The sequence below is a fragment of the Plecotus auritus genome (genome assembly GCF_963455305.1).
Source record: "Plecotus auritus genome assembly, chromosome: 6".
NCBI classification, from domain to species: Eukaryota; Metazoa; Chordata; class Mammalia; order Chiroptera; family Vespertilionidae; genus Plecotus; species Plecotus auritus.
This window is the reverse complement of record NC_137773.1, coordinates 67,232,039-67,376,217: the sequence shown is the minus strand read 5'-3', so window position 1 is coordinate 67,376,217 and position 144,179 is coordinate 67,232,039.

Genomic DNA, 144,179 nt, shown 5'->3' with positions numbered 1-144,179 from the left:
TCAGCTCATCAAAGCTCATTGACAGCTAAGGTGCAGGGTAGTAGAGTGAAGGCAGAATAGTGTAAATGAGAGAATAGGAGATGTGAAGTCAGACAGACATGGATTTAAATTCTAACCCTACTGCTTTTCTAGCTTTGTAACTTCTGGCAAGGCACCTAAGTAACACAACATTTAAATCCTCTATTGTAGCATTTAAAAAAATGTTATTCTCTTCCAAGTCCAGGAAGTGCAGAGAACCCCAAACAAGAGGAATCTAAAGAGGACCACACCAAGACACATCATAATTAAAATGCCAAGGGCAAAAGACAAAGAGAGAATCTTAAAAGCAGCAAGAGAAAAAGTTAGTTACCCACTAGGGAGTAGCCATACGACTGTCAGCTGATTTCTCAATAGAAACTATGCAGGTCAGAAGGGAGTGGCAAGAAATATTCAAAGTGATGAATAGCAAGAACCTACAACCAGGATTACTCTACCCAGCAAAGTTATCATTTAAGATTGAAGGTCAGATAAAGAGCTTCACAGACAAGAAAATGCTAAAGGAGTTCATCACAACCAAACCAGTATTATATGAAATGCTGAAGGGTATTCTTTAAGAAGAGGAAGAAGAAAAAGGTAGTTAAAAAATTATGAACAACAAAGTGACAACAAATACATATCTATCAACAAGTGAATCTAAAAATCAAATGAATAAAAAATCTGATGAACAGAATAAACTGGTGAATGTAACAGAATCAGGGGCATGGAAATAGAGCAGACTGACAATTCTTGGGGGTGTGGGAGAAAAGATTGGACAAAGATCTTATATGCATGCATGCAGTACTATGGATGCGGACAGTGGGGTGGCAAGGGCTTGGGATGGGGTGGGAAGTGGGTGGAGGGGAGCTATGGGGGGGAAAAAGAGGGACATCTATAATAATCTGAATAAAGATTTTAAAAAATGCAGCACAGTGATAAAAAAATGGTATTGAAGATAATACTTTAACATTGTGAGGAAGAATTCTGTCTGTCTAGCGGCTTAGCTCTCTATCAATTTGCTAGGGCTGCCTTAACAAAAATACCTGGGTTAAACAACCAAAATTCACTGTTTCAGTTTTGGATGTCATAACTCTGAAATCAAGGTGTCAGCAGGGTTTTTGTTGTTTGTTTGTTTGTTTTTTTCCTGAGTGCTGTGAGGAAGAATCTATTCAATGCTAGCTTCTAGTGGTTTGTTGACAATCACTGGCATTCTTTGGTTTATAAAAACACTAGAGTTCTGGTGCACAAAATTAATGCATGGGGGGGGGGTCTCCCTCAGCCCAGCCTGCACCCTCACCAATCAGAAACCCCTCGAGGGATGTCCGACTACCCGTTTAGGCCTGATGCTGGTGGGATCGGGCCTAAGCGGGCAGTCGGACATCCCTCTCACAATTCAGAACTGCTGGCTCCCAACTGCTCACCTGCCTGCCTTCCTGATTGCCCCTAACCGCTTCTGCCTGCCAGCCTGAACACCCCCTAACCACTCGCCTGCCAGCCTGATTGATGCCTAACTGCTCCCCTGCCAGCCTGTTTGCCTCTAACTACCCTCCCCTGCAGGCCTGGTTGCCCCTAACTGCCCTCCCCTGCAGGCCTGGTCACCCCCAACTTCCCTCCTCTGCCGGCCTGGTCACCCATAACTGCCCTCCCCTGCAGGCTTGATTGCCCCCAACTGCCCTCCCTTGCAGGCCTGGTCCCTCCCAACTGCCCTCCCCTGCTGGCCATCTTGTGGCAACCATCTTGTGTCTACATGGGGGCAGCCATCTTGTGTGTTGGAGTGATGGTCAATTTGAATATTACTCTTTTATTAGATAGGATAGAGGCTTGGTGCACGGGTGGGGGCCAGCTGTTTTGCCCTGAAGGGTGTCCCGAATCAGGGTGGGGTTCCCTTGGGGCATAGGGTGGCCTGGGCAAGGGGCCTGTGGTGGTTTTCAGGCTGGCCATGCCCCCTGGCGACCCAAGCAGAGGCCCTGGTATCTGGGATTTATTTATCTTCTATAAATGAAACTTTTAGCCTTGAGCAGACCTAAGCCTCCTGCTTGCTCCGTGGCTGCATCCATTTTTGTTGGGATTTATTTATCTTTTATAATTAAAACTTTGTAGCCTTGAGTGGAGGCCAAGGCAGGCCAGGGCTGTGGGAGCTTGACTTCCTCCATCGCCGGGGGCAACTCAAGCCTCCTGCTCTCTCCAGTTCCATGGCTGCCGCCATTTTTGTTGGGATTTATTTATCTTCTATAATTGAAACTTTGTAGCTTTGAGTGGAGGCCTGGGCCGGGCAGAGTGTGCGGAAAGCTTGGCTTCCTCCATTGCCGGGGAAACCCAAGCCTCCTGCTCACTCTGTGGCTGCAGCCATCTTGGTTGGGTTAATTTGCATACTTGCTCCTGATTGGCTGGTGGGCGTGGCTTGTGAATGTAGCGGAGTGATGGTTAATTTGCATATTACTCTTTTATTAGATAGGATTACTCTGATTCTTGCCTTATCTTCACATGGCACTTTCCTTATGTGTGTATGTCTCTGTGTCCAAATTCCCTGCCCACTTTTTTAAGATTTTTAAAAATGATTTTTAGAGAGAAAAGAAAGGAGAGAGGTAGAAGGAGAGAGAGGGAGAGGAGGGTGAGAGTGAGAGCAGGAGCGACAGAGAGAAACATCAATTTGTTGATGCATTCTTCGGTTGCTTCTTGTGTGTGCCCTGATGGGAGATTGAACCCACAACCTTAGGACAATGCCCTAACCAACTGAACTACCTGGCTAGGGCCAAATTTCCCCTTCTTATAAGTCATATTGCATTAGGGCCCACATTAATGACCTCACCTTAACTTATTATCTCTGCAACTGTTCTATATTTCCAAATAAGATTACATTCAGAGGTACTGGGTGGTGGTTAGGACTTGAATATATGAATTTGAGAGTATAAAATTAAATAACAGCAGGCAGTATTAAAACATTTTGTTATTATGAAACTCAGTGGGCTAAAGAAGATATAAAATACAGATCCTTTTCTCTTAGATCATTTTCACATCTCAGAAATACAGATGCTGCTCCTTCAAAGGATCAGTATGGCAGAGGGATTTCTTTCCTAGCCCCTTAGGATGAAATCAGCAGTAGTACACAGCAATGGATCCTCATCTTTATTTCTTCCTTTGAGAAACATTTTGAATAACTAGAATTTGTGATGGTACTTGAATTCATACAACCTCATCAGTTATCTACTTCTCCTCAGAGGAACTGGACTACTATATACATCCATGAAGCTAGCAACTTGAACCTCTAGAACAGCAATTTTCAACTGGTGTACTATGGCACACTCTGTACTGCAAGAGGCATGTTGGTGAGCCATGAGAATTTTTAAAACATGCAATACCTATTTAAAACATGCATGACTATTTTAGCCAGAGGCATCGACTTCTTTTCCCTTAGATTATTAAAAAAAAAAGAAAGAAAAAAAAATGACAACAGCCAACACAACAATAGCCATCCTCTGTGAATAAATCAAAATCATACCTATTTTTGTCAGGTCAGCAAAAAATATATATTTTTGGTATGCCATAGAATTTCAGTAATTAGTTTATGTGTGCCATGAGATGAAAAAGGGTGAAAATCACTGCTCTAAAAAATGAGAAGGAAGATTTGGAAAAGATAAGAATGTCTGTAGCTAATGTCCTCCTGGTGGACAGAAATAAGTGGGAAGGATGATTAGACTAAATTAACAATTTCTAGGTTAAAAATGAGCTGAAATTTCCAGGACTTAGGTAAGAAGGTATTTATTTAAGAAATTAACTTGCATCTATGGTTATCATGCTAAACACTCAATAAACTTCTGCACTAAAAATTCTGAGACCACTGTTTACTTGCCTAAGTTCTCTTGTTTTTTGTAAAACTCAGTGCTTCCTCTTTGGTGGCAGGTTGAATTTCAGTTATGTCCCTCAGCTCTTTCCCTAGGTGTACTCCTTTATACACTTCAGCGTTCCATATATTCAGCTCAGAGTTCTTTGGATGGTGGGAGTGACCTGATATGGTAATGTGTACTTTAGTTGTATAAAATATATATCTTACATATTGTTTAGTATTTAGAGGCACATCTCTTAAGGGTTTAAGGTATACCACTGAACCCGTGGTATAGTATTGGTGGGAGAATGTGTAGGTCTCAGAAAGAAGACTATATATGCAAACACATGATACAGAATCCCAAACATTGTATTGGATGTGTGGATGTGTTCTCTCTCTCTCTCTCTCTCTCTCTCTCTCTCTCTCTCTCTCTCTCTCTCTCTCTCTCTTCTTCTCTCTCTCTCTCTCTCCTTCCCTTCCCTTCTCCTTCTCCCCTCCTTCCCTCCCTTCCTTATCATTCTTTTCTTTCATTTTTAATTGGAGAATTTAAAAAATGGACCCATACTCTGTTGTGGAACTGTGGTAGCATTTATAAATAGCCACTGGACATATTTTTATTCAGTTGATCAGTAGCAGTTCTCCTTAGTAAACACACCTGTGAAAGCCAACAAATTTGTGAGAGCCCTGTACTTTCGAAGGGCAGCCAATCAGCAATAGCCTCACGGCAATAAACATGTTTCTGATTGCAACCAATCAACAAGTGTTTCAACTGAGCAACCACCTTCCACACAGGTTCTCAGCCCACTTAAACTTTAAAATCTTAACCACTCTTGTGCTTAATGCTTCCCTAAAATCCTGTATGAAACCGACAGTCTGCTCAAAGTTGACTGTACCTGAGCAGTCTATCTTCCTCTTAATATACTAATAAATTCTCTGTCTTTTTTTCACCTATTAAGTAATGTTTTCATCATTTTTAACAAATTAAACAAATGAATATATTAATAACCTGTCAGTGAATAAATGGTAGTTCATAGAATTGTTGATATAATGCAAAGGATCAGCTTGTTAAGTTGGAATTAACATAAATCAAAGGTCTTACGTGATATTAGCTTTGCTAATAATGTCAAGGACATGAGTAATTATGAGGTGCAGTTGAAAAGGGGAGAGATGTTTGACTGTCAATATAGATTCTAGTTCCTGATTCTCCTTAAAGACATGTTCTGGCTTAGGTTAGCATGTGATGTCTCTAAGTAATGCACATGGCTACACTGTTTACACATAAGAGAGCCTTTTCAGTCATGAAACATCTCCATTTTATACTCAGATAGTTACAGTGCACACAGAACATTTTTCAGGAAACCATTATCTATAGAGTCTAGGTTTGTTTACCATAAAATATTCTAGACAAATGAGCCTTCCATAAATAAGGATCCTTCCTCTAGCAAATAAAATGTAGTTTGTGGCCATACCCCCCTATAATCCCACCAACAATGGGAGAGATAGTTTGCAGATCTATAGTTTAATACTTTTCTTAAAAACTATTAAAGAAAATATAATTTATATTTTAAAATAACAATTAAATAGTAACATGGATCATTTTTTAAGAGAAGAGTTTTTTTTGTTGTTGTTTATTGGTTTAGTTTTTTTAAGCTGCTGTTATTAGAATTAGTATGTAGAGTGTTCCAAGATAAAAATGAAATTAGAGACTGAGAGGACACTGAGACATCCTCTAGCCCCCTGACTAAATTTAAACTAGAGCTAATTGGTAATATTACAGCTAAAATGACTTGAAACTTGACCTATATCAGTGGTCGGCAAACTCATTAGTCAACAGAGCCAAATATCAACAGTACAACGATTGAAATTTCTTTTGAGAGCCAAATTTTTTAAACTTAAACTTCTTCTAACACCACTTCTTCAAAATAGACTCGCCCAGGCCATGGTATTTTGTGGAAGAGCCACACTCAAGGGGCCAAAGAGCCGCATGTGGCTTGTGAGCCACAGTTTGCCGACCACTGACCTATATAATGAACATGACTCAAGTTAAAATTAGTTTTTTTTGACATATCATTTATTTAAAAAGTCTGCTAATCTGACTTTTCACCCTTAACCAAATGTACCATTGCCTGATCTCACGAGGGTACCATAGCATGAATCACATACACCTGGTAACACAGTTACTCATATGTGTTTGAATTAGATCACCCAAGACCAGGGAAGAAAGAACAATGAATTCTCACATCTCAAATGGCAAATGTGGTAAAGAAGTTTTCAAGACGGCTGCTAACAATTTCTTTTCTCTAACTACATGCAACTTCTCACATCGTTAGGTGGGGTCTATATCCCACTTCCTTTCATGAGTCTGGGATGGGGCTTCTGTGACTAGGTCCTATAAATCCTTATAATTTCAATTTCACCCTAGAACCTCTTAGAACACTTAGTCTTGGGATGCTCCTTTGGGAAGCCCAGAAACCATGCTATGAGATATTCAAGTCACATGAATAGCCCATATGTAAGCAGGCATTCCAGGTGACAGTCTGCATTAGTCTGCTCAGACTACCATAACAAAATACCATATACTGGACAGCTTAAACAAAATGAACTTACTTGCTCACAGTTCTGGAAGCTGGAAGTCCACCTTCAGGGTGTTGGCACTGTCAGGTTCTGGTGAAGATCCACTTTCTGGGTTGTCAACAGCTGTATTCTCACGGTGTCTTCACATGGCAGAGAGAGAAAGAGAGAAAGCGTAAGCTCCCTAGTAAGAGTCCTATCAGACTCTCTATATGCTTGTCATTAGCATGGTTTCCAAGTGCTTTCTTCTTTCAATTACTTAACCTCTACTATCACCCCCACCATTACAACCACTACGCTCTTATTACTATTAACTGTAAAACTAAAGACAAAAAGGACAAAGACATGTAGAGAGTTGCTTTAGCAAAAACCACATTGAAAATATAACCTATAGTTTTTTTTTTACTTCAAAAAATGAAGTTAGGAAAATTATATAAATTGGAAAAAACTAATAGTGTTAGCCCTGTTTCTTAAACAGAATGTATCACCAACATTTTTTTTAAAAAAGATAAATATCGCCTAACCGGTTTGGCTCAGTGGATAGAGTGTCGGCCTGTGGACTGAAGGGTCCCAGGTTCGATTCAGGTCAAGGGCATGTACCTTGGTTGCGGGCACATCCCCAGTAGGGGGTGTGCAGGAGGCAGCTGGTCGATGTTTCTCTCTCATTGATGTTTCTCTCTATCCCTCTCCCTTCCTCTCTGTAAAAAAATCAATAAAATATATTAAAAAAAAGATAAATATCATCTAGTAGGTGGTATAAATATATATATGACACAATCAATACTAAAAATACCATGAATGAAATTCTGGTTTTGGTCAAATCAGTTTTTCTTCAGCAAGATAGAAAAATCTAAAGACAAGGCAATCAAGTGCATTATTGGCTGCTTGTCTTAGTTGTAGAAAAAGAAAAACACGCATTGAAAAGAATAAAAATTATTCAAAGAATCGTGAAAAACAGGGACTGCCTAAAAGGAAAAAAAATAAATTCAACTCATTGTTCCTTATATTTTACTTGAAGATTTTATACACTGTTAATTTATTAATTGAATTCCAGTTCTAAATGCTTTAGTGGAATCAAGACTGCTTTTCTCAAGGGGCAGGAAAAATGCCATAGGGTTTTCAAATCAGAATTCATGTTAATAAGTCTAAAAGCAAAGGCTTGTCTGCTGCAACAGAATGATTAACTCTGCATGCATTTCTGTCCCTCACCTTTTTTTTTTTTTTTTTTTTCGGCATTAACACAAAATGTGTTTTGTTGACTCATGGTGTGCCATATTAGTTAAATTAAACATCAAACATCTGTCTAACGTTAAGATTCCAACATGAGTATGTTGGCAGTCTCAGTAAAACTTGAGCAGTTAAAGGCCCTCAATCAGTCAAAAGGATAGAGCTGCTGTAATGGCAAACTCAGCAAGCAATTACATCAAAGGATTTAAAATCTATTTCAGTAATGCCTTCTGGATAATGACATTGATCTCTACACTCCCCTTGCAGATTTCCTGGTATTGCAAAGCAGGGTTCCGCATGGCTTCACATTTAGAAAAACACCACTTACCATTTCTTTTTAGGTAAACATAGTTCAGCTCTCTTGAATAGAACCACACAGCTATTTCTGATATAGCATAATAGACTTTTATTCATAAAGCCAAAATTCATGCTTTGTACACAAGTCTTTCTTTGTTCTCTTCTGTCACACTAATTTTGCCACCGTGTATTTTGCCCTTTCTCTTTGTATTTCAGTCTTTAGTTTGCTTAGCTTTAGGAATTGGCATGCATACATGAAATTATTGTGGATGAGAGTACTAGGTTAAAAAATGTTCATAAAGCTATTTTATTTCTCTCCTTCTTTCTTTGCCCCTCTCTTCCTCACTCCCTTTCTTCCTTCCTTCTTCCTTTCTCCCCCAACCCTTTTACTTTTATTTTTTGCAGGATGAATTGTCAGGAGAGTGACTTATATGAACTATCTATAGATCATTTAAGAGTGCTTTAATGCTGGTTAGGTCTTTTTTTTTTTTTAGCGGTTGCTCTAGTGAAGGAATATGTTGATGCAAATTCATGCTTAAATTCCAGTGCTTTAGAACAGCTTTCAATTTTAAAATAAGTAAAAACACAAATTGAATTCTACTAGAGACTACATATTTTGATGTAGTAAACACATGTGCACTAATTTATTATTTGTTATTTATTTATTTGTTCTTTGACTCTAGAACCCACTGTATGCCAGAATTCCCAGTGTACCCATTACACAATAGTGGAATAAACCTTGTATTGTTAAATTTCTTTATATCATCTAAACATGCTAATGCTTTCCTTCTTAAACATCTTGGCACCATATCCTAACAGTGGTTTACCCTATCTTTCTTGCTTTTACAGCCAGACAGTTTGAATGAATTCTCAAAAATACTGTTTCCATTTTCCACCTCCAATTCATTTATCTACCTTGACCTCAGCTGTAAGGAGAAAGATGATTAAGGATGGTTAATCACTCTTAATTAATCATCCTTAATCACCTGATGTCTTCCTATCTCGAAGGGGGAAATGAAATCCATATGTACTTTTTTGAGTATACTGGGGCATTTTAGGGGTATGCGGATATTCAAATTTTTATTACTCTGTTACCCAGCATGTTAAGAACCAAGTCACCATCCCATCCAGTTCAATGAAAGGAAGGAGTGCTTAGATTCAACTGATGGGATTTCTGTTGGAAGGAATGGATGTGAAACTGGGGAGGGTAGGCAATGTGACCTTTTGTGTACAGCTCTTTGGACTGATTCAGTGTACTGTTGTTGTTTCTACATCTGAATATTTAGTAGGAAATGAAGTGTTACATGCTTGTACTTCCCTGTCCCATAAGTGCCAAAATGAATTCTCCCAACTGGCAAGAACTGGCTATGGAAAAGTGCTAGTACCCTTGGGGCTCTACAGTTCTAATGACACCTTTGAACTTCAAGTCCCTAAGCTGGGTGAGTTTTCCAGTTGGAGCTTTGGGCAAAAGAAACCAACCTTCACCTGGAGATGCCTTTGGAGTTTTGAACTTGTTGCTTCCCAGACAAAAGTTTAGTTATTACCTTGTTTCTAGGCCTGGACAATAATCAGAATAACAAGAATAGGTCAACTTGTCTTCCTCCTCAAAATATAGTAAGTTGCATCTTAGAACTAATCATAAAATATATTCAAATGATTAAGGAAATGCCTCCAGTAGATCATACAGCTCTCAGCTGACCATAGATACCTTCACAATGAGGCTACCTTTGGTTACTCAGCGGATCTTCCCACAGGGATAACTGACTTGTTCTTTATGTGTACTCTGTGGGCCAATTTCCCTAAAATGGGTGTTATGCAGTTAAAAAGTGATATGCACATGTAAAATGAAAGGAATAAGCACTGACTGTTGTGGCTCAGTGATAGAGGATTGGCCCATGCACCAAAGGGTCCTGTGTGCTATTCCTGGTCAAGGGCATGTACTGGGTTGCAGGTTCATTCCCCAGCATAGGTCAGGGTGAATTCAGGAGGCAACCAATCAATGTCTCTCTCTCACATTGATCTATCTCTCTCTCTCTCTCTCTCTCTCTCTCTCTCTCTCTCTCTCCCCACTCCTGTCTTCTACTCTCTCTAAAAATCAATGGAAAAAAAATATCCTCAGGTGAGGATTAATAAACAAATAAAAAAAGGAATAAAAAGTGCATAATTTGAGAAGAGAATAAAATCAGGTTAATAAATGAATAGATAAAACCAAATATCTGATTGGAAAACAGTAACAATTTAAAAAAATATATATTTTATTGATTTTTTACAGAGAGGAAGGGAGAGGGATAGAGAGTTAGAAACATCAATGATGAGAGAAACATCAATCAGCTGCCTCCTGCACACCCACTACTGGGGATGTAACCGCAACCAAGGTACATGCCCTTGACTGGAATCGGACCTGGGACCCTTCAGTCCGCAGGCCCACGCTCTATCCACTGAGCCAAACCAGTTAGGATGGAAAACAGTAACAATTTAAATAATATCTGCAAAGCTAGTATCTGTGGAGGCTGGGAGTAAGGAAATAGCATTTCAAGAACAAGGGAACATAACTAGAAATTGGTGTTGGTATAATCACAGGAAACACTGATTAAACATGGAATTATGAAGTTATTAGTTTAGGGATACTAAAATATGTCCTGACCAGAGGTAGACATTGTTGATCATCTGAGAAAGGGCTGTCAATTTGATTATGAAATAGGTTGGATTCCCTCATACATTGTGAAGACTGGAAGATACCATGTTTTATTATTTTGGATAGGGCATTGGTTCTTTGTAGTGGGACACAAAAGAGTTCTGCATGTTTTTGCAACATTATGATTTATGTTTTATATATGAACTAGTTCTAGGTATAAGAATGTTTACCCAAGGAAACAATGTTTTGAGTGATCTTAGAAGTACTTGTCTTTGATTTGTGTAGTTTATTAGATAGGTGACTAGGTATCTGATTGAGTAGCATTTAGTTGATTTGTATTTAATATTCATTCTTAAAGCAATGACAGAAAAGAAAGCAAAGAAAACAGAGATTTATGGAAGGCAAGTGCACTCTAACCTTAGGTTGATATTTCTAGTAAATTCAGGATCACTGAAAAATGAAACAGTCTGTTATTAAGAAAGCAAAAGGAATTAATTTTAAAGTTGTGTTAAAATAAAATAACTTCTTATCCTTAGTTTCAGCTCGATGCAGACTAGTGTAATGATGTCAAATATTGTTAACAGAAAACAAATAAATATCAAGCAAGCACAATCCCCCTCCTTTGTCCACCTTCTGACCTCTCAAAATAGGAATAATAGAACTCATCATTCACACTGCATATACAACTAAGAATTCATAAGAAAAGTATTTATACAAAAGGATTGTGGTAACTAAAATTAAACTCCCTAAAAGTTAGATTAGTTAATAGAATGCTAACTGCTGACACAGTTTCAATTTGTATATATTGTAGATTGCATAATGCTATTTCAAGCATGAACTATAAAAAATTAGTGAGCTGAAAATAATGAAAGCTCATTTGAATTATGGTAACATCACTATTTCCCATCTAATATTTGTACCACATTTGCAGTTTTATACTCATCCTCATTACTGTTAAATGACAGCATCAAGAACAGAAGCTAGCTTTGTTGTTTTCCTATATGTCTTCCCTATCAGAAAAATAAAGTTCAATTTCAGAATGAAATTAGAACTGTAATCTTTTATTGAAGATGTAAATGCTTATACAATAAGTTAATAATTTTGTGACTCTCAAAAGAATAGCAGTGGAATTTCATTCTATCATTTGTTTGAATTTTTCTTATAAGCACAAAGGAGTTAGGGATGATATTCCTAAATATAGTCATGCATGGTACAATGACATTTTGGTCAATGAAACATCACATATATGATGGTGCTCCCATAAAATTATAATGGATCTGAAAAATTCCTATCTCCTAGAAGCCCTCATAATGTCTTACATTTTTGTGGTGATGCTTATGTACAGTGTCTATAAAGTCTACGGTAGTGTACAGTAGGGCTTCACATTTACTCACCACTCACTCACTGACTCACTCAGAGAAACTTTCAGTCCTGCAAACTCTATGTGTGGTAAGTGTCCTATAAAGGTGTACCAATTTTTAATTTTTGATACCATATTTTACTTACCTTTTCTATGTTTAGATATGTTTAATATTTTTAGTCTTCACCTGAGGCTATGTTTTTATTAAATTTTATTTATTTATTTTTTTAAAATATATTTTATTGATTTTTTAGAGAGAGGAAGGGAGAGGGATAGAGAGTTAGAAACATCGATGAGAGAGAAACATCAATCAGCTGCCTCCTGCACACCCCCTACTGGGGATGTGCCCACAACCAAGGTACATGCCCTTGACCGGGATCGAACCTGGGACTCTTGAGTCTGCAGGCTGACGCTCTATCCACTGAGCCAAACCAGTCAGGGCCAGAAGAAAATATTTATATATGCATTATTGACTAAAATGAGATGCCAAATTTTTTGTTTTGTTTTGAATGTTTGTGTATTTTATCCTATTTCTTTAAATAATAACCTAAAAAGATGCTATATATTTGACAATATACACTTATATAGGTATAGAATATGGATTGAATATATATGCTCTTATCAACAATTCTATTTATTTTTCTCTTGCTTTGGAAAATAATTTGCCCTGAAAGCTTTTTTTTAAAGTTTATTATTCTATATAAGCCTTTTTATTATTTTTGGTCAACGGGTTTTTTTCAATGATATACCCATCAGAGGCTAGAACAATATGTAATATTTGGCTGATGCTCAAAAATACAAAAATTTAAAAAGATAAAGTTATCACAGGACACCGATTAAGGCACCTAGATACACCTTTTAAATCACATCATAGAATAATGCCCTCAAAGTCCGCCCACATTGTCACAAATGGCAAGGCAGCTTGGCCTCAGGGTTTCTGCCCTACTACCAAGCTCTGCAGCCCAATCCGCAGGGGACTTTTTTCTTTTTAAAAATATATTTTATTGATTGTTTTTACAGAGAGGAAGGGAGAGGGATAGAGAGTTAGAAACATCGATGAGAGAGAAATATTGATCAGCTGCCTCCTGCACACCTCCTACTGGGGATGTGCCCGCAACCAAGGTACATGCCCTTGACTGGAATCAAACCTGGGACCTTACAGTCCGTAGGCCGATGCTCTATCCACTGAGCCAAATCGGTTAGAGCTGCAGGGGACCTTTTTAACTCTGCCAGTGTAAAAGCAGTTTTCTTGTTCATGCATCTCCTCAAAGCCACCCTATCAGGCGGGTCTTAGTTTGTACTATATCCTATTAGAACTGAGATGTGGGACTCAGGTTCACTGACTTACCCCAGGCCCCGCAGCCAGTGTCCCCTGTCGCCTCACACAGGAGTTATGAAGGTGGTGATGATGATGACCTGCGTCCACTGACGATGGAGAAGGCAACTCCCATGTCCAGCAGGCCCAGCTTTGAGCTGCTCTCTGAGGAACTACTGGGTCTGGGCCAAAGAGACCCAGGGAGGCAAGTCCTCTTGCTGGGCAGTGGCCCTCAGAGACTTGGTTGCAGGAGCCCCAAACACCTACGGAAAAGGTGGGAGCCTTGCAAGAGCACAGGAGGCTCTAAAAAGTCCTTCAAGGAATCCAAAACGTCCTGCTGGAACCTCTTCCGCAAGGATATACTGAAAATTTTGTTACACAGAGCAGTGGAGATTAAACTCACCGTCCCAGATGAAACCCCACAACTTCCCTCTGGAAGCCCTGTGCTTCTCAGTCCCCGCCCCTGGCGTGGCTCCGCCCCCACGGAGTGATGGGTGGGGCCTCCAGCCTAGGTGGTCCTTCTTTGGCTCATTTGTGTTTTCAAAAGGTTGTGGAAGCCCACTGGATGCTAAGATGCTGGAAACAGAGTAGTAAAGGGATAGACATGGTCTGTGTTCTCAGGGAAGATAGGTAAGGCAAAAGTGTGAAAACTGTGATGGAAGGTGTCAGTGTGGTAGGCAGTTAGACACCAGCAGAGCAAGGACGATGGGCCAGGTACAGAAGGTCACCAAAGCAGAAAACCCTAGGTGCCTAGCAGAGGATTAATGTAGGGTGGGACCTCGCCCCCAGGGTGACCCTCCCCCCCCCCCCCCCCCCCCCGCCTTGCATATGACTGGTCATGCAGTTTGGACCCCTGACTTTTCCGCTCTAGAGATAATATCTAACCTTAGTTATATTTCTGCTCCAGGCTCAGAAGAGCAACAAAACCAGCCACAGCTGACCTCAGGACCAGCTGCAATGAATAATGACCCCTGCCCTAGTGCCAACCAATCATGAGTGGAGACCACAACCCTGAAAGGACACACCTGGAAAACTGCTGAATAGTCCATTAAGATCTTCCCTGGGAACTTTCCCTAAAATCTCCACCCGTAAAACTCTTAGGACAAGGACCCATTACACTCTCCCTCTGGGGAGCATGCCCAAGCATTTGCCTTTCCCTTATCTCCTCACCCTCCAGGCATGTTACCTTTAGCTTCCTCACTCCCAAGCTCCAAGGGCCCTTCCTTTACCTCTATAACTGGTTTCCTAAGCCCATTTCTTCTAGGAATTACTTTTTCTACTTCTATAATTTATCAAATAAATGCTGTCTTATAGTTTGAGTCTTGGTTCTGAATTTTTTTCTAGAACCCAAGTACCAAGGCTGCTGAACCCAGGGCCAGTCTGACCCCACCAGTCTAACACCTGTTGCTGTTCTCACTACCTACAACATAAGGACACATATTCCAGTCAGGGAGGAGGAGGAGGGGGAAGAGGAGATAGGTAAAGAGAGAGAGAAAAAGAGAGAGGGAGAGAGAGGAGGCTTTAGTTACAGAAGTTCATTTTCCTAATTAGTGGGATATACACTGCTTAAAAAAAATGCTTGGAAAGAGCCTTCGATATTCATTCCCCCATGGTTGCCTTTAGGGCATCCAGCATATCTGCTAAGTTCATGCAGGGACAGACATTTAAGGAGGATAGAGAAGATCTGAAACAGTTTTGAGGAGGATGTGAGTGCTAGTATTGGCTAAGAAAACTATGATGTAAACCCCACAGTTACTAGCACTTAGTACGCATTCAATAAATATATGTGTAAATAAACATACCTAGAAATAATAAAGTAGTGACTACCTTTCAAACAGTTTTGTAGTTAATCATTAGTTATAGACTCAGTAGTGGCCCAGTGCATGGATTCGTGCACATTGAAAGGAAATGAATTAGAAGAAATATTTTAATATCGCTATTTGCCCTTTCTCTCTAACAGAAGTGTCAGAGATGATGGAAAATTAGTAAAATGTATATGAAAATAATATATAAATTGATTAATAAATAAACAACATGATATAAAAACAAAGACATGATATAAAAATAATAAAAGCATGATATAAAGACAACAAAAACATGATATAAAAACAACATTGATAAAACAATGACTGATAAATTGATTAAACTTATTCTAATATATCCCTGTACACCACATATCCCTGTTTTACATTAAGAGTAAAAACACTTTCAGAGTGCTTGACTAATTTCCCTTGTGATGAAGTATTTACAACTTTAACTTTAATGTCATACAGTCTCTGAACTCAAGAGAAAGCAATATACAACTGACCATGTCCTAAAATGGGTTCAGGTAGGAACATTCCTACTCTGTCTACAGTTTGTCCTTGTGATTTATTAATAGTCATTGCAAATGCTGGCATCACAGGAACCTGTCTTAGAATTAACTTAAATGGGAGGCCAGTGTCAGACAGGGACAAATATCGCGCATACACGAGTCAATGTTTATTTTTAAATTGCCAGTGTCCTATGTACTGTCCGGTGCTAGTGACCTGATGCACAGATTCATGCACATTGAAAGGAAATTAATTAGAAGGTGGCCAGTGGAGCGGGACTGAGCCACACACACCTGGAGCCAACCTCCTGCGGTCGCTCCCCAGCCTGCTGCACCTGGTGCGGTGCAGCAGCTCAAAAGGTATCTATGGAGTGAGCAGGGTCCCTCAGCCTGGCCTGTGGGGATCAGGCTGAAACTGGCTCTCCAACATCCCCTGAGGGGTCCCGGAGTACGAGAGGGCCCTCTGCAAAGTTGCTGTTGTACAGGGTGTGTAACACAAATGCAAGTATGCAGTAAACCAGATTCAGGGCCGACAGTGCCCCAGCAACAACATATCCCTGCATTGAGCATCTGCCCCTGGTGGTCAGTGCACATCATACCTACTGGCCTGTCAGACGGTTGTTTAGCCTTTTATATATATAGATTTGTATGACTTTATGCAATCAAGTTGAACCACTTCAGTTGATGGCAGGTGTGGAAAAGGCAGAGAGTTGGGGGTTTGCTAGGCAGGAATGATGAAAGGAAAAGGGGTGGGGATATTTAGGGTGTTACTCAAGCAATGGATTATGATGCCTATTGTGGTAAAGGAGGAAATGATAGCAAAAAAGTAGCTGGTAAAAGGATTAAGGGATTGGAGGTCCTGGCAAGGTTGAAGAATTGACATATGAAGGAGCTAGAAGTGTTAGAAGTAGAAGTCAGAAAATGGGATGTGACACTCTATTATTCAGGAGGCAGGGCTGCCCCCTGTGGCAAAGTCTAGGTTTTCACCATAGCCATACTGGAATAAAGGTAAAGAAATCTGACCCGAGAAGACCTAGAAATTGAGAAGTCAGCTTATTGGATGGGCCATCAAAAGGAAGGTAGAAATTTCTCAGATATTTTCCCCTTATTTAATATCCTTGCCACAGTCTCTAGTCCACCACCCTACCTACCTTCCAAGGTATCTACTTTTGAACTTGACAAAAAAACTTCAGTGCCTAACGGAGGGATAGTGTGGCTTTGAGCCCAGTCAAAAGTTGGGCTATTAGCAAGGGCTGTAGGACATCTGCTTTGTTTTTGTTTTACTTTGTCACTTCTCATTCATCCACTTTCTACAAATTGTGCTTCTACTGCCCCTGAGGACACTCTCCCCATTTTCAGTCTCCTTTTATGTGCTTATGGAGTTGTCTACTCACACACCTCTATTCAGTCCTGACCAAAATAAGGATTCTACTCAACTGGCCACAATGACTATTTTAGGGACAGGCACATGATCCAATTGGTGCCACCTGCAAGGACTGTTGTGAGAAAGCACCATATTTTTCAGTGTACTTGAACCTAGCAGGATATAGCTTTCAATTTGCTACCAGTCATTCAGGCACCACCTGAAACCTGAGAATGAAGCCAGCACAGAAAAGAGAGAGAGCCAAAATACAGAAACAACGAAATCCTGATGATATCCATTGAAGCCCTGCATCAACATTGCTGCCTGCAGCTAACTCTGCTCCCAGAGAGTCCAGTATGAGTCAGCAGTTTCCTTTATGATTGCTCACAGATAAGAGAGTTTTCACTGGTTCCACTGTCTCTGATGACCCACTAAACATACATTAACTTTTCTGTACCTCAGAGGTATAAACAATACCTTATTTGAAGAGTAGTGAAGATGAAATGAGATAATAAATATAAAATCATAAATGTGTTCCACAGCACTAAGTAGCAGAAAAAGCACACTAAATTTTTCAGTTAAAGTAAATCTGGCTCTCAGCCACCATTTCATAGGGTAAGAATGATTTAGTTATCACAGGAGCTCATTTTCCAATTTGGCAGGGTGTACAATGTTATCAAATACTTAGGAGAGTGTCTTCATGTTCAGTCCCTTATGGTTACCTGTAGGATGCTCATTGTCCAAGCCCACATGGTCCAATCAAAGGCAGATGACTCCAGTCTCTATGCCATGTATGGGCAATAACATCTTTTCTTGAAGACATTATGACTTTGGTATTTGATTTTGTTCTTTGTAGCAAACACATTAGCCAAATCCGAAGTCCTACTGGTTCTACCCAATGGAGTGTCAATTATGAAACCCATCACAACACCCCATTTTTCAAGCCTTTGACAACACCACTACCCTGGGGGACGTCCTATTTTTACACCTGTTACCCACATCCCTCACCTCTTTCTCTTCTTTCTCTCATAAACACGGATATAAATAGTCATCTGACACAAGAACCTGGGTAGGATTGTGGAAATGGTGTTTAGCAAGTTCAGTTGAGGCCAAGAAATACAAAAACTACTAATAATTACTGAGATCAGAAACTCAGAACTTTCTGGAGGGTAGAGGAAAGCAGAGTTATTATTTTATCTTTCTGAGAGTAAACTCTTGCAAGGGTAGGACACAGTAATTAATAGCTTGACAAGTTATCCTGCTACAAAATTATGTGGCACAGATTAAATAGGTAAAATAGGAACCCCTAATCCAGCTATAGTCCAGTTATACTCTTGGAAGCATTGCCATGCCCCCTAATATTGCATGAATATCAGCCCCTTTCCAGGATCCCAGAATAGAAGGAAGAAACAGACCCTTAGATGAGTATGAGGAATGTGAACACATCTCCATCAAGATCTAAAGGCAGCCCATTGAGCAAACCATGCCCTGAAGACAAAATCCTGCACACTGTCTCCAATGTGGCTTGAAGGAAGGTGTTATGATTACTCTTCCAAAAATGGTATTGTCCTGTCTGATAACATCCCTGCAGACAATTTCTTCATGCTTAAAGATAAGTCTTGTGAACAATTCTGCCACCAAATATTCTATAGTGCTCTGAGTAGTCTCAAGAAATAGAGCCTAGTTCAGATTTGGGGGTTGGGAGTTGGTCATTCATGATTTAGATTTTGGAGTGTGGTTTTTATTGTTTTATCTTCATACTAGTGGCCCAGTGCATGGATTCATACACATTGAAAGGAAATTAATTAGAAGAAATATTTTAATATATCACTATTCACCCTTTCTCTATAATAGAAGTGTCAACCAAATTCACGATCGGCAGTGACAGATGGAAACACACACGTGCAATTGGACCCAGCAAGAGCTTTATATGTATTGTGCATGCATGAGTTAACTTAGCCTTTTATAGATATAGAATAAACTTGCTTAGTTAGACTTGCTTTCTGATTTAGTTAAACTTTTTCCACCCCAACTTATCTTTCAGGTAATTGTCAGCAACACAGCAGTAAATATCAACATGAAGCAGATTATTATTGTAGATCATGAAGGGAGAACAAAGGGTAAAATATTTAACTGCAGCAGTGTTTGACTATAATCTGCACAGTGAGAAAACCTGAAGTCATTTTCAAGGCCCACCATTTCTTATTTCTTTTCAGTCAGGTCAAGTTTCTAAGCTTTCTAAATCTTCGTTTTCCGGCTAATGAGAAGAAAATAGGATTCCACTGAGTCTCCTATATACCTACTCCAGGACTTCTGTGAGGATCAAATGAGATGAGGCATGGGAAAACGCTTCACAGACATTTGGTTATAGTGTAAAATGTTTCCACCTGGCTATAAAGCAAGTCATGTTCCTAGGCTGAAGAAACTCCAAGGAGGCTAGTCACTAGGGAGAGGAAGCCGGATGTTGCTAGGTGACATCATTACCCAGATGGACACTTAGCATATTAGCCTTCTATATATATAGATACTTCTTTTCTTTCCTCCTTCCCTTCCCTTCCCTTCCCTTCCCTTCCCTTCCCTTCCCTTCCCTTCCCTTCCCTTTCTTTCCTCTCCCCTCCCCTCCCCTCCTCTACCTCCCCCCCTTCCCTCCCCTTCCTCCTCCCTCCCTTCCTTCCTTCCTTCCTTCCTTCCTTCCTTCCTTCCTTCCTTCCTGCCTGCCTGCCTGCCTTCCTTGTTTCCCTTCTTACTTACTTTATTTTTTAATGATAGTATTTTAAAATGAGAAAGTATTTAAAAAATATGTCACCCTAGTAGGTGCAAATGAAGAAACCAGTAAGATGGGTTTGGACATGAAGTTCCACTGTTAGCCTTTTTTTATGACTTTGGCCATCTTTTAGAAGCAAAAGATGGCACTCACTAAAAGCTTTAACTTACCCCTTACATTTTTAAAGATCAAGCTCCTGGGATACTGTAAACCTATATTTCACACCCAGTAATGACAAAAGATATGGCATTCCAAATAAAAGACACCAAAATATTTGGAAAGAATAAATATCTTTGGTTATGGGATAGGGAGACCATACCCTTCTGAGAATTAGCATCCCTAACTAGACTGGTCATTTTGTGTGAAAGAAAGTTGGCTCTAGAAAGGGATGGATAAACATTGTCTGGCTAATTAGAAGAGACTATGCCCAAGGACAAAGCACAGAGTGGTGGTGAGACTGGCATGGGATACCCGACATCTTTAGCTATTAGGTTTGGCTGTGGACATAGGATCCCTGGTAATGATGGAAGTGGGATGCCTCAGACACATTTTCCAATGATGTTTATCTTAATCTCTGAACCTCCTGGTCTGCTTGTACAACTCTAGCTCTCACAGTCAGTTTGATAGTTGCAGGATGTTGCACTGGCCATTTTGCCTTGCTCAAGATAGGAGGGAATGCTGTAGTCCAGAATTAACCATCTATGTGGTCTCCCTGGGCTGGAATTCCTTGTGTTGGCTTTCCTTTTATATAAGAATTTTACCAAAAGCCTCATGTTCTATTATTGTTTTGTCTTGTTTTATTTTATTTGTTGTTGTTGTTGCTTATTTAGTTATAATGACCAAGGCAGTGATTATCAGTATCCCTACTGTCCATGAAGTTGTCTCTGGTTTCAATTGAGCCTGGTCTATGTTCAGAAGCTATCAGTGACTTAGATTTTGCAGAATATCTTTCTGCTGTTCATTTTTGTTTCTGGGAAAAAGTCATTATAAAAAGAGCATCATAATTTTTCACAAGTTTCTTTTTGGAGAAACCTGTTCCTCAGTGACAGGAACCAGGGTCTCTGCTAATCTCTTCATCTGATCATAGAGGCTCTTCCCTCTAAGGGAAAGTCCCAATATCCTCCTCAATGCATGCCTTGGTTCCCCAAAGATCCTCATCAGCTGAGACTTACTTCTCTTCCTTGCTTTTCCCTTGGTCTGAAGCCTAAGGAATCTAGGCCATAGATGGTTTAGGCCAGTGGTAGGTAAACTCATTAGTCAACAGAGCCAAATATCAACAGTACAACGATTGAAATTTCTTTTGAGAGCCAAATTTTTTAAACTTAAACTTCTTCTAACGCCACTTCTTCAAAATAGACTCGCCCAGGCCGTGATATTTTGTGGAAGGGCCACACTCAAGGGGCCAAAGAGCCGCATGTGGCTCGAGAGCCGCAGTTTGCTAACCACAGGCCTAGGCTATTGCCTCTGTCCTCCATGTGGACACAAAGCACCTGGGGAGCTGCCATCACCCTACACTGCACACTATATGGATGGAACTGCAAGACTTTTAGGACAAGCTGACTGAGGGGAAGGGAACTCAGTGGTATATCCCTAAAGTGGCCCCGTGGCTCTCCCTAGCTAGCTCTTTAAAGCATAGTTGTTCAAATCATGGGCAACCAACATCCTTGTTACTGAAGAGTGTTTTTGGTTCCTTGGAGATTCTCGTCTGTTCAGACCCCCACTTGGCTTTTGGGAGTTCCCCAGTGCACTTGTTCCTCAGGATGTCTCCAGATTGTGATTGAGGCACAAGGGCTCCATCCCTTTCTAGACTGACTATCTACCAAGACTTTAGTCCTTGAAGGGATTCAGAATAACACCAAATTTCTTTCCTCAAAGTGGAAACGGCATACATAATATGCTCCCTTTCTTTGGTAAGCTCTTCCTCTCGGGGCTCTCTTGCTATTTGTTTCTCTGCCCCTGGAGCATTGCTAATCTCTCTTGGCACACAAATCTCACTCATCCTTTGGCGCATTTTTCTACCATTGCTTGCTGGAAGCCACGTCTGAGCTGCTGACATTGGCCATGGATAGAGGCTCACTCTGCCAAGCTTTGTCCATGATGCTGAGTGTGAATGAATGAAGTTTCAGTCTGCTGCCTTTCCTGGTGTGGGGAATTTGGAAGCTGTTTTGGTTTGCTCGGAGTGCTGCAGAAAGATTGGCAGGCTTGTTTTCCAGGAAGTGACATTAAGGTTCTTCTACTTTCTTTCTAACTTTTTATCAAAAATTTCCAGTGGCCTTTCATGTCATTGTATTGTTATTGTTTTGTTGTTGTTTTTTAAGAAAAACTTCTATTTCTTTTTTAGAATAAAAGAAAATAGAACAAAAATAACTGGTTTTACTTTATTGTGGTCAGAGAATGGTTTGCAGTTCTTTACATAGTTTAGAATTTGTTTAATTTGTGGCCTACAATATCTGCCAAATTTTTATATGTTCCATAGACACTTGAATAACAGATTATATCACTTTTTAGATTATATGTTTATGTATACTGGAAAGAGCAGGCATACATAATGTTCTTATTCAGATCCTGTGATTTTGTAATTTTTTCCCCCAATGTGGGTTTGTTGCAAATTGAGACTAAGTCTCTTATTATTACTTTTTCTATTGATTTTTTTATGTCCTATCTTTTAAATATTTGTTATTCTATTACTTGGTGCATAAATGTTCTTATTGATTTCTGTCCTCGCTGTTAATGGAATCTGTGTTTATTTAGAAGCAGTTTACCTCTGTCCCTTTACCTCTATGCCTTGGTATCTTATGCTAACACTTGACATCTTTTCACATGGTATGTTTAAGATTTTTAGACATTTTATTCTCTTTTGAAAGCTGCATATCACAGATAAATGTTATTTAGAAATGCATACTTATATTTAACTCTGTTAAATTGGATTCAATGTCAATATTAGTGTTTTTATATGATACACTTTTAATTATGAGATTTTTCATTTTGATTCACACTTTATTTTGCCATGTTTTATCTTTCAGGAGACTTTTGATGAAGACCTTACTAACACCATGCTTCCTGAACTGAGTATGGAATACTGGAGAATATTATTCTGTTGTCTTTTTATTTGCATGTTAGCCTTACTGGGTAAAGAACATTCCAATCATATCCTTTTTACTTCACAACTTTATCTTTTATTCCTCTATTGCAGGGTTTCTCAACCTTAGTACTATTGACCTTTTGATCTGGATAATACTATATAATACTATACTGGGAGGGGGGCGCTATTCTGGGAATAAGATGTTGGGTAGCATCCCAACCTCTACCCATTATGCTAGATGCCAGTAACACCTACTCCCAGTTGTGCTATTCAAATATATATTCAAATGTTGCTAGATGTCCCCAGAGGGGGAAATTGGCCCTGGTTAAAACCACTGCTCTATTTTTTTTTTTTTTTAGTGAAAACTGGTGTTGCTTAGGAGAGATCTGAGACCAGGTTGCTTTCTTATTTTTTCCTGTTGACTGAGATGTGCACCCCTTTAATCTGTCTAGTGAAGTCTTTCTTTATTCTTAAATTTCATTAACATTTGATAGTTTATGTCTCAAATTTGGTGAAGACTTCTTAATTTTTCTCACAGCAATGGTGTTTTTTTTTTTTTTAAAGAGATTTGCATCTCCCTTTGTTTGAGTATTTTTCTTCTATCAAATCTTCAAATGAGTATTTTCATTTTCATGTTCTTTTTTACACCACAGCAGTCATGTTTATGTTAGACTTTTGTTGTCTAAATCCCATGTCTATAATTTTAGCTATATCCAAATTCATCTCTTTGTCTTCTTTCTTTTGATTGGTATGTCAGTGATATTCAAAGATATCTCTTACTGAAATCTAAAGTCATTATGATCTTTTGGCTTATAGTTAGCTATCTTAAATATCTAACTTAATAGGCATTGGTTTTAGTACTTCAGTGTGTAATATACACAGGGTATGGCAAAAGTAGGTTTACTGTTGTAATAGATGAAACAGTTTATTCTTGTATTATTATTAATTATTGTAATATTTTCATATGAACAACTGTAAATCTATTTTTGCCTCATCCTGTATTTTTTGATAACTTTTTAACAATGCAAAGTTGGTTCTGAGTTATTATTTTATATCTTTTCTTTGCCATGTTTCCTCTATTTTTGAAAGCTAAGGTAATGGGTCATAAAAAAGAATGCATGTTTGCCTCAACTCTCTTTCAACCTCCCTCCCTTTTGTGGGGTACAATAATTTCCCCAGGTTTTAAAAAAATTATTAAAAAATGGTGAATTGTTATTAGAGAAACACTGAATAATTTTTTAGTAGTGTAATTGAATACTAAAAATGTAAATTTTAAGAATCATATAAGTAGTATTTGTGAATATAACCATGTGCATAGAACTCCCTCCTTGTATATTTTACCACACCTTAGGAAGCTACTAAATTTTCCCTTGTTATTTATGTAAGACACAGAGAATTTGCAAAACTAGTGGGCAGGGAGCTTCACCTTACTGACATTAATGATGATGCTTTTTGACACTATATGATTTATGTTTTTAATTCATGAAGTTAACAGTGTCTATTAGTAATCATGAATTTTAAATCAAGAATACTTTGATTTGTACACACATGTAAATTTCAGTGGATTTAGAAAAATAGAATGTATACTTTGGAAGAAAAAGAAAAGCCCCATGTGCTTAATGAGTTATTTCAATAAATAAGTATTAAGATGTTATATAAAATGGAATGAGTGTTAATAATTTAACTATATAGTATATCTATTTATTCATTTTTATCTATCTCTCTAGCTCAATCTCAGGTCTCTAATCTATATCTTCTTTGATATTTACATTTTTCTTTGTTATTTGTGCATATATGTTTGTTTTTTTAAATTCTACTGGGTGATTAATATCTTCTGTAGTGTCCCACTCCTCTCCCCCACCTAATCATGATTCTCTGAACAACCAAAATGCAGGTTTTTTTTTTAAAAAAAATCTGCTACTGTTTACACATAAAGGCATCCCCTAATAGGGTTCAAGGAAAAAATCCTGGGAAGCATTCTTCTCACTTTTCTACTGTCTAAGACACTGAAAAGTATTGAATAGAGCAATATTATTATTTTAATACAAATCATTTCACTTTTTAGTTTATTCATTTTTCAGGCATTAATAAGCTTTATGGTTTGTAAATGAAATGCTGACATGTGATTGAAAGTGATAGTTATAAAATAAAAGTTGTCCTGATTTTACAACTAGATGTTCTGAGTATGTTTAGAGGTTGCAGAAGTATTCAGTTATTATAGCATAATCTTATATATTTCAAAGTCTTTGTTTATTTGGAAATTTGTTATTTATGTTTTAGTGTAGGAGCTAACTTTAAGTCCACCATGAACAGTAACAATCCCCTCGTTCTTTATCTCTTTTTCTTTTGTTTCTTTTACTTTAGTCATCTAAATGACTGTCATTGCTCTAACAGGTATACAATAAATAACAAATATTTATCATGAATATACATATCAATTTATTAAAATGGATAGTAGATAATGTAAATCTAGATAATTAAACTCATAAAAAACCTGTAGTGACATCCTTTCCAATTTAGACAGGGAGCAACCAAGAGAACAAAGAATAATTTTACATAAAAGTTAATGAGACAAAAATCCATCTTTCTTTTTGCTGCAAGGACAGAATTTGCCATGGGATATTGAACAGAGCAGTTTGTAGGGAGATGGGAAGCCAAATTTTTCTTTTTAGTGTGGAATCTTTTTAAGTTTAAAACTAGGTTTGTATCCATAGCTCTCATTATACAGAATTTAAGGCTGACGTCAATGTACAATTTGTGTCAATTTAACTGCTTTTAATGGCAATATGTTGCATGTTTGAAAGTAATTAAATGATAATCACTCAGAAGTATTCTAATTATGTTAGCTTTTAAATTACGTAGAAGTAAAAAATAATCATTTGACACAAGTCAGTCTTATTATTCTTATTTGCAAATTACAAATGGAACAAGAGAAAGGTTAAAAAAACAGCCATAGTAGTGATCCAACTGCAAGATCATTAATGTCTATGTTTTATATAATTAAATAGATGAAGATGATTACACTATTAAAAATACACACACCTACACATATATGTTTAGTAACTATTCTTTGTTATTTACTGTATTCATTTTATAGCAATAACAATGTTATTAAGATGAATAAAGTAAAAGAAACAAAGTAAGAAAGAGACAAGAGTCCAGGAGATCACTAATCTTCATCATGGATTCAAAATTAGCTTCTACATTAAAATATAAAAAACAAACTTTCAAAATAAACATATTTGTAGACTATCCAGAATTATCTATAATAATCCAATACTCTGAAACCTCTAAACATATTCAAGGACAGCCGGTGCTAAAACCAAAACAACGTGGAAAACCAGCCACACTGTCAGTGCATCCATGGTTGTACAACACTTCTGAGGTGTTCTGCTGAGGCAATTGGCTTTCTTTTAATTGACTCTTGTGTTAATATAAATAAAATAAATGCTGTTCATCAATAACTATGGGCTAAAAGGCAAAATATTTCCTCTAATAACAGATTCCCTGGGTAAAAGAATGTGAATGGCTTTCTTTGATATAACATAAAAGATAAATTTATGTAAATGTGTTTTCCTATGAAAAATACTCCAATGCACTGAGTTGGGCAAAACATGATACAGCCAGTGGTTGTTTAGCAGAGGGTTATATCCTCAAATTTCAGATGTTTATAACACAAAAGGGGGCTGGGTTTATATATCAGCCCATAAAAAAAAAGAAAAAAATTAAAAATGCAGATAATTTTCTTAATAAATAATATTTATTCTTATAATATTATTTATTAAGAAATAATTAATAAATAATTATGAATAATATTTATGAGTGGACTATTTATTCCACTATTTTGCATATTTTTTAATCTTATTTACAAAACCCAAGAAAGACAATTTCAAGGTTTTTGTCCCTGGATACTGACAGGCATTTCCTGCTATATTTTATTTTAGTTGCATGGTTATCAAGCAGCCACACTGTATTTTATACTAGTTTGGCTTTTCAGATACATAATGTATTCTGGTTGTTTGGGACAGACATTGGCTGTCTATTTAGGGACCAGTCTTTTGGAGACAGGTATCTAACTCTTCACTTTAATTAAATTGAATGCATTAGCTAATTACTGTTAAATATTTTTCTAGCCCTGCATTAAAGATAGAGATGTGCAAAGATGAATGAGACTGTATGTTACCTTTGACCTCATAGTCCTGTATCATATTTGCCTTCAAGAACCTTCACTCTTCTCTGCTAGCCTAAACACACAGATGCAATTATAGTACAATTATAGTTGGAACCTAACAAAATTATAGGGACAGATTAGGTTTGGATTTTTTCAAATGCCCATTAACTTTGTTCTTGACTTGATTAGGCCATTTACAGCTCATCAATAGGGTGAATCAAAGAAAGGCTATAAATCCAGCTTTCTTTAGACCAGAGGCTGACAAGTGTTTTCTTTAAAGGGCCAAATAGTATATATTTTAGAACCTTAAGTCTCAGTCACAAATACTCATCCCTGACAAAGTGCAAAAGGAGCATAGAGAACATATAAAAAGATGAATGTGACTGTAAACAAAAAAATAAACTCTATTCACAAACGTTGGTGGCGGGCCAGATTTGGCTCATGGTGGTAGGTTTGCTAAGTCCTCTTTAATAGACCTTTGCTGTTCAGAAGGTAGCCTTTAGACACGTAGCTATTTATATTTAAGTTAAATATCACTATATAACATTAAGCATTCAGTTCTCAGTCATACTAGCCATATTCTAAGTCCTTAATAGTCACATGCAGTTAGTGAGTCCTGTATTGGGCAGTACGTTAGAACATTTACATCACATAGAAGTTTCTGCTAGTCAGCTCTGTGGTGCACACCAACTTAGCTGGGATCACTGGGCAGGCTCTCTGCTATGCACTAAGTGGCCAAACTAATTCTGATGTCAGAAGAAAATATTATCCACAGCCTTGGTTGACCATAGTGTAGGGCTTTGAATTAAAGTTGCTGTCATTATCTCAGTATTTAGGGAATTAATTCTAAATAAATCTATTGCCTTAGAATAATGATCTTTTAACACCTCACACTATGTGCCCTGGTATTTGCTTAGTCCTTAAACCAATATAAAGATCATAATGACAATGAAGCCTTCCCAGTGTGCTTGGTCAGACATTATTTTTAGTTCTTCCAAATCTTTTTTTTTTTTTTTTTAGAGACTACACTATGCCATAACCCTGACTACTGTTAAAGATCCCCATTCAAAATGATATTTGCTTGAATTGGAATATTATTGCATCCCTGCCTTTGGTTGTCATGACTCATCCTCTGGATTGGACTCTTTCTGCACTGATTTTTGCCAAACCTATGTCAGAGTAATGAAACTTCTTTCTGGTTCCAAAGAAACATGCCAGAATTTAGACATCCAAATGAAAGCAGCTCATGCCAAAATGTCAGCTGGGAAGCTTTGCATTTATTCCAATGATGCCGCCATTATTTCAAATGTTTTAGAATTAGTCTGTGAGTTTGTCCTCACAGCTTGAACAACTTAGAATTTACAAAGCATTTATTCAGCATTTGCCATGCGTATTGCACTAAGTTGTTCAGATATGAGAAAGAAGCAGTTTCTATCTTCAATGAGCTTGTAGAATAGGGCTAATGCACACATATTACCAAAACTATCTGCAATGGAGGCAATAAATTTCATCAACAGTAAAAACATAACTCAAAGATATCTGTTGAATAGGAAAAAGATAAGTTGTAACATAAACCTTGTGTTAAAATATGAAGTCTGACTACAATATGGGTGCTTTCTTTGTTTGTCACTGAAAATAATTCCAAAAACATTCAATGGTATGATAGATGAGCCACAGACATACAGGTATGGGCATTCCAAGTAACCACCTTGAAAGTCGTGTCTAATTTACATGGATAACTTTTACGTATTTGTATTAAGATGTTCATTGTGTTAAACTCTGAATATATGAATACTGGCTCTAATATCTAAATTAGAATGATTATCTTGTTACTTTCTAAATATTTATGTATCAGTCAACTGGCAGTATTTTTTAAAGTTATCTGCAGTAAGTCACAAGCTAAATACGTTTTTAAAAGATAAATTATTACTGATATGATCGATTGAATTGAATAAGGAAAGACAGGGTTAACACACAAATGCACTCACAGAGAAAGTTAGAGAGACAGATGGACAGACAGACATTAAGGAAATACATAGCTTCAAGGGCTTTCTAAAGTACTCATTTATTTGCTGTGTTCCAAATACTTTAAAATGAACCATTTAAAAAATAGATATTCCTGCTCTTCACACATGGTGTAAACCAGAATTTTTTTATGTTGTGCAAAAGAACCTTTTTATGCAACATTATTTCTAAGAAATAATTGAACCTTTACTCCAAAATAAGGACATAGAAAATGAGAAAGGCAAATGCTGAGTTATAAGAACAATGTCCTGGCTTAGAAATAAAAATGTAGGTTATGATGACATACAATGTCCCACTTGGACATCCGTATTTCATATGTTTAAGTTTTTTTTTTATTTTACTACATAACTACATTAATATTAACCTTTATGAAAGAAAACATTTTAGATATAAGTGGCTATTAAAGATCTAATGTTTCTAACAATTTTTCTACATGTACAAGAAAAAAAAGCAACCATTGGAATAAAAAAAAAAGCAAAGTCTATAAATATGGCAGGAGGGGAACTTCAAATGCTTAATAAAAAGTTAAATACAGAGGCTTAAACTACTAATCATGGAGGAAGTGAAGGTGAGAACACGAGACTGCCATTTTTGTTGTTCACCAGATATCTGATAACATCCAGTGTTGAAGTGTGTGGTGAAATTAGCATTCTCACACAGGTCTTGCCTACCTAAACTTGCACTTGCTTCAAACTGGCATGGGATATATGAATTATCATGTTTATCTTTAGAATTCTAATTATATATTCTTTCCCTTCCATGCATCAAGCCTGGTAATAGCACCTAAGTGAGTGATAAAGCATCCCCAATCAATATTCTATTTACATGACACTTTTCAGAAAACTTACTGCTTGTCTTTCAGAGTCTACACAAGTTCCATTTACTTTTGTACTTAAATTCCAATGATTTTGTATTTGTATTTGCTTGTGCAGAAACTTAGGCCCCTAGGTAATTCCCCCTAGTTTTAAAAGAAAGCATGCTGGTAATATTGATTGAAATTTTAAAAATGCATATGTTTGAACCCACCTAACTGTTAAATAGCTATAAGTGGAAAACTATGGGATAATTGCTTTCTTTTGTACTTGTTTACTTATTTGAATTATTATAAAGTTCATGAATAAGTCATTACAATAAAACAGAATAAACAATGACTCATGAAAAGTAATTAATTTAAATTCTATTAATTATAGCTTATATTAGACACCTTCCTTAATTAAGATTGGCCATGATGCAGGCTAGGAAATGTTTCACTTTCTGTTATTAGCACAACCATATAAAGGCAACAGCAAGCATTTATAACTTTTGACTTTGAGCTTTAAAGTCATGATAAGCATAGGATGTGGATAATATTTTAGTATTGATGTATGACAATGATCCAATTATGAGATTTTATGACCAGGATTTGTAATTAGTAGTAAAGATACCACATTTTCTTTCACCTTTCCTGTGTGTGCGTGTGTGTGCAGAAAATAAGCTTTAGAGATTATAGAAAACCAACCAATTAATAGAGCTTTGATTCTTGATATACAATGCTTCAGGTAATTGCACACTCACTCTCTCAAAATCTCCCCTTTTCAATTTTCTTTAAATTGTTTTTATTAAATCGAGAAGAAAACCTCAGTGGGTATATTCATGCCTGATAGCCCTGATTGCCAATAACAGCTTGTTAAATTTGCTCAGTAACTGCAGCTAAAACCCAAAGTCATGAATCCAAGCTCCTGGATTCTCATAAAGGGTAATGTTAAATTAAGATCAAATACAAAAAGTATGCCAACACAATAAGCTATCCTTTGTTACATTATTTGACTGAAAGTAGCTGCTGTTAAGAAAGAAAAAGGGCCCGGTTGGCATGGCTCAGTGGTTGAGTATCGACCTATGAACCTAGAGGTCACAGTTTGATTCCCAGACAGGGCAAAGGCCGGGGTTGCGGGCTCAATCCCCAGTGTAGGGTATGGAGGAGGCAGCTGAGCAGTGATTCTCTCTCATCATTGGTGTTTCTATCTCTCTCTCCATCTCCCTTCCTCTCTGAAATCAATAAAAAAATATTAAAAAAAAAAGACAGAAAAAAGGAAAGGAGAAAACATATGGCACAAGCACTTAAATATTTACTTGTTGATTTGAAATATAAGTTGACTTCTACTTAATTTTGCTTAGGGGTATTGTTAATTTTTAAGTAAAAATATTTTAAGGAAACTTTTTAAATATAGTATAACTGACTAAATATTATAAAATAGGTTTAACTTACTGGTAGAGTGATCCAGTCAGCACACACTATTTAGTTAAAATATATATTTCAATTCTATCATATTGAGCTTCATCTTTGTCAAAAAAACAAGGGAATAAGATAATTCAAGACACATACAGAGCCTGGAACTGTGTTTTCAATGTTTTCTGGAGAAATGTATGAAGAAAGAAGCAGTAACTGTTGCATGGTTACCTCCATTATGCATCATATCTTTGGGCAGTGCACAGGGATCAAAAGGTCCATTCATAAGATTTCAGGAGAGAAACTCATGTCTTTGTGCTAAGAGTCTATAATCTGCATGACCTTACCCTGTCATGGTCAGGGACTGAAGTCCAAGCTTTGTGGTTGCACGATGGACCAGGAATTCTAGCAATACTGATTGCCCAAAACTTAACTGTAGCTGGTCTCCATGGAGTTTTGGGAGAGGTCACTCTTGGATCATTCTTGGAAAAGTGAATCCTTCTGCATGTGCTAATAAGAGCCTAGTAGTTGTTAGCAACCCTCAGAATAGCAAGAAATTCATTTCAACAGATAGAGCTTTCAGAAAAAAAATGCCAGTAAGTAAAATATATCCTTGATTCTTTGCTCTCTTCCTCACGATGTCCTATCCCCAGACTTGATAGTCATCCAAAACCTCACATAGATAATACTGTTCTTAACATGTTCTGCAATACAGATGATATCCAGTCAAAATTCCCATCCCTAAATAAGATTTATATATTTTCTGAACAATTCTTCAAGAAATAAGTATGTGCCAGGAACTCAGCTAGGCACCAGGGAGACAAAGATAAATAAGGCATACACTCTTTATTCCACTACTTAAGTGTTTTTTTGAGAAATATACATGATAAAAGAACACCAATTTTAGGCAATCTGATGAGGAGATTGGAATAATTTACATTAAGGTATACATCACTTTAGTACATTAAGCTTAAATTATCTAGGATATTTATAGATTGAGAAAGTCTGTTAATTCAAATTAATTTTTGTTGGATGAAAAATAGATGTTAAATTTGTAAGTGGATTTTTAAATAGTGCAATGTACTTCAGTCACTTTTAAAAAAGCCATTTCTTAATCATACCAATTGTAAGCCTTGAAGACCAATTTAAGATGTACCCAAAGAACTAATGGGTAAGAAGCAAAGTGTCTTGATTTAAAGGCTAGGAATTCTGCCAGGATGGTGTTACTCAGTGATGGAGCATCAACCCATGAACTAAGGAGTCACTGGATGGACTGGGCACATGCCTGGGTTTCAGGCTCAATCCCCAGTAGGGGGCGTGCAGGAGGCACTGCCGATCATAGATGTTTCTATCTCTCTATTCCTCTCTCTAAAATAAATAAGAACATTAATTTTTTTTCAATTACAGTTTACAATAAAAACATTTTAAAAAATAAAATAAAGACTAGGAATCCTAACACATAATATTTAGAGCCTAGGCAGCTTTTTTTTTTTTTTTTTTAAGATCTTTCTTAATTTCAGAGAGGAAGGAAGAGGGAGAGATAGAAACATCAATGATGAGAATCATTGATCGGCTGCCTCCTGCACGCCCCCTACTGGGAATCGAGCCCACCACCCGGGCATGTGCCCTTGGCCGGAATCAACCCAGAATCCTTCAGTCCGCAGGCCGACACTCTATCGGCTGAGCTAAACCGGCTAAGGCCAGGCAGCCTTTTTGCAGTGATTACTGATGCTATATAATTCATGGTATATAGTGATGACTTCTTCAATAGAAATTCTTAGGTAAATTCTGACACAGACATTGCCTCAATAAACCTTGATTCAAACCAGGAAAGGCTTATATAAGTAATCATATTTTTCTTTAGGATTCTCATTCTACATTCTTCTCTTCACCCAAGTGTCCAATCTGGTAACTTGAGTTATATGAGTAGAAGAGGATTCTCACTCAACTTTGTGGTTACATGGTTCTCTTAAGGAAACTTGATGCTTATTATGGGTGAGTCTGAACAGACCCATTTACTTAAATTCCAGTGGCTTTGGTGCTTCTACCAGCTCTGGTAAGATCAGACCTCATTTACCCCTTTCCAATATTTATGAGAGTCTCTGGGGTCTCTGAAAGGGGCCAGCCATTTTGTCTACTGGACTTCCCTTCTCTTCCACATGGTTTATTACATAGAGAACACAGATGGCATTTTTTGACAGGGGAATGGGCTATTTGTCACAGGGACCAATAAAGCAAGACTATGATTATGAAGTTAATTTAAAATAGAAGTCATAATGCTGCTAGAGTCATGGCCTCCCTGCCAACCCTGCCTGCAGGGAACAGGCTGGTACCATAAACAGAATGTCCCACCATCCCACCTACCAAGACAAATTTGAGCCTTTCCCATTCACAAAGGTGTCTTTGACTTTCATGTCGCATTTTCAAGGTGTAAATTTTTTAAAGAAATAATGAAAACTTTATTGAATCTCACAAGGTTAAATGATTTGCCCAAGGATACACCGTAGTGTGTGCAAAAACTGGCTTAAATCCAATTCCTTCATTTGGAGTTCTGTGCTCATTCCACATAGTATAGTTGAAACATTTATTAGTTCTTTGAACTGACAGTTCATTATGATAATCACAGTTATTATTAAATTCTAATAGATCCCAATTTGTCTCTGGTTTAAAAATTTATGATTCAAGAATCATTATTCTTAGATTGCTCTTATTTTTATCTAAAATTATTAGAAGAAAATATTTATTTTTATACTTTTCAATAGTTAATTTGATTTTTTAAAAGCCTGTTTTATAACTACTATCTATATTTAAAATAAACACCTTGAAAGGTGTTTATTTTAGAGAATCTAACACAACATTACCTCTGCCAATATACACAGCTTAATAAATGAGTAGTTAATATGGTTAAGAATGACTTGCAAAAGTTGTTTTTGGTAGAACAGAAGTAGTGACTATGTAGTTTCTGTTATAAATTAGCCCTTCATTTTGCAGTTGTTAGAATTCACTTTTAATTGTTTTAGCTTCCTTAAAAAAAATTCAACATGGAGGTTTAATGGACTTACTAATGAGATATTGACTATTTCTTTAATCCATCTTCTGATGGTAAGGTATTGATTACTATTCATTGAATAATTCTTAGATTGCTCCACATCTTCCTAAAATTACTTGTATGAGGATCTCATAAAGCTTTCACTTTCAATTATTTATAATAGTATTCAAGAAAACAAAGAATGATTCTGTTGAAAATAAGTAGAAAATGGTAACATAGAAAGACATATTTAATATCTGTAGGGGATGATGCTTACTTCAAGGTTGTTCAATAATTTTCATGGTTAGAATATCTTCACTGGGAATCACAGAATGAAGATTCTGTGGATAGGAAATGTTAATAACACCAAATGGAATGCATTATTTCCTATGTTATAATGATCTGATCTAAATAACAACCTAACTAAAGATTTTTTCTAAAATTTGGGCCATTTGACTTTAACAAGCTGTATTCTCCCTCTATAATCAGTGATGTACTGATTCCCAAGGCTATGATGTCTTTAAACATATCCTTACATAACAGAATACTTGGCCGCAAACACATCAGTCTTGTCTACCCAGGTGGAACTGCTGAAAACACACAGCTTGTAGTTTTCAGCTTCACTTAATTACATTATTTTGCATTTTCTGAAAAGAAGCAGAGCTAAACCTCATTGATTTTTTTCCCTTTTCCTGCTGATACAGACTTTGGCCTTTGATATACATGTGAATATAATAATAGTTTTGTTTGTTTACTTTACTTTTAGAGTTTTATTTGTTTTTTTTTTCTTAAATATTATGCCATAGCATTTTTGACCCCCAATGAAACCTTAATTTCAAAGAGTGTGAGATTAAGCCAGAATGTCAAATTTTTCTCTCCAAAGTTTACTATTCATTTAAGGAGATTGTTTTTGGTGATTTTCCTTTGAGAAAGTTACCTTCTCCAAAATTAATCATAGCATATAAATTGGGAATGAAGGGCTCTACTACTGATGTTATTAATATTCAAAAATTAAAGGATATATTTTCTCTTGACTTTTTGTTATAGTTTTTCTTTTTACATTATCAATCTGTTCTTGCATGTTGCCTACTTTTCCCATTAGAGCCATCAACATATTAATCACAGTGAAATTTAATTCTCTGATAATTTTAGGATTTATCTTATATCTGTGTCTAGTTCTGGCACATGTTTCTCTCTTAAAACTGTGTTGTTTTTTTCCTGTGTTTTGTCATATCCTGTAATATTTTATTGAAAGCTAGAAATGTAACAGGTAGTAGGAACTGAGGTAAATAGGTTTTTATCATGAAGTATCATGTTAATCTAGTTAGGTGTGAGCTCTGTTTAATGTTGCCAAAGTTATGAGGCTTCATATTCCTCTAGTGTCTTTATTTATGTCTCCTCTCCTGACTCTGTGCTCCTAAATACTAGAGCCCTGTTGATGTGGTAGTAAGGTATGGAGGACAGAGAATGTTCTATAATTTCCTATTAATTCTAAGTACTTCAGTGCACCTGTGTCTTGGGGCTTCTCCTGATCTTTATATGTATTTATTTAGTAGCATAGGTTTCTCTGCCCCCCATTGCTTTCTACTCTTTTCCCTGGCTGCAGTGTTCCCAATGTATTTCCTTGAACTCCTAACCATTCTTGACCAAGTTCCCCCTCCACTTATCTGAGACAGAAAGTCTAGAGCGGGGATTGAGGGGGAGGAATACCCTTCCCTCAACTGGGGTAAATTCTCACAGTCTTTTCCCTTGGAATATAGGTCTTTGTTACAGAGAAGTCTTTAAGGATATTTTGTAATGATTACTTTCCTGCTCCCTTTGTGAGAGCCATACGATCTTTCTCAGGTCTTCATAGTGAGAACCTGGTGAGGACCCCAGGTATTTCCTACCCTCATGCTTCCAGCAATTCTTCAAAATGATCAATTATGGCTTTCCATCGATTGATGGCTTCAGTGGCTTCTACCCCAGTTAAGCAGATTTTGGCTGGGTCTGCATGAGTTTGTCTTCCCAGATTTGAGGAACTCGTTTTCTTTGTGACTTTAGTTTTCTATTGGGTCCAATAAAATAATTTATTTCCAGTTTGTGCAGTCTTTCCTTGTTGTAAAGATGAGCATAAAGACTTCCTAGCTCTTCACATGTCAGAGCTGAAATGGGAAGTCCTCTGTACCATATACTTTTCATTTGCATTTTCCTTAGTGCATATGGGGTTAAGCAACTTAGTCTCCAAGTTTAAGACCATTTTGTGTTTCTTCTGTCAGTTTTTGTTCCTATATTATTTCTCTTTCAGTTTTCTATTGCTCCATAAAAATAATTTTCTAAATTAGTGACTTAAAACAAAAATGTGTGGTTTATCTTATGTATTTGTGGTTGTCTCAGCTCAGCTCAGCAGTTCTCATTAGATATTTTATGAGGTTGCAGACAGATGGCAGCTAGAAAGCTAGCGCTAGAGTCATCTGAAGACTTGATTGGGATGGATGGCCAGGAGGGTTCATTCAAATGTCTGGTAGCTTGGTACTTATGCTAGTTTACTATTGCTTCCATAGTAAATTATCACAAACTTAGTGACTCAAACAAAAACAATTTTGTTAATTTGTAGTTCTGTAGGTCAGAAGCTTAATGGGCCTCACCAGGCTAAAACCAAGTTGTCCACTGAATTCAGCCACCAAAAATTCAGAATTTTACCTCGGTTGTAGGATTAAAGTTCCTGCTTCCTTGTTGATTGTGGGTGAGGGTCATTCTCAAATCCATTGGCTGCTCACGTTCCTAGCCTATGGTCCCTTTCTTCCGTCTTGAAAGCCAGCAATAATAAACTGGGTCTCCCTATAGCTTTAAATATTTATTTTTCAATATTTTTTTTATTGATTTCAGAAAGGAAGGGAGAGGGACAGAGAGATAGAAACATCAATGATGAGAGAGAATCATTGATCGGCTGCCTCCTGCACGCCCCACACTGGGGATTGAGCCCGCAACCCAGGCATGTGCCCTTGGCCAGGAACCGAACCCAGGACCCCTCAGTCCACAGGCGGATGTTCTATCCACTGAGCCAAACCAGCCAGGGCAATATAGCTTTAACTATATACTATGTTTTTTGTTTGTTTTTCACTTATTACATTTCTCTGACTCACTTTTCCTCTTCCACTTTTAAGAGCCTATTGATTACATGAGGCCAGATAAGATAATCTAGAATAATTTGCCCATTTAGTCACATCTGCGAAGTCCCTTCTTGCAGGGATGGGAACCTTTCTTCTGCCCAGGGCCATTTGGATGTTTATAACATCATTATCGGGCCACACAAAATTATCAACTTAAAAATTAGCTTGCTCTATTTGGTCAAACATTTAATTAACTCAATCCTAATGCCTTTGCATTTTGCAGGCCTTATGCAGGGCGGAGGTTCCCTACCCCTGACTATTGTAACATATTCACAGGTTCTGGGATTAGAGAATGACATTTGAGGGAGGCATACTCTGCCCACCATAGTATTCCTTATCCTCTCTTTCTCCACGCTGCATTTCATTTTCCAAGGCCGCTCTACCTGGTTTGTTCTTTTTAAGGCATGGTAGTCTCATGATGGTTGCACTTTCTTCCAATAGGGAATTCCCCAAGAACCAGTATTCTAAAGAGGCAGGAAACAGAAGTAGAAGCTACCAGGCCATTTAAAAACATATCAGGGCCCCAGCTAGTTTGGCTCAGTGGATAGAGCATCGGCCTGCAGACTGCAGGGTCCCGGGTTCAATTCCAGTCAAGGGCATATGTCCAGGTTGCGGGATCAATTCCCAGTGGGGGGCATGCAGGAGGCAGCCAATCGGTGATTCTCTCTTATCATTGATGTTTCTCTCTTTCTCTTTCTTCTTCTCCCTTCCTCTCTGAAATCAATAAAAATATATTATCAGAAAAGAGCTCAGCATAAAATATCTTCTATTGTACTATATGGGGGTGTGTGGGCAAACGTAGGTTTAAAGTTGTATGTGAAATGCAGTTTATTCTTGTATTATATAAATATATTTTTATTGATTTCAGAGAGGAAGGGAGAGGGAGAGAGAGTTAGAAACATCAATGATGAGAGAGAATGGAGCCTGCAACCCAGGCATGTGTCCTGACTGGGAATGGAACCGTGACCTCCTAGTTCATAGGTTGATGTTCAATTACTGAGCCATGCCGGCCGGGTATACTTTATTCTTTATTAGTCTTTTAAACTTTGATTCAAATTGATCATTTTACATACTTTGTTTAAGGTTTGTAGGGATTCTTTAATCCTACTTATTATAAATAAATACCTTTCTAATCATATCATCTAATTTGTTGTCATATGTATACATTTTCCCAGCCATATTTCTGATTCTCTATTTATCCTGTTTTGTTTCTTTGATTTTTCTGAGTATAAATTATGTTATCCAAATGATAATAATTTTATCTCTGAAAGTACACATTTTAAAAGACAATTTTATGACACTATTTTCTCAAGTATATTTGTCTACAGGAGTAGGAGACCATATCACTTGAAGTGGAAAGGTTTTATAAGTGCATATAATTAAATAAACATTACATACTATCCATAAAATTTTGTAACTTATTGGTTACAAGTGAAAGTGGTTTTAAAATTTTGTAACTTACGTTCACTTCCGTGCATATATTACATCCCTTTCTAGGCCATATGTTATTTGTTGTGTTCAGCCTTGTCATCCTTCAAGTGTTTAGCACAGTGCATTGAACATAATAGAAAATTGAAAATATTTCTTGAGTTAATGACTAATAACATTCATATTTATTGAGCCATTATGTGCACATGTATAATCTATCTGCACTAAAATTTCTGTGAAAGAACACAGATTTATATACACACCTAAATACACATACAAATACAGCTCCAAACTCTAATGTTGGTAACTTTCCACATATTTAAACCATCAGTGGATATGTTCTTATATAATGTTTGTAGGTAGAAAGATTTATTCAGTGTTTTCAAGGTCAATAAATTCTGACTGTGCTTGTGAAATTTAGAGGAGGTAGATAAATGTTGCTTTTTGTAAGTCTATGCTGTAAGGAGAAGCATTGCATGCTTCAATATTTATCATTGAAAATATAAAATTTTATAAAATAAAATGTTAAGAAAATAATACATTCTCTATTTATGAAAATACAGTTGGAACAGAGAGGCACCACCCATAGGTAACACATCACTTATTTAAAAATCTTAAAAATAATATCTCCATATTTTGTCAAGGCTTCTGTTATTGCTTGAAATTGAAGGTTTACCATGGATGGTGTAGCAAAGAAAAAGAAAGCCAATTTTGTTCATTAGAAACACAGAATTCTATAATTAAGTGATGAGTATAACAAAGAACACATGAAGTGCAGGGGACTTGAAAAGGGGTAGCACTCATGGTAAGTTTTTGAAGTCTGTTTTATCACAGAGGAATCGGTTGGAAAACGTGAATACATTACCTGTCCTGGTAGGCAATAAATAAGATGAACTTCTTATACAAAATATCTTTTCTTTCAAGAACGGTTGGTTTTTACCTGACTTATTTAAATTAATTTTCTTTACAGAGTGTGCCATCTGTTATTCTGACATGTTATATGGTGACAGGGCATTCTGAAAGCTGCTGCATGCCCCAATAAGCACTCTTCCCATTATTCACAAAGTCAAAATTTAAAATACATTACCTGCATTATTAAAAATGCCTTTCTTGAAAGTCAATCATTTGAAGAGTAGTCTCCAATACAACTTTTTGATGTAAAAATAACTGAAAATATTTTATTCAGATGCTTTCTTTTCACAGATACAGTTCATACTTGATACTCAAGACTTTGGAATATAGAGGCTACCCAGGTTTGCTTGCTTGCTTTTGGTATAGGGTTTATTTCTGTTTTGTTTTTAAATATAAGTATTTGGTGACACTAAAGAGAATTTCTATTTGTCGGAAGGTGGAAGTAATATCTGTTAAAGTAGGCCATGTTTATAATCTAAGGCCTTGAAACACAGCAGAAACGTGTACATATATTCACCCCAAACCGTGTAGTGCCATGTTTGGCACAGCGATATTTGTATTAGTTCCAAACTGAAAACCACCCAAATACCTGTAATGACTGGATGAGTCTACTGTAGTACACTCACACAATGGAATACTATACCGCGATGAGAATGAACAGACTTTACTATACTAAATATATGGATGAATCACACAGACATAAACATAGAGTGAGAGAAGCCAGATACCAAAGACTGAACATGGAGCCCTAGCTGGTTTGGCCCAATGGATATAGCATCTGCCTGGGGACTTAAGGGTCCCAGGTTCGATTCTGATCAAGGGCACATGCCCGGGATGCAGGCTCAATCCCCAGTAGGGCGTGTGCAGGAGGTAGCCGATCAACGATTCTCTCATTATTGATGTCTCTCTCTCTTTCTCTTTCTCCCTTCCTCTCTGAAATCAATAAAAATATATTTAAAAAAAAGACTGCACTTGGAAAAGTCCAATCAAATAAAGTACACAGTGGAGAAAAAACTATGCTATGCTGTTAAGACTAAAGATAATGGTTACTCATGGTGGATAGTGACTGCAGAAGGCATTAAAGGAAGTTCTGATTGCTGGTAATACAGTCATGATTGGTATGGGCTTATCACATGGATGTACTGAGTTTCATAAAAGCATTAAACTTATGGAGTTATAATATGTGAACTGTTCTATACATGTATTTTAATTAAAGAAAAAAGTTTAACATGCTGCAAGTCAGCTGGGAAATCATATTTGTGCATTTATTGCAAATAGCATAATTCACTTGTCACAACACATAGCAAGTGAATATGCCTTTAACAACAATGGGCAATAAAAAGAGTGCATCTTTTATTGTATACATCTAGAACAAAAAAGTACAATAAAATATACATTTATGATGTTTTCCAATTTACACAGTCATTTCAGATACATCCTTTGATTCTCTCCTTATTCCTATACTCTGTTAGGCTACACAGAAACTATTCCTCTCTTGGGAAACAAAAAATAATTTTATTCTAGGAAGTCTATTGCAGCTGCCTAAAATAATGTTTGTTTATAAAGCTGCTTTCATCACTATATAACCTAAAATTATTTAAATATTCTTTAACAGAAAAAATCTGATAAAATTTACATACAATGGGTGCACTTATTGGTGCTCAAATTTGTATGAGCCTCCAAAGTCTTCTATGATAATTATGGCAATATTTTGAGGTCCCTTGGATTAAGGCCAGACTTATTTTCCATTATTTGGATATTTTAATTAAAAAAAGTTTTATAGGCTTTACAAATGAACAGAGCACATTCAGAGAAATTGTCTTTACATGCACTGATAATCATTAACTGTAATTAGGTATTTTATAAACATCCTGGGCAGACTCCTATCTGATTAAACTTTAAAAAGCAACCCATCCTGTTGATATAAAGAAAAATCATATATTTTCATCAGAAAATATAAGCTTAAATTTATGTGATTTAAGCCTTGATTCTGTCATACCTCTTTATGTTCCCCTGCAGGAAAAATGAGAGCATCTGCAGCTATAATCACTGAGGCAAAAAGACCTGGACTTAACCCACATGCTTGGAATTACAGTCCCAGGTTTACTTCACCTCAGTTGCTGATTCCATTAGACCCATCATCCCTTTCAAAACACTGAGAGTCAAAAACATTTCTTGTAGATTTTTTGTGCTTCCCATAAGCAAAATTATTATTTTGCTGTCATGATTAAGATAATGAATGAAAAACAGCATTTTACTAACTAAATATCAGATGTTCTTTTTCTTATCATTATTATGCCCAGCAGTAGAAATAGTTAAGATAGAGATTAGATGCTTAAATGCTTGGTGAATGAAAGCGTCTATATAAAATGTATAAAAATATTCTTTAGCTTCATCTGTAAGAAACAGATGATAGGGCTGGTTGAGGAAATGTTTTCTAAACAATTTTATATGCTTCCACATAAAAATGTCTCCATTGTACAATTTTATGAGCATTTAGTGTGACTTCAAAAAAACCCAAACTTTTTATTTGATAGTTGTTTTAGATTTACAAAAAAGTTGCCAAGACACTACATGTACCCAACCAGTTCCCCTATTGCTAACATCTTACATTACTCTGGTGCTTTTGTCTCAACTAATGAACTAATATTGATAAATTATTATAGACTAAAACTCACACTTCATCCAGATTTCAGTAGTTTTTTCTTAATGGAATTTTTTTTCTGTTCCAGGATGCCATCCAAGATAGCACATTACATTTACTCATCAATATCTTTTAAGACTTTTCTTGGCTGATATAACTTCTCAGACTTTCCTTTGGTAATTTTGACAGTTTTTGAGGAATATGGATCAGGTATTTTGAAGGATAGCCTTCAAACTGGGCTTGTCTCATTTCTTTTTTCTTGATTAGACTAAGGATGTGGGATTTTAGGAAGAAGATTGCAGAGATGAATGCTATTTTTTCACATGCTCTTAAGGATACATACTATCAATATGAATCAGTACTATTGCTGTTAACCACGATTACCTGGGTAACAGCAATGCTTGCCAGGTTTCTCAACTCTGAAGTAACTTATCCCATTTCCAAACTGCATTCTTTGGAAGCAAGTCACCCTGTAGCCCACATCTAAGGAGTGGGCGGGGGGGGGGGGGGGGCGGTTATGCTTACTTCCTTGAAAGTTTCCTACACAGGAGATTTTTCTGTTCTTTTTCATTTATTTATTATTTATTTGTTTATTTATTTAATCGCATCTGTATGCCAACATGCATTTTAATTTTATATCTCTATCCTTTTGAAAATGTACTTTAAGTATAACATAGTAATCTGTTAATCATTTTGTTGCTCAAATGGTTCTATCTTGGAACACTAGAAGATCTTTCAGTTGGCTCTTGTGTTCTTCGACACACCTTCATTCCTGTTTCTGACCACTGCATTACTTGCTGGCACCACAAAATGCTTGAGTCTCACCTTGCATAATCCCTGTCTCAGTCCTAGAATCAGTCATTTCTCCAAGGAGAGCTGACTCTTTTCAATGGACAATGGCATCAGAAACCAAGCATGGGTGCTGGGTTCACATCACTTTTTTTATATATATAAAATGCAATTCCAGAATATCCATTTAAAATTCTATTAATTAGTTTCATAGTCTGACTAAAATTCTACCATAAAATGTACTCAAATGTTGGTTAGGTTATAAAATGAAGAGATATTTTTTGTGGGACAAAAATCTTGTTCACTTTGAAAGGGTTGTTAACACTTAAAACATTAAGTATATTAGGTAGATGCTAATTGCTGTACGTTAAAGCCTTAAGAGAACACCCTTTTTTATGACACAATATTTTCTCTTAGATTGAAAATAAGTTTCAGCTCTTTGTTCTATGATTACTAAAATCTCCCCTGTTAACAACAGAAAATCCACACTTCTCTGAGATTCTATAGCAATATCTTTAATTACACACACTAGCAAAAAGGTAAGGGGAAGTAAAATGAAGATTTGAAATACAGATACTTAGGACAAGAAACCATTCATGCCAAGAAAAAGTGTACAGAACTTTTTCTGCTTCTATTAACTGAAAATATTAAAAGGTAGGAAGCATATTCACTATGGATTTACATAATCTATTTGCAAAAATGCCTTTTTTGTACCTTGGTTCTGTTTCCCGTTTTAAGAAGAGAAATAAGCATTGCTTACTTGCTTATTTATTTTAGAGTCTGTCACATTCAAAGGGCTCTTTAATGCTCAATAGTTACCACTTCTTAAAAATGAATAAGTGGCTACCTGACACTGCTTTTGAAACTAAAGAAGTGTCATTTAAATTAAGATTTCTCTCAGCAAGAGTGCCCATTTTCTTTAACTTATGGGCACTTTATACTCAGAAAAAAATGGAAATAGAAATTCAAATGTGTAACCCTGTCTTCTGTACAATGAAGATGAATTAGTCACGAGATGATTTTTCAAGACCCATTCAGTTTTGAAAGTTAGTAAGTCTGAATAGAAACTTAAATTTAAAGTTCATATAGTCTATTAATGTTTCTACAGCCATCATCAAAGTGGAAATTCTCAGAAAAAAATGAAAAACCAATTCTTTTACTTTATGCTAGCCACAGGGACATACGCTATGACATTCCCGCCTTTGCAAAGTTGAAGCATGTTTTAGGAGTGTGATCTTACAAACTGATTGCAGAGTTTGAAAACATTGATTGATTTGTTGACTCCCCTTGCTCTCCAGGGGCTAAAAATATGAGAATCAGCAAAATTTCAAGAAGGCAGAACAAACTACAAACTATTATAATAAAATAGTGATATAGTTGGCACAGGAATAATTTCTCTTGTTACTTTTATTACCATTTTCCCAATGCTCCTTAGTCCTATTCTTAAATGTTCTAGAATCTAGGCACTGTAACCCAGCACTCATGTGTGATGGTCCCTTTTGATTTCTTTATTGACTTTCTGGTAGAAATTTCTAATGTAAATTTAGAACTCTGCACCAAAAATAAAATTTGGCTGAAGGTGTCAATTTGAATACTGACTTCATCTTAACAGGCACCTGAATATTCTCAATTTACTCATCAGTTATTATTTGACAGGAGAGAAAGATGCTCATTTGTTCAGTTTGACCACATATTCCTTTACTCACAAGTCATAAGAAGAATTCAGGAGATGCATGTTTTTCAAAAGAACAAGACTTGAAATAGGTGAGGAGTGTAAGAAAGGCAATGATCATTATATCCTTAACATCTCATCCAAAAAATGGGGATTAGTTTTGAGTTCTCATTCACACTATTCATGTCGCAGGGTAAGAACCAATTTTAGTGTTCTATTTTACTGTGGGGTGGATGGGTAAAGCGGAGTAAGAAAGACAGATAGCACAGGTTTCTAGAGCACCTATACAATCCTAAAAACAAATGTTCTGCTTTCACAAAAAAATAAAACAACAAACACAGCCCATAAAAAATAGCGACTACATTTTTGTATCTTATAATAATACCAACATATATTGGATATATTATCACCATTCTCTTCTTGATAGGACTTTTACAGGACCCATATTATAGCTTTAATAAGTGTTTACCTTGTTGCAGAATGCCTTAAATGCTTAGTAAGAGGATTTTGGGGTATGGTGAATGCTTCTATATTCAAATATCTGATGCCTTCTTGATGTTTGACCCTTGTTAACTGGTCTCACAGTAATATGGGCTTTTTAGTTAGAAAATGATGGGTAATCTACTGTTCATAGCTACCCTGGCATTTCTCCCTGCTCTTCAATGATAGCCTTCATTTTTCTCATGATAAGTCATATCAAAGCACATTTACAAGCAGACTTACATGCATTCCAGTGATCTCTCTCTTAAAATGGGAAGGGAGGCCTAAGGGTATTGTTTAGGTTTCTTTAGTTTTCCCATCTCTCCCAAGTTTTATTAAAAACTTTTTATTCTTGTCCTTTCTATTTTATCCTACCACTAGAGGCCTGACGCACAAAATTCATGCAAGGGGGCTCAGCCCTCACAGCCCACCTTCGTCCAGAAGGTCCTTCGGCTGTCTGGTCTAATTAGCATATTATGCTTTTATTATTATTAATAGATTATATCCCTAAACTAGTGTTTCTGCTTTTTCAAACTATGCTCAACATGAGTATTTTCAAACTTTAAATCGATGAAGCAGTATACAATCATCCATTTATATATATTTGAATTTCAAGCAAAAAATCATGGTAGGCAAAAACTGCTACTCTTACTAAATCCAGAAGAATCCAAATGTAATCAGTTTATACTTAGTGCTTAGACTGCAGCTTCAGGTTTGGTAAACTTGGCACTAATAGTAGGCTTTGCACACATCATTTTCCACCATTGGGATTCTGATTTCTCAGGTTTAAAAGTAATATATGAGACTCTGATTATAATCTCTTCCAAATTTGGCATTTAATAATTTAATATTTCATTAAGAATGAACAATAATTAATATGAATTTAAGTACTCCTTTGTGAATTTACTCCTTAGTGAATTTAATATAAACATATTACAGACAATATGTAAGAAAAAAATTGTCCACACTTAACACCACCGTACTATAGCCATGGACAGAAATGTATAGGATGAATCAAAGACATGTAAGAATGGTAAGAATCAGCTGCACGTTCCTATAATAGCGCCTGCATCACATTAGTGCTTAAGTATTTTACTTTTTTCTTTCCACTTCATTATTATCTATCCTGAACTTCTCCTTATTTATTTTACTCCTCATATCTTCATATTTGTTTTTAAATATACTGAGTTTAAACAGATTTATTTTTAATAACTTGTTCTTGAAAAGTTGAACAATGAAATTTGAATTAATTTGTTTAAATTAAACATACTGAAAAAAATTTGCCTAGTTTTATTGCCTGGATATACCTGACTTATTCCCTCCTATTTTACTCTACAGTTTGACCTTCCTTTATTCTTTACTTTGATTCCTTTATCTTTTACAATCTTATTGAAGTGTACTGTATATATTTCTCCAAGCCACTATAAAAACTCTTTTGGGGATATAAGGCAGAGTGAACATAAGTAATCGACACAGTCCCCCTCAATTCTAATACTCTATGGATTATCTTTCTAAAATAACTCCACCTGATGCCACTATTAGAATCATTCCATTGGGTTAATGTTTATCCTCATCCTGAAAAAATTGTGTCTGCAGTACCTCCTAACAGGTTCACCTGGCATAATGTCATAAGGGTACTCTTTTAACAATTCCAACTTAATCCACAATTCCACTTTTATTAATAAACTCTTCAATACTAGCATAGTAAAGTCCAAAACCTTTCAAATGGCATATACTTTCCGTAATAGTTGGTTTCCTTAGTTCTTGGTGCGTATTTCCTGCCGTACCCTTCGGTCTACCTTACATTCCACCCACATAGGTCAGTCTGTAGTTTTGTTAGAAGCTTTGTTCTTGAAGGCCTCCAGGTAACCTTGAAGTAGGAAGGAATATTAGTAACACATGTGACACAGGACAAGCAGCCTATGAAATCTCTATCTCTCTCAAAATTCAACACATATTACCACACATATAGCTGTCCTTAATTTCCCCAGGCAGAATTGTTTCATTGCTTTGTTTCCACATGACATCTATTCATATCTTTCTCGTGGTGTTTATCACAGTGCATTGTATTTATGTGTTACTTTTTCTCATGAAACTTATATGTAAACTTGACTCTAATGCCGTAAGTAGGCATCCAATAAATGTCCATTGAGAAAAATGAATGGCATAAAATGAATGAATTAATGAGGAGGAAATAGCTCCTTTTAGGTCTCAAGGCAAACAAGAAAGTTTACTAGATTGGAGACACAAGATAACATTTTTGTTTTTGTTTTTATCCTCATCATGGAGAATGGAGGAATCCTCAAACAGAAACTACCACACCATAGAAACACAAATCTTTGTTCAGAACACGTAAAGGAAAACATTTTTATTGGTTGCAGTAAGCATAAGCCAAAAGATTTTATTTAGTTTCAGCTTTTAATAAAAGAGAATTGGAAAATATATAAAATTATATATTATTCCTGGTTTATTACTCAGTTTGGTAAACTTTTGCCAGAATACAGTCTCCAAAACAAATGAGAGGGCTGGTACTAGTATGTCTTAGTTAAAACAATCAATGTTTATAAAACCTAAACTATTTGAAATTGGTAGTCCACTGGCTACACACACACACACACACACTTACACACCAACACATGGGTGTGTATATATGTAAATGTATATAGAGGAATAGATATATACATGTTGCATACACATGAGACTTCTAAGTTTCTTTGAAGGATAAATGAGTCTGTTAGTAACTCACTTTGTTCAGTTTTAGACAATATAACACTTTTAACATTCAGCTGATATGCTGTGTTGGAATAGGACTAGTCCAATAAATAGTGCTGTGTGCTTCTTTATGGCTTATTTGTTGCAGGTTTTATTGATTCTTCCTTTTTGACCTCAATGAAAACCAAAAAAAATATTAAGAAACAAGTCAAAAAGAAGATATAAAATTCAAAAAGTAACATACTTACTGGCCTGGTGAATTATGATTCCAATAGAAAGTAGAGAGTATGAGTCAGAATAAAAATAATTAGAAAGTGAAGGTTATGTTTCCCCTCCTTTTGACACTAGAGAAGGCAGAGTGAATAGAAAATAATTTGAACTTTCCAGGAAATAAGAGGAAATTACTTTCACAACCTACATGTACCTGAGAGCCCCACTTTTTATGCTCTGCAGGAAGGAAAATCAGACAAAGAAGCCACTGATTAGGTTGCCTCTAGCTTTCTCATTTTACATTTGCACTGTTTCCTTAACCACTGTGAAGGTAGGACTGCAGCATTTATACAATATGTACACAAAAGTGCAAAGAGAACCTCTGCTACTAAAGGCCTAATTTTAAGACTACAAAGATGCCTTCTATAAAAACCTCAACAATGAATTGGTAAACATGGGAGCCATTATTATCCCCAGGTTATTTGACAGCCTCTTGGGTATACATTTTAAAGATGGGTGAGCCATAAAAGGAGGGGTATTTACATCTTACTGTGCTGCTCCTTAGCCTTCATTTAGGTGATATATAGTAATGATATCCTGGTCTAAATGCAAAAGAAATGACTGATGATGCTTTTAACCCTCCGAGAATAAAAAGTTAATCATGTCACAATAGTAATTCTATTTAAAATATGCCACAGTTCTTTGATGATCACTTGAAAATTTTCTTAGGGAAAATATGCTCATGTAACATCTTAGTAAATATGACTACAAATATCCTAAGTGGCTATAACATAATTGGTAATAAAATTCTAAGAAATACTACATATTCTCTGAATGCATTCTGGAACTCCTCTTAATGTTAATGAGAACAACTTAGCTAGCACAAACAGAAACACGATGTTTTAACATCATCTAACATGTTAGAAACTTAATAGTCATAAGCAAAATCAATAGGACTCGGGCCATATGTTATATGTGAATCCATCTTTGTAAATGGCTATCATTTGGCATGAAAACAGATTCTTTATTTTTATTTTATTTATTTATTTTTAATTTAATAAATCCTTATTGTTCAGATTATTATAATTGTTCCTCTTTTTTCCCCCATAGCTCCCCTCCACCCAGTACCCACCCCACCCTCTGCCCTTACCTCTCCCCCCACTGTCCTCATCCATAGGTGTACGATTTTTGTCCAGTCTCTTCCCGCACCCCCCACACACTTTTCCCCCTGAGAATTGTCAGTCCACTCCCTTTCTATGCCCCTGATTCTATTATATTCACCAGTTTATTCTGTTCATCAGAATTTTTTATTCATTTGATTTTTAGATTCACTTGTTGATAGATATGTATTTGTTGTTCATAATTTTTATCATTACCTTTTTATTCTTCTTCCTCTTCTTTAAGAATACCTCTCAGCTTTTCATATAATATTGGTATGGTGGTGATGAACTCCTTTAGCTTTTTCTTATCTGTGAAGCTCTTTATCTGACCTTCAACTCTGAATGATAGCTTTGCTGGGTAGAGTAATCTTGGTTGTAGGTTCTTGCTGTTCATCACTTTGAATATTTCTTGCCACTCCCATCTGGCCTGCATAGTTTCTGTTGAGAAATCAGCTGACAGTTGTATGGGTGCTCCCTTGTAGGTAACTAACTGTTTTTCTCTTGCTGCTTTTAATATTCTCTCTTTGTCTTTTGCCCTTGGCGTTTTAATTATGATGTGTCTTGGTGTGGTCCTCTTTGGATTCCTCTTGTTTGGGGTTCTCTGCACTTCCTGGATTTGTAAGTCTATTTCTTTCACCAGGTGAGGGAAGTTTTCAGTCATTATTTCTTCAAATAGGTTTTCAGTATCTTGCTCTCTCTCTTCTTCTGGCACCCCCATAATTCTGATGTTGGTATGCTTGAAGTTGTCCCAGAGGCTCCTTACACTATCTTCATATTTTTGGATTCTTTTTTCTTTTTGCTTTTCCGGTTGAGTGTTTTTGCTTCTTTGTATTTCAAATCTTTGACTTGATTCTTGCGATCCTCTAGTCTACTGTTAGACCTCTGTATAATATTTTTATTTCAGTCAGTGTATGTGTAATTTCTAGTTGGTCCTTTTTCATATCCTTGAGGGTCTTGCTAAATTTATCAGCCTTTTCTAGAAAATTCTTGAAAAACCTTATAACTGTGGTTTTGAATTCTATAGCCAGTCGTTTGCTTTCCTCCATTTCTTTCATTTGTGATCTGTTACTTTGTCTCTGCATTTTGGCTGCTTCCCTGAGTTGATAGAGTGGCTTTGTGTGTTAGGTGTCTTATAGGGCCCAGTGGTTCAGCCTCCCCAGTTACCTGAGGTGGACACTCTTAGTGCACCCCTTTGTGTGCACAGTCTTGTTGTAGTTAAGCCTTGATTGTTGTTGGTATCACTGGGAGGAATTGACCTCCAGGCCAATTGGCTGTGAGGATCAGCTGTGTCTATGCTGGGAGAACTTCTGTGCTGGAGACACCCTTATGAGACAAGACTTGTAAAAGCCTCTGTGCTCAGCTTGGATGGGGCGGAGTCTCAGGGCAGAGCAGACAGCATTGGTTTCCCATCAGCCCTGCCCTAATAGGCCCCTGTGTCTCAGTGTCCCGTGGTAATCTCTGTAAGCACCTCTGAGAGAAAGCCGCCATCGAGTTCCGCTCACTGCCAGACAGTCCAGTTTCTCCCCGAATGAGTCTGGGTCCCCAGAGTCTCGCCCGGAATTGGAGTTCAGTGCAGTCAGGAGCTTTTGTCTCCCTATCACTTGAGAAAACCAGCCGTGTACTCAGTTGCCAGTCCTCTCCACTCCCGCGTCTCAGTACCTCTGCCTCCTGCAGCTCCTCTAAGTTTCAGTGCGCTTTTCTCTTTCCTTCTAGTTGTAGAATTTCCACTCAGCCAGCCTTCCTGTGGTTCTGGATGATGTCCATTTTGTCTTTTAGTTGTAGTTTTGAAGTTGTTGTGCGAGGCAGCTGTTTAGGTATTTACCTATGCCGCCATCTTGGTTCCTCTCCTCCTAAAAAAATATTTTAGAGGGCGTGATGATTTTCTTTTTGCTGTGTGTGAATGTTAATACCTCTTTTTTTTTAAGTTTTTGTTTTGTTTTTAAATATATTTTATTGATTTTTTCCAGAGAGGAAGGGAGAGGGATAGAGAATTAGAAACATTGATCAGCTGCCTCCCGCACACTCCCCACTGGGGATGTGCCCGCAACCAAGGTACATGCTCTTGACCGGAATCAAACCTGGGACCCTTGAGTCCACAGGCTGACACTCTATCCACTGAGCCAAACCAGTTAAGGCCAAAAAAAATATTTTAAAAAAATGTATGGATCCAGATTCTTCTTGTAGCATAGCTGTCAGTATTTTTCCTGGCTGTGAGTTATAGTACAGAAGTAATAATATAAAAAAAACCTTATGCCATTATTTTTAAGGAATATGCTATACAACTACAAAATGCTATATGACTACAAAATATGTTTTTATTGATTACAGAAAGAGAAAGGGAGAGGGAGAGAGGTATAGAAACATCAATGATGAGAGAGAATCACTGATTGGCCACCTCCTGCATGACCCCTACTGGGAATTGAGCCCACAACCTGGGCATGTGCCCTGACAGGGGAATGAATCGTGACCTTCTGGTTCATAGGTCAATGCTCAACTACTGAGCCAAGCCAGACAGGCTGTACATATTTTTTTTAAATCTATTTGTCTTATAAAGTACCATTTAATGAAGTAGCAATGTAAAAGTCATAATTCAATTTTCTGGCCCAATCATGAACTTACTTTGGGATTCTGGGTAAGATATTCAGCCTTTCTGTTCTTCATCTTATAAAACTGTAAAATTTTTACGAAACAGGCCACACGTTTGATGAGAAAATAAATTAAAAAACAATTAAGTTATCTAAATAATGTTTTATGATGAACACTTTACTAGAAATACATCTATTGTCCACCGATAGGGCTGAGTATTTGAGGAGGCAGCATGGCTTTCCTTCCAATGCTAGCAGCGTCCAGATGGTTCAGGACATCCTCTTATCCACTATTTCTTTGAGAGAGTGAAACTCCTTTTCACCCTTTCTCCTTCCTACTCTAGTCTTTGATTCTGGTACTCAGCCTGATAATATTTTATACTAAATGCTAACATATTTATAATTTATGTATTCAATGATTGTTTATATGCCTTCTAAGCATGAGAAGTGGATCTTTGTCCTATATATTTAATAATGAACAACTTTAACAATCCCTGTCCTCAGTAAGGTGGCATTCTGGCGAGTAGTCAGAGAAAAGAAATGAAACTGGTAAGTTGTATAGTATATCAGAAGACAACTATTATGGGTAAAGTAAGACAGTGAGGGGGGTAGGAAATACTTATGGGATGTGTTGCAATTTTAAGCAGAGTTATCAAGGAAGGTTTCCTGAGACAGTGACGTTGGAGTAAAGACTCTAAGGAGGAATTATCAAAATATCTGAGGGAAGAGACTTCCAGGCAGAGGTTGGAGCAAGGGTAATTCTTTGAGTTGCGAGATTACCTGGTATGTTTTGCAGAACAGTGAGGTGACCACTGAGGTTTTGCAGAAAGGCAGGGGCCAGTGGTAGGTGATGGGAGGCTAGTGGTAGGTGATGTGATCACATAAACGGCTGATGAGATGGCATTGGGATTTACTCTGAGTTAGGAGGGGAGCCACAGGAAGAATATGGTCTGAATTCCAGAAAATGGGGGAGAAGCTATGAGAAGATGTGGGGTCAAGAGAAAGCTCTTTCAATGAGAGTTAATAGAATATTTCTAGGTGCTTGAGTAACTGCCATCATTTTTTTTGTGTGTGTGTGTGTGTTTTTGTGTTTTTTTCCAGTGAAATAGGAAGCAAATTTATCATTGTAAAGTAAATACATGGAAGAAATGTTGGAGGTTTGAGGAATGGAGAGTAATAAAGTTAAGTAGACCAGGAAAATGAATGGGTTGTTTAGAACGATGTTGATATGATACAATTGCGAGAGGATATAAGTGTATCATTGTGAGATTTGAGAATCACTTCTAGATTTCCATGTACTTGTTCATTGTCTCTTCTTTTTCTTTCTTTTCTTTTCTCCTCCCTGCCTCTCCTGCTACTGATATCTTATTAGATTATCTCAGGCTTGTTTGATAGCTATAAGGAATATTTCAGATGATAAAATAATAGTATTTAAGTAATATTTTAAATATCTATATACTTGAGTCTTATCTATATTCTAAGCCTTAAACAAAATTCAATGACCACTTCTGGGGACTTTTTATATTGTTGTTTGTGTTGATGTCTGACACACATATGCTTTATTTCTGACATTTTTGGCAGGATTCCTGCTGCCTTTGTCTTAGCCCAGGCCTATGACATCTGCTCCAGGTTGTGCATTATGTATTCTGTTTTTAGAGGATTATTTTCTCCGTATCCTCCTTACCTGAATCTTGCATTGTGTCCTAATGTTCTTTCATATGAACTATTGTACTTCTTTCTGAAAATGCTCACTGCTTCAATTTTCACTCTGAAATTCCATCCACATGCTATTGAAAATAGAACTGATCATGCTTCATTTTTGGCTTTAAAACATGCAGTGGACTGTAAATTGTGACAAATTTAAAATATAATCTCGGTTAACCTTCCCGGTCTCCTGTTACACACTTCCTTCCTGTACACCACACTCATCCCAAACAATTTGCTCTTTTCCAAATGCGCCCATGCTCTTTCAGCCTCCCATCCATGCATATACTTATCTCTGGGCCCTTTCCACTTAGAGACGGAGAACTCAACAGACCTAACTCAAGCATCTCTTCCAGGGTAAAGTTTTCCCCAATTTCTGTGTATGCTGTTACCAGTTCTCTTATTTGTGCTTCCCTTTCCTTCCTAGAATATTAAGTCTCAGTAGAGCAGAACTTTTTGGTTTACTGCTATATCCCTCATGTCTAGAACTATTCTTGACTTAATGTTGATAACACTAAAAAACTATTTACTGGATGAAAAGAGGATATCTTAACCCATATGACTGAATCTGGAACACAGCAAGGTTTGAATTTGAGTTAAAACCCAGACTTAGCAGAGTGTTTAGAATAAGTTGGGCAGCATGCATTTGTTGAGTAAATGAATGAATGACTATACCTCCATGGTACTAGGCTGGGAATTTAATCTTTTCTCTATCAATTAAACCATTATTTCAGTTTTCTGCTAGGTAGTAGAATTTAGTACTGCTAATAATTAGTATTATTAAAGGGTAGAGAGAGTAAAAATTCAACATTTTTGCTAGTAGGTGAATACCAATGAATATTTATAAGAGTGAGTTCCTAGCCCATGGACTATTCTCAGGTTCAAAATGCAGTTATCTTTTACTAATTGTGCTGGTTCCCCGCCCCCCTGTCCCCAGTGTCAAAGATTTATAAACAGTGTTGGTTTACTTCTTAAATGTCTTGGCTATGCAATTAAGAACCTACTTTAAGTACTAACACTGTCCAAATGAAATCTTCCAAAACACTGGTGGAAATATGCTCACATTTTAGATGAAACCCTTAAAAATACATCTTCTTCAGCTACCTGGATGTTTTAGTGTGCATCTCTTCCATCCCTCCCTACTTTATGAACTACTTGAGTCCTGCTGTTTTTCTGGCATTCCATTTCTTTTTTTATGTATTCTATTAGTTGCATTGCAAACTCTATTTTGGATAAAGAAAAAAAAATAAAAACACTGTTTAGTTCACTCATCTCTGTTTCTCTCTCCGGCCTCCACACCATTGAAAAGTCCCCTGCGGCTCTTCTCCCCTCCTGCAGATCAATACCTCTTGTCTCAGTTTAATGAACACTCCTACATTGATCTCTCTCAGGTGTTGTGCTACTTTATGACAAGTTTCTTCCTTACAACCATCTCTTAGCTAACTCAGTGGTGCACCCTGCCATTCCCTACACAAAGCGGACTGCAACAATAGGAACTTTATTCATCACAAACAGGTTAATGTGTGATATTTTTCTTCCCTTAGGAAAGGAACAAATGGATTTTTTGCCCCCATTTAATTCTTCAACTTCATTTTTTGGTTACATTCCTTGAAGAATTGTAAAAACAGTTTAAGAGTTGTGCGAGAGAACAGCAAACAGAAGCTATGAATCTTTAAAGGCTTCTGAAACACTTGTCTAAAAACTGCAAGTTACAATGGTATTGTTGGTTATATTTATTTGCTTTATATCTTGTTATCATAGCAGCAAGTCATTGAATAATTCCTGTTTCCAGAAAGATAAATCAGAGGTACCTGTCCCTGACAAGGAACTCCTATTTCCAAAGACACTGCTCCCATCTGCGTTGTCCTATGCTGGTGCCAAGAGAGGAAATAGGAGCCTGAGGGGAAACACAATAAGGCCATGAAAAATGGCTTGGCTCTCGGTATCCATTTGAAAAAGTTTTAATGAGTTCTCATGCTCTTGTGACTTTTTTTTTTCTCCTGGTGTTACACTGTGTGTGATTGATTAACAAAGCAACTGACTCTTCCTAAGAAATACCAGATCAATTTTATTTTCTGCCTCATTTACCTGGTTCAGCTCTCATTGCCTTGTGTACCTACCTCCCAAGTATGGTTGGGATCTCAAGCAAACTCTTTCCCCTTAACTGTTTGCTTAAGCTAATTGCTAACTCGGTTGTCTTAAAAACAACCACAACAACACAAGACCTTTTTTAAATAGATAGATGACATTCTTTTGTTGTTAATTTTTTTCAAAACATGAACATCAAGTTGCCAGTCTGTCACATTGCCAAAAGTATGACACACTCAGAATAGGGAGCAGGTTCATTGTTTTGGACTGACAGTAAAAATAAGGATTGACTCCTAGGTTCTCATTAAATACTGGGCAATACCAGTAAGACATAAAACTCAACATCAACACTGACTCATTTCCACCCCCCCACCCCCGCCGCCCCAGCAAATCCTTTGTACCCACTTTCAAAAATATTCAGCATCCTGCCATCCCTCACAGATCTCACTACTATCACCATCCATCTCTTCTGCAGAATAGTACACAAGATTCTCAATTTAATTCCACTCTTGCCCTGGAAAAGACTAATTTATGCAAAGCATCCAGATGATCCTTTAAAATTAAAGTTGGAAGATATTACTCCTTTCCTCAGAACAATCTATTGACTCCCCACGTCACTCACAGTAAAAGTCAGCATCTGTACATAGGCCAGTAAGTTCATACCTGTTTGCACAGTCTGCTTGGGCTGCTATAACAAAATGCCAAATCTCGGTAGCTTATAAACAACAGAAATTAATTTCTCACAGTTCTGGAGGCTGGAAATCAAAGATCAGGTTGCCAGCATGGTTGGGTCAGAGCCCTCTTCTGGGTTGTAGACTGATTACTTCTCTCTGCATCCTCACATAGTGGAAGGGGAGAAGGGGCTCTGTGGGTTATTAAACTAAGAACACTGATTGCATTCACAAGGGCTCAACCTTCATGACCTAATCACCCCCTAAGGGGCCTGACAAGCCTATTCTAAATTATATCCATGTACAGCCCCATTTACATCCTTTGCTATCCTATTTGCTTTATTTTGTCTCCTCCAGTTATGATGTAAGCTTCTTGAAGTCAGATATTTTGTCTATGCTCTTTACTCCATATATCCTATACTCAGGATAGTCCCTGACACATGACACTTAATAAATTCTATCAAATGAGTAAAATGCAATTATTAACAACTTTTTATAATGGGAAATTTTACTTTGTACATCATGCAGACAAATCCCAACTCTACCATTTGCTAGGGGGCAAAAAGCATAGTTAAGACTCTCAGGACTTCTTAGAGGATAATATCTGTATGTTGGAGGTTGTGAGTTTAAGGTCATAAATGCTGACATTTATGAGAAAGTAAGAGTAAGAACCAAAGAGTAAATTCTGCTGCTGATATCAATTCTTGGAAAATACCTGATGTAGATAAATTCTCTAGTTACATCTTTCCTGGGATATTTCAGATTCAGTTCTCATTCTACTTATTATCTAAAATTCTCCCTTCCACCTGCCTTTTTTATTAGTGAACTAGAGGCCTGGTGCACAAAATTCGTGCACAGCGGTGGGGGGGAGGGGGTGTCCCTCAGCCCAGCCTGCACCCTCTCCAATCTGGGACCCCTCGAGGGATGTCCGACTGCCCGTTTAGGCCCGATCCCTCTCACAATCCAGGACATCCCTCTCACAATCCAGGACTGCTGACTCCCAACTGCTTGCCTGCCTGCCTTCCTGATTGCCCCTAACCCAGCCGTGGGCAAACTACGGCCCGTGGGCCGGATCCGGCCCGTTCGGCTGTTCTATCCAGCCCATGGAGCCGAAAGAGCGGAGGGTTCTCTTGCTCTCCCCTCCACTCCTTTACTTTGAATTTATATTAGTTCACACAAACACTCCATCCATGCTTTTGTTCCGGCCCTCCGGTCCAGTTTAAGAACCCATTGTGGCCCTCGAGTCAAAAAGTTTGCCCACCCCTGCCCTAACTGCTTCTGCCTGCCAGCCTGATCACCCCCTAACCACTCCCCTGCCAGCCTGATTGATGCCTTAACTGCTCCCCTGCCAGCTTGTTTGCCCCTAACTGCTCTCCCCTGCAGGCCTGGGTCCCCCCACAACTGCCTTTCCCTACAGGCCCGGTCACCCCCAACTTCCCTCCTCTGCAGGCCTGGTCCCCCTTAACTGCCCTCCCTTGCAGGCCTGGTTACCCCTAACTGCCCTCCCCTGCAGGCTTGATTGCCACCAACTGCCCTCCCTTGCAGGCCTTGTCCCCCACAACTGCCCTCCCCTGCTGGTCATCTTGTGGTGGCCATCTTGTGTCCACATGGGGGAAGCCATCTTGGGTGTTGGAGTGATGGTCAGTTTGCATATTACTCTTTTATTAGATAGGATTTTTTCCTGTTATGTTATAATGAGATCACCAGACTGTACTCATATTCAATACATAAGTTATTATGGAAAATAGCTAATTTCTATAAAATAACTGGTATTTTTTAAATTGTACACTCAAAAATGTCTTTGCTCTATTTCTTAGCTGAACAAAAATACATCTTATAATTCAATTTCCTCCCCCACTTCTCATAAATGATTATACACACACTGGAGATTTTTTTCTCCCTGACAATTCATTACATTGAATGGCACATGAAATATTCCACCTGTCTTTCTAAAGGCATATCAATATTGGGCCACTTTGATTGAACTCTCTAGACCAGCGATTCATTAATGTGTAACGCACTAGGCCTATTGTTTCATTATTGCCCCCTTTCTGCATCTCTGTTGTTCAGAGATAACATGAAGTTTCTAGATTTTGACTTGAATATTAAGCTTCATAAAATATAATTATTTTCTCTCTTATTCAAGTGCTAGACCTGTAAGGCTATGGGTAAGAAAATCTGTCAGTTATTATATGATGCTGAATAAACATGAACCTTTTCACAGACTTTTACTTGGCCTCTATTGCACTTTGTCCTATCTTGCTCTACATTTTAAATTATTTTTCTTTTTTCTATCTCTCATAGTTAATTATATGGTGTTACAGTGGAAACCAAAAGATTATTTTCTTTTTCATCTTCTTGGTAGTAATAAGTTTTCCTTTTATTTTTTGGTGGTTGAAAGTGACAGTGGACTAAATCATTAGATGTTACTTGGTATTAGAGATGGATATGTAAGTAGTAACATCAGCTGATATTCCTAAATGCTACTGGGTATTCTCTACCACTTTATTCTTATTATACATCACTCCTCTCTTTCTCTCTTCTATATCAAAACTATTTTTATATAAAATACCAATTGAGAATACTATTATTTATTGAGAATTGATATTCTAAGAGGCAGGATGTAAAAATAAGTAGACAGCTATTATGTCAAGTGATGAATCTGATGTCTTCATACAAGCTATGGAAACATCCCCAACTGAGTGTGACATGTTGAGTTTAAACTACCCATGAGATATGCAAGACAAGAGGGAAATATATGAGGGAAGTTGAGGAGCGATTTTAAATAGAGATGTAGATTTGAATTCAGTAGCAAATTGGTCATAGGTGAAGCTATGAGGCTGGTTTGTCATTCAGGGAGTAAAGGTCTAGAAAGAAGAGATAAAGGTCTAAGCCAGACCATAGAAACCAGAAAAGCATTTAAAGCAATGTGTATAATGAGAATCTACAAAGTTCCTTGAGAAAGAGTAATCAGGGAGATAGATAAGTAATGTCTTAAAAGTGAAAACAATGCAGAATTTCAGAAAGCTACTGGTCAACGACATTAGATGTTTTATAAAGGTCAAGTTACAAATCAAAGGAGTTCTGCTTGATTGGCTTTGATGATTATTTGCTTTTTAAAAGGGAAATATGACATTTACAAAGTAATATATATTAGCTTCATAAAATTTGTTTTTTTCCCTATATTCAGAAGGACAGTAAAAAAGTCTTCTGCAACTTAATTATGATTATCTGTGGAGTATGCAGTTATATTTTGATGTACTAACCCACAGCAACCTAGTGTAAGTAAAGACACTTGTTGTGGGGGGGGGGGTAAGGTAATTCATTGCAAATAGAAATAAAATAGAGTTGAATGTTAATTTTAACTCCTTTAAAAATAAAAAGGTGATGAGATTAGTCAAAGAACATATATGCATAACCTATAGTCACAGACAACAGTGTGGTGATAACCAGAGGGCAGAGGGGTGGGGACTGGGTAGGGACAGGCAAAGGGGGGAAATGATAGTGTCCACAATAAAAATAAAGAAAAGAGAGAGAGAAAAATTAATCTTTTAAAGCAATGTGTATAATGAATTTATTTGGACAGGAAGGAAGAAGAGTTAAGTTCCAGTCATCTTGGGGATGAGTTGTTGGTAAAAGAAAATGGGGAAAGGGTTGTGGCAACACATGATTTTGTAGAACAGGCTCTGGTCTCATTCGAGAAGTGGAAGACCTTACTGCACTTCAGCTGCGTGTGACTTCACACTCTCAGGTGAGAGGTTGTCCTCAAAGTGTCATGGTTAGAGTTATGTAAGAAGAACTTGGCCTCCTATCTTGATATAAATGGGGAAAATATTCACATTTCAGAACACATCTATTTATCTTCTCTATTATATTTCTTACTTCTGGTCTCCATTTCTAAATATAATTTTTAAGCAAGTAGTGACAGGGAGATAATAAAATATAAGTGTCTAGACTCTTAATTTAGAAGAAAGCCTTGAGAAAATCCCAAAGGTCTTGAACTAATAAAATGGATATAAAAACAGGGCCTCTGAGTACAGTTCAGGATTTTATTTTTTCCATTTTTCTAAGCAAGTGGTTAAGGTAAAAAAAAATTGTCATTATTAATCAATACTGTGAAATCTCTGAGGATTCTGGCTCTATGTGAAATATTTTTTTTTGAGAAAGATTTTCTTTTTCTTTTTCCTTTTAAAAATATGTTTTTATTGGTTCTAGAGACAGAGGGAGAGAGAGGGAGAGAGAGAAAGAGAAACACTGACGTAAGAGAGAAACATCGTCCCATACACACAACCTGGGCACATGCCCTGACGGGAATGGAACCAGCAACCTTTTTGGTGCACAGGATGATACTCAACAAACTGAGCCATACCAGGCAAGGTGAGAAAGATTTTCTAAGCTAGTATAAGGCATCTTGAGTTGGAACAGGGTTTGTTTTCTGATTTAATGTATTTTTTCTAATATCTGTTAGTAGTTTAGGAAAATGAAACAGGTTACATGCAGATAACACAGTACAGTTAGATAAGCTGCCATTAATATCATTATATGATATTTATACTATCTCATACTCACAAAAATCCTTCCTTACCAGCAGAATAGATGTAGGATATATAGTTAGAACTGAACTTAAACCTGATTGTTTTATTCACACTGTTGGTTAGGCATGCATGGTAATTTCTCTTAATTTAGAAAATTTGTAGTGTTGATGAAAGTATCTATGATGAACATGTGCATTATATGAAAATACCTATCATAGCCCTTGACACGTAAGAGGACTTTAATGAGTGCTTATATTTTCTCTTGTCTCTTTCCTCTCTCATTTCTTTTGTTGTCTTCCTCCCCCCTTCCTTCCTTCCTCTCTTCTCTTTATCTCTAAATTATTTTTCTGAATAATCATGAAGTTCTTACTTTACAATAAAAATCCTATTAAGTCCAATATGTCTTATTTCTAATCTTTCCAACCATGTCACCCTCTGTTAATGAACATGAACATTTTATTTCAAGAAGAGTAATTTATCCACTGCTCCCAAGCATGCTTTTCTTTTTCTTATCTACATTTTGCTCATGTAATTCCACCAAATAAAAATATCCTCTCCATTCAAATTTTTTAGAATAAGCTAGGATCCCTCTTTTTTAGTAAGCCTTCTAAAACAACCAGCCAAACAAAAAGACTCCTCTGCTATTTTTGAGCATCTATGGTTATATAACCTAAAATTCTATCTTAATCTGATTTGCATCATTATTTGATCCATCAAATGCAATTTATACATAAATTAATTTTACATCATTTCATATTTTTGAAACTAATCACTGTAAAAATAAAATATGATAGATATAAATGTGCTCAGTCTATGGCTGATGATCAAACAAGCTTAAAAAGAAGAAATATTTTGCCAAAAATCACAAAGCTTGTAGGGACAGAGCTGAAATACCAATCAGTGTTCCTGACTTCAAATCCAGTACTTTATGCAATTGCATTTTATATGTGCTATAAATATGATGTTATAAGATCACAAGCCAATAAATTATATGAGCCTTAAGGGAGAAATATCTATAGTTTAATATTTGTATACATTTTTGTATATTTTAATCCCATCCACTCATTCATGCACATGTCACATATAAGGACAGTGGAAAAAATAGGACCATCCTTATATACTTCAAAAATATATGGTTTTTTTAGGAGAAATAAAATCATACACATTATATGATTTTTCCCCTGAGAAATAAAAACCACTGTGGCCTAGAGAAAGGGAGAGAACTTCATTGCAATCATTTCTAAGTTACAGTCATGCTGACACAATAGTTAGGTGTGAAATTGATCACAATGGTTGTGGAGGTACGTCTAGAACATGCCTTCAGATGATAGTAATGGGGCATCTGATTTCAGAGCAGAAGCTGAACTATCTTATGGATATCCTCTTACTAAAATCAATACCCTATTTTTCACCAAATCCTGACTCTGCAATGTACTGGCTCATATGCCTCTGAAGTACCTTGTTTATTTCATATCCCTCTGAATTAAATTGTTGATTATTTGAACAGTAACTACATACTTCTACTTCCTTAATTAGAAAATTAATATTTTGAGTTGGTGTTATATTTACCAGTTTATTTGGTTTATATTTTGCTAAAATAAAGATGCTTTATTTTATAGAAAAGATGATTTTATAGTGCATTGCATTTCTTAGGGATTGATGATAAATAATGACCAAACACCAATATTTCTGTAGATAAACACACATTTAAAGCTTATAATGGGATATGATTTATAGTCAAAGACCGCGCTTTTTCTCATGTGATCGAAGTATCATTAAAGGAATACACAGATAAGATCAGAATTTGAAGAAGGCTGAATACTTATTTATAAAAGTATATCTTGACTTTAGCTAGAATATAAAAGGATATTGTTTTATTAAAGTTCATTTTCAGTGTCTGTTTGAAGGGTTGTTGCATAGCAACTAATTGTTCATGGAACACTATCTAATAATACCTGACCCATGTAACATCACATCTATTATTTTTTTAATTTAAATTCTATCTTCCAAAGAATCAAGGTAGATAATTACAGTGACTTGAACATTTTAAAGATAAAGGTTCATCCTATTAAATTGATATCAATTAAAGTTCTTAGATATGCCTGTCAGTTTAAAAGGGTTTTAATAAAGATAAATGAGACTAAAACAAATATGTTTTTCAGTTGAGATATTTAGGTCAACCCAGGGAATAAAGACATGACTGATAGTTCATCAACTGACCAACAATTTGTTAATGATATCACCCTTATAAAATGTATGCAATGGTAGATTTTTCAATTTCACTCTGCAGGTGTTTTGGTGTTTTGAGAAATATTTTCTGTTCTATTGCACATTTCAAATTTAAAATCCTGGTTTATTTGAAATTAAATATGTCAATTTTCTTACTGGAAAAATCTGGGTAGTATTATATTTCAAGTATGTTTATGCACAGGATTATGATAATAACTAGAGGCCCGGTGCATGAAATTTGTTCATGGGGGGTGTGTGTCCCTCAGCCCAGCCTGCACCCTCTCCAATCTGGGACCCCTCAAGGGATGTCCGACTGCCTATTTAGGCCTGATCCTATCATATTGGGCCTAAACGGGCAGTCGGACATCCCTCTCACAATCCAGGACTGCTGGCTCCCAACTGATCGCCTGCCTGCCTTTCTGATTGCCTCTAACTGCTTCTGCCTGCCAGCCTGATCACCCCCTAACCACTCCCCTGAAAGCCTGATTGATGCCTAACTGCTCCCCTGCCAGCCCGATTGCCCCTAACTGCCCTCCCCTGTAGGCCTGGTCACCCCTAACTGCCCTCCCCTGCAGGCCTGGTTCCCCACAACTGCTCTCCCCTGCAGGCCCAATCACCCTCAACTTCCCTCCCTTGCAGACCTGGTCCTTCCCCTGCTGGCCATCTTGTGGCGGCCACCTTGTGTCCACATGGGGGCAGCCATCTTTGACTCTATGGGAGCAGCCATCTTGTGTGTTGGAGTGACAGTCAATTTGCATATTACTCTTTTATTAGATAGGATAGAGGCCTGGTGCATGGGTGGGGGCCGGTGGGTTTGCCCTGAAGGGTGTCCCAGATCAGGGTGGGGGTTCCCTTGGGGCATGGGGTGGCCTGGGCGAGGGGCCTGTGGTGGTTTGCAGGCCAGCCACACCTCCCGGCAACTCAAGTGGAGGCCTGGTATCTGGGATTTATTTATCTTCTATAATTGAAACTTTGTAGCCTTCAGCAGAGGCTAGGGCAGGCCAGGGTGGGGGGAAAGCTTGGCTTCCTCCATCGCTGGGGAAACCCAAGCCTCCTGCTCACTCAGTGGCTGCAGCCATTTTTATTGGGATTTATTTATCTTCTATAATTGAAACTTTGTAGCCTTGAGCAGAGACCAGGCAGGCCAGGAAGTTTGGCTTCCTCCATCACCAGGGAAACCCAAGCCTCCTGCTTGCTCCATGGCCACTGCCATTTTTGTTGGGATTTATTTATCTTCTATAATTGAAACTTTGTAGCCTTGAGTGGAGTCCACGGCTGGCCAGGGTGTGCGAGAAGCTTGGCTTCCTCCATTGCCAGGGAAACCCAAGCCTCCTGCTCGCTTTGTGGCCACAACCATATTGGTTGGGTTAATTTGCATACTCGCTCCTGATTGGCTGGTGGGCGTGGCTTGTGGGTGTAGCAGAGGTAAGGTCAATTTGCATATCACTCTTTTATTGGATAGGATAATAAATAAAACTTCAAAAGGGTTTGATTCCTACCTCTAATATTTATAGCTAACTAAGTGATAGTTAGCTAAATTGTTGTCTCACCATAATTTCATATATAAAGATAACACCTACCAAAGAGAGTGGATTTTGTGGGGATTAAACATGATAATGCATGGAAAATTTCTTTTTATAGTACCTGACATATGATATATGATTAATTTATGTTGCACCTCCATCCTTATATTTCATTTCAGATACATTGTTATTTTATTTGTAGATTATTTCCTGTTGATCATCATATTTTACAGTTGGTAAATTGGGAGGTGACCTTGTACTTTTGAATTGGTTCTGGACTCATAGAATTCTAATGGAAAACAGTTAACACCCCTATATTCTTATTTTCCCCAATATTAGAATGAGAGGAGCTAGAACTCAACTCCTCTGCACCACAGACAGAAAAGAGAGTATAACAGTAGTTCATAGCCAAGTCCTTCATCAAAGGCAAAAACCAATTCATGCAACTAGTAGGTCGTGTAAAATACACATAGATTATAGTATCATAGTTACATAACATAGGGTATGCTTACCAAGTTCACAGGAGGAACAAAGTTGTTAAAGCTAGTAAGTGATATTAAAACCAGCATTTAAAATTTATTAAATAATAGAAAAATTAGACAAATCTAACCATATACAATTTTAAAAAAGAACAACTATAACTTATTTTATGGGGTTCTTAAAAATAAATTGCATAAGTACCACATGACTTAGAAGCAATATAGATAAAGAGGATTTAAGAATTCTATTTAACTCCTATCAGTAGTATAAAAAATTACCATCAATTTAGTGGCTTAAAATAACACAGATTTATTAGTTTGCCATTCTGGGGGGTCAGAAGTCTAAAAATTTCAGAGAGGAAGGGAGAGGGAGAGAGAGAGAGATAGAAACATCAGTGATGAGAGAGAATCACTGATTGGCTGCCTCCTGCATGCCCCCTACTGGGAATTGAGCCTGCAACCCGTGCATGTGCCCTTGATCGGAATCCCCTTCAGTCCATAGGCCTACACTCTATCCACTGAGCCAAACCATCAGTGCTAAAACTTATTTTCAAAAAAGAAAAACTCATAGTGCTTCATAGAAAACAAGAAATATTGGGATGACAGAGAGACAGACTAGCCAGGAATATATAAACAACCATTTTTCAAGAACTCACATAGAGGTTCAAACATTGATATGATAAAGGGATGCATCCTTACACAGGAAATGAGTCCAAGAGGTATTTCTAATGGAGAATGAAGAATTAAACTAGCTTTAAAATTAGAAGCCAATCATGCTTCTCTTTAAAATTTACAAAATCTCTTCTAAAATTATACTCTGTTTTTTTAAGGAAGACTCTAAAGCGCAAACCAAGAGAGAAGCCAGATTCTGCCCAAGTCACCCATCTATCACTCACATTCATTCTATATATTAACTAAATGAAAAACCACAAACACTATCCAGTGTTAATCTAATTTACATTTGCTAAAATTAAGAATTGACTACTGCAGATAACCATGTTTTAACATGTTTCTCTATAATGTCCAAAATCCGATAAGTAAACACCATGTTTTGACAACATGTTGTATGGTGGGGTATACCGTAGTGATTTAGAAATTATTCCTTTAGGTTTAAAAAAGATGTGTCATAAACTTCCTTCAGAATAATTTATGCAAATTGCGTTTAACTGTGAAAAACATCTTGAAAATTGTACAGTGACGAGGATTTAAACCAGCCCTTTGGAAAAACAGTATTTTACACCACTTTAAAAAATAAAACATATGGTTGATTGTAAACTTCCTTTGAAAGCATAAGCAGCATTTTTAAAATTGATTCCCTTTGTTATCAGTGATTCAGAAACCAACTGTGCATGTATAACCTGTTCAATTTGAGGCTATGTTTGAACAAGAGGATCAAATTATTCCTGGAGTGGGAAGGAGGGGTTTGAGCACTTAACATCACACAAGCAACAACATTAAAACTGTGCAATGTGCAATTTATTTACCTTTAAATCTATCCTGGAGTAATTCTTTTTGCCGGGAACAGTTTAACACAACCAATAACTCCAACCTCCAACACACACACAAAGATGAGGTCCATAATAAGAGTTTAAAAATAAAACAAAGAACTTTCTCTTAACCACATGGTTAAAGAGCTATCATTCATTCCTTAGTAAGAAGAAACTGGGATTTGTATTAGACATCACTGTAGAACCTTGAGTAGTAAAAAGTTCTATTAATAGGGTCCAATCATTTTAAGTAGACTGTTTTCATGAAGTTTGAGGTTGGAACTCTTTCATTACATATACACCTCTGTATGGAAAGCAATATGTTTGGAACTTACCTAAGTAATTACAACCATGACATTGGATAAATGTGATGAGAATTGGATAAATATATGCTGCTGAGTGGGTAAAGCAGGAAATAAACCTGTTGAGAGTTTAAATTTCAGTTTAAGGGTGAAAAAGTACAATATAGAGTGTTTTTTAAACCTACCTATTTTAGGCCTTCTCCTCAGAAATTATTACTCCAAATTGTGAAAAATATTTTAAAAGAATGAAATCTTAAGTCTTATTTCTACCTGAATATTGTTATACATCACCTAAATTCTAGAATTAAATTTATTTCTCCACAAGCAAAGGATGGACATGGATGCAAATATGAAGATATTTCACAGGAAACAATTTGGAAACATATGTGTGGTTAACGTGTGGTGCTAGCAGTTATACATCTCCTCCAAATAGACTGTGAGAATGGTAGGACAACATATGGTCTTTTCACCTAAAGACATTAATCTTAAGGAAAAGAAATCATCCATCAGTTAGACTGAACAGGTGGTACTTTCCTGATTTCTCTGCCCCCTAGATTTCCCCTGCAAAGCAAAGGCTAATTGAATTTTTCTTAAAATGCTCTTATGAAGGCAAAATGAAAACTGGTCAACCAGTACCAAATAGTTTTTTTTTTTTTTAAATAAATTCAGTACATTGCCAATTTAGCAAATTGGGTTTGGGTAAACCATCTTGTTCCCTTACCCTAAATGGGTTATTTCAGATCTTAATTTAAAAATGAGCTTAGAGTTCTTACCACTTGTTTCTTAGGTAAGGATACTGAAGCCAGAGCTAACTGTGGGTTAACTAAGTTCATAGAGAAAGTTGATAAGAGTCCAAGATTTTTAATATTTTATCTTAATTTTTCATTTTTTTAGGGGATCTAATTTTAAAGGTCTTTTCCCATAAAAACTGAAGGTTATATACCTTTGGTGGTCCAAATCACATTGTCCACTTAATCACTTTTTTCAATCAACTTTGTCAAGATTTGGTGGAAAGACCATTGGTATAGAAGTAAAAATAAAGTCATTTTGACTCTGCTGTTAACTTGTCATTTTCTATAGGTGAGTCTGATTGTTATTTACCTATTGACTCTCTGCTGGAGTAGGAGTCTTCCATACTTAATGTCACAAACTCTTTTGTCCAGGGAGGCATCCTATATAATAAAGAGGTAATATGCAAATTGACCATCATGCCCTTACAAGATGTCTGCCTACGACCAGCCTGGCAGGGGGGTTAGCGAGGGACGACCAAATGACTGAACAAGCAGGCTGCGTGGGGCGACCAGTCTGGCAGGGGGAGGCAGTTGGGGGTGATCAGACCAGCATGCAGAGGGAGTGAGGGGCGATCAGGCCAGCAGGGAAGAGGTAGTTGGGGGGCGACCAGGCGGGCGGGGGGACAGTTAGGGCCGATCAGGCTGGCAGGCAGGTGAACGATTAGGAGCCAGTGGTTCAGGATTGTGAGAGGGGATCAGACCTAAACCGGCAGTCAGACATCCCCCGAGGGGTCCTGGATTGGAGAGGGTGCAGGCTGGGCTGAGGGGATCACCCCCTCCCCGTGCACAAATTTCGTGCACCGGGTATCTAGTTAGATAGAAAAACCTAATGGAGGCCTTAGAGAAAATAAGAAAGTGCAAGGAAGAGAGAAAATACTTCTTATTTTCAGTTTTTAAAAGTATTCTTCTAGCAAGAGAAGACAATTGCAGCTCCATGCTCCATCTACTTTGGATACTTCCAACACCAGCTATGCTGCAGCCCCTCAAAGAGACTAAGACCAGGCAGTTAAATCTCCTTCAATGGTTCTGAGCTCCATTCCCATCTCCCTACCCTCTACCACCACCTAGTGATCTAAGCATAAGCTATGTAAAGGAGGAGTCTCCAAGCAATTACTCTGTTCTACCAGCACTAGAAGTAGGAGATGCTGCCTCCTGTAATCAGTATATCTTGGTAACCTTACATATAGAAAAGAATTAACTCAGCAGGCCTGGTTGCTCAAACCCTGCACATCCACAAAAAGAGGCTTGATTTTAGGACTGGCCCTTGACTACCGCCTAGGAGATAAATTCTGAGTCCTTGTAATATTTTGCCTGATAAGAGTAATTTTGTATGTCTGAGGCTATGGAGCTTGAGATACCAGTTTGATTAGCCTATAGTAACACTGTAATTTATGAGGAATGCATGCTTACATGACGGACTCCCTACACAACCATGTACAGGGCTTGGATAAACTTCCTTGGCTGACACCCTTTGCATATGTTGTCACACTTCATGACTGGGAGGATGAACTGTATTCCTGTGATTTCACTGGGAGAGGACACTTAAAATCTTGTGCCTGGTTTCTCCTGGACTCCATCCAATGTATCTTTTCCCTTTGTTGATTTTAATTTGTATTCTTTTACTGTAATAAAGTGTAGGCTATGAGAATAGCAGTTTTTCTGAGTCCTGTGAATTGTTCTAGCAAATCATCAGGCCTTAGCATGGCCTTGGGGATACGTGACACAGTTCAGTTTCCTCTTGTTGGCTCTTTCAGATTTGATAACATCTATGTAACGAATTCTTGAATTTATTAATATACACTCTGTTTGAAATACTTCGAGTATATTTTCACGTTTGGATGCTGACTGATATACTGTGTTAATTAATAGCTTCAGGGCATCATTACTCATAAGTGTAATTAATGATTTGTCAGAGATAACTTTTATGATTCTGTGGTTCCTTCCCCAGAAATACTTTTGTCTTGAGCGTGAGCCAGTTATGTCTCAAAGAAATATCACTATTAATATTTTCTTATTTTATCTTTTAAGAGACAAGGATTGATACAACAGACCCCAGCTCTGAAGGTTGCCTTTTTATTTTGTTGATAGTTTTAATGTAAAGAGGCTTTTCACTGTGATGCAGTCCAATTTATTTATTTTTGCGTTTGATGTCAAATCCAAAAAATTATTGCCAAGACCAAAGTAAAAAAAAAAAAAAAAAACAACCCTTACCTGCTATGTTTTCTTCTAGGAGTTTATGGCTTTAGTTCTAATGTTTGTGTCTTTAATAAATTTTGAGTTGATTTTTTGCATGATATTAGATAGGAGTCCAGTTTCCGTTCTCACATGTAGCCTTTTCCATTGCTTTACTTGTGTGTCCTTAAATCTCAAGTGAGTTTTATGCAGACAACATATAGTTAGGTCTTGTCTTTTTATCCATTCAGCCACTCTCTGTTTTTTGACTGGAAAATTTAATCTATTCACGTATAATGTAGTTACTAATAGGTAAGGACTTACTAATGACATCTTACTAATTGTTTCCTGCCTGTTTTGTAGTCTTATGTTTCTTTAGTCCTCTCTTGAAAAATTCATAATTTTTCATAATGTTACTCTTTGATACCCTTCTCTTCTCTTTTGTATATTTACTGTAGGTTTATGCTTTGTGGTTACTATGTGGCTACATAAAACTTCTTATAGTTATGATAGTCTAAGCTGATAAAAATTCAACTTGGATCAATAGAAAATTCTACCCTTTTACTTGCACCCCACATGCATTTTATGTAGTTGATGTCAAAATTTGTAGGTTTTTATGTTGTACTAGTATATCTATTAACAAATTATTGTAGCTAAAGTTATTTTAATACTTTTCTCCTTTAGCCTACATAGAGGTTGGGACATTCAAGTTCATGAAGTTCATGGGTTCCCAAGTAGATTCAGCTCAAGCAGATCTTTTTGAAGATACAATATAATAAAATTCTAAAATCAAATATATAGAAAGAATTTTAATAACAGTAAGAGAAAAAAACAAAACATTCCTCAAGTAAAAGGAATCACCATAAGGCCATTCATTTCCTCCCTTTTTGTCTCAGTTTCCTTATGTTAAAAATGATTAAATACTTGTAGCGGTATTGGGGGGATTAAATGAGATATGTGATATATGAGATATATTTTTTGTTATAAAATAGGTGCTCATAAATTAAGTTATTAACATTATATTTAGAGTAAAGATAACACAGTTGTTAAGAATGCAGGCTACGGCATTAGCTGTGTGTTTAAATTCTGTTGTAAGAATTGAATGATATCATCATCATAACTTGTCAAGCATTAGGCCATCTATGGAGTTGATGTTCAATAAATGTTGAATTAGCTCTGGCCTTGTGGTTTGGTTGGTAGGAGCATCATCCCATACACCAAAAAGCTGAGGGTTTGACTCCTGGTCAGGACAAATACCTAGGTTATGGGTTTGAGCCCTGGTTGGGGCACATATGGAAAGTAACTGATCGATGTTTCTCTCACTCCCTTTTCCCTTCCTCTCTCTAAACATATCCTTGGGTGAGGATTAAAACAAAACGTTGAGTTATTATTAGTATATTCTTTGCCAAGTGCTTTGTGTTCTACATCTTTATGTTTAGAATTGTTGTTTACTATGCTCCCTTTACAAATAAAAAATCAGCTGCCTCACCTCTGATACTACAAGATAATCTACTCATTTATAAAAATTGATGCTTTCCTTATTAACTCCAAAAATTAACACTATTGAGTAATAAAGAGCTCACATTAAGATATTAAGTGTTAATTTTTATACTAAAGATAAACCATATTGACTTAAAATAGTTTCCCCTTAGGCAAACCTTAAAATTTTTGAAAATTTTGGAGAGAGAAAAAACTTTTTCCTGACAGTGAAAGATTTACAATTTATATTTGGACACATGAGAAATGTTATTTTGCCAAGTTTTTCAGGTAGTTAAAGTGACAAATAACAACTTTTATTGTTAGTTTCATTGATTTTCCAGGTAAATTTAAAAATAATTTTCATTTTCCAGGTGGTAGTATTAATACATGAAGAGCACAATTTGTTTGTCAATGATTTAACAGCAGGTTTGTTCATAATCTATGAAAAACACAGTTGGATGTTTTCTAACATTACCTTTTGTCAGGAAACAAATATGGTATAAAGCACACTGAGGCAGATGCCCTACACGTAATTTTAGAATTGTCAGTACACTTAGGTTAGTATTGGTGCATTGCTATGAAATCAGTGATGTATAAAACTACCTTGGTTCTAATGAAAAGGGCAGTGACCTATGAATATTAATGTGAAGGTTTGTTTCCAAAGAACTAAGGACTCAAAGGTGAAATCAATGGAGAAATAAAAAGAACAAAAAAGAGCAATGGATAATGGGTAGGAAAAGTGTACCGACTATAATACACCAGGCATGGTTGGGTGTGCATGTTGGGGGGTGATTACAATAATGTAGATTAGAATAAGAATATGGATGATTAAGACTAGCATAGTAGCTGAATCTATTTTGAAAGTTCAAATTGGGTTGGATGCAGATTGTCAGAAAGAGAGAAGAATCTAATATGACTGCACTTTAAACTGGGAGGATTGGGTTGCCATTTTCTGAAGAACAGAAGCCAGGAGGGAGAACAATTTGGGAATGGAGCTAAAATGGTATTCTGTAAAGATTGCTATGCAACTCATTTTCCTACTCTTATTGCCTAAGATTAAACTTACCCAATCTTAAGCTTAGGCATCTGTTCATAACAATGCCTCTGATTGAGTTCTTCAAGTTTGGAACTGATAAATATGAATAAGGGCAGATAGTCATTGTTGAGAAAAAACGGATCTATCCTATACATTATAAGTTATATATTATATTTAGTTTACCTCAGTAACTGTCACACTGGAAAACTATACAATGGGGTTCTGTATCAATATTCAGTCCCTTTTAATTAATAACTAGTGAAAATTACATTTTCATGAGGAGGTAATTTTTTTTTTCTTTTTAAAGCCCTCTTCCTCTTACTTAACATGTGTATTAATCTGCAATTTCTTGAAATGTCTTTATTAATTGATTATACCTTTCTACCTTCAATGTGCTCTACTAGATACTAGCTGCCTGATTTGTATTTAAACTGGTAATATATTTCTTTCTTGATATTGTAGCACAACTATATATCCTTTTGTGTGTGCATGTTTTGTTTTGCTGTTTGTTTTTCGTTTTGGTAACTGTTTCTACATCCTGCTGGCTAGTGCTTCTTTGAGCTAAAAAACGATTTCCTGATTGGAGAGTGAGCTAAAGTATAATTTCCTTCATTAGGCAGAAACTTGTTAATATATTTCCTATGTTGCAATGTTAAATTTACTCCCTGTTTATAAATTCAGTGAGTTTATAGTTTTTAAACACATCAATCTCAGTATCATGTAGGAAACACCAGATTATCAAACTGGTAAATAGAACACTATAATATAAGCAAAAACATGCCTTATATCAAACACCATGTTCTTTCTACAATGTTTCTAGAATGCATCTATCAGGCCTTTACATCAACCATAAGGAAGAAAAAGACAAGAAGATGCCCTCACCATGCTCAATGGGTAATGATTTCAGTAAAAAATTCATCAGTTTACACTCTTAAAAAAGAATGTGTTAAAAGATGATTTTCTCTAACCCTATGAATATGAGCTTATGCTCCATTTCTTATGCAATTTACATAAGAATATACTTAATTGAAGACTTTTCTTATCATTGCATTTAATTACTAACCTGCGGCAATGTAATCATTCCTTAAATACTGCTGATACTGCGCATATAATATATGTCAATAGTCAATCTTTCTAAAGGCTAACAATTATGGTACAAGACAAAGTAAGAGAGCTTCTTTCCTAGGAGTAGGGAATTGTGAAAATTTAATTGTAGAAGAGCCAAAGATCATTTAGTCTAATATCTTAATTTAGCATCTGAGGAATTGAGATAGAGTCAAAGTACTCACTAAACTCAGACATTCTGACTCAGAAGTGCTTTCTTTAATTATCAACCGAGAAAATGCTTTATGTTCATCTGATCTGCTCCACACTGCTTCTGTTGGGCCCGTGGAAAACCATACTTGCTAGCTTGCTCAGAAGGTCATATGACTATTGCTGATAAACTGGTTGTGAGCCTAAAGGCCATTTGACACTCCAAGCCTGAAGGAGAGGAAACTCCCTGTGCAATTTTTCAAATTTTCTCTTCCTTCCCAGCAGGTGCCTTGGAAGAGTCTTCCTGTTGAGCTGGCAGGGCCACCGCACTGAAGCAGGGTGCATTTCTGCTGCTTGAGGGCAGCTCTGCGGGGCTTTGGTGAGTGAGAAATAAACTTTGGTTGTATTAAGCCGCTGAGATTTGGGGTTGTTTGCTATCCAAGCAAAAGCCTATTCTATCCTGACTAATTGAAGTACTTAAATATGCTAAGGGAGTACTTCAAGATGCTAAATTGAAGCACTTAAAGATGCCATATCTTTGTGAACACTAGAGTCAAAAACAAACAGGGATTTATAAACTATCAAAGCACTGACTTAAAGCCAGATGCAAATAGACAACCATGCAAACTGGGGAACAGTTATTATAAATTGAAGGCATGCTATATGGGGCCTGAAACCTCTGATTTGACATGTAATATGTTTTATTCCCTTTTAGGATTTACTCATCTTCTACTGCAACTCCACTGTCACATTTAGGAAAGGAGAAATGCATATTAGAGGCATAAAAATAGAATTCTCTCCTGGAATAGACACCACCTGCTCTGTGCACAGTCTCTCATTCTCTTTTTAATTTTAGCAAAGTACATTTGATAAGATTATTCTGTCTGTGGAATGCTGTCAATGAGAGAAGTAGATCTGCTTTATTCTGGGGAAATGCTATTAGTAATGATAGTCACAGATCAGCAACACTGTAACTAGGTATTAAAGGATGGTCAAATGATGCCTGTGACTAGCAGTGTGATTAAAGAATCAATCATTGGCTCTGTGAGGATTATTTTGGTCTGTTTAAAATAAGTTCAACTTACTGAGATATGGACTCTTATTTTGAGAACTCATTATTGTAAATAAACTGAATATTTAAAAATGAATTAATACCCCGACTGGTGTGGCTCAGTGGTTGAGCTTCAACCTATGAACCAGGAGGTCACGGTTTGATTCCCAGTCAGGGCACATGTCAGGGTTGAAGGCTCAATCCCCAGTGTGGGATATGCAGGAGGCAACCAAGCAATGATTCTCTCTCATCATTGATGATTCTATCTCTCTCTCCCTCTCCCTTCCACTCTGAAATCAATAAATATTTTAAAAAAGAAACTCCTGCCCTAGCTGGTGTTGCTCAGTGGATAGAGCATTGGCCTGTGGACTCAAGGGTCCTAGGTTTGATTCTGGTCAAGGGCACATGCCCGGGCTGTGGGCTCAATCCCCAGTAGGAGGCGTGCAGGAGGCAGCTAATCAATGATTCTCTCTCATCATTGATATTTCTGTCTCTATCCCTCTCTCTTCCTCTCTGAAATCAATAAAAAATATATTTAAAAAAGAAACTCTTTATCCTTTAAAAAAATTAATAATTAGGCAATAGTTCAATAACACAGAAAGCAATTTGTATGTTGTGTACTTCGTAAAAAAAATATTGGTTTTAATTTACTTGGCAGTGGGAACATAGATTATTACCGTAAAGAGCTGCTTTCCTTGGTATGGTGACTCTGGCTGAAGAAGACTATTTATAATACATTTAGAAGAATTAATAACTGAGTTTTGCTTTTAAAATATTTAACCATTTTATAAAACTTCTAGTTCATAACTGGAAACTATTTGCAGTATATTTACTAGGCATATATGCCTCGTGAATGGTGTTAGAGTCCTCTGCATGTCAGGCATCTGAAGTATCTATACTTTTAATTGATTGTTTTTCACTAGGGAAACAGGATATAATTAACAGAATGCAATTGAAAAGAATATGTAATTTTAATTAGTGAATATATTTTTGTATATTTCTGCAAGATTATTATACATATATGGTTTGGATAGATAGATACATGAATGGACACCTGGAAGACTTTGAAAAAAAATATATGTAATTGACAGATATTTTCTAAATTATGACATATTTGTAAAGATAATTGCTAGTTCTGAATATTTATTTGCGTTTCTCCCAGTTTCACATGTTGAAATCCTAAATTCCACAGATGATAGTATTTTTAGGATGTGGGGCCTTTTGGAAGTGCTTAGTGAATCGGAAAATAAGACATTTGGGGGGCTAGCTATCTGAATCTGTGCCAGTAACCTGCATTCAGACGCACACTCTTGCTTGCCAATAAACTCCATTCTCATCTGTGATGCCTGTCCTGCCTTGCAGAACCTGTTTCCTGGAGTACTCCCATTTCACAGAGGCCATAAGCCATGAACCATATACAAGCCTCTGAGGGGTCTGGCAGCACTGGCACCAGACAGGCCTGCGAGTGTAATCTCACTTCCCCCATCCCAAGTCACGGGGGGTGGGGTGCGGCTGCAAAGCCTGCTAAAAGTCCAAAAGCCTGATCCATATTTGGAGGACAAAGAAACTAAAGGGCATAAAAGGGAAAGCTTCGCCCATATTCATCGCTCAGGATTTGGAGCCCGACTCCCCTGAGTCACGGCACTAGTGCATCCGCAAATAAAGGCTACTTTTCTGAATATCCTCTGAGTGCCTGGCTGATTAATTCTCCCGCGCTGCCTGGCAGCTTATCTGCAGCATAGTACTGAGAGTTAGATTAGTGTTCTTATAAAAGAGACACTGCAGAGACCCCCTAGTCCCTTCCACTGTGTAAGAGCACAGCATAAAGTCTCCAGTTTATGAACCCAGAAGAGGATTTTCACCAGAATGTGACCATATTAGTACCTTAATCTTGTACTTCCAGCTACCAGAACAGTGAGAAATAAATTTCTGTTGTATAAGCTACGTAGTCCATGGTATTTTGTTATAGCAGTCTAAATGGACTAAGGAAATGATATTTTACAAAATTTCGTGAACATCTTTCTTCACAAAACAGGATCTTGACACAGGCCTTATATAAAGTTAATCTTCTGCCTTTTAAAGAACAGAGATTGCATTTCAATCTTAGATCCATCTTGGGCTGATAACATCCCCAAAGGATTTGAAACTAGCTTTACAGAACTCTCCCCTGAAAAGAAGTGCTCACTTCTAAGGTGCAACCGCCCTTTTGGACGAATTACTGGCCTCGATTTTGTATCTTCTCTGCAAATTTGCAGTTCACTCTACAAACAATGAACTATATTTATTTATACTTTGAATTAGGATTCTGCGATATAACTTGCTTTAGTCGATGGCAAGCTAGCACACAAGTAGGGACTTTTGAATGTGTCCTCATGATTGGGAACTTCCTTTTGTGTCTCTGCAATCTCTCAGAGAAGAAGATGGCTTTCTTAGGCCACTGGTTTCAGGAGGGAGAGGGACACGCAGAATCGATGGACACTCTCAGACCTGCAATGTTCAGTGTGAAGCCACGTGAGACGGGCACACAGTCACCCCAGCATACCCATGACAAAAAGTGCTGCATTGTTTTAAACCACTGAGTGTCAGGGTTGTTTAATCATGCAGGGTTGTTTAATTACAATGAAAGCTGAATGATAACGTCAGGAATGCCACCGTTTTTGAGAAATTAGGACTGGATCACCTATCCGCAAAAAGTTGGAAATTCATAAGATGTAGGATGATTTACTATCACTGCTTAGGATTCAGTCTCCATATATGAACACAGAAGGAAAAATTTAAAAACATTATGTTCTACCTGGCCTGGTATAGCTCAGTGGTTGATCACTGACCTATGAATCAAGAGGTCACCAGTTTAATTCCTGGTCAGGGTACATGCTGGGGTTGTGGGCTCTATTCATCAGCAAGGGATGTACAGGAGGCAGCCGATCTATATTTCTCTTTCATAGATATATGTTTGTATCTCTCTGTCCCTCTCCCTTCCTCTCTAAAAAAAAATCACTAAAAATATATTTTTAAAAACACCATGCTCATTTTATTAATTTTGCTCAGGGTTGCCAATATCTTCTTTCTGTTTATTTATTGTTTTATTAGGTACAAGGCGAGTTCTATGTTCCTTCTTTTTACTTTTTATTTTTATTGAATTTATTGCGGTGACATTGGTTACTGGAATTATGTGGGTTTAGAGTGTACAATTCTATGGTACATTTGTATTGTGTGCCCACCACCCAAAGTCAAATTTTCTTCTGTCATCATATACTCGAACCTCTCTCCCCTTCACTGTGCCTCTGCTCCTTGTCTTTTTAGACATGGATTCTTTTCTACCTTGATACTTGAGACCTACAAGTTCTCCCAAACTTTCTGGGGTGTCTGATAGAACTTTTTAAAACTCCCAGATACTTCTGAAGCATCCGAATTTCACTACCTGTCCTTCAACTTTGATTCCTTTAGTCATACACTATAAACTACCGTGTTTCCCCGAAAATAAAACATCCTCCGAAAATAAGACCTACTCACAGGTTTCCTTCTGAGTGAAATATAAGGCATCCCCCGAAAATAAGGCCCCCAGGCTCTGTCTCAGAATGAAAATTAATTTACCGTAAACTGGTCGCTAGGGCCGCCCCGACTGGTGTCTAGCAACCAGTGACGTTACGCGGAGTCCTGACGTCACTGCTGTGTTGGAGGCGGAGCGGAGGTCGGAGTGAGTGGTGAGCGCGGGGCGGGAGAGAGGAGGAGACTTTCGCAGATGCATGTAGAAGAACAGGAGGATTAGAGCAGACGGGATGTGGTGAAGGTGGTGAGTGCTGGTCTGTCTCTGGTGACACTACCTGATGCTCGCGGCCGCCTTCATGATGACTGAAGGTTCTCAGTCAGTGGCAGACCCTGCTCCAGCCCAGATCCAGGCCCCAGCAAGCCCAGTAACAGTCCCCAGGCAGGCCCCAGGGGGTAAATGTCTGATAAAGGGGTAGGAGGGATGTTTGGTGAAGGTGTTCAGTGGCACAGGGGTGGGGGGAGGGGGATCACTTAAAATGACACAGGAGGATCAGAGGGGGCAATCAAAATGACACAGGAGGATCAAAAGGGGTTACTAAAATGGTAATCCCCCCTCTGATTCTCCTGTGCCATTTTGATTCCCCCCTCTGATCCCCCCTGTGTCATTTTGAGTGATCCCCCTCCCCCCACCTTGATACCCCAATTCCTTTTTTTTTACCCCTAGAAATGAGCGCAAAAAGAAAAAGCTACTCCGTGGAGTACACGAAAGGAATCGTGGAAGACTCTTGGGGCCAAAATCTTACTGCTTTCTGCAAAGAGAAGATGTTGAGTATCCGATTGGTCTGAAAATGGCGAGCAGAGTATGGTAACCTCATTGAACAAGTGGACAAGGGAAATGCTAAAAAGCGCAAGTGTGGATCAGGTCGGCAACCATTATTTTCTGAGCTGGAAGACCTGATCTGTGAATGGGTTGTTGACAGGAGAGCAAAGGCTTTGGTTGTGAATAGGGCTCAGATTCAAGAATTTGTCCTTGCAATGCTACCACAGTTTGACATAACCCCCGAAGACTTCAAAGCATCACAACACTGGCTGGATAATTTCCTTCAGCGAAGTGAACTGTCTTTAAGAAGATCTACAACATTGTTTAGGTTGGAAGATACTCAAGTTATTAAGCGAGCACTTGCATTCAAGTCCTTTATTGATGATGCTGACTTCTCTAAATACAATCTTTCCAACATGATTGCTATGGATGAAACTTCAGTGTTTATGGGCCAATCATCTCAAACAACAATTGAACAGCGGGGTGCCTCCTTAGCGTACATTCCCTCCACTGCTTACGAAAGTGCACGTGTTTCCTGTATTTTGGCAATTCGTCTGGATGGCACTAAAATCCCGCCTTTAATCATTTCTAAGGGCAAGAAGGAAAAGATTGAATGTGTTTTGGGCGTTTTTATTCTTGAAACTGAAAAAGCCTGGACCACACAAGCAGTTATAAGGAAGTGGGTCGATTTAATGCTGCCGCTTGTTATGCGAGGGAGCCAAAGAGGTCTGCTAGTCTGGGATGCAGCCAGCACTCACCACGCTAAAGACATGAAGACATTTCTTCACGAAGGAAAAAATAGATCAGATAATGATTCCCGCAGGAATGACGGCCTATCTCCAGACTCATGATATTGCAATAAACAAGCCATTCAAAGACAATTTGCACATGGAAATTAATGACTACATTGAAAATAGAATGGGGAGAAATCAGCGTGGAAACTTTGTGAAACCTAAACTGCAAAAAGTTGTGACTTGGGTGAAGAATTCATGGGAGAAAATCACTGACAGTTGCATTGCAAATGCACTGCGAGCAGGCTACCTTGACAAGAAGTATTCATTTAAAGACAGTGCTATTGCTAAACATGAGAGATTTGGTCCACTGATTCTGAAAGAAATGGAGTCACAAGAAATTCACCAGGAAATTCAGGAATTGGATTGTTATGATGATGTTCCAGAAGATGATGACATGATTGTCATTGAATAAATGAGTAAATTCTTGATACTGTAGGATTCACAGTTTGTCTGGTTTGTGTTGATAACTACCGTACTACCGTACCATATACAGGTAATAAATTTCCTTTATTTTCAATTAACAATAAATGTGTACCGTATTCTTCTTCATGGAAAAATAAGACATCCCCTGAAAATAAGACCTAACGTGTCTTTGGGGGCAAAAATTAATATAAGACACTGTCTTATTTTCGGGGAAACACGGTAAGTCCTAAAAGACTCATGAACAAAAACAGAGTGCTCTCTGACATATTTCAAGAGTTATTTTTTCCCTGCCACATGCTAGGGGAAACTGGTCGCGCTCCTTGAGGTAAGTCGCACAATATTTTGGGGGGTGCCCCACTATGAGAGGGTTCCCTGGAGTTTTCAACTCTTAGATTTGTCCTCACTGCACTTCTAGCAATTGGTTAATTAATTACAAGTCAGGTTTTCCTACCCTGGCCCTGGTTCCCATTGCATTCCCTGCTTGTGACTCCCTGCCCTGATACGCTGTGATTACAAACCGTGGTTTCCCCTGCATCCTCTCCTCTCTCATAGATCCCAGAGGAGGTGTTGCTTTCTCAGTCTGCTTAGCTTTTTACGTGTGAGTTGGGACTTTAATACATTTTACATGTATAATCCTGTTTATATTTTCTTTGAATGCAATAGGTTATTGAACTATTATATCTATACATATGTAGGCACAAATCCTATAGGCAAAGTTTGATTTATTTTCATAAAGTGAATGCACCGGTTTAACTGGGCACCCAGATCAAGAAACAAAAAACATGACTAGCATCCCAAAAATGCCTCTCAATGTATCTTTTCAATAACTCAGCAACTGTACCTTCACCAAGAGTAACCACTATTTAAACACACACACATACACACACACACACACACACACACACACACTTACCAAAGGCATTTCGAAATAAAATTTCCAGGTTTTACTTTTCCAATAACCAAGAAAACTCTATCTTATGGGCATGGACCAATATGTTAGAATTTGCTAGTAAATTTTACTTTATCACTCATCCATTGTGGTGTAACTTTTAAAATACGCCAAAATTCTTCCACATTCCTATCATCAAAATGTGGAAACTGTGTTTCCTCCCCTGACTCCGAAGTAATTCTGATTATGGAGGGAGAGATGTTAAACACCCTTTGAGGCTACACACAATAGAGTTTCTACTTAATTGTCTTGAATGCGTTAACCTTAAAACAGCCAACAACCTCTGAGAAAGCCAAACAGTCATATGAAGAAGTTACATGGGGATGTTCCTGCCAACAGCTCCAGATGAGGTTCCAGATGACAGCCAGCATGCACCTCAAGGTAAGAGAAGAAAGGGGGCTTTGTGGTGATGCCAACCGCAACTACCATCTCACCATAAAAGCATATGAGACCCCCCCGGGTGAAAAGCACCTCGCTGAGCCCAGTCCATTCTTCGAATCATAAAATATCATCATAAAATAATTACTCTCTTTTATGTCATTACCTTTTGGAGATGCTTTGTTATACTGTAATAGTAACGGAACCAATTTTTGTACTTGAAAGTGCCATAACAAAAAATTACAGCATGTGTCACTGGCTTGGAGACAAGATAACAGCTGGAAGCATGTTTAAGGAGTGTTTCAGCAAAAGCTTAAAGGGCTGTGAGGAGAGGCTAAGCAGAATTTTAAAGCACATCAGGAGGGCATGGGGGCTTAAAGGAAAGTGATGAAATATTTTGTGAAGCTAGAAGAAAAAGGACCTCATTTGGCAGAAAGGGTGGTGACACTGTCATGTGTGATAACACGAGAACTGGGAAATGCACCTAAGCAAGTTGAAAGCCTAACTAAATTGATTTCCAGGCAGAGTACTGAATATACCATACAGCTTTTTCTAGTTGACTATAGTAAAATGTGAGTGGGGGGGAAGGCATGGGCAATAAAATCGAAAGCAATCTGGAAGATAGATAAGACTCTTTAAAAATAAAACTATTTCTCGTTTCTTTTCAGATGGCAAAAATTCTCTAAAAAATAAAATGACTTCTATGCCAAGATTACTTCCAGGGTAAGAGAATAAGATCCTTTGTGCAGAGCTCAAAGAAATATAAAATGGTTACACATTGAAGCTTCCGGAAACAAAAAATAAAAAATAAAAACACCTTAGAAGAATCTTAATGGAATGTCATGCAAATCCTCTTTATTAACCACAGTGCTTTTAAGAATCTCAAGGGTGTCATCGGATAGCAGTTTCATTGGGATGTCAAAGCAAAGAGCCTATGGGGCAATTACCTATAGTGTGCATTTTGTCTAAGGAGTGAGCTCTAGTAAGATTTATAGAAAGCCCACAAAGGTGTTAGAATGCTGTTTCTCTTGAAAACACTGTCAACTTGGACAAAGAGATAGAGAAAATACAAATTTAAAAAAGTCATTGGATCCCCAACATTTTTGGACTGAGTAGGATGAGACTCTTTATACTTAGTTATAATCTTTGTTTTCTTATGAGGAAAGGATGAATGATTCAAAAGATTAAATCAAGAGCTCAGAAAATGGAGCCAAGGTCCGTGGAGAATAATTTCCAGGGAGTAGCACAAAGCCCTAAAGAAACACCTGGCCACAGGTGCCCAGCGACATTCCAGTTGCCACACACCAGTTACTGTTCCATGCATTGTGGCTCCCCTTTTTAACAGCAGTGTTTATTACTGTAACATTTTAACACTGGTGCATTGGGTTTCTGTAGGGCAGATAACTTGTCTTTTTTAGTTCACAGACCTTCAAGTTGAGGGGAATCTTATCAGAGAAGCTGTTTCCACCAAATCCAAACCAAATCCTCATCTCAACTTGGCTTTCACTCAGATGACAAAATTTTGGACCCCAAGCTCTTTCTCATGAAATTCAAAGAGGCATTACCAAGGGATTCAAAATTAAAATTTGCTTTGAGTTTTATGGGACAGTTTAGTCCAACAATGCTATAGAAATTTAGTTGATTAAATGCCTCCTCTTCCTCAGAAGGGCAAAATGCTTTCTTAACAGGAAGGATAATCAAATACATGAATTGATTTTGCATCATATAAGATGATATCACCTGTATTCCAATTTTTTTTGTATATAAGAGGAAAGTAAATAACTCGTTTCCAGTGTGTAAACAATGGCTAATTTATAACATAGCCCCTGAATTATTTGACACTCCTTCCTGCAAGAGATTGGGATCTGTGTTCTTTCCCCTTGCATCTGGATACATTTGTGACTATGGTAAGGAAGGATATAATACAGTTTCTTTCTGGTTATTTTGGGACATACACATAGACCATGCTCTAAGGAAGCCAGGCAACCCACAGGGAATAGTTGCAAGCAGGTGTTCTAGCTGATGACCACAGACAATGTGCCCGCTGACAGTATCAACCACCCGACCTGAGGGAGAAAGCTTCTATAGGAACACCAGAGCTTCTACCTACTCCAGCTCCAGGAGGCTCTAAGTCAAGGACCACCTGGCTGAGCCCATGCAAATATCACAACCGTGAGAAGTAATCCTATCTAATAAGAGAGTAATTAACCATCACCCCGCTACACCCACAGGCCACGCCCACCAGCCACGCCCACCAGCCAATCAGGAGTGAGTATGCAAATTAAACCAACCAAGATGGCTGCAGCCATGGAGAGAGCAGGAGGGAGGCTTGGGTTTCCCCAGCGATGGAGGAAGCCAAGCTTTCCGCACACCCTGGCCTGCCTTGGCCTCTGCTTAAGGCTACAAAGTTTCAATTGTAGAAGATAAATAAATCCCAGATACCAGGGCCTCCGCTTGGGTTGCTGGGGGGCGTGGCCGGCCTGCAAACTACCACAGGCCCCACGGCCCAAGGGAACCCCCACCCTGATCTGGGACACCCTTCAGGGCAAACCAGCTGGCCCCCACCCATGCACCAGGCATCTATCTTATCTAATAAAAGAGTAATATGCAGATTGACCATCACTCCAACACACAAGATGGCTGCCCCCATGTGGTCAAAGATCCTGCCCCCATGTGGACACAAGATGGCCACCACAAGATGGCCAGCAGGGCAGGACAATTGGGAGGGACCAGGCCTGCAAGGGAGGGCAGTTGGGGGTGACCCAGGCCTGCAGGGGAGGGCAGTTATGGGTGACCAGGCCTGCAGGGGAGGGCAGTTAGGGGCAAACAGGCTGGCAGGGGAGCAGTTAGGCATCAATCAGGCTGGCAGGGGAGTGGTTAGGGGGTGATCAGACTGGCAGGCAGAAGTGGTTAGGGGCAATCAGGAGGGCAGGCAGGCGAGCAGTTGGGAGCCAGCAGTCCAGGATTGTGAGAGGCATGTCCGACTGCCCGATATGGTAGGATCGGGCCTAAACGGGCAGTCAGACATCCCTCGAGGGGTCCCAGATTTGAGAGGATGCAGGCTGGGCTGAGGGACACACCCCCTACCCTGTACACGAATTTTGTGCACCAGGCCTCTAGTAATGAAATAACTATTGTTGTTGTTTTATTTTTAATATATTTTATTGATTTTTTGCAGAGAGGAAGGAAGAGGGATAGAGAGTTAGAAACATCGATGAGAGAGAAACATCGATCAGCTGCCTCTTGCACACCTCCTACTGGGGATGTGCCCGCAACCAAGTTACGTGCCCTTGACCGGAATCGAACCTGGGACCTTTCAGTCCGCAGGCTGACGCTCTATCCACTGAGCCAAACCAGTTTTGGCAACTATTGTTGTTTTAAGCCACTACGTTTTTGTTGTGCAGCAATAGTAACTAGTACACTAGTTACTAATATATAACACTTGAGGTCAATTTAAAAGTTTTAATAACAAAACATGCTGATTGTTCTTTACCAACAGTTCAGTTCTACAGAAAATTCATTTTATTTTTAATGAAGTGTTATTCTGCTTTGTGTCAGGGAACCTTTGATGATATAATATCAGGTAACTACAGAAGTTAATAAAAATGATTTTGGCATGGTCACTGATCATATTTGGCAACTCAGGTCAGGAACTTATTTGCCATCTTGCATGTTGAAAAATCAGTTTATATATTGAATGCTTCTTCTTTCCTAAACAACTACTTTGAAGGATAAAGTTTTATAATAAGGGGAAGATGATTATTCAGGGTGCTATTATGCTGCCAGGCTAAATTACTCCAAATCTTTGAATCTCTGTATATAGTTTGAATCTCTTTATAGGCTTTGAATCTCTTTATATACTAACACATACTGAGTTTAAAAATGTACTTATTATCACTACATTAACCCTTAGGTTCACTAAGAAATTATTTTCAGAAGTTGTTGAACTTGTTTCATGTTTCTGATATATTAATTCTTTGGTTTTCACTTATTATTTGATCTCTGCCAATTAGGATACCTAACTCCAATTTGCTAGTGTGTTAAAAGGTCACCACTACTTTGTGTTCAAATAACTTACTCTGTATTTTCAGAAAATGCTTCCTTTCTTCTGTAAATTGACTGTTAACATGTAGTTTTGAAACCATTTTAATTAATAAGCCCACTGTTTTCCTTTGTGAATTAAATACACTTTCATTTGAGTAGAGAGTATAATTCAAAGAAGCTCAGAATTTCACCTACAAAAAGTAATCTAGTTTTAAAACCTCATTTAAGCTTTATCTGGCATTACAAAAGCTCAAAATCCTATACACTGCCTTCAAGTAGAAAGTAATAGAATTTCAATTTTGCTACATGGATTTCTTAGTGATGCTTGAAGAGTTTGATTTAACTAGATAAATGCAGTAAAGGGTTGAAAAAGTAAGTACAAGGAATAAATGTTGTGTGTGTATGTTAGATTATTTAATAGAAAAATTTTGATAGTAGTTATATATCTCTACTAGAGATAGAATTTTATTTAAATTCTAACATGAGTCATTAGATACAAAAAATAATTTGCTGACAAGTGTTAAATACATTGGGAATAATTTTCTTATTATGCTTGTTAAACAGCTTTCCATGGAGGTCAGCATTTTCTATGGAATTATGCAGATAAAATCCTGAGTAGAAATAAATGTATAGCCTCAGAAATCATTTTCCCTCATATTCATTTGAACAAATTTTGAAATCTTATGAGCCTTTTTATATATTTGTAAGTTTTCATCTAAAAGTTTTCATTACAAGTTTAGATAGTTCCCAGGAATGTAATTTTGGGAATATTATAAATGTTGACATCCTATATAATAAAAGACTAATATGTAAATTGATTGAACGGCAGAAGAGCCAGTCGCTATGACATGCACTGACCACCAGGGGGAAGCTCCTGCGTTGAGCACCTGCCCCCTGGTGGTCAGTGCACTCCCATAGGGGGAGTGCTGCTCAGCCAGAAGCCCTAGCGAGTGCAGTGGTGGTGGTGGGAGCCTCTCCCACCTCTGAGGCAGCACTAAGGATGTCCGACTGACAGCTTAGGCCCACTTCCCACGAGGATCGGGCCTAAGCCATCAGTCAGACATCCCCCCAAGGCCTCCCGGACTGTGAGAGGGTGCAGGTCGGGCTGAGGTACCCCCAGAGTGCATGAATTTCATGCACCGGGCCTGTTACATCACTTTTTAAAATATAACCAAAGTAATCTAAATATCAGACTGACTTGATATCCACCCCATTCATATTTAAAAGAAAAACATGACAGTTTATTATTAACATTCAGAATTTTACATTTTCCTCTCACCCTGAACTATATTTCTATTCCTCTTCTTCTACAGACTAATATCCTAATAATTTAAATAATTTTAAATAACTCTGCATGGGATCTCTTCATATACTAAAACAATGAGTTTAAAATGTTATAATTATTCTAACTCAACATATGTAACTAAATTTGTAATTTAAAAATTGTGCAACTGAAAGTCTAGTTGTTCATTTTATAATTCTTATATAAAACTTATATATCTGTAAATTAATATATTTATGTATATATTACTGTATAAATAGATTTCAATTTTAAAGTCAGTTAATTTCCTTTGACAATGAGTTATGGAGCATTACATCTCTTTTAAGGATTTAAAAAACAAACTGTTTTTAAAAGTTTGCTAAGTAATTATTAAAGATAAAAGTAAAATATATTAGAAATGAATCTCATAATGGAATAAATCCTGTTCAACATTCCTCAAGTATTTAATAAAAGGGAAATTTTAAATTCATTAAAACTAATTAGTTTAACATTTAAATTGTAACATTATTTTGTTTTTGTTGATAGAAAATATAAAATAATAAATATTTTAAAAGATGAAATAGGATTAGGAGTGATTTTAAACTAATTACTTCATGATATTACTTTGTAAAATAAATCTCAACTATGTTTTGAAAGAAATTATGTAGAAGTTTTATCTTTGGGAATTATTCATTCCATCTTAAAAATGTTTGTTTTCCAGTCATATATGTTATCTATATTTAAAAGAATCAGCATTAATAATTTATACTGTTTCAGTTGTTTGAAGGTGTTTTGTTCTACAGATTTGTCCTAATAGTGGGTATTAACCACATAGATCCAGAGACATAGAAGCATAGAACAGACTGAGGGATCTCAGAGGGAAGGTGGAGGTAGATGATGGGTGGGGCAAGATTAACCAAAGAACTTATATGCCATTCATTTACTATGGAACACAGTATGGAGTTTCCTCAAAAAAATAAAAGTAGAACTGCAGTTTGACCCAGGGATCACACTTCTGGGACTATATCCTAAAAACCCTGAAACACTAATCAGAAAGAATATATACACCCCTGTGTTCATAGCAGCATTATTTACAATTAGAGACCCGTTGCACGATATTCATGCAAGAATAGGCCTTCCTTCCCCTGGCTTCACTCCCAGCCGCCCAGGAGCCGGCAAGTCCTCGATCCCAGCCGAAGCACCGCTCTTGTAGCTCCTTCCGCCGTCCCCCCCTCCCTCATAGCAGGCATCCTGCCCCTCCCGGCCACTCCGCGCCTACATATGCAAATTAACCAACCATCTTTGTTGGGTTAATTTGCATACTCATTCCTGATTGGTTGTGGGCATAGCAGAGGTATGGTCAATTTACATGTTTGTCTATTATTAGGTAAGATAGCTAAGATCTGGAAACAGCCCAAGTACCCATCAGTAGATAAAAGAAAGCTGTGGTACCTTTACACAATGGAATACGATGCATCTGTACAAAAGAGGGATCACTTACCCTTTGAGACAGCATGGATGGACCTGGAGACTATTATACTAAGTGAAATAAGCCAAACAGAAAAAGCCAAATATCATGTGATTTCACTTTAGTTATGTAATCTAATGAACAAAATGAATTGACCAAAAGAATAAGACCCAAAGCATGGAGGAATAGACAGACTGACATACCTCAATGTGGAAGTGGGGTGATGAGAAGAGATAAAATCTTTCAGTACTAACTACAAGATCACTGTAGGTTGGTTAATTTTCAGAAATATGTATTTTTTTTTAGTTTAAATGACAACTTACAGATATGCATGTTTAGCTTTTCCTTATTTTCTACAATAGGGAACAAATAAAATTTACTCTTTAGACAAACATCCCTTATAAAATAAATGAAAAAATCCACAACAAAATGTTAGCAAATTAAATCCAAAGTCTAAAAAATATATATATTATGACCAAGTGTGACTTATTCTAGTTACATAAGCCTAGTTTAAGATTCAAAAGTCAAGCAGTATAACTCATCACATCAACAGACTAAAAAGAAAAATCATAATCATGTCAAATACTATAGAAAAACATTTAAAAAAATCCAACATCTATTCATGACAAAAACTCTCAGCAAACTAGGAATAAAGAATAACATTCTCAACTAGATAAGGAACATCTACAACATACCTGCTCTTACCATCATGCTTAATAGTGAGAAACTACATGCTTCCCACTAAAATAGCAACAAGTGAAGGTTGTCTTCTCTCACTATCCCTATTCAATGTTATACTGGAAGTCCTAGCTAATGCAATAAGACAAAAATAAAATAAAAATTATACAAACTAGGAAGGAACTAATATAACTGCCTTTGCTCATAGATTACATGATTATCTATGTCGAAAATCCAAAGGAATCAATAACAACAACAACAACAACAACAACAACAAACTTTTAAAACTAATAAACAACTATAGCAAAGTGGCAAGTTAATGTATAAAAATCAATTACTTTCCTATTACCAACAATGAACAAATGGAATATTTTCACTAACATCTAAAAAATAAAATAGTAATAAATCTAACAAAATATGCACAAGATTTATATGAGGAAAGTTACAAAATTCTGATGAACAAATTCAAAGATCTAAATAATTGCTAATTCATTTCATGTTCATGGCTAGTAAGACTCATTATTGTTAAGATATCTATATAAGTAATGCAATCCCAAACAAAATCTCAGCAAGTTATTTGGCTATCAACAAACTGAATCTCAGGTTTACATGGAAAGGCAAAATACCCCAAATAGCAAACAATATTGAAAGTTAATAATCAAATTGGAGAAGTGATACTACCTGATGTTATATTTACTATAAATCTATAGTAATTAAGACAGTGTAGTATTTAGATAAGAATAGACAAGCTACCAATGGAAAAGAATAGAGAGCCCAGATATAGACCCACATAATTATAAATAAACTGTTATTTGACAAAGGGTCAAAGGCAGTTTCATGTATAAAGAATAGTCTTTTCAACAAATGGTGCTGGAACAACTGGTGATCCCTATACAGACATGTACACACACAAAACACCAAACCTCCCCACCCCCACAAACTCAAACAATCTAGACAAAGATCTTATACATAGACACAAATTTTACACCTTTCACAAAAACTAACTTAAGATGTATCATGGACCTAAAGGTAAAATCAAAACTATAAAACTTCTGGAGGATAACAAGAGAAAATATAGATGACATTGGTTTTAGCAATACATTTTTAGATACAATGCCAAAAGCACAATTCATGAAAAAATGATGTTAGACATCTACACTAATAAAAGAGTAAGATGCAAATTGACCGTACCTTCACGATACCCACCAGCCAATCAGGAGTGAGTATGCAAATTACCCAACAAAGACGGTGAGTTAATTTGCATACGCAGGCACCGAGCGGCCGGGGGCAGGGTGAGACGCTTGTGTTGTCGCCATGGAGACGACGCCGGCGTTCTGCACCGCCCCAGCTGCTCCAGGCCTCTGGGCAGGGTGGGAAGGCAGAAAGGCAGCTCGGGCCAGAACGAAGGTGGTGCCGGAAGCCAGGGGAAGGAAGGCCCATTCTTGCATGAATCTTAGTGCATCAGGCCTCTAGTTATTAAAATAAAAATATATGTTCTGTGAAAGACACTGTTATGAGAATAAAATGATAGAATGGAAGAGAATCTTTGCAAAACATGATAAAGAAATGGTATCCAAAATATACAAAGAAATCTTGTCAACAATAAGAAAACAAATAACACAATTAAAATGGGAAAAAAATATAAGCAGACATCTCACCAAAGAAGATATACAAATGGTAAGAAAACATACAATAAAATGCTTAATGTCATATATTGAAAGGGATTTACAAGTGAAAACAACTAGATACTATTAAACATCTAATAGAATGCCTGATATACAAAACACTGACAATATCAAATGCTGGTGAGGATGGGGAGCAACAGAAACTCTTACACATTGCTGATGGAAATGCAAAATAGTACTGCCAGTTTTTAAGACATTTTGGCCTTTCTTAGAAAACCAGGCATGCTCTTACCATATGATACAGCAATCTTGTTTCTTGGTACTTACCCAAATTAGTTGAAAATTGATATCCATACAAACCCTGCACACAGATGTTTATAGCAACTTTCTTCATAATTGCTAAAACCTGGAAGCAATTGAGATGTCCTTCAACAGAGAAATGGATAAACAATCCATGTTATATTTACATAATAAAATATTTCAGCGATACAGAGAAACGAGTAACAAAAAGATGGAGAAATCCAAATGCAATTTACCAAGTGAAGGAAGCCAATCTGACAAGGCTACATGAAGTTTCTACTATATGACATTCTGAAAAGGCACAACTATGGAGACAATAAAAAGGTTCATGACTGACATTTTAGGGATAGGGAAGAGGGATGAATATGCAGAATACAGGGTATTTTTATTACAGTGAAATTATTCTGCATGATACTGCAATGGTGGATATGTATCATGATTTACTTGTCAAAATCTACAGAAGGTACAACACAAATAATGGGTCCTAACATAAATTATGAACCTTAGTTCCTAATAATGTATTAATATTGTATCATCAATTATAACAAGTATACCATACGAATGCTAGCTTTTAATAATAGGGAAACTGGCAGCAAAGACATAAAATATGGGGGAGGGGGATATATGGGCACTCTTAGTATTTTTTCCTCAATTTTTTAAACCCAAAACTGCTCTAAAAAGGTCTGTTAATTTAAAAAAAGTTGTTACAGATGCCCAGCTGGAAGTCTTATTAGCAAATATGACAGATTCCATTGCTAGTCTCTCATGGACCTTACTACAACATGCATGGAAATATTCCGAGTTTGTTTTTGGATACATTCCTAGATATCCATCTGTTTTGAGGCTTTGTATCAAGACAATTAACTGTTGTAAAGATGAAGATGTATTGCTTTAAATATCATCCAGGCCAAGATTTTTATCTTGCTGATGTGAAAATACATGCAGTATCGAAGAATCATAAACATTCAAACCATCTTATCTACTGTCTTCTTTTTCTGTGAAAACAAATACAGACAGATCATGTTTCTATTCCATATTTTATGAATGTAAGTGTAAATTGAATAATCCTGCTAAGAAGTTAGTGGAAAACTTCACTAAATTCTATCAGTAGTAAGATGGAAAAAGATGTACTTTTTCTTATAATTGTTCATTATTTTTTCTCCAACCCTTCATTAGAAAAATAATCTACCAGTAACACTCAGAAATCTGAAAGAATTGTACACATATATGTTTGCTATTGCTGCCATAAAAAATACCATAGCCTGGGTGGCTTAAACAACAGTTCAGGAGGCTGGAAGTTCAAGATGAAGGTGTCAGAAGGCTTGGTTTCTTCTGTGGCTCCTTTCTTTGGTTTGTGGATGGTTGCTTTCTCACTGTGTCCTCATGGCCTTTTCTCTATGTACCTGCATCCCTGGTACCTTTCTCTCTTCTTATAAGAACAGCAGACTCCCTATAAAGACTCCACTTTCATGACCTCAGTTAACCTGAATTACCTCATAAAGGCCCTACTTCCAAATAAAGTCACATTGGGTGTTAGGCTTTAATATATGAATTTGGGGGACAAACTATACTCTAGTTTCATTCTTTTGCATATGGCTTCCAATTTTCCCAGCACCATTTATTGTAGAGGTTTTCTTTTCTCAATTGTATGTTTTTGGCTCCTTTGTAGAAAATTATTTGCCCATATACATGTGGTTTTATTTCTGAGCTCTCAATTCTGTTCAATTGGTCACTGTGTCTGTTTTTCTGCCAATACCATGCTCTTTTTGATTACACAGTTCTGTAGTATAATTTGAAGTTAGGTAGTGTGATACCTCAGCTTTGTTCTTTTTTTCTCAGAATTGCTATGGCCATTCAGGGTCTTTTGTGGTTTCATACACATCTGAGAACTGTTTTCCTATTTCTTTAAGTAAATGTCATTGGAATTTTGAGGGGGATTGCATTAAATCTGTATATTGCTTTGGGTAATATAGACATTTTAATTATATTGATTCTTCTAATCCATGAATATGGAATATCTTCCCATTTCATTGTCTTTTTCTATATCTTAATAATATGTAATTTTCAGTATATAGGTCCTTTGCATTCTTTGTTAAATTTATTCCTTTGTGACAAAAAAGAAATGAGGAGGGGATAAAGGTCTGAATTTGCAAAGGGGGATGGAGATTAGATGCATTGAAAAGAAAAATGACTATGGTATATATGAAACTTTCGTTTTCATAAAACTAATGGTAACCACACACAAACTGAGACACATAATGTAAAAAAAGAGGAAACAGAGGGGGAAAATATGGAATACCACCAAACAAAAACAACAGACAGAAACACAAAGGAAAAGAACCAATGGAGGCACAGAGCTATCAAAAAAAAAAAGGTAAAATGCCTATTGAAAATCTTCATACATGAACAATTACTCTAAGTTTGAATGGACTTAATTCACCAATAAAAAGGCACAAAGTAGCAGACTGGATCAAAAACCATATTCAACCATATACCTCCTTCAGGAGACACATCTAAGCTGCAAAGACAAAGATAGGCTCAAAGTAAAAGGGTAGAAAATTATTCTCCAAGCAAATAGCACCCGCAGAAAAGAAGACGTAGCCATACTTATATCTGTATCAAACTTATATCTGTAACAAAGGTATGGGACAAAGATGGACATTTTATAATGATAAGGGGACACTACATCAAGAAGACATAAAACTTCTCCTTGTATATGCACCCAATCAGGGAGCACTAAAGTATATAGAGCAAGTACTAACAGAACTAAAGGGAGAAATTAACAAAAGCAAAATCATAGTAGGGGACCTCCATACTTCATTGACTGCTCTAGATTGATCATCCAAACAGAAAATCAATCTATATATATAAAAGCCAAGTGACCAAACAAAGAATGACCAGAATGACCAGAATGACTGGTGGCTATGATGCGCACTGCAGTGATCAACCAGCCCGATCGGGGGCAGGGCCGGCCAGCCAACCTCCTGCAGCCCCTCCCCCAGCTGGCCCCACCCCCGATCACCCCCCACCCGCCCCCCAGGGCTGCGAGGGCCAAGCCTCTTGCACGAATTTCGTGCATCGGATTTCTAATAAAGAAATATTGGCCTTATACATAAACTGATGCTTACAGAGCTTTTCAGTCCAGAATGTCAAATTATACATTCTTCTCCAGTGCACATGGAACATACTCAAGAATAGATCATATGTTGGGACATAAAACTAGCCTCAATAAATTTAAGAAGATTAAAATAATACCAAGTATATTCTCTGAGAGCAATGCTTTAAAATTAGAAATCAACATTTCTTTCTTTTTCTTCTTTCTTCTTTCTTTCTTTCTTTCTCTTTCTTTCTTTCTTTTTCTTTCTTTCTTCCTTTCTTTCTTCCTTTCTTTTTTTCTCTTTCTTCCTTCCTTCCTTCCTTCCTTCCTTCCTTCCTTCCTTCCTTCCTTCCTTCCTTCCTTCCTTCTTTTGTGAAAAAGGAAAGAGGTTTATTCAAGTGCTGGCATCTCAAGAAGGTGGGGGACTATTTCTGATGTGTGTTTTCTGTCACAGCTTTTGTTGCAACATACTGTCTGAACCACTTGCTTTCTAAAGACTTCGATGCTCAGGACAGTCCTTAGTTCCTATGTCCTTATTTCCAAATAAGAGGCTCCTTATTCTGGACTCTGTATTTGAGGGCCCTATATATTTTCATGATCAATGCCTATTCAAGCCCCAGGGAAATATTTCTCTATATCTTAATTTTTATCATAGAAGTAAAAGATGAGTGTGTATGAATGTCTAGAAAGATGCAGATTTTGACCCAGTCTCTTTTGTAGAAGGATAATGCTTCTATGTGCTGGAGGACTGGAACAGGTGAAGAGTTTGTGTAAAAACAATGACAAATTAACTTGTCAAAAGTTCATCTTACATAGCACAAATGCAACATGTTATTGGGTAATAAAGCATTTTTTCCCAGTAGTGCGAACCTTACACTTTCTCTTCATCTTCTACTTCATAGTTCCAAAGACACTCTTGAATTAGCTTGGTATTCAAAACAGTTGCACGTGGTACCTGAAGAGCATTTTTCATACTAAAGGACTTAATATTACTAAAGTTTATTGCTCTATACCTAACATTCATGAAGCATGAGAGAAGGATGGGGCACAATCCTGGGTTATTGGTGGTATTAAAACAAGAGCAAGAGCAAAACACAGCTCACTGACAATATTTCTTTATGTATTTAAGTGTAATTGTTTTATGGAAATTGAGAAAATTCACCCAATACTTTCTAGTATTATGTGAGAGAAGAGAATTTAAGAAAAAATGTAAAGAAAAACAACTAAATGAGTTCTTGGGTAAAAATGAAGAGGAAGTTTCAGAGACATGGGCAGCGGAAAACAGGTTAAGAGGCAGAAAAATGATCTTTACCAGCAAGATAAGAAAGCATGCCTAGACTTACTTTTACTAATAATTTTTGTATTTATTTAAAGTTAAATTTTATATATTTTTCACTGTTTCTATAATGCACAATTTATATGTTAAATTGTTAAAAGTTAAGGAGAGTATCAAATAACAAAAACCAAATTTGTCTCATTGTATTAATCTCTCTATTTTGACAAAGGACTCAAAAATACACTTATATATTTCCATTTCAATTACATGCCCAAAATAATTCTTTTGGGAAAAATAAATATTTATAGCTGAATTGACAATTTAGAACATATTCTCAAGTATCCGATTAACTAAAATCATATATTATTGATAAAAACAGACCTAGCATCATTAAAAAACACAAAACCTCACATTATTTGTAAATTTATAAAGCCATAAGAAAATTCTTCTGCAATTTTCAATATTAAAATAAATAATAAAATATGGTAATATAAGTAACCTCCTATTATCTGAAATTTATCCTTTAACATTTAAACTGAAAATTTGCCCATTAGGCCTCAACCTCTGTGGACCTTGAAAGAATCATAGAATGAGATCATTAATTCCCTACTTCACAAAATTCTCAAAAAAATTTACTGAAATATTTACTGACATTGTATTGTTACTACCCCCAAAATTCAAAATGTTAGTCTCCTTTATTTTGTTTGCTCAGAATTCACAAGGGTACTTCTATGGAATCTCCTAAATTAGACTATAAAAAAATTTAGAAAAACAAAACAGTTTCCACCTATATTTTCTATATTGGAAATAAGTATTCATAGTTATAGACTGTATAGTTGTATATATTTGTTAGTCTATCATTATCCTAATTATAGTTATTACTAGAGGCCCGGTGCACAAAATTCGTGCATGGGGGGAGGTCCCCTCAGCCCAGCCTGCACCCTCTCCAATCCGGGACCCCTTGGGGGATGTCCGACTACCAGTTTAGGCCTGATCTGCAGGATTGGGCCTAAACCTGCAGTCGGACATTCCTCTCACAATCCGGGACCACTGGCTCCTAACTGCCTGTCTGCCTGATCCCACCTAACTGCCCCCCTTTGCTGGCCTGGTCACCCCTTACTGCACCCCCTGCCAGTGTGGTCGCCCCCAACTGCTCCCCCAACAAACTGGTCACCCCTCACTGCCCCTCTCTGTGGGCCTGCCTGATATCCCCATGCAGCCTGCTGCTCAGTCGTTTGGTCGCCCCTCACTCACCCCCTGCCAGCCTGGTCACTCCATGCAGCCTGCTGCTCAGTCATTTGGTCGCCCCTCACTAACCACCCTGCCGGCCTGGGTGCACCATGCAGCCTGCTGCTCAGTCATTTGGTTGCCCCTTACTAACCTCCCTGCCGGCCTAGTCAACCCATGCAGCCTACTGCTCGATCATTTAGTCACCCCTCACTAACCCTCCTGCAGGCCTGGGTGCCCCACGCAGCCTGTTCGGTTGTCCGTTTGGTTGTTTAGGATGTGATGGTCACTTAGCCTTTTATATATATAGATTACTGGAAATAGTAAAGTAAAATCCTTAAGGGCAGGCATAATTTCTTAGATATACTTGTATATGTACATATATAAGCATAGATTAGAAATCAAAATACCTCTTTGTTGAATTTTAAAAATAGATTAATAGTTACAGGTAATATTTTAAAGGAGTTATAAGAGTAAATGGTTTTATTGTGGTTGCAAATATTATTGTAATAAAAGCTCTCTGGTTATAAAAAGGATGGTGTCAAGCTGACTTACAATTCAGTTTCTCATCAATTCTCTTTTCAGATTTGTTCTACAATCTATATTTATAAAAGGCTAGTATGCAAAGTGTCCACTTGGGAGTTCGACCAGGGGACCAAGAGTTTATCACTCACTATGACATGCGCTGACCACCAGGGGGCAGCGCGGAATGAAGGAAAGCACTGGCCAGCAACTGGCAGCTGGCAGCTGGGGAAGGAAGGTCCTGGCCAGTAGCTGGAAGGCCCCAATTGACCCTGATCACCCGCCAGGCCTAGGGACCATATCCATTCATGAATTTCATGCATCGGGCCTCTAGTCTATATATATAAAAGGCTAATATGGTAAGTGTCCTTCTCACTGTCCGACTGGTCACTATGACATGCACTGACCACTAGGGGGCAGACGCTCAATGCAGGAGCTGCCGTGACATACTTGCCATTTACAGAGAAATGGCAGTGCGGACCTGGTTGACAAAGCAACACTCCACTTCCCCCACGTGGACACAGGCTCTACCACTACCCCAGAGTGACAGCCCACAAAATCGCAGCTGACACTGCCGAGAACCCGTGGTCAGCCTGGAAACAGTTGCTGTGGGTGCTGAATAATGACATAGCAATGCCTGGTTTCCTCTCCCTAGGGACTAGCCTCCTTCCAGTTTCTTCAGTCCAGGAACATGACTTGCTTTATAGCCAGATGGAAACATTTACACTTTAACCAAATGTCTGTGAAGTGTTTCCCCATGCTTCATCTCATTTGATCCTCACAGACGTCCTGGAGTAGGTAGATAGGAGACTCAGTGGAATCCTATTTTCTTCTCATTAGCTGGGAAATGGAGATTTAGAAAGCTTAAAAACTTGAACTGAATGAAAAGAAGTAAGAAATGGTGGACCTTGAAAATGACTTCAAGTTTTCTCATTGCACAGAATATAGTCAAACACTGCTGCAGTTAAATATTTTACCCTTTGTTCTCCCTGCATGATCTACAATAATAATCTGCTTTGTGTTGATAATTACTGATGTGTTACAGAAGTTGGTGTGATCCACTGGGCTAGAAAAAGTTTAGCTAAATCAGAAAGCAGGTCTAATTAAGCAAGTTTATTCTATATCTATAAAAGGCTAAGTTGACTCATGCATGCGCCATACATATAAAGCTTTCACTGGTGCCAATCACAGGCGTGTGTTTCTGTCTGTCATTGTCCATTGTGAATTTGGTTGGCACTTCTATTATAAAGGAAGGGCAAATAAGGATATTAAAATATTTATTCTAATTAATTTCCTTTAAATGTGCATGAATTCGTGTACCGGGCCACTACTATAACAATAAGAAATACAACACATTTATTGAGGGCTTGCTTTTTTCAAGGACTCTAACACTTTACATTTTCACATGCATTTTTAATATTGGTAGTTAAATAGAAATTATTATACCATTTTAGAGAAGAATAATCTAGGTACCATGGATATCACTCTTAGAATTGATTTGGAGACGCTCAATGTGGCTCTTGGCCATATGACTTGCTGACGGCAAAGGGGAGCTGAAGTTACTGGGAGATAAAGTAGTGGGATGTGTGACAGGAACTCAAGGCAATCAGTCTGAAATCAAAGACGAGGCAGTGGAGAGATACCTCACTGAATTTTAGGGGAATCAGCTGAGATTTGAGTGGTTCTACTACTTCTTTCTCCACCTTCATTCATATGTCATTTCCTTGGCAACAATAGGGGATCTCTGAGGATTGCTGAGGTTTGGACATAAAGAAAGCAAGTAGGTAAGCTGGCCTCTCCATGGAGGTGGTATTTTTGCAGTGTGTAATCTGAGTTTGTAGGATGGGAAACTCCTGGCTGGTGGTATTATAAATGTGCCTAGAAAAATATGTCCTTGCAGATAAGATTGTTATTTCATGAGTGTAGGACTCAGCCACTGGTCTAGAGAGGGGCAGGGACTCCCTGAAGATTAAGTGGTAATAGAAAAATGGAATCAGTTTCACTTGGGGATAACTATATAAAAAATATGTGTGACTAAAAATTACTTAACCCAGCTCAGTGGTTGAGGATCAACCTATGAACCAGGAGGTCATGGCTCAATTCCTGGTCAGGTCATGTGCCTGGGTTGCATGCTCGATCCCCAGTGTGGGGTGTGCAGGAGCGAGCCAATCGACGATTCTCTCTCATCATTGATGTTTCTAATCTCTCTTTCCCTCTTCCTTTCTCTCTGAAATCAATAAAAATATATTACTTAGCAGGTCATCATAAAGGTAGAATTTTTCAAAAACCTATACGAATATTTTAATCACTTGCTTAAAATTTGGAAAAATGCTAAAGTTTGGGTAAACAAGAATTGCTTAATTAATTTCCATTAGAATCTCATTTCCACACTCTTGAGTTTTCATGTCCTCTCCGTTGGGGTTTCCTTGAATAGCTTATTCCTTATGTTTGAGGTCACACTATCTTTGTCATATTGGAAAAATTACAAAATTGAATTCTACTGCATTTTATTTATTTATTTTTAATTTTTAAATATTTTTTTTTATTGATTTCAGAGAGGAAGGAAGAGGGAGAGAAAGATAGAAACATCAATGATGAGAGAGAATCATTGATCGGCTGCCTCCTGCACGCCTCCTACTGGGGATCGAGCCCACAACCCAGGTATGTGCCCTTGGCTGGAATCAAACCTGGGGTCCTTCAGTTTGTAGGCCGACGCTTTATCCACTGAGCCAAACTGGCTAGGGCTCTGCTGCATTTTAAGTAGATTTTTACCTGAAGAAATACTGTGTTTTTACTCTAGCCTGTGTCAAATCTTATCATGCAATCTGTTCATCAGGTAGGTAGAGGAATCAATACTTTTTTTTGCAAATGAGGAGGCACTGTCACTGTGGCAGAAGATAGACTATGATACATAGGAGAGAACAAAAAGAAATACTGCATACATTTTTAGCTTTTGTTATCCAGCTGCTTCTTTATATGTTCGCATATGGAGTATGAAGCAGTTTTCGGAAACCTTTTTCACGCTTAAGAATGAAGAGTAAAAAATAGGATGAGATGTTCACATACATGTTACAATGACCCCTTCTCTCTGGGAAAGAAAAGAATAGCAACAACCACAGAACTTTGAATAAATACTATAAATTTCAAACTCTAGTTACTTAAGAATTCAAGGTTAAAGATAGAGCTGAAAGATTCCTGTATTCTGGTTTAAAAATATATAGGGCATGATGATTCAATTAATTAAGCTAATTAAGTATATGTGTTGCTTAGCATTGATAAAGTTTAAGGTCATTTTTGAAAAATGATTTGCCTTGGAAGAGTGTTTGTTTGTTTTTTTAAATCTTTTGCCCCAGGAAAATAAAGATATTAATTAAACAACTATATACTTTAAATGACTTTAAAATTAAGATTAAGGGAGTTTAGAGGAAATATTAATGACATATAATTAGGTATATTTTTGGGAAAAACAGTCTATAAAATCTACAGGCTAAATTTGATTCAAATCATGGAACTTTGATATTGAATTAGAACCCAGAATTTCAATTCAATTTACTTTACAAGACAAGAGGTATTGAGTACCTGGAGTATCAAGTAAACACTCATACCCTATGAGCATGAAAGCTATGCATTTAGATAATCAATCAGATCAAAATTTGATGACAAGCTCTGATTCATTATAACATAACAAAATTAGAACCAACTATATAATAAAAAGGCAGTATAGGAAGTGAGAAGTTTGAGGCATAAAGCTCACCTTCACCATTGTTTTGTTTTGTACAATAGGATAATATATTACACTCCTTCACACTTGACCCCTACAATAGTTCTACTAATTGATCTCTTTGTATCCATTCTGGCATTCTGCTAAACACTGCACTCAGAGTGATCATTTGTAAATAAAAATTCCTGGCCTGGCCAGAGTGTCTTCTGGGCACATATGGAAGGCAACAGATCAGTTTCTCTCTCACATTTGATGCTTCTTTCTCTCTCCCTCACTCGCCCTTCCTCTCTCTAAGCATGTCCTTGGGTGAGAATTAAAAAAAAAAATCCTGTAAGATTTAATTTTCTGCTGAATTTTTCTGTCTCCCTTCCTCACCCTTAAAGTCCTTAAATAAGATAAGTTTCCAACTACTTATCCTGCGCTACAAGGCCCTGAATGATCTGGTCTTTGGCCCTCCATTCTCACTTCACACCACCTTCTTCCTTGTGCTTTCTCTACTCTATTCACCCCATGGGACTCTGAGCTATTCCCTTTGCTTGGAATATCTTCTTCTTCCATAGTTAACTCCTCTTCATTCACCCTGTCCACCAAGCAGGGCGGGATTTGTGTTATGAAACACAAATTACACTATACTTTTCCTTTCTGCTCTTTATTGTGCTTTGAAATTGTATTTTTATTTATCTGATTATTTAATATCTCTCTTACTTCAGAAAATGTCAGAGCTTGGGTACACAATACATCTTTTTACATAATTAATGACATGAGGTTAAAACCTGCTTAGATAGTGTAGTAAACTGATTGAGTAGCAAACATTTTATAGACAGGCTCATTAAATATACTTTGTTAAAATAGAGAAGACTGGCAGGTTGGCTTTCTCTTATATACACTTTAAAATGAAAATGCTTTTCCAAAAGACCAATTTCAGACTATACCTGATAAATTTTGTAAAAAACAATCTACTAACATCTACCATGGATTCAGTAAGTTTAGAAAATGATTTTATCCCCAAATATAGACTTACTACGTGGGGTAAAGTCCAAATATAGAAAATATTATAAATTGTGTTCTTGCTTTTCTAATTCTGAAAAAATAAAATAAATCTTTGGATACAGGATAATTATAATGGAATATATTTTCTGTTACTCAATCAAAATGTCAAGTATTAACAAAATGGTTTCTAAATATTTCCACCAGGTTAATACCTCATATTATTCTTTCATGATCACCTGCTTGTTTTTCTTTTTGTTGCTATTTTTTATTAGCAAACTGAAAATACTTGTAAAATAATGTAGAGTTTTGGATACTTTTGTTAAGAAAATTATTAATCTGAGATTGTAGTCAATGTCTGCTGAGATTTCTAATTGGACCTGCTGGAATGAACTTCCTCCTCCAAACACTCGGATTGGAGTAATCCTGCATATAGACTTGTATGGATGCTAGTCACATTCTTATTTGAGCCAATTGATTCCATCAATAATCTCAGGGCTGGATAACATATAACATAACCATAGAAAAGAGTAATCTTAGTTATGAACACAGCTCTCATATTTCCAGGATAGCAAAGCTTGGTTGAAATCCTTTCTTGAACTCAAGGCTAAAATAACTATAAGAATTTTTATTATTGTTTTCTTTTTTTTATTCAAAGGTTCCTGGAAATTCTGTAAGAACTTGTAAACCAGGTACAGGGTCTATCCAGCATTTATAAATAAGAATTTGAGAGATGTTAATTGAGAAGAATGTTCAAGTATTCATTTAGTTTTCAATAATGCTTGTTATTATAATTATGTTATGTGGAAATATTAGCAGAGTATTCATGTACTAACAATCTCACATGATGAACAGAGAAAGATTAACTTCTTCCTACTTCAAAAATTAGCTCTAAAATTGCTCTGTCTTTTTCTAATTGAGCATCTATTCTCAATTAGTCAAAATGCCAGTGATGGTCTTCTCACAGCCCAGCTCCTAATTTAAATTGATAAATGTATCTTAAAACCAATTTTTAGAGACATCTTTATCTCATCAATTCCCAAGTTTCACTTTGGGCTCACCAAAGTTCTGCCTTTTACTCCTTAATTGGCAATCCTATGCTAGAAAACCATATTATTCATGTTTTTCTCTATATGACCTTAGGGTCCAATTACTGAGATTTCAGATACCTTACTAAGGAATTGCCACAGCCTCTGTCAGTTACATAAGAAAATGAAAGTTTTTCTTAGAAATTTGCCTTGAAGTTAAAAGGTCCTTTGGCAAAATGTAAACATCAACTGAGCTACTCTGACTTTGCACCAGCATCCATGACCAACTTGCTCTTTGTCTTGTTCTTGCTGAATCCTTTCATTTTACAAACTGAAGTCAACTTTTCCTGTTATACAGTGTGTTTAAGCTATCAATGACGACACCCCCAACCCTGTATGAAAAATATAACAGAAACGTTTGTTTATAATTCTCTGCCACCATCCAGGAAAATCCATGGAATGTTTTATAAGGTCCATTTTGCTGAGCCTTCAAAAACTTAAACACAATAATAAAAGAAGCCTATGAGAATACAGCAATTTTATAACTCAGATGGCATTAAATTTCTCTGCATACAAAAGAGATACAAAAAAAAAAAGGCCAAGATTAAATACCCAGGGAGCTTTACACAGAAACCTGGGAATTTAGAGTCAATATGCAAGAATGAAACAACCGTACAATAATTGAGGAGAGAAATTAAGAAACATATGATACTTACAATACTGATTTAATATGTTATATATTCTGTGACAAAGGAGGTCACTTTCATTTCCCTTCTGTATTCATCAGCAAAACATCTATTTTTCATTTGTGCCTTATGGGATGAGTTTTGTTTGGGAGGAATGATAAACTCCAGGAGTAGCTAGGCTATGTATCCCCTCGACACAGATGGGTTTCATTGTGTGCTTACTTTATTGTTCAGGACTTTTCCTGCATGTCTTTTACATAGTTGTTTATTGCTGAAATTTGTTGACCTAGATTACCCTTCCTCCTTACATCTACCTGAGTGCTATGAGCTGAATGTTTGTATTCCCTCAAAATACATATGTTGAAATCCAAGGTGATATTAGGGGGTGGGCTTTTGGGAGGTAGTTAGGCCATGAGGATGAAATTATCACTTAATAAAATTAGTTTTATTCTAAGAGAGACCACAGATAGTTCAGTCACACTTTCCCTCATATTAGGTTCCAGCTAGAAGGTACCATCTATCAACCAGAAAGTAGGCTCTCACCAGACACTGAATCAGCCAGCATTTTGATCGTGGATGCACCAGCCTTCACAACTGTGAGAAATAAATGTTTGTTGTTGTTAAGCCATCCAGTTTATGGTATTTTGTTATAGCAGCCTGAAGGGACTAGGATACGAAGGTCCTCTTGACAGTACCAGTATTTATTGAACACTGATCTGTAGACCAGGTCAAGAGAACAACATACATACACCTGAAGTGCTTGCCAAAACTCATTTTAAGTTTGATAGTTCTGGATTAGGGTCAGCAATTTTGATTTTATAAGCTCCCAGATTTTGAATCTGGATTTAGGGTAAAGAAATACTCCTTTATGATTCTATCTGACCCCAGGCAAGATTACTTAGTTTTGTCAGTGACTTCAAAACCTTGTTGTCTACTGGAGTTGTGCTGTTTGAGAGAATGGAAAAAAAAAAAAAAAGGGACATCAAGGAGAGTAAGAGTCATAAGATAGTTGAGACACTTAAGACGGCAAAATTATAAGCAGTTTATAAGTTATAGGAATCTTTTCTTACTATGTAAACATGATATATTTTTGTTATATCATATTAAAAAAATTGCCAATTCTCTTCCATGCAACTACCTAAACTATATCCTATCTAATAAAAGAGTAATATGCAAATTAACCACCACTCTGCTACACCCACAAGCCATGCCCACCAGTCAATCAGGAGCGACTATGCAAATTAACCCAACCAAGATGGCTGCAGCCATGGAGCAAGCAGGAGGCTTCGGTTTCCCCAGCAATGGAGGAAGCCAACCTTTCCGCACACCCTGGCCAGATCAGGCCTCTACTCAAGGCTACAAAGTTTCAATTATAGAAGATAAATAAATCCCAACAAAAATGGCTGTGGCCACAGAGCAAGCAGGAGGCTTGGCTCTGCTCAAGGCTACAAAGTTTCAATTATAGAAGATAAATAAATCCCAGATGCCAGGGCCACTGCTTGGGTCCTTGGGGGGCGTGGCCGGCCTGCAAACCACAATAGGCCCCTCACCCAGGCCACCCCACGCCCCAAGAGAACCCCCACCCTGATCCGGGACACCCTTCAGGGCAAACCAGCCGGCCCCCACCCATGCACCAGGCCTCTATCCTATCTAATAAAAGGATAATATGCAAATTGACCATCACTCCAACACATAATATGGCTGTGGTCAAAAATCCTGCCTCCATGTGGACACAAGATGGCTGCCACAAGATGGCCAGAAGGGGAGGGCAGTTCGGAGGGATCAGGCCTGCAAGGGAGGGCAGTTGTGGGCGATCAGGCCCGCAGGGGAGACCAGTTGGGGTTGGGGGGACCAGGCCTGCAGGGGAGGGCAGTTAGGGGCAATCAGGCTGGCAGGGGAGCAGTTGGCATCAATCAGGCTGGCAGGAGAGTGGTTAGGGGGTGATCAGGCTGGCAGGCAGAAGCAGTTAGGGGCAATCAGGAAGGCAGGCAGGCGAGCAGTTGGGAGCCAGCAGTCCTGGACTGTGAGAGGGATGTCTGACTGCACATTTAGGTCCAATCCTACTGGGATCAGGCCTAAATGGGCAGTCAGACATCCTTGAGGGGTCCCAGATTGGAGAGGGTGCAGACGGGCTGAGGGACACCCCCCCATGCATGAATTTCGTGCACTGGGCCTCTAGTAAGCTATATAAAAGTATTTTCATACCCTACCACTGCCAGTTCAAATACTGGACAGGCAATATAAACATGTACTCTGGATTCCATCATCTCTCTGTCTCTCTGTCTCTATCTCTATCTCTATCTCTATCTCTATCTCTATCTCTATCTCTATCTCTATCTATCTCTATCTCAAGGACTTTACTTCTGCATATTCTTTCTTTATTGCATTAGAAAGGTCTTTCTTTCCATTGGCTTATTCCTACACTGAGGATGGGGAGGCATGGAATGTGCATCTCACATCTTTAAATAAAAACAAACTCACTTCATTCTACTATCATTTTTTCTGACTTCAGCTACCATCCTGTCTGACTGATCTTCTTTTTTTAAAAATAAATCTTTATTTTTCAGATTATTTCAGTTGTTCCTCTTTTTTCCTCCCATGGCTCCCCTCCACCCAGTTCCCACCCCACCCCATGCCCTTACCCCCATCGCCCACTGTCTTCACCCATGGGTGTATGATTTTTGTCCAGTCTCTTCCCACACCCCACACACCCCTTCCCCCCCGAGGATTGTCAGTCCACTCCCTTTCTATGCCCCTGATTCTATTATATTCACCAGTTTATTCTGTTCATCAGATTTTTTTTCACTTGATTTTTAGATTCACTTGTTGATAGATATGTACTTGTTGTTCATAATTTTTATCTTTACCTTTTTCTTCTTTCTCTTCTTAAAGAATACCTTTTAGCATTTCATATAATACTGGTTTGGCGGTGATGAACTCCTTCAGCTTTTTCTTATCTGCGAAGCTCTTTATCTGACCTTCAATTCTGAATGATAGCTTTGCTGGGTAGAGTAATCTTAGTTGTAGGTTCTTGCTATTCATCACTTTGTATATTTCTTGCCACTCCCTTCTGGCCTACATAGTTTCTCTGCACTTCACGTCTGCACCTCCTCTGAGTCTCAGTGTGCTTTTCTCGTTCCTTCTAGTTGTAGAATTTCCACTCATCCAGCCTTCCTGTGGTTCTGGATGATGTCCGTTTTGTCTTTTAGTTGTAGTTTTGAGGTTGTGCGAGGCAGCAAGTTCAGGTGTTTACCTATGCCGCCATCTTGGTTTCTCTGACTGATCTTCTTTAAAACCAAACTACTTTAGCATTGTTATCTTCAATTCCTTACCTCTCATTTATTCCTCATCACAATCTAATGGGTCTTGGGCTCCCACACAGCAAATGAAGTTTCCAAATTGCAATATTCAAAATATACCTCCAAGTTCTAATTTGTCCTCTCAGCAACTACTAATGCAGATGTTCACTTGTTTCTTTATGAAACACTCTTGTCTTAGCTTTTATGATAACAGACTGTCCTTGTTTTCTTCCAGTTGTCCAGTCTCATTTTCTCAGCAACTTTTGCTGGGTCTTCCTCATCTACATTACATCAAAAGTCTGAGATCTGACCGTCTTCTATTCCTTATCATTCTCTTTCTCCCTCCCCACCCCCCCTTGCACCTCCCCTGCCTCCCTCCCTCAGTCACCTTTTTGGTTTCAATAACAGAAATTTATGACTATTTGCTAGTTTCTAATAAAATTGTTTTGAAGATCTGATTTCTCTGAACTTTAGGTCTGTATAGACCAGTGGTCAGCAAACCGCGGCTCGTAAGCCACATGCAGCTCTTTGGCCCCTTCAGTGTGGCTCTTCCACAAAATACCACAGCCTGGGCGAGTCTATATTGAAGAAGTGGGGTTAGAAGAAGTTTAAGTTTAAAAAATTTGGCTCTCAAAAGAAATTTCAATTGTTGTACTATTGATATTTGGCTCTGTTGACTAATGAGTTTGCCGACCACTGGTATAGACAAATCTATGTTGTAGATCTCCACTTGTGTGTCAGTTAGGCATCTCAGCTTCATATGTACACAACTCTATTTCCACCTCTCTTCAGACTTGTTTATTTCTGAGTCTTCCATATGTTATTAAGTGTTAGAACCAGTTGCTCAATGCCAACAAAACAAAACAAAACCTTACTCCCCACCCCCCCCCCAAACACTATGCTACTTACTTGATATTTTTCTTTCTTTTACTCCTCCTACTAACAGATGCATATTCAGGAAGATGTTTTGATTTTAACTCTAAACTATATTTCAATATGTTCACTTCTCTGTATGTCCTGCCTTCTTAGTTTAAGCTAATATCATTATATAATTCTTTTTTTCACCTGAACTTTTGTAGTAGGTTTCTAATTTTATTTCTGTCATTTTCTAAGCCATTCTCCACAACCAGAGAGAATATATTTCAAAAGAAAAAATCATATCACATCATTGCCTAATTTAAAATTCTTCTGTTTTCCTATTGTACTAAAGTTAAAATTACACCCCTTACAATGGTCTGCAAGGCCTTTTGTGCTCACAGACCTGAGTAACTCTGCAATTCCTATAACCATCCATCTGAAAGGAGTTTTAGGGATAAAGTAGGCAGGTTTAGAGAGTATTAGGAGTAAAAAGGGTCCAAGGGGGAGGAATGCATAGGTGGGGGCTTCAAGCCACCAAAAGGCATACATTCACAGAGGAGAAAAAAAGGTGCCACAGGATAAGGAGAAAAGAAGCCATCCATTCACAGAAGATAAGAAAAAGCCACAGGGTATGGGGAAAAAAAGAAACAAACTTTCACAGAGGATAGAGAAATGCTGACAAATGGGAGAAAGAGGAAAACAGATTTTCACAGGAGATAGAGAAATGTTACAAGATAAGGGGGAGAGAAAGAGCAGGGCACCACGTGGGGTTTGGGCTTTGAAGCTGATATTCTGCAAAAAAGAGTGACTAATCAGAAGGGACCATCAAGAGACAAAGAACTGATCTTGAAAGGGAGAGGAGGTGTTATCAGAAGCCTATACATCCTGGGACTCTATAACCTCAACAACCAGGGAACAGCTGCGAACCCAGGAACACCAGATCTCAAGCAGCACAAATACACAGACTCAGCTAAGCTCTGCACCTTCTCACAGAAAGGTCAGATTTTGCCTAGGAAAAGTAGAGAGAGAGCTGCATAACCAGATACCTGGAGAAGAGAGATCATGGGGAGACAAGAAACAGCCTTCATATGAAAGATAAAGAGGCATCACCAGAAAAGGAAGTAAACGAAATGGAGGCAAGCAATATGTCGGAGAAAGAATTCAGAGAAATGGTCATAAGGTTGCTGAAAAGGTTGGAAGACAAATTCAACAATATGTGTAAGAACCAACAGGAAATGAACACGAACCAAGAAGAAATGAAAGATGACATCACTGCAATAAAGAACTCAATAGAAAGCATCAACAGTAGACTAAAAAAAAAGCTTAAAAAACAAGAGGAGAGCCTAAGGGAACTTTGGGACAACACAAAATGAAACAACATCTGCATAATAGGGGTGCCAGAAGGAGAGGAAACTGAGCAAGGAATAGAAAACCTGTTTGAAAAAATAATGACAGAAAACTTACGTGATATAGGGAAGAAAAAACTCATACAAGGCCAAGAAGCTCACAGAGTCCTAAACAAATTGAACCCCAAAAGACCGACGCCAAGGCACATTATAAACTGGCAAACACCAATGACAAAGTAAGAATCTTAAAAGCAGCCAGAGAGAGACAGAAAGTTACCTACAAAGGATCTCCCATCAGACCAGCAAACAAAAGCCCTGGTCTGGATGGCTTTACAGGGGAGTCCTACCAAGCATTCAAAGGAAAACTAAAACCTATCCTCCTCAGACTATTCCAAAAAATTCAAGAGGAAGGCACACTTCCAAGCTCTTTCTATGAAGCCAGCATTACCCTTATCCCAAAACCAGATAAAAACACCATTAAAAAAAAGAGAACTACAGGCCAATATCCTTGATGAACATAGATGCTAAAATCCTCAACAAAATTCTAGCAAAACTGATTCAGCAATACATTAGAAAGATCATACACCATGACCAAGTGGGATTTATCCCAGGGATGCAAGAATAGTACAAGATCCGCAAATCAATAAATGTGATACATCACATAAACAAACTGAGAGACAAAAATCACATAATCATATCAATTGATGCAGAAAATGCATTTGAAAAAATCATACACCCTTTCTTGATAAAAACTCTCAGCAAAGTAGGAATAGAGGGATCATACCTCAACATAATAAAAGCCCTATATGACAAACCTACAGCCAACATCATACTCAATGGGCAAAAACTAAACCCATTTCCCCTAAGAACAGGAACAAGACAAGGATGCCCACTTTCACCACTCCTGTTCAACATAGTAATGGAAGTGCTATCCATAGCAATCAGACAAGAAGAAGAAATAAAAGACATCCAAATTGGAAAAGAAGAAGTAAAACTGTCCTTATTTGCAGATGACATGATACTATACATAGAAAACCCCAAAGACTCAATTAAAAAACTACTAGACCTAATAAATGAATTTGGCAATGTAGCAGGATACAAAATTAACACCCAGAAATGTATGGCCTTTTTATACACCAATAATGAAATCACAGAGAGAGAAATTAAAAAAACAATCCCATTTACCATTGCACCAAAAAAAATAAGATACCTAGGAATAAACTTAACCAAGGATATAAAAGACCTGTACTTGGAAAACTACAGGAAATTGAAAAAAGAGATAGAGGAAGACATAAACAAATGGAAGAACATACCATGTTCATGGATTGGTAGAATGAACATCATTAAAATGTCCATACTACCTAAAGCAATCTATAGATTCAATGTAACACCTATTAAAATACCAATGGCATATTTCAAAGATCTGGAACAAACTCTCCAAAAATTCATCTGGAATAAAGAAAGACCCCGAATAGCCACAGCTGTCCTGAGAAAGAAGAACAAAGTTGGAGGGATCACAATACCAGATATCAAGCTATATTTCAAAGCCACGGTTCTCAAAACTTCCTGGTACTGGCACAAGAACAGAAATACAGACCAATGGAACAGAAAGAGGACCCAGAAATTGACCCAAGCCATTATACTCAATTAATATTTGACAAAGGAGGCAAGAGCATACAATGGAGTCAAAATAGCCTCTTTAATAAATGGTGCTGGGAAATTTGGTCAGATACATGCAAAAAAATGAAACTAGATCACCAACTTAACACCATACACAAAAACAAACTCAAAATGTCTAAAGGACTTGAATGTAAGACGGGAAACCATAAAAATCCTACAAGACTCCATAGGCAGCAAAATTGCAGACCTATGTCATAGCAATATCTTTACAGACACAGATCCTAGGGCAAGAGAGACCAAGGAGAAAATAAACAAATGGGACTACATTGAAATAAAAAGCTTCTGCACAGCAAAAGAAACCATCAACAAAACTCCAAGAAAGCCCACTGCATGAGAGAATATATTTGCCAATGTTAAATCCAATACAGGTTTAATCTCCAACATTTACAGGGAACTCATACAACTTAACAAAAGGAAGATAAACAATCCAATCAAAAAATGGGCAAAGGACCTAAATAGATACGTTTTGAAAGAGGACATTAGCAAGGCCAAGAGACATATGAAAACATGCTCAAAGTCACTAATCATCTGAGACAGTGGTCGGCAAACTCATTAGTCAACAGAGCCAAATATCAACAGTACAAAGATTGAAATTTCTTTTGAAAGCCAAATTTTTTAAACTTAAACTTCTTCTAACCCCACTTCTTCAAAATAGACTCGCCCAGGCTGTGGTATTTTGTGGAAGAGCCACACTCAAGAGGCCAAAGAGCCGCATGTGGCTCGCGAGCCGTGGTTTGCTGACCACTGATCTGAGAGATGCAAATCGAAACAACAATTAACTACCACCTCACACCTGTCAGAACGGCTATCATCAACAAATCAACAAATAACAAGTGCTGGCGAGGATGTGGAGAAAAAGGAACCCTCCTTCAATGCTGGTGGGAATGCAGATTGGTGCAGCCTCTGTGGAAAACAGTATGACATTTCCTCAAAAAATTAAAAATGGAACTGCCATTTGACCCAGTAATACCACTTCTAGGAATATATCCCAAGAAAACAGAAACACCAACCAGAAAGGATAAATGCACCCCTATGTTCATAGCAGCACAATTTACAATAGCTAAGATTTGGAAACAGCCCATCAGCAGATGAGTGGATTAAAAAACTGTGGTACATCTACACGATGGAATACTACGCTGCTATAAAAAAAGAAGGAATTCTTACCATTTGTAGCAGCATGGATGGACCTGGAGAGCATTATGCTAAGTGAAATAAGCAAGGCAGTGAAAGAAAAATACCACATGATCTCACTCATTTATGGCAAATAAAGAACATTATAACCTGATGAACAAAAGATGGATACAGAGGCAGAGAAGCATCGAACAGACTGTCAAATTACAGCGGGAAGCCTGGGGAGTATTGGGGGCGGGGAGGTAAAAGATCAACCGAAGGACTTGTATGCATGCATATAAGCATAACCAATGGACACAAGACACTGGGCGGGGGGTGGGTGGTAAGGTGAGGGCATGTGCTGGCGGGTGGGGAGGCCGGGGGAAGGTCAACGTGGAAAAAAAGGAGACATATGTACTACTATTTGTAAAACTTTAAATAATAAAATAATTTTTTTTAAAAAGAGAGACACAAAGAACTGCAGCCTTTATAAACTTTAGCAATAAAGAGCTTTTTGGGTAACCCCCTTGGGACCCCCTCCCTAAGTGGGAGTCTGTATTTGCTTCCAATAAATTTCCACCCTTTTCATCTACTACCTTTTGACCATGGCTTCATTTTTCCAATCCATCTGGACAAGGACCCATGAAAGAAATCACCCTTGAATCCTGCTCAGAAAACAACCTGAATCATTACTTCAATGCTGTTACACCATTTTCCTTCTGTTTTTGAAAATACACAGCTCTTTCTTTCTTTAGAAATTATTCTTCCTCTTTTCTTTGTATGAAAATTTTTCTATTTAGTTTTGGCATAGCTAAAGCTATTACTCCTTAATGAGATCTTCTTTTAACATCTAACCCAGAAAACAATTCTGTGATGCAATTCCCATATTGCTTATTTTCTTTCTTGTACATCTATTAATTTACTTGTTTATTCTCTCTTGTCATCACTACAATTTACACTTCTTGAGGGAAGTATCCATCATGCTCACTCTTATATGCCCAATGTATAGTGTGCTACCTTCTTTACTACTAGTGGAACTTAAGATTTGCTGAAAGAAATGGATGAATGAATGGAACATGGAGATAATGCCTTCACAGCATTTCATCAGGTGTCTGTATTTTTAAAACCTAAAAATAAGTCAATGTATAGTTTACATTAAGTCTACATATTTTAAGGCTTCCTTACATAATTTATCATACAACTTCAAGAAACAAGTTTGTAGAAATGGTCTTCTGATAAATGTACTTTAAATTCCCATCATATTTCTGGTTACATAATTTAATAAAACCTATTTCTCCTTCTTTGTAGTTTATTTTCAAACAGATTTGAGATAAATTACATAAAAGCTCTCATATCCTGGTAAACAGAAAGACAAGCATCCTTGTCTGCACTGATGATGCTGTCTTACAACCACATTTCCAATAGTACCCCAAAAACAAAATACAATTGCTTGCCAATTTCTGTTAAGAGTAGTTCATACAAAACCAAAATAATTGTTTTTAAAGATAGGCATTGGAGCTCAAGTGAGTAACTGTTAAAATATTATACTTATTAGATTTACTCATTCACCTATTTAAAATGTTCTTTGCAACCAACATAATCGTAGTTCTGATTAAGATGTAATTTATTTATTTTCCCTTTTTAAATTTTATTTTTTGATCACAGTTTGCATTCAATATAATTTTGTATTAGTTTCATGTGTACACATAGTGGGTAGACAGTCATATACTTCACAAAGGGTTTCCCCCCAAATTTCCAGTACCTACTGACACCATATATTTCCCTATGCTGTACTTTATATCCCCACGACTATTTTTTAACTGCCAATATGTACTTCTTAATTGATTGACATGTAATTTAATGTGTTGTTTTCAGTGGCATATGGAGGGTAGGAAGATAGTAGGCGAAGTCTATTCTGGAAGGGTATTTTATCACTGACATTACTTAAAATTCTTCCACATTTTTATAATAACAAACAAGGTGGGTTTCTAGTCAGTTTTACTATTGCTTTAAATTCTTTACAGAAAATGCACCCCATTATTGTCTGTACCCTGATGGAAATGGTTCCAAGGGACTTGCCTCCCATTTGATATGGTATAAGCTTTGGTAAGTTTTCCTTTCTCATTTGCAAGAATAGATTAGACAGCATAATATGAAAAGAGAGTGGAAGATTCTTGCAGGGGTCCTCAAACTACGGCCTGCAGGCCACATGCGGCCCGCTGAGGACATTTATCCGGCCCGCCGGGTGCCGCTACCTGTCCTGCTTAGCAGCCGACTCGTCCCGGGCCTGCAGTGCGCATAGGAATTTGTTTATAGTTTTTTTTTTTTAAACTATAGTCCGGCCCTCCAACGGTCTGAGGCACAGTGAATTGGCCCCCTGTTTAAAAAGTTTGAGGACCCCTGTGGGTGTCAGTTAAATTGATAATAAGCAATAAGCCCCAGGGGAGATACACAATAATAATTTCTAACAAAAATCAGCAGCAAACTGAAAGTAAAGACAATTTATAACACAAATGACTCTTAAAAAACATCAAACAAAGAAACAAAATCCAGTTATAAATTCCCAGCTAACCTAACTATATGAGAATATACTGTGACTTTTGAAAAAAGACTTGACTTGTACTCAATGGTCATCATGAATGCATACAAAAAATAGTTTCCAAAGTAGAGTTAACACGGAGAAAATGTCTTCATTATTACATAACACACTAGAAAACAAAGAGCAACTTCCAAAGTTACTTTATCATTCTCTGAAAAGAACAGTTCAATAACCCTCCTCCTTAATCTCTAACTTGCATTGCCAAAGGGAAAGACCTAATAGTTTGTTTGAGCGGCAGGTCTTACAAGAAGTAAAGACACTTAAATCACTCTTAATGCTTATGAACAAGAACATCGACCATCTACACACATAGGTTAGACTTCTTATACAGAAAATGATAAAAATTCTGCTAAAGTTTCTTCCCCCTATTTCTTTTCTCCATCTTTTTCTCTGTTCTACTTTTCATTTTATCAGTTTTTTTCAGTTTGCATGTTGCTCACATTTACAGAAAAATCATTTTTTGAGATTTAAATCAGAATTCAATGTAGATAATTTCTTTTTGGCATTGAATTAGCAGCTAATTATTAGCCAATATATTTCAACAGTTTCAAAATGTTAATTCAGCTATATTATGTTTTAGATATCATTTTACTTTATTTGTACTTTGCTGAACATAAAACCTCTCCTATATTTTGAAAAATGAAATAGAAAATATTAATATAAATTAGATACACATATTCAAATACCATTGAACATGTCCAAGAAATTTGGCTTCAGGAATAAATTTTAAATAAAAGAAATTAAATTCTTTGTGTATTCTTTAATTTCTTTCATCAATATTTTGTAGTTTTTATTGTATATTTAAATCTCTATTTATATATATTTTTGCAAGTCTTTAGCCTAAATCACATTAGTAGGTTTTTAATTTATTTTTGTTGTGGTAAGAACATGAAACATTAGATGTACTCTCTAATAAAGTTTTTAATTGTATAGTGCTGTATTGTTTACTAGAGGAACAATTTTGTATAGCAGATTTCTAGAACTTAATAATGTTGCATAACTGAAACTTTATACCCATTGAGAACAATAAATTCATATTTCCCCTTCACCAGTCCCTGGCAACCATCATTCTACTCTCAGCTTCTGTGTTCATGACTATTTTAGAAACCTCATATAAGTGAAATCATGCAGTATTTGTTCTTCTGTGACTGGCTTATTTCATTTAGCATAGTATCCTTAAAGTTAACACATGTTGTCATACGGGGGCAGGATTTCCTTCTTTTTAAAAGTTCATTGCATGTGTACACCACATTTTAAAAATCTATTTATCTGTTATCAATGGACATTTAGATTGTTTCTACATCTTCATTATTGTGTATAATGCTACAATTAATATGAGAGTGCAAGTATTTCTTACAAAACCTCATTTTAATACTTTGGATCAATATTTGAAAGCAGTATTGCTGGAGCTTATTGTATTTCTATTTTTAATTTAAAAATTATTTTTATTGATTTTTAGGGAGAGAGGAAGGAAGAGGGAGAGAGAAAGGGAAACATCTATGTGAGAGCAAAACATTGATAGGCTGCTTCCTGCACATCCCCCACCAGGAATCCAGCCCCACAACCAGGGCATGCACCCTGACCAGGAATGGAACCAGCAAGCCCCTCGTTGCCCGGATTGATGCCCAATCAACTGAGACACATGAGCCAGGGCGGGTAGTATAAACATTTTAACAATATTAATTCTTCCCATCTATGAAATGGATTTCTTTCCATTTGTTTGTGTATTCTTTAATTTCTTTCATCAATATTTTGTAGTTTTTATTGTACAAGTTTCACCACCTTGATGCTATTTAAATGGGAGTATTTTCTTAATTTCCTTTTTTATATTTTTTGTTAGTATATAGAATTTCAACTAATTTTTGTATGCTGATTTTTTTATTCTGTAACTTTCCTGAGTTTGTTTGTTAGTTTTAATGTGTTTTTTTTTTTTTTGTGTGTGTGTGTGGAGTCTTTAGGTTATTCTACATATAAGACCAGGTCATCTGCAAATATAGATTACTTCTTTTTTTTCTGATTCGGCTGCCAATTATTTATTTACTTATACATTTATTTCTTTATTTACTTTTTTTCTCTAATTGCTCTCTCTAGGAATTTCAGTGCTATTATGAGGATGCAAGCGTGGCCATACTCAAAAGCCCAAGAACAGATGGCTTCACTAGTGAATTCTACCAAACAGTTAAACAGGAATTAACAATGCTTCTCAATCTCTTCCAAAAAAATGAAGAGCAGGGAGCATTTCCAAATTTATTTTGTGAGACCAACAATATCCTGATACCAAAGCTGGATGAAGACACTATAAGAAAACTACAGGCCCAAATCCCTGATGAACACAGATGCAAAAAATCTTCAACCCAATACTAGGAAATGGAATTTAACAGCACATTAAAAGGATCATACGTCTAGACTAACTGGGATTTATCTCTGGAATGCAAGGATATTTCAACATACAAAAATCAATTAATGTGATATACCACATTAACAGAATAAAGGGGGATAAAAAGATAATAATCTCCATAGATGTAGAAAGAGTATCTGACAAAATTCAACACATTTTTCATAATAAATACTCTAAACAAACTAAGAATAGAAGGAAATTACCGCAACATAATAAAAGCCAGCTAACATCATACTCAACAGTGAAAAATTGAAAGCTGTTTCTTTAAGATTGGTGGGATTTTAAATTCTATTACTATAAACATAAAACATAAGAGCTGAGTGACACCTTAGGCAACATATGATAAAATCTTCTGATTTGGTAGCTTTGGAAACTTGAACTAACACAAATGCAACTCATAAATAAAATATACTCTGAATTTTCACAAAAAGTAATTTGTCTCTTTTCTTTGTCAACTGTTTACTTTGTCTCAACTTTAAGTTAAAGAAAGCAACTAGTTTCTACACACAAAAATAAACTTTAGATATCAATATGTTGAATAGTATGCAATTCATTTATTATGTCTAATTTAATAATGTGGATGTTTTGAACTCATTGTGAATAAAAGCTACACACATGTTGTGTTTTTAGTAAACTCAAGAAGCTGGAATTCTATCTGAGAAAAATCCAGGCCCAGAAAGGTAAATAAATCTTCCTTCCTATCTTAGCTCATAATAAAGGTGTTTATTGTTTTAAAAAATAAAATAAAAAAATTAATAAAAATATTAAAATAAAAAAATTAGTTTTGTGCCAAACACCTTGGCAATACATAATAACATCCACTAGTGTTCACTTTTAAGGATAGTGCAGTACTGGGAAAGAAAAAAAAAAGGGAAGAAAAATGACATTTCTGCAACAAATTTATCCAATGAACAGTTACCCACTGAGTGTTTAAGTAAAACTCCTCTATAATAACTGATGGCAACAAAACGCCTAAGACACATTTGCAAAGATAATAAGAATGAGCATTTTTTAGTGTTTTACAAGTGCATTCATAACAATTCTAACAGTATACGTAGAAGTATGTGAATGCCATCTCTTTCTCTCAAAGCTTACTGTACACACCCTCCTTGTGATGATTTGAGATGATACAATGCCTGCATTGTGACGTCGCTTTAGGCTACTGTTGACCTCCTGGCAACTCGGGAGGAGGATTAATCTATGAAAAGTCATGTCCCACAAATGTAATGCTTTTCACTCACTGTGACTGAACTTCTGCAGTTTGAGGTGCGACAGCAGAACTAGCTCAGATTTCTTTTTTCTTCACGATTTCACCAGTAGAAGACCCATTCTTGCTGTAGATCTTCGCAACCTCAGCATGTGAGTGTTTTCTTCCCTTCAATGAGAACGCTCACGTTTTTACTGAAGGATGCATTCACTTTACGGTTTCTCCTTGGCATATCCCAATTGCCAGCATCACTCCACTGTTAGTAAGTAAAATGAGGGTGATTGAACACAGGTACTGTAATACCAGGACAGTGGATCTGATCAAGGACGGCTCCTAATTGGCTAATGGGCGGCTCCTAATTGGCTAATGGGCGGCCAGAGCGTCTGCAGGGTGTCCAGAGAGTGGAGGCGCAAACAGCGTGGGGGCGCTGGGCTGGACAGGGGTTGATTCACCTCCTGGGTAGGTGGGTGGGTGGGACAGAGCAGGACTCCCCAGATTTCATCCTGCGAACTCAGAACAGTGTGCAAGTTAAAACATAAGTTGGCTACTTCTGGAATTTTCTACTTAATTATTTTTGAACTGTGGTTGACCACAGGTAACTGAAATCAAGGAAAACAGAACTGCGGAAAATGAAATCTCTGATAAAGGGGTGACTGCTGTATTTTAAAAGGGCTCCTTTTTGTTTGTCCGTTTGTTTTTCTTCTGAAGGGAGGGTTTTTACTCACTATGAGAACCAGGGCGAACTCTTAGAAGGAAGCGTACAAAGCCGTGCCCCTCCTCTAACTCCCAGGCGATTAGGTCCTCCTGGAGTGTTTGACTCTTGGTCTTGTCCACACTGAGCCTCCAGCAAGCTGTTCAGGTTTTCCTCGTCCGGCACTGAGTCCTATGACGGTTTCAGGTTAAAGGTTTCTACTCAGCTAAGTTGTGATTCTCTTTTTGCACTCTCCGATATTGCATCCTGCAGTGATATGGTCTATTTTTTGTGTCGCCCCCAAATTCAAAGGTTGAAAATCTAATGCCCAAATTGATGGTGTTAGAAAATGTGGCCTTGGGGAGGTGACTGCCTCATGAGGGCCCTCGTGAATGCGATTAATGCCCTTGCTAAAGAGGCCCGAGAGAGATCCCTGGCCCCTTCCACCACTTCAGGCCAGAGAGAGGAGGCAGCAGCAGTCTGCAAGCCAGGCCTTCAATGAGCCCAAGCATGCTGGCACCGAATCTTGGACTTCTAGACCTCAGGTTGTTTTTAAGCCATCTCGTTTGTGGTATTTTGTTACAGCAGCCCAAATAGGCTAAGTCAACTAGTTTGCCCAGTGACCTTACTTCTCTTCCAGATCTAAGAAGAGTTGTAACTCTTTCAATTCAGCTTTTCACTTGTTAGGACAAGATCGGTGACTTAAAAGCTTTTTACATGTTGTACCAGAACCCTTAACTCTGGTTTGATTTTTTTTGAACCGCAAATTTTATCCTTCAAGATATTTTATTAGAGTAACCATAAACTGGGGGTATATTTAATCTATACTATTTGCTTTTATGTTGCAGATAGTCATCTCTATAATCTATAAAGCATTCACTAAATTCCCGCCTAGGAAAATTGTTTTTATTCTTTTTTAAGTCTGTAAACAATTCTCTGCTTAATACCAAGATAATTTTCCTACTTATTGCAATCAGTTATTTCAGTTTTAGGTAATACAGTGATGAATTAAAATTTCTAATTAGTATAGACTTTTAAAAATTTTAATTCTCATGAAGTGCCAGTAAATATAAGTTGTCTAGACACTTAAACATCAGTCATAGAAATCACATTAAAGATGCTACTTACCTATTTTGAACAGCATTAAATCTTATTAACATTCCAGTTATATACTTTTAATATTAATTACTATGGATATTTGTGACATACCTTGTCAACATAAAGTCATTAGCATATGACAATCTTGTACCAAGTATTTTTCAGATTGTATATATTGCAAGTCTTGTAAGAAAAAGATAAACTATGAAAACTGACAGCTAACTACCTAAAAATTAATTGAATACTTAGAAGAACACATTATATTTAGAATTTAGCATAGAAAGGTAAGTACTATCTGGCGTCATATGAAAAATAAATCATGTAATCACAGGGACATTTTTATTTCATAGTTTTGAGAATAATCTATATTATTTATAGGATATATTCACTATGATTTATTACATGATTGTACAGATTATACTTAACAAAGCAGTAAAATCACATAATTTACCACTAAGGTGACCTTCACATCCATAGTGTTGCTGAGCAAGTTGTTTTTGTACTGTATTTATATGGATAGAATCACTTATTTTGTATAATAAATTTGATAATGACTCAAGTACTTTTCTAATAAGCTACAATATATATTTTTAACTTGAAATATTAAAAGTAGGATATCTTCTCTTCCAGCTGTATTAATGTCCATGCTGTTCTCTGAACAATTTCTTGATATTTCATTAAATAAGCTAAGAGGGTTGTCTCTAAATATATGACTAAAGCTAATGCAATTTTATTTCTTTAAATAACTGCTTTTCCCCAGTTTTGTTTGTATCTCTACATATTTGTATTACAAAAAATTGCAGTCAATTTTTTTTCATTAAATTACAGGTGAAGGTTCAGTTATCATGGCCATTTTTATGCATTTGTTTTTGCTATTCCTCCTTCATGGAATGTCCTCTTCACTCCTCTCTTTCTAATTCTAGTTTTTACTCCTTGCATATTATGTTGTCTGTGGCTACTGCAGCTTGCATTAGGATTGCTCTGCAGTACTTTAACAACTTTTGTCTGCATTATTAATGGCGGCATTATATTTTTACACTTTCCAGCACACAGTAGGCTTTCAAAAGCTAGTGATTGAAATAATTTATTTCAGAATGTACAAGCTTCTGAATAGATTATACGCTTTGTAAAGATGGATACATGTTTAATAACATTTTTTATGTTCCTCATAATACTCCTAATTGCCAATTCAAGGCCTGCTTTTCAGTTCTCTGCAGTGAACTTTCTATTTCTCTGCAGTGCTTGACAATTTTAAATACTAGTAATCCTATGATCTTAGTATCCTTTGTTCTCTGGACCACATTACTTCCTAGGCTATTTTGTTCAAATTTCTTTGGAAATTTCTTAGATTTGGATATCCTCAATCTTTTTCCAGTTTTTACCTTATTCTGTTTTTTTATTTGTTTGTTTCTTTTTTCTTTTGTTATTTTCCTGGCCAATCTTACTTGCTTCCATTACTTAAATGATTAGCTATTTTCTGACAAGAATAATAAGTAATATTTATTAAATGCTTTCATGGTTCAGGAAATTGTATCCTCTCATCTAATTTTCCTCAGGTACAATGGTACAGGTTCTCTTATTATTTCCATATCACAAATAAGGAAAATAAGAGATTAAATTGCATGCTCAAAGTTATAAAATTTAACTGTGTTAGAGTCAGATCATAAATATAAGTTACCAGACTAGTACCCTGTATTACTTTCTAATAATGTTAAATAGTATCTTTGTAATTCCCTGACTTCTCCTGACTCATTTTCCAGTTGTCTGTTATGAATATCCACTTGAAATGCTTTATGGACAAAGCAAACTCTACTCTTGAAGAGTGAGCATCTCTTAGAGCTTCATTATGTTTTCTACTCATGTAATGTAAGCATAACTATTCAGTTGTCCAAGCTTGAAACCTCACAAGTACCTCATTAAGTTTTCTTATCCACACAGGTAAAGGCCTTAAGTCCTCTCAGTTCTACTTCAGAAATAGCCTTGATATGACTTCTCTTCTTATCTTCCTAAACCCTCATTGTTCCTTTTTTAACTTGAATATTACAATAGTTTTATCTTCAAATTCAACATCAATTATGCAGGTAAAGTTATTTTTGTAGAAATATAGATTTAAATTTATTTTTAATGTAAATCCTTCATTGCCTTCCCTTATTTACATAATACACTTCAACCTTTTAATGAAAATATTCACAGCTCTAATATCTCCTTTTGACTTGCCTCTTGTACTCCCACTCCACTTCCAAGAACCTAATATTCTGGGTCCCCCAAAATTCTAACACTTTAATGAGTGTGTCATGCTCTCTTGTTCTTCTGGGCCTTGCTTATGTTGTCTCTCTGAGTGAGATATTTCCTTCCTCTCAGCTCTGTGGAATGTACCTATCCTCAAGGAATAGCTCAAATTACATACATCTGCTCTCTGAGACCTTTCTGCTACCATCTCTCACTCCTACATCTTGAATAGAATCCACTACTCCTTCCTTAGGGCTTCCAGTGTCTTTGTACTCAACCTTACTATAGAACTTACTGCAATATACAGTGAGTGGCCAGATTATTATAATCTCTGAATGCATAATAGTCTGGCCACTCCGTGTATATCCTATATAATAAAAGGCTAATATGCAAATTGTCCCCTCGACCAGGAGTTTGACCAGCAGGAAGGCCAGCCAACTGCCCATGTCCCCTCCCCCTGGCCAGGCTGGCTGGACCCCACCCATGCACGAATTCATGCACTGGGCCTCTAATATATATATATATATATATATATATATATATATATATATATATATATATATATATATTACTGTATACACACACACACACACACACACACACAGAGTGGCCAGATTATAATGCGTTCAGAGATCATAATAATCTGGCCACTCAGTGTATTTCAGTTGTTTATTTGTACTTTGAGGCATGGCTGTATTCTCCCTTGACATTTAAAAAGGTTGGCTGTAATCAGTTTTCTGTTTTAATCATCAAAATGAATGTAAAAAGATCAATATAAGGTAAGTAACAAAAGTATTTTCTTTTTTTTAAAATATATTTTATTGATTTTTTACAGAGAGGAAGGAAGAGTGATAGTCAGAAACATCGATGAGAGAGAAACATCGACCAGCTGCCTCCTGCACACCTCCCACTGGGGATGTGCCCGCAACCAAGTTACATGCCCTTGACCGGAATCGAACCTGGGACCTTTCAGTCTGCAGGCTGACACTCTTATCCACTGAGCCAAAGCGGTTTTGGCAACAAAAGTATTTTCTATATGGTACACACAAAAATGTATGTTTTCCTTTGTGTTTTATTTTCTTATGTTTTGCTTATTAAGTTTAGCAAATTTAGGAATATTATTATAATGGTAACAGAACAGAAACAATTAGAATTAAAGTCTAAAACATAAACATCTGTTTAACTTTATATGTACTCTAAATGTTTGTATTTGGCCACAGTGGTAATAACTAAAGATGTAAGGTTTAATTCATTAAAGATTTTCTAACCCTATTTATGCAAATGAAAATACTTTTATTATTCATATACAGTCTATGACATGGACAATTCCACATCCAGTCCCCTTTGCAAATTTTTCTTTGACTTGCACATGTGTCAGTTTAATTAATAATTGTCACTAAGATTTTCTTTGCTTTAGAATTAAATTTTATTTACTGACTATTATTAAGGCTTTACTAAGATAGTAGTGTTAGATAGAACTAGGATGTAATTTCAGTTCTACTATTCATTAATTTTTGATTAAAGACATATATTTAACTTCTCTGAATCTCAGTTTTGTTTTTCTGATATAGAGTAAGAATGACTACTTGGAAATCTGTTTTGTGTATAAAAAACCATATACATAAGGCCCTAACCTAAGGCAATGGACACTCATTGCTATTATTGTCACTCACATTACTATAGTGAATAAATTGTTCCTGTAGTGTTTGGATTATTTTTTTATCATCTGTAATGTCATCATGAATCCTCTAGAGTCATGGTTTAGGGGAGGATTGTCTTTAGCATTTGATTGAATTATGTCTGATGTGTCAGAATGGAAGTCACATGATGAATGTGTAAGTGGAAATGTCTGCCACACAGTTGATTTATGCATGTTCTCCTTGAATTATAAGAGCAACCTTACTTGCAGACATGTTAGAGTTTGAGTCACCTCCTTCTTCTGATTCTCAGTTGACAAGAGATTAATCCTTAGAATGGCAACACCTAAGTTATTTTTAAAATATTTATAGAATTTGTGGCTAATGCTTAATTTTCTGTTTCTCTACATTGAGAGTTTGCTTTAAAATGGGATTCAGAAAATCTTTATAACACTTGTACAAAACGTTTTTACATATTACTGCATTCCATCTTCATTGCCTGTTTTTAGAAAAAAAATGTCTGAAGTGGCCATTCTTTATAAGTTCTGTAAAGAGAATGTGATTATGTTTCTTAATGTGTAGAATAAGTGCCTAGTAATAAAAAATGGGGATAGCCATACATGATAGCATAGTAGAACAAAAGGAAATAGTTAAGGCTCACATTTACTTGTTAAAGTTACATTTAGCCCTAGCCGGCTTGACTCAGTGGATAGAGCATCAGCTTGGGGACTGAAGGGTCCCAGGTTCGATTCTGGCCAAGGGCACATGCCTGGTTTGCGGCTTGATCCCCACTGGGGGGTGTGCAGGAGGAAGCCTATCAATGATTCTCATCATTGATGTTTCTATCTCTCTTCCTCTCTGAAATCAATAAAGAAATATATATTTTTTAAAAGTTACATTTAATAGAGAAGTGAAAAAATGGTGCGAGAAGGAACAATTTGAGATGGGATTAGCATTGGATCAAAGAATCACCACTGTGGAAGAATATGGGATGCAGTAGTAAAAATAATCTGGTAGGTTTACTCATATTGGGGTTATCATTTCCATATGTGCATCTGTTCATTCCAGCTGTTCTACCTATATTTTAGAGCAGGGGTGGGCAAACTTTTTGACTCGAGAACCACAATGGGTTCTTAAACTGGACCGGAGCGCTGGAACAAAAGCATGGATGGAGTGTTTGTGTGAACTAATATAAATTCAAAGTAAAGGAGCTGAGGGGAGAGCAAGAGAACCGGATAGAACAGCCGGATCAGGCCCGCGGGCCGTAGTTTGCCCACGGTTGTTTTAGAGGCTTAAAGTTTGAACAACACTTGAGAGAGCCATGGAATTTTTACCATAATTGTTCATTATATTCAGGACTAACTGAACAAATATTAATCAAACACATATCAGATAGTGGCAAAGTTATAGGGAAAAAATTCAGCAAGGCAGAAGGATAAACATTTCCTAGTCAGGCTTTACAATAGGGTAATCAGAGAAGACTTAATAATAAGGTGACTTTAAAGAAAGGCCTGAGAAATGAGTGAGAAATCCATGTGGACATTGGGGGAAGCTTCTTAAATAGAGTGAAAGCATGTGCAAATACCCTAAGGTGGTGTGTTCAAGCAAAATCAAGAAAGGAGAGTAAAGGGGAAAGAAATAGGAGATGGAGACAGGCCAGACCACTAGGTATTTGTAGAAATTAAAAGGCTATTGTGTTTTGCTCTGTTAGATCCAGAAAACATTAGCGGAATTTGAACATACATTGTATGAAAGGCAAGGACAGAAGGAAGTAGACTGATGAGATAGAAATTTACCGCTATCAGCCAACTAGAAATGACTTATTTGTGTTGCTGGGAGGGGGTGAAAAGAGGTAGTCACATACTGAATATATTTGATGATGCAAAGTATGAAGGTATAGGCCAGGAACTTTTGGGAAACTCAGTGTACAAATTGAAAATTAGCTTACCTGTGAGCAAAGAAATCGATCTATGGGTGTAAAGATGCAGGTGAATTGGTGAGGGAGACACTGGGAGCTTTGTGAAAGTTCTCTTTCAGCGACTTCTATTTCTTTCAATGAAAAATGAAAAAAAAAGACATTTGCTGAAAGTGAGAAAAGAGATGGATATTTTAGAGGCTAGAGGAGAGGAAAAGAATTGTGAAATAGGCTGGGAGAGTAGAAGGGTGAATGGACTTTGGAAAGTAATACAATTACTAGGTAGTAATTAGGAACCACTTGAGGTTACTAGCTTTGTTTTCAAATCAGATTTTTTTTTTTTGCATCGTTATGTCTTTCTCTATTCACTAGAGGCCTGATGCATGAAATTCATGCAAGGGGCTTGGCCCTCACAGCTCCGGCTGCCCCAGCCAGCCCCCGCAGCCCCGGTTTTGTCCCAAAGGTTGTCTGGAAGGATGTCCGGACGGTCGTTCTGCTGTTTGGTCTAATTAGCATATTAGCTCTTAATTATGTAGGATAGTCTTCTGAGTGGATGAGGTACAAAACATGAATTACATTAGATTTTACCAGTATTAGAATTTTGTCTTGGGAATGAGACAGGTGGGTGCACAACAAAGAGGGCGGGATAATTGAGGGTCTATTCAGGGAGTGGTTTCAGTGTTGGGCCATGTAATGTACACTGGGAAGGAGGGACTTGAGGACCTGATCAGTTGAAGGATAGTAAAATCCTACCTTGGTGTAATTGAAGAATTTTAGTGCAAAGATACCGGAGAACATGAGTTTTAGAGAGAAAGCATAGTAGTTGGAGAATGAGATGTTTGAAATTGAGATTGTGTAAATTATAGTCATGTGTAATGACTGGGTCAGGCATATGATTGAGGGAATGCAAGAGGTTAATTGGGGTAGTATATCATTTAAAGAGAGGCGATTTAGGTACTAACTGGATAGGTATTAAAATCACTAAAACTAAAAAAAAACTAGTATAGGAGAAAATTTAGTTTCATAAATTCAGAAACTAAAATAATTGAGAAATGAGATTGGCTTAGATATCTGTAAATTGCAACAAGAGTGAACTAACAGTATGCTCTTACCAAATGAGATTTAAAGATGGAGCTCTTGATCTCTCCCTTATGACCAAACCATTTTACCCTGGAGAAACATAGTATTTTGCTGTCTTGTCTTTATAGTGTATCTTCTGCTTCATTCCCCACCCACAGAAGAGGGCCTTTATGATGCTAATTATGTTCCTTTTAGCTTCCATTCTGTCTCCAAAAAGAGGCGGCCTGCTGGTGTTGCCACAGAAACATTGTGGGAATTTTACTGCCACTCTGTCTTGCTTCAGTGCTACTTTTGCTCCCTTCCCTTGGATTCACTGGAGAAATATTATTTCCTGGGTTTTAATAGTTTTTATTCAAATCTTATAAAGAAAGCGGTAAAGCTGGGTTATAATCAAATAAGTTTTGGGAAGCATTAGTTGAAATGGGTCTAACTTCTCAGAGCCTTTAATAAACTGGTAGGCTTTGTGACTCTCGGAGAGCTATAATAAACTTCGTTTTTCCAACACCTTGTATCATCTTGAGGAACCAGTGTTCCCTCAAAACTAATTTTGGTATATTCTGTACTGAAGCTGTGTAAACTTCATTTGCTTTGTGCCTTAGCTTATGAATACATGAATAATCATAATATCCAACACTTAAAAGCACTTTTTGGGGGAAGACAGACTCCCTCCGTCCCTCCCTCCCTCCCTCCCTCCCTCCCTCTCTTCCTCCCTCTCTTCCTCCCTTCCTTCCTTCCTTCCTTCCTTCCTTCCTTCCTTCCTTCCTTCCTTCCTTCCTTCCTTCCTTCTTTCCCTCTCTCTATCTGCCTATTTAATCCACATTACAGCCCACATAATGTGCTATTATCATTGATCATTACTTTGTAGATGAATGAACTGAGTCACAGAGAAATGCAGTATTTACCCATTCTCACACAGCTGGTAGGCAGTAGGATCAGGATTATGATTCTGACAGTTTAGTTCTGGAGTCTGTACTCAGCTCATTAAGACTGAAAATTAGGAAATTTCAACTTTTGATAAGTGATGAAGAAAATGATGACCAGAAAACCATAGCCTTGGAATGCACCTGCCATGTATCTCTTAAAGTATTTGTAAAACAACCATTAAAGAACAGGCAGGATAGAAAGTGTTGTTTGTGCTGATGAAATGCAGACAGACCACTTGATAATTTTTGCCTAATATGTGAGGTTTTTTTAAATATTTTATTGATTTTTTTACAGAGAGGAAGGGAGAGGGATAGAGAGTTAGAAACATCAATGAGAGAGAAACATCGATCAGGTTCTTCCTGCACACCCCCTACTGGGGATGTGCCCGCAACCAAGGTACATGCCCTTGACCTGAATCGAACCTGGGACCCTTCCGTCTGCAGGCTGACACTCTATCCACAGAGCCAAACCGGTCAGGACTTGCCTAATATGTTTTGGTATGCTGGGCTGAAAGCCCAAAGACCTAATTGAAAAAGATTTCTGTAATGGTTCTGTCCCATCTAGGTGGAAATAGGTTAGAAATAGTACCAACAGTACAGCACAGTGGGTACGTTTTATTTATTTTTTAATGTTAAATTTAATGAAGATTAAAAATTCTACATAGATGTGAACCTACTATGTGAATGTATCTGTGTGCTTGTATATATATGTGTGTGTTTATTTTGTGCTGTGTGTGTGTGTGTGTGTGTGTGTGTGTGTGTGTGTGTGTATCCTCACCTGAAGATATTTTTTCCATTGATTTTTAGAGAGAGTGGAAGAGAAGGAAGGGGAGAGACAGAGAGAAACATTGATGTGAGAGAGATACAGTGATTGGTTGCCTCCCCCACACACCCAAACAGGGTTTGGGGAACCAACCTGCAATCCAGGCTTGTGCCCTTCAGTGTGCAGTATGATGCTCTACCAATGAGCCACACTGGCCAGGGCTTGTGCTTTTAATACCTGTTGGCTAATTGTGTATTCTTATATAGGCTGGGTTTGAAACAGCATCTCTAATCTTTAATCATTTGAGAGCTGATCTGTTTTATTTAATTATAACTGGTCATAGATAAAGATGTCAAGTTTAGAATAGGCCTCAGTAAGTCTAAACCTGTAGCTATTAAACTGAAGGTTCATAGACACTTCCACATGCATTCAAAAGCTAAATGAGAAGTTTATTTGTATAGAAACAATTTTGCTCAATTGTTTGCTTATATGGACATTTTTCTGTGGAAGATTCTATATCATTTATCAGATGACAGAGTCTTTACTCCTCAGTCCTCCTGAGATAATACACCCGTTTCTTTCCTAAGGTGCATGTCTGAATGTGTATGTGTAATAAATGGTCTTGACACATTAAAGCCACTTAAGATTTTGATATATAGTACACTATTCTGGATGAATGCAGACATTTTGTCTTCGGACACATTCTGCTGTCTCCAGTTTATCCTGAATTGTGCCCTTTAAAGGCATTTGACATGGACTTTGATATGTAAATTACAGGCCATGGCATTTTTGTTGAACTTGTTTAAAAGAATTTGAAGATAAATTGGTTACAGTTAAAAATCTCTGCTAACCAACTTCTTACTTGGATCTTAAGCATAAGCTTAGTTTTTATTGGTGGTAAAGTTGAATAGAGAGAAGTACTGAGACTAAAAGTGATCTGAGGAAGCTGACTTCTCACCTTTAACTGGAAAAACCTTCTAAAAAAAGATATACATTTTATGGTTTAAAATAATAAATTTATTGGTTTCAAACTATGAGAAAAATGAATGGAACTTGTTTTTACATTAGGTCTCTCCTGAGAAACCAGTGGCACAAATTATACGTCTAATCTGCATACTAATGATTCTTTATTCTTTTTCTGCTCAAGGCTTTTTTAAAGCATTTGGTGTTGATAAAACCCTATTATTAGTTTTTTTCATTAATTTGATGATAATTTTAGTACTGTTTTGATATGAAGAAAATAGTGTGAAAACGACTAAATAATCACTCTTTTCAGACATGTTAGTCCATATCTATAATTTTTGGCAACTAATTTTAAAAACATGTTGACTAATGTATTAAAGATCTCAAAGTGTTAAAGTCACATTTTTCACTCTTTTCTCAACCCATTATTTGTAAAATGAAAAATGTTCTGCATCTATTTATTTTATAGTTTTTATACTTTGTAAGTGTAAAGCAACTCTGCTGATACAACTTTTTAACAGAATCATTACACAAGTGTTAATTGCAACTATTAACTAATTTTGTACTTGTTTTATAGAGGGATGTACTAAAATATTGTTTACTGGCATTTTTCAGTGCTTTTCAGTACAACATCAGTAAGATTTATGTAGTTTTCTTCTAAGAAGCTTCATAAACCTCATCTGTTTGCATATTTTATTCTTCCACTCCGTATCTTCTAAGAGCCTTTTGCTCTATATATTTAGTTATAGAAATTTAGGACAATTCATCCACTTTGCATAGTCCATGTACAAATAGTTTTATTCCCATGTATTTGATATTTTTGAAAAATACTTCTCTCTTGGTATATATTTAATGTTACTATTTATTTAGGAACTTTAGGTCCAAAGGTTTTATGCATATTAGTTAATCATTTTAAAATACTGATGAATTTTAAATCTTTCAAAGGGTTCTGCATTTGATTAAAAATGGTCTATTTTGGAGAGGTTAATATGTGTAGATTTATATGTGCACAGAAAAAAGATAATGCTTGGAAATACATGTATAAATGTGTGTGACACAATCTACATTTTTAGAATAAGATTAGCATAAAAGAATAAAATTCCTTATTTGGCTTTTTATGTGAACAACAGAGTTACACACTAAGCACAATTGATTACCAAATGATACTGATGAATAGAGGAAATTATAGGAAAAATGTAAACCAGCTGCTTGGCTGGTGTAGAGCAGTTGCTTGAGCATCATCCCATGCATTAGGAGGTCACCCATTTGATTCCCTGTTGGGGGACATATTCAGGTTGTTGGCTAGATCCCCAGGGTGGGGTGTGCAGGAGGCAGCCAATCAATGTTTCTCTTTCATTGATGTTTCTATCTCTATCTCCATTTCCCTTCCCCTCTCTAAAATCAATAAAAACAGATAGAAGTAAATTTAAACCTGCTAACGGGATGAGTAACAGGAGGACCTGCTTGAAATAAAGCTCAGGGAATCTTACCCTGGGTTCTTGGATTCCTAGGAGTGTGTGGATAGAAGGATATTTTTATATGGTTTCCACTCTAATCATATGTATTTTATTTGAAGTACTAAAAACATTAAAAGAAACATTTCATTAGACTTCCAAAGGAATCCATGACACATACAATGTGAAAAACCCTGAATGGAAATGCTAAATTTCATCATTATTTACAATGTGTACTCCCCACTATTATAAGCATTTCACTTGTCTTCATTTATGAAATTCTCTCAATCTAGGTGGTAGGCACCATTAGACTTAATTTTATAGAGAGGAACTGGGTCACAAAGAGGTTTGGTAACTTGTGGAGAGCACACAATCATAACAGGATTTCTAGTTACAGAGTTTGTGTCTTTTAATACTTCACTGTCTTTAGATATAATAGCAGTTTTTAAGGTACAATAAAATATTTTTTAAAATTTTGAAAAAGACTGTTTATTACAGATATTGACATTATTTGTATTTTAATATGGTTTATTTAAATACAAACTTTTGAAATAGCATATATTATCCTATACAATAAAATCCTAGTGACTGAAATGGCAGAATGACCAGAACGATCACAAGCCCTCACCCCAGCCAGCAGCCCCCCAGTGAGCAGTTAGGGGTGATCAGGGAGGCAGGCAGAGTGATTAGGGGCGATCAGGCAGGCAGAAGCAGTTAGGGGCAATCAGGCAGGCAGAGGCAGTTAGGGAGGATCAGGCAGGCAGAATGATTAGGGGCGATTAGGCAGGCAGAGTGGTTAGGGGTGATCAGGCTGGCAGAGGTGGTTAGGGAGGATCAGGCAGGCAGAGGTGGTTAGGGAGGATCAGGTAAGCAGGCAGGCAGAGAGGGGTTAGGGGTGATCAGGCAGGCAGGCGAGCAATTAGGGGCCACTGGTCCCGGATTGTGAGAAGGATGTCCGACTGCCGGTTTAGGCCTGATCCACAGGCGGGATTGTCCTAAACTGGCAGTTGGACATCCCCCGAGGGGTCCTGGATTTCAAGAGGGTGCAGGCCGGGCTGAGGGACACCGTCCCCCCCACACTGTGCACTAATTTCATGCACTGGGCCTCTAGTATACTTATATATATATTTTTTTCTTTATTGATTAAGGTATTACATATGTGTCCTTATCCCCCCATTGTCCCCACACACCCCCACTCATGCCCTCACCCCATAATGTCTGTGTCCATTGGTTAGGCTTATATGCATGCATACAAGTCCTTTGGTTGATCTCTCCCCCTTACTCCCTCCCTCCCATGGCTTCCCTCTGAGGTTTGACAGTCTGATCGATACTTTTCTGTCTCTGGATTTGTTTTTGTTCATCAGTTTATGTTGTTCATTATATTCCACAAATCAGTGAGATCATGCGATATTTATCTTTCTCTGACTGGCTTATTTCACTTAGCATAATGCTCTCCAGTTCCATCCATGCTGTTGCAAATGGTAGGAGTTCCTTCTTTTTTCCCCGCAGCATAGTATTTCATTGTGTAGATGTACCACAGTTTTCTAATCCACTCATCTGCTGATGGGCACTTAGGCTGTTTCCAAATCTTAGCTATTGTAAATTGTGGTGCTATGAACATAGGGATGCATATATCCTTTCTGATTAGTGTTTCTAGTTTCTTGGGATATATTCCTAGAAGTGAGATCACTGGGTTAAATGTACAGGTATATATTTTAATTCACAGTTTTTAACTTGTCATAAAAATTTCCACTCTCAGTTAAAAATATGGATCAGTTGCAACTTTCAGATTATCAGTGAACCATGGTATGGGAAAGAAGCACCCAAGTGAATATCAATTATACATGAATGCATTGTTTGTTAGCATTAAATCACAGGTCCTTACCTGATTATCTTCTAGCAATCCTCATGAATTGGTTTGCATTATTTTTACTTAATCCCTAATGAGTCTAACATAATAGTCTGCAAATTGTTCTGAGATTATATGGCTCTTTTAGTTAATGAGGTACCATGGGTTTACTAAATGAATACATCAATAAAACAACTTACATTTTTTGTGTTTTGCCAGGGAAATGATTCACCTACCTTAACTGCTGAATTTAGGGAATAAGTTTTAAACCACCTAACTTCTAACCATGAGAGAAATCTAGTGCTTACTGACATGATATATGTTTTATGTATAACACAGGTGGATACATTCATCTTTTGAAAAGTCTATTTTGCTAAAAGAATGTCAAGTACTTGTATTCCTGCTATATTAGATTTAAAAGGAATAAAACAATGGATTACAGTTGTTTCTTTTTTTTCTGATTTAATTCAATGTGGCTGTCATGGCTATCAACCAGCAATGCTATTGTTGCAGTTTTACTACGTAGACTAGTTCTTGATTTATTAGCTTTCAGACTCAAGCTTTGCTGTATTGTTACATTCTTTTGGCTTGTACAGCACCTGTGTAGACCTCTGATGATATAGTTTTATTTATTATTCATGAAACTTTCAGGGACAAAAAAGAGACAAACTGGTTCAGAGGTCATCACCATGATGTAAGGTCAAGCTATTTGGCTCTTGAAGCTCCTTTTGGTAATATTCTTTCTGATTTCCTTACAAACAGGGACAGTCCAATCAGCTAAAATGTAATGTAAAATGCTGTGGCCTTTGGAAAGTAAGCTACTTAAGTGAAAAGAAAATTGTTTAAGATATGGCTTACCTGTCCATGTTGTCCATGTTAAGTCATCTTTTGTAGAATGGGTGTGCACATGGAAGCTACTGTCATCAATCTCCAGAAAGAATACTCTGAAAATAAGGGTTTTTGCCAAGTTGAATTTGATAATTTGTTATCATTAGAGAACTGTTTGTAAAAAACAGAATTTTATTCTTAGCTGATAATGCAGAAATATCTAAGATCTAAATAATCAAGGCTCAAGAAAGAATTTTAGGTTCATTCATCAAAGTTTCCCTTCTAACTAGGCAACCAGTTATCACACATCAACCATTCTTTGCACATCCAGAATCAGAGTGACATACAACTTGAATAGAAAGTAGCTTTACAGGCAACTAATCACAATTCTTTCATTTTTAGAGGTGGGAAAATTGAATGAATGATTATGAAACAATGAATTGTATCACACTTAGGAAGAAATCAACAGTTTAACATATCTATAAATGCTGTCCAGTAATTTGCAAATTTACAAATTTGGTTCCTTAATATATGCATAAATGTCAGTAGTGACATTAAGAGAATCTCTCTGTACAAATATTTAATTTATCTCTTTATATCAATAAGCATTTATTTGAGCAAAGTCCTTGATTATTTCACAGCATAGTTGCTCTCTGAAACTTTCATCTCTATAAATTATCCTATGTAATACTATATAATAAAAGGCTAATATGCAAATAGACCGAATGACAGAACAACTGAACAACCAGTTGCTATGACATGTGCTGGCCACCAGGGGGCATGAATGGAACATGGCGGGCGTCGGCCGCAGCAGGATCATGGAGCAGGTGAGCCAGGGCACCAGACCAAGGTGGGGCGCTGGTTGCTGCCAGCAGGGTGAGCCTCTGGTGGTTACTGAAAATTCTTTACTCTTGTGTGCCGTGGCCCTGCTCGATGCTCATATCTGCTGCCGGTGCCAGCCCCGCCCACACCCGCTGCTGGTGCTGGAGCCGCCGCTCACATCCACTGCCAGCACCAGCCCCACTCACACCCGCAGCTGGTGCTGGAGCCACTGCTCTTACCCGCTGCCGGTGCCTGGCGCTGGTCCTGATCGCTCAGCGCCATCTGCGGGTGTGTGCGGTAGCTGCTGTTCCTGATCACCCCTGAGGGTTTCTCCACCTCCCCCTGCTCCTGAGGGACAATTGGGGCAGTAGCTGCTGTTGGCCCCACTTGCACTCGCTGCTGGCGCTGGCCCCAATCACTTTGTGCCTTCAGCGGGTGTGAGTGGGGCCAGCGGCATCATTGTGTGGGAGCAGTGGCAGCAGGAGCAGGGCTGCTGGCAGACAGGGGACAGGGGGATACGGGGGGGGGAGAGGGGTGGGCCATGGTGGGAGGGGCCAGGCGGGGGCACGGAGGATGGGCCGAGACCTGCCCCTGTGCCTTCCACAGCCTCCTGGCCCACAGTTCCTTTCAAGGTGCATGAATTCATGCACTCGGGCCCCGGTACAATCATAATCCTGGTTTCTATAGTTAAAAATAGAAGGTTCTTCCATATCCCATTCTTTGCTTTACCTTTGCCTCACCTCCTATCTCTATCTTTGAACTAGTCCTCTAGGTTCTAACTATAAACAGGTGTGGCTAGTTTTCTATCTCTAGTGTCACCACTTGGGTGCATGCCACTGTCTCCTCCCACCTGGATGGTTGCAGTCCTAACTGGTTTCTGGAGAGCCCATTCTATATACCAAGTGCAAGGTGGAGGGCATCAATGGGGGGGAAAAGGAGACATCTGTAACATTTTCAATAATAAAGATAAAATAAAAAATAAAATGAAAATTATATTATGTCCTTTCTGTGTTTTTTATATCTTCTTCTGTGCTATTTTATATCTCCTTAATCAAGTTATGAATAATTTCAAACTATTTCCTATGGCCTCCTAGAGCCTCCATGATCTGGCCTCTGCTGACATCATATTCCATCACTTTCCCACCTCACTTCCAGTGATTTATATTTGTATAATAAAGGGTCTAACTCTATTTTTTTTTTTGATGTTCCAATGCTGACAATTTTTAAGCCTTACCTCTTTCTCTTGTTCTTCAGCCCAACATCTGAGCAAGCTAATTAAAACGTGAGGTCATTTCCCCCTTTAGTGTCAGTGAGAAGTTCAAGCCACTGCTCAGATATGGCAATCTTTACCCCTGCCTAACCTCCACAAACTCCCAAGGCAGCCTCATTTGCATTTTATCTCCTTTCCATTGTTGCACCTACATTGTACTCTACCCAGAAACCCTCATTATGTGAGTAATTACTAAAGCTTTTCATATGCTCTTGGTATGCAGTGTCATCACTTTCAACATAGGAACCAAATTTTGAGTGTGGAGGGTGTTCATCCTGGTTCTGTGGAGAAGTAAAATAATTTATGTTAGTTTGGGAAGAACATTCTCTTAGGAAATATATTCTAAAAAGTCAAGTAATGTGTACAGAGGAAAAACCCCCACTTCATTCTGTATATTCAGGAGGACTCTAATAGCCAGAAGGTGGTTAAAATTCAACTAATTATTGTTTGAGTATAATGTATACTCTAATAGTAGAAAAAGAAGTCAGTACAGCACTACATAAATATATCTATAATTGTATAATGATAGCATCCAATGAAACATTTATTCCATAACTAGAGGGCCAGTGCATGAAATTCGTGTACAGGTAGGGTCCCTAGTGGCTGCTGGCTGCCAGCCAGGACCTCCCTTCTCCTGGTGGCTGCCTGCCGCTGGCTGGGGCCTCCCTCCCCTCAGTTGGCTGGCTGGTCCCATCCCCTGGTCAAAGTCCTGGTCGAGGGGGCAATTTGCATATTAGGCTTTTATTATATAGGATTGTTTTATGCACAAAGAAGATCAAAGTGATTTTGACTTCTTAAAGCACCCTAATATGACTTTTAATCATTTTCTATCACTGACCTACAATTTTTTTTTTTTTTACTTTCCTTTTAATTTGCATAAACATAAGTCCTGTCATTTTACAGATAAGAAAATCCAGGCACTGCTATTACTGCCTGAATTATAGTTATTTAGCAGATGCATATTTTTAATTTTGGATTCTATAGCTATATTATAGAATTTCTTTGACCTTATACTGTGCAAAATAACATTTTAAAAGTTTAACAGAAACAGTACTTTGACTCCTCAGGCAATTTCATATGAAAAGTATTATTGGCATATTGGTAGAAGCTGATAAAGACTTTTAAATGCAGCATTTAGGTAATAAATACTCTTGATGCAAATTAGATTGTTATTAGAAAATAAGATTAATTTATGAAGCTAGAAAAAGCTTAAAGTTTGATTACTTCTGTATCAAAGTAAGAAGTCTCTACCATTCAATTATGTGCAGGAAAATCTATATTTTTTTCCTAAGTTGGGAATGATCATATGGGTGCCATGTGCCAAGAGGATATCAGATGTCTTTTAAATTTATGTGTAATCTGATCTACACAGACTATTTGTATAAAAAGATAATTTTCCTACTGTGAGTAAAGGGATGTCTGCAAGCTTGATTTGAAGCAAATCTCTGTAGGAGGTGAGGATATATTAGGTCCTCTAATTCTAAAGTGATCATCTTTATGTCAACTTCTGACTTTTGAGTTCTGAAAAGGGATCACTGTATAAACCAGCATAAACAGGCTAAATAGATTGGAATCCTTAGAGATAAGAATAAGATGGGTGTTGTTTTTTCGTTTGTTTGTTTTTGGAGGGGTGGTTGGCATGTAAGAGAATATATGCTTATTTATATAATAGAGGCCTGTTGCATGAAGAGATTCGTGCAATAGGCCTTCCTTCCCTTGGCTTCCAGCACCGGTTTTCTTCTGGCACCCCGGACCCAGGCCTTCACTCCAGCCAGAGTCTGCCATCTTCATCTTCGCTGCAGACTCAGGCAGGAGTCTGCCGTCTTCTATCTTCGTCTTCGCTGCAGACTTTGGAGTCTTCAGTCTTGGTCTTTGCTGTGGCCGGAGTGCCGCTCCTGTAGATCCCTTCCCCCCTTTCCCCCCCGTCCCCCACCCCCCGCCCTCCCTCTCATAGCAGGTGTCCTGCCCGCCTGGCCACTCCACGCCTGAAGCAGTTGGGCGGCCACCATCTTTGTCCTTTTAATTTGCATATTACCTCCTGATTGGCTGGTGGGTGTAGCGGAGTGATGATTAATTTGCATGTTTCTCTTTTATTAGTGTAGATTTTACAGTGATTGTAAGGAGAGAAGGCACAACATTTTGCTGAATATCTTTTAAATTCTTCTGAAATGTCATCTCCTTGAAAGCATCTCCAGATGGGCCACCTCTTCTTTGTTGCACCCAGCACACCATAGGTCAATCTCTGTGGAGGGCATGTGGCATGTTAAGCTGAGAGGGTAGACTATCTGGTTTGAATCCTATCTCTACCACACGCTAGGTGGGGGAACAGAAGCAGGTTAAGTTACTTACATTCTCTGTGCCTCAATTTCCTTTTCTGCAAATTAGATAATGATATACATATTTTCTATGTTGATGAGAAGTTTAACTGAGTTTACACTTGTAAAAACACTTAGAACAGTGCCTGATGTATAGCAATCTCTTGATAAATATTAGTCTAACAGCTTTTAAAAATAATAATAATTGATATATTATTGCATTTGTATGTCTTTCCCCTTGATTCCCTTCAATGAAACTATAGGTATCTTCACAAGATGTTTTTACAAATTATACTTGTAGATTCTATCAAGTAGTCTGTGACCAGTGAATGGTATTATCTTTGCTGGTAATAGTCAACACAAATATATTTTTATTTATTTTTTCCAGTGTAGCTTATGTATTGAAGAAACAGCATCATTTTGTCATGAAGAGTTTCCTATGGTCTGGATTTTGTTGATAGCATTCCTGTGACGTTCCTGTCTTTCATATTTCCTGTAAATTGGTAGTTGACTACAAAGAATTGGTCAAATGTATGTTTGATTTTGTTTGCTGGCAAGAACACTTTATAGTTTATTATATCAGGAGGCACATGACATTTGTCATTGTTTATTTTATGTTGTCAACCATTAATACCCAAATGGTGATATTCTAATTCTGTCATTCCTTGTTCATTAGCTGGAATACTTCTATAATGAGAAACTCCTTGTCATCTACTATATGATTGCATAGAGGTGTATTTTATATAGGAAAAGCAGGATAACTGTTTGTTTTTAACTTTATTTACCATTTTTCAAAATATTTAATTGGCTCCTTATTCTCTACTAAAAGTGATCATTTTGCTTGTTTTGAAATCAGTATTTACCCATGGATTTAAACAATTTGATGTGTTTTAATACGTTGTCGTTATTATCCTTTTGATGATTAAATTGTGCCATTTTGAGGGCCTGGCCGGGTGGCTCAGTTGGTTGGAGCATCAGATATGCACTGAAGGATAGTGGGTTTGATTCCCAGTCAGGACACGTATCTGGTTGCAGGTTCCATCCCCAGGTGTCACACATACAGGAGGCAACCAGCCTCTCTCCCTTTCTCTTTCTCTCTCTCTCTCTCCCTCTCCCTTCCTCTCTCTGCAAAATCAATAAACATTCTCAGGTGAGGATGAAAATAACTGTGCCCTTTTGGCTAATGAGGTGCTCTTTAGATTGGCTCCTGAGTCGTTTTGACACATCTTCGGTAGACTTTTGTAGCTTCTTTGCTGTCAGGTATGACAAGATATGCTAGGCTCATCTTGAACATTTTCTGCCCAGACCTGCAATCATCCATTTGTACAAGAAGCCCTAGTTTCTATTAGAGAAAAATGGTGTTTCAAGAGCATGATCTGGATATAGGTTAAGTTAAGGATGCTAATTTTTTCTAGGTTTTCAGTGGATGAAGCAAGGAAATTATATATATAGTAATAGCTTATGACTTCATACTGATACTTGTAATTCAAATTCCGGAATACTAGGTTTCTACATAACCTCTCATTTGCTTTGTGCCATATTACATCCATAATAGTCTCAGTTAACACAAATACCACCATCGCGAATATAATTATTAAATATTTTTAAAAACTTATTTTGCAAATCATTTTCTAAATGTACCATATCTACATTTTAAGAGGATACCCCATTATATACTATGTCCTGTCCTTTCCAACCCACACTTAGACTATAAGTAAATATTTATTTGTTGCTTTCAAATAAATTTGTTCATCTAGTAGTACATTCCTTAGGAAGAACCAGCACATAATTATTGGTCACCTTATGTTTCTGGCATTATTCTAAGCATTTAAAAATAAGAATATAAAGTTATTTAAGAGGATATCCCAACATTTACTATGTGAGAAACACCAATGTAACTTGTTAGTCATAGTACTAGTCATAATACTAATAGGTGACACCAGGGCCTGATTTGAAGAGAACAGAAGTTGCCTGCACTAACCAGCCTATGTGAAGGTTTTCTGTTATAATGATTTCAACAGCCATGCTCCTCAGCTGCTTTTTGTTCCCTAAGGAACTCCACATTTTCTAACTGTGTTTACTTCCTATTACCATTTTTTTTTCTGGATTGGCATTTGCCTGGACCATTGAGAGGTCAATGGAGGATCTTGGAGAATGCTCTTTTTCTTCTTCTCTCAGGTATGGTGCTGAGTTAGAATCAGGTTATGTTACCCAGTGCCTGTATCTCCAGTGCGTTAATAGATGATCTCGTTCACATATGAGACTGCTGTGATGTTCATTTAGTCAAAAAATAGGAGCCAAGCCACTTAAACATCATATTTAATACTGAGGGCAATGTCCTCAAAAAACAATAAACTGGAATTCACTCAGTTCTTCCTAGGGAAAGGTTTGGTCTTAAAAACTCAACTTCGCTATACTGCAGTTGTCAAGAGAATGGATACTAGCCAAATAACCAAACTACTTTAGGTGGACTTAAGAGAGATGGGCTTGTGCAGGGCACCTAGATGAAGTTCTTCAAGGACATACAAAAAATGTATAACCGTGTTGCTCTGCTTTAGGAAAACTATACCAATAACATCACAAAGCTGGAAAATAGTTTTTCTGTGACTAGCAGGGCTTGGAATTGAGCTACGACTGTATATGGGTAGACTCAATTTGCAGGTCTGTAATTTGTTCTCAGGGAGTTGAAAAGACAGATTGGATAGCAGCTTAATGTTCTCCTAGAGGAGATAGAGGAGGATGATATAAAGCCAGTCCTCATGGACAAACATTGTGGAGAGGAATGTGTATCATGCATTGCTTTGCTGGGTGGATTGCAGCATCAAGGGCATAATCTTTAGGCAGGAGCAACTCCTACTCCTGATCATCACATTATTCATCCATGTATCCATACAGGGAAGCCAGATCACATCTATTTTATGAAATTGGTAACTAGACCTACATTGACAGGGAAATTGGAAACACTACTATAAAACTAGAATTGTCTAAGGACTATAAAACTTATTTCACCAATTCAAATGTAAACAGAGGACATAAAAAGATAACATAAAAACAAATGGTTTAGGAATGTGTTTAACTCCTGTGGTGATCTGCACAGGTTTCCAGAAAATGGTGTAGCATAAAGCATCAATAGTGATTAAATGCCTAAATGGTAACACAAAGCAGAAATGCAATTCAGTCCTCAGGGACTGTCATTGTTGCACAACAACATAATCAAATCTTCCAGTTAGGGCTGCTATTGTGGAGTTGAGTTAGTTGGCAGGCCTGTTAGACACCACTTTCCTTTTTCATAGACACCTCATTATTTATCATGCATTCAGTCCTTTTAATTGCTCTGAGCAAAGATTTCTTTTTCCATTTAGCAATGGGGACCGAACCCATCAATACCCAATTTAAGCAAGACACTCATAAAGACAGCAGTGAAATTACTGCTCTGCTGCTTTTCTAAATATAAAGATAGTTAGGCTTCTAAAACTAAGCCTTCTTGATTGCTGAATAATTCTTCTGATACACAGTGTTTCTAATTAGCTAAATCAAAATCTGTAAAACCACGTTTTGCATTGTTTAAATGTATTTGTTAAACTGCCATTCATTTTTATTCATGTATAGCACACAGATAATTTGTCCATCTTTTTCACTGGTACTTATAAAAACATGAACAATTGTATTGTTTATGAAATATTAAAATACTTAAATTTAATGCAAAAACAGCAATTATCTCTTAAAAATTAGATATTTTTAACTCAAATGTTTGTCAGCTATTCAAAATAAGATCTATATAATAATACAACAAATTTAATTAAAATAATATGTACTTTCAACCTGGTAAATATAATCTTCACTAAACTCTCCATAATTGTATGATATTAAGCACTGAATATTTTAATTTCTATAAGTTATAATTCATAATTTCTTATATTAATACCATTGTAAAACAGTGAGAAGTAAACATTTCCCAAAATTTTTTGTCTTTTTTATTAGTGAGATAAAGTCTTAAATATTATTAAACTTAATTATAATATTTAATCAATATTAAATATTGAACTCTTTTTTTTTAATATATTTTATTGATATTTTACATAGAGGAAGGGAGAGGGATAGAGAGTTAGAAACATCGATGAGAGAGAGAAACATCGATCAGCTGCCTCCTGCACATCTCCCACTGGGGATGTGCCCGCAACCAAGGTACATGCCCTTGACCGGAATCGAACCTGGGACCCTTCAGTCCGCAGGCCGACGCTCTATCCACTGAGCCAAACCGGTTTCGGCAATATTGAACTCTTTATATTGGTTGGTTTTCAGAAACCAACATTCTCACTTAAAGTATCCTTAAGTAAACTGGGATCATGCAGTGGAAATATTAAAAACTTAATCACATAAGATTAAATAGTGCTAGGTTATTTTACTTATGGTTGATAAAATTCCCAATAAGTGTATTCTTTCCTCTCATTCTCTTTTTGGGATGGAGAAAGGAATAATAAAAATGGTGTGAAGAAAACACACTTTATCACAAATTTACCATGGATTATACCTATGGAAAAAGATTCATTGAATATCTGCTTATGTGAATTTGAGGAGAATTAGTGGAAGGGACAATATTGGGAACTAGATTGCACAGGAAAAGAAAGCTCTAAGTGAAAATCTCAAAATATCTTACATTTCTATAGGTAAAATTCATTTGAAATACCAGACCAGCTTAAGGAAGCTTACTCTTAACAGGTCAATTATAAAATGCTTAGATATAGTTCTTTGAAGTTCCACGGGATGTTTTTACATCATGCCCATAAGTTTAGCTACACCTAATTTCCCCTGATATTTTTTATAAATTCTGTTAGTCTATACCTGATCAATCCAGCTAATTAATATTTAAGCATCTAAAATAGTAATATACATTTGATACATTAAACGTGATACCAGTCACTTTTATGATGTACTTTGCTTGTTTCACGCTTTGTGCTAGGTATTGTAATCACCATTTTAAAGAGAACTAAGATTTAGGTATTCAAAGTGACTTGCTCAAGGACAGCTAGTAAGGAGTAAACAAGGGAATTTAACACTCAATATATGACTCTGGAATTCCAGTTGTTTTTTGATACTGCTAGGTTTAGGACCTCATACCAGGACTTCCTACAAAGGTGGAGAGGGGTACTAGAGCTGTTTTGTGAGTAACGATTTGTGGGGGTAAAAAAACTAACGACAGGTCATCAGGTAAAGAAGACCCATACGGGTCATGGTAGGTTCCTTCTTGTGACCATTCCTCTCTATTCTTGTGGGTTATCTCTTGATTGTAGGGAATAGCCCAGGGAGGGGTGAGATATGACAGAGCAAAGGTATAGTATCCAATCATGGAGTTTGGGATCAGGCTGAATTTTCATAAAGAACGAACACTGCTTGCATGTTTAGAACCAAAGGTTCAAAGAGAAAGACTGCTTCAAATAAATTGGCCAATTGAGAGAAACTGACCACTCAAGACCCATTGATCAGCTCATATTTAAGAAATACTCTTGAAATACAGTTACATAGATAAGCGCAAATCCAGGCATAGAAACTATTTTAACACAGCTCAGATTTACCACCCAGAATAAATGAATAGGCCATCCTATATAGAGTAGCCAACCAGAAGAGGAAGTTATGTTTATTAATTACCATGGGGTTTTCTTGTACACCTCAATTACTCTGTGTGTGTGTGTGTGCGTGTGTGTGTGTGTGTGTGTGTGTGTGTGTGTTTTGCAGGGGAGAAGCATTGACCTCTAATTCATTGCAGATTTCAGTTTGCTATTTTTTTATCATCTGCTCTTACTTAATGTAAAATTCTCAGCAGATAATTTTCACTTGATATTCAATGCATCAATTAATGCATGAGCCTATTAACTTATAAATATTAACATTTATAGGTGACAGACAAGTAACCTTTTTATATAAGAATTGTAGGCATGTTTAGTAGTTATTTGCTGTATTTAGAAGAAAATTAACTTAGTATTTCTGTAATGTATACTTTTTAAGCATATCATTTATTTTGAACTTCATATTGTGCATAAAAGTGGTAAAAATTATATTTGTTTCCAAATATATCCAAATAACAAACTTAGAGATCTATTTATAGATGTTAAAACTTATAATAAATAACAAATACTAAATGCTCCTTGCAGAGCATAAATATTGGACTTATTAAATGTTGCATCTGAAAAGGGTAAGTTGGTTGACTGAGGTTATAATAAAATTTATAAAGCAAAAAAGAAAAATAAAGGCAGAAGAAGAAATTGAGGAAAAGAAGATGGGACTGAGGGGTAGTGTGACAAAGAGAAAAGGGAAGTAAGGGGAAAGGAGAAAGCAA